At 35.2% G+C, this 144,179-nt stretch overlaps 3 protein-coding genes across 5 annotated transcripts; 2 read left to right on the plus strand and 1 right to left on the minus strand.

Annotated features, from left to right (window-relative positions):
• Positions 1 to 3,019: 3,019 nt before the first annotated feature.
• On the minus strand, positions 3,020 to 37,576 carry LOC149777221 (serine/threonine-protein phosphatase 4 catalytic subunit). 2 transcript variants are annotated; one of them, XM_089941960.1, is made up of 9 exons: positions 37,517 to 37,576; positions 36,255 to 36,291; positions 29,580 to 29,703; positions 28,656 to 28,808; positions 24,237 to 24,410; positions 21,503 to 21,629; positions 19,989 to 20,178; positions 7,176 to 7,254; positions 3,020 to 6,605 (listed from the first exon to the last, which is right to left on the minus strand). In XM_089941960.1, exons 2-9 carry the CDS (start codon positions 36,278 to 36,280, stop codon positions 6,555 to 6,557), a joined length of 924 nt encoding a protein of 307 aa, XP_089798086.1. In that variant the 5' UTR covers positions 36,281 to 36,291; positions 37,517 to 37,576; the 3' UTR covers positions 3,020 to 6,554. The 2 variants fall into 2 exon arrangements, with proteins under 2 accessions (XP_089798086.1, XP_089798087.1); XM_089941961.1 differs by having other exon boundaries at positions 37,383 to 37,521.
• A 200-nt stretch (positions 37,577 to 37,776) lies between these two features.
• On the plus strand, positions 37,777 to 88,508 carry LOC149777222 (flotillin-2-like). Of its 2 annotated transcripts, XM_089941963.1 has the most exons (11): positions 37,777 to 37,920; positions 41,009 to 41,090; positions 50,543 to 50,757; positions 52,803 to 53,035; positions 56,853 to 56,972; positions 63,645 to 63,859; positions 69,506 to 69,689; positions 72,087 to 72,230; positions 78,150 to 82,821; positions 82,880 to 83,395; positions 83,453 to 88,508. In XM_089941963.1, exons 1-9 carry the CDS (start codon positions 37,872 to 37,874, stop codon positions 78,177 to 78,179), a joined length of 1,272 nt encoding a protein of 423 aa, XP_089798089.1. In that variant the 5' UTR covers positions 37,777 to 37,871; the 3' UTR covers positions 78,180 to 82,821; positions 82,880 to 83,395; positions 83,453 to 88,508. The 2 variants fall into 2 exon arrangements, with proteins under 2 accessions (XP_089798089.1, XP_089798088.1); XM_089941962.1 differs by having other exon boundaries at positions 82,880 to 88,508.
• A 39,418-nt stretch (positions 88,509 to 127,926) lies between these two features.
• LOC149777223 (beta-1,3-galactosyltransferase 1-like) lies at positions 127,927 to 129,219 on the plus strand. Its single transcript, XM_089941386.1, has one exon. The coding sequence runs from the start codon at positions 127,927 to 127,929 to the stop codon at positions 129,217 to 129,219; it is 1,293 nt and encodes a 430-aa protein (XP_089797512.1).
• Positions 129,220 to 144,179: the final 14,960 nt, after the last annotated feature.

A 144,179-nucleotide genomic window follows, 5' to 3' on the forward strand; every position in this document is an offset into this window, starting at 1 on the left:
TAAAAATAACTTACCCTTATGTCATAAGGTTTAGAGCAATGCATCTTGTTAAGGATGATGTTCACACATTACATTTTAACCTGTAGAACGGGTGAAAAGCATTTCTACCACAGCACTCAGCCTGAGACTGAGCTTTACAAACTGTTAATTAGGGATATGACTTTCACTGAATAAAATATTGGCAGTAAGAAAGTGAGTTTAACAATCCCTTATGACTGGAAACAAAATTGCAAATACATAATCAGGAGGTAACTGAATACATGTTTGAAATGGCTGGTTTCCCATTTAAACAGATGTTGATTAATACCCGCTGTTGAGTATGTAATTGGTATTTCCAATAAAGTTTTTCCTGTTTTTGATTAATGCTGTACCTGAGAGCTCTGCATTATATTGGATGATTTCTATTATCAGATACTCAACACAATATATGTTGTGGTCAGGTTAAGATGTTTAGACAGTGGGGTCTACATCTTATAGATGTTTGATTTGGTGTTCTAAACCAGGTCATCCAGTATTCTCTATCTGCTGTATTGCTTTTAATCAGTGTGGTTGTGGAAGAACTGGACAGAAGTGCTGATGCATTTCTTTAGGGATTCCTCAAGCTCTTGGCGGAATTGGGATCTATACAATCGGCATCCTCCAGTGGGTTACTGTCTTTCCAATTAAATTCAACTGAAAAAAAGTTCTGCTTGATATAAAGTGGAGGCATCCCCTCCCATGTGCTGGGGTGGTCTAGTCACCCCAGGTAAGTTTCATTATCTTTTATAACTCATCAGTGACTTAGTCTTGTTGAATCATTTTTTAAACTGATCACCTGTCAGTAGCAAATTTATATACCCTTAGCAGCCAGAGCCACATTTTGGACATTTGCTTTCTCCCATTTTATATTAACTTTCCAACAAGACATGGTGATCAGTTGAAACAAGACCAATTCCTTCTGATGAGTTACCAAGATAACAAAGCCAGACAGGGACCAAGGGTGATGAGACCATCTCAGTAGATGGAAGAGGACACATCCTAACAGGCAGTAAATTCTTTCAGATAACTGAATAATGATTACACTATATTGTGGCTAAACCATTCTACATATCTTATTTTTATAAAGGCTGTTATTTCAACTTCAGCTTTGACTGTCATAATTCTGTAGTTTCAATTTTTGTTTTGGGGTGGGTGGGTGATCTAGGTTTTGAGTTGTTTCAGTTTGTCAAGGTATCTGTGACTGAGCAAACTTTTAGTTGCTTGAGGTCTCAGAGACTTAACAAATTTTGAATTGCTTGAATTTAATGAGGTTCAGATGCTTAGCAAGTGTGGAGTTGTATAACTGGTGAAGGAAGAACCTGGGAAAATCTGTGAAGAACTAACAAGAAGATACTAGCAAGCTTTCTCACGTACTCATATTAGTCAAGCCCGAGACTCAAACCCATGAAGACACAGGTAAGACAGTGATCCGGAATAGCGAATGCTTTAGATAACTCTGCCACTTGGAGCTAAGTTAAAAGTTGCATTCTTTCAAATGAGAAGATCTACAAAGAACGATTATAAAGTAATTGCTCAAACTGTTATATCAAACATTTTCCGAAACTAGATATGTTTTCAAAGTGATGGAATGCCCTTCCACAAATCTTCTTGTGCAAACCTCTTTTGTCAACTGTGCATGTGAAACTGACCTAAATGAAAACTAAATGCAATGCCAACCAAGTTCAGTAAAGCAATGAGATGGTCACAGTGACCCAGTTTTTAGCATAATGGTGATGTACTCACCAATATGCTGCAACATACCATGCATTTGTATATGTGTGTGCGTGATTTGGCTTTTTAAAGTAGCTTTAACAATTTTTCAGTCATATCACTACAATGCTTGCAGTGTGGCAGTTTATAGAGATTTTTAGCACGAAGGCATCATGCTGCAGACATGTAGCATGATGTGTCACCCAGTCAAATTATCCTGACACCAGGCCAACCAGTCTAAACACTAACCTTTGAGTGCCTAGCGAGGCAGCTGCTAGTGCCATTTTTATAAGTCTTTGGTATGACTTGGCCAGGGTTAGAATATGTATATGTAATAATGCTTGAGAAACTGGCCAAAAATGAAACACTTAACCAAAGTCATTAGAAAAATGAAAAGACATCAGTGACCTACTTTTTGTAAGAAGGTGATGCACTCACCATAATGGAACATTTTGTGCATGGTGTGACATATGTATACATGTATGTATGGAAAGAAAATTTAACACTGAAGGTCCCTTTAAAATTTATGGTAGGGTAATTCCACATTCATGGCTAGGCATAAAAAAAAATATTAGAGAAACTTTAAAATAACAGTTGGATTTCAATTTTCAATAGCTGACGTGAATAAGTTTGCACAAAAAGCAGCATATGCCCACTATGATGACTTCTGTATTATTAGGATTCTCTAAGGTCATCTACTGAGCCTGGGCCATCACATTTACAATTTGTTTTACATTGTTGGTGTTGTGTGGTTTAATACCATTTTTCAGCACATGATAGGCTATACATGGCGGCCAATATTAATGGTGAAGGAAGAACCCAGGAAAACCCCGGAAAGAACCACCGAGAAGCTACTGGCAAGCTTTCTCACATACCCACATTGGCCGAATCCGAGACTTGAAACCCATTCCGACAGAGGTGAGATGGCAATGATCTGTAACAGAAAGCACTTTAGGCCACTCGGGGCCCCCATTTTACATTGTAAGCATTAGATAAAGAGATTAAACACATACAAATGTTAAAGAGAATGTTATAAATACTGCGCATACTGCCTATATGTCCAGTTTAACTTCGAACTGCACAGTACCAAACCTGCCATTACATAACATGCTGGCAGATCCGAGTCAATGAAGTCTGTAAGGACAAGCAACCGAGACTCTGATTGGGGTCTTTTCTTGTTTGAATTTGGCCCTGTCTTATAAACAAGTTTATAAGGGAGATCATTTAACAAATGAAACGATAACATGATAAAATCAACTTGACATGGAACTATGAAAACAAAGGTAATCACTTTAATAGAAATTATCATTTATTGTTATGAGCATGAACTATTTCTTTCAAAATACAAAAATGTACAAATGGTTTTTGCACAATATTTTAAAATGAACTGTCACACAATCTGTTTATCAATACACAAACTTTTCCAGGAAGCAAATTTTTAGCAGAGAACAATCAATACTTGCACATGTCGTTAAATAATTATAGAAAGGTGGAAATGAAGATCTGTTAAATCACAGGGTGATACTAATTTTATAAGGTCGATTATTTCACAGGGTTATTAAGGTCAGTTAGTTCACCAGGTGATACTAGTTATTAAGATCTGTTATTCCATAGGATGATACCAAACATCACACCACTGCAAGAATCAACATAACAGCAATGATGGATCTGGCTAGAGAACAAAATACATTTAATTCATGAACTCAATACTGTTCACACAAAATACATTTATCATGTGTAATCAATACCTATCAAATTTTGAAATAATGCCTTAGGTTTCCACGATTACTTCCCTCGAAAAATTGTCAGCTATTTTTATTTTGTTGATACCGAAAACAGTGACAACTGCGTAACCCCCAAAATTTGATGATGATTTCTAGAAATGTGGTTTTTGAAACAAAGAAACAATTATACTTTATAATTTTTGTTAGATCTATATAATTACTGATTCTGTCAATAAAACTACTATGCATGGTCGTCCCAAAATACTGTTGTTGTTGGTTGGCTTTTAACAGTACTTTGTGCAAATTATTCACTATTATCATGCCAAAGAAATGAAAGCATCTTTCTCAAAACACAATGAGGTAACCAACCAAAGATGAATTGGGAGGTATCGAACCTGCAACCTTTCGTTTACAAGACATTCTACCAATCTATCAACTGATTTGCTTCCTCCCCAACCCATGACACCTTTCCCCAAGAGAAGCAGATCTGACTTACTGCAACAGAATTCACTCATTAACAGCATCTAATGCCAGAACAAAATTCATCGAGATAACAAATCTCCCTACCCCTGTCCAGTATTCTCAATTTATGATACTACATATGCTACAGTTGTTTCCATGGAAGCAATAAAGATACTGAACATAGGAAATTCAAAATACAAAATGGACCTCTACACAACTGGCTTGACACAAGTACCTATATTGGTCAAAATACTTTGATTTGATAGTTATGTGCTAGAATACCAATGTTTATGGATAGACATACAGAGATAGCTATATCCCCACCCCCTAAAGAACAAACCAGAGACAAAATTGGATATAAGAAAAAGAATACACATTACAAAAAAGGAAAGAAGAGAGTTCTTTTACTGTATCTGTCAAAGAAATACACTATACAAATTATACAGACTATTTTCAACATGTGCGTAAGTTGCTGCAACATTCTTTTACAGGTGTGAGCTGTCAGAGACTTACACCCTTCTACAGGTGTGAGCTGCCACAGACTTAAACCCTTCTACAGGTGTCTGCTGCCACAGGCTTTCACCCATCTACAGGTGTGAGCTGCCACGGACTTACAACATTCTACATGTGTGAGCTACCACAGACTTACATCCTTCTACAGGTGTGAGCTACCACAGACTTGCACCCTTCTAGAGAGTGTGATACAAGTTATGACAGGTGCAATCAAGGTTATCCTACACTGTCCCATTAAGTGAGTGTGACTCAGATGCCATTTCCTTTGGACAGCATCAAATAAACAAAACAAACTGGCCATGAAAACTCCAATTTGAGTCTTTCATTTGGAGTGCAATTAGTCAAACGCCCTCACTTGGCATAAAAACAGCATCACATCACTCAAGAACACTCTAGCACAAGTGTACAAGGGTCAAAACACTTGATGTATCCTGTAAGACCTAAACTACAACCAATGCATAGTCAGAAAACAACAAAGAATCAAATACTGATGAAGAATAAAGAAGAGTGAAGTCATAGCAAATTTTAGTAAAACAAAAAGCGTATTGGAAATGCATAAGCAGAGATGCCAACTCACAAGCATGCTCATGAGGAATCCTAGCATAAGCTGATATGTGAATCCTGGCATAAGCTGAGATGTGAATCCTAGCATAAACTGAGATGTGAATCCTAGGATAAGCTGAGATTCAATAGCAGCATAAACTGAGATGCAACTCATGAGCATGCTTATCAGGAATACTAGTATCAATATTTTAGGAGGTAGGCAGCTCACCACGAATGGAAAAACATACATTAACAGACACAAACAATTGAGGTCCAGTGAGAATAAATGGTTTATCCATTTCTTTAATTCCAGAAGTAAACAATAGTGTTCCTAGTGTTTAATAGAGGTAAACAATAGTGTTCCTCACAAATTATGGGCATCTTTGTTTTCTCTTTACTTCTGCTGCCATTTTTTTCTTCACATATTTAATGTCTATTGAATGTCGTATGATATCTACATAGTTTTTTTCAATTAAAAAAACTGGGAATCAATTTTCAATGTACCAGTGAATCAAAATGAAGCTGAATTACTTTTCTCCCATTTATAATTTTGTCCCAATTATTTAAAATTTTAATTTCATCAAATTCCACATGTTGGCATCTCTGCATACCTTTAGTGACGAATATGTTTCATATCACATTATTTGCAGTACTATTAGACTTGTGAATTATTCTCTTTAATACTCTTATATTGGAAAAATACTTTTCACATTTACATGGAGACATTTTACATGAGCATTAGTCTTGAACAAAGTATCTTTGCATATCTACTTTTATACAAAATTACACCAAGTGAAATTGCACCAGGTAGGAATTGAAAAATGCTGCAATAAAGTGATTGTTTAATTCATTTAAAATTGTGCCTTGGATGAGTGAGAGCTTATCACAGCTAGAACTGACTTAATGTTTATCATTGTGATCCTTCCTATAAAACCGGAGCCAAGGAAGTGCACCACATTATAAGCATGGAACATTACCATAAGAGTTGACATAAGTAGTGCCAAGACAGATAATGACAAGTTGTACCGTACATTCAAGGAGAGACAACTGAGATACTCATCTACTACCCCTGCAACAGTTTGAGAAAATTCTAATGTTCGTGACAACTTTCCATGCATTTGTTGTTCTGAGTCAGTGGGTCCATCTTGGTATAAATACTTGGCTAGCCCAACAATTACTTTTGGTTTTCTGGACCAAGTGGGTATGGTAATTGTTGCACAGAGGGTAATATTAAGGATAGTTTTTATGTACAATCACATTATAAATTATTCCATTAGCCATTAACTAAAATTAAGTGAAGGTAAACAGTGATGTGAAAATAAAACATTCTGTTGTTATACTGTAGTACTTTATAGTGATGGATTGCTGTGTCAGGTACAAGATCTCAACACCCTCTACTGACCATAAAGACTTAGGTAGATGATAAAAGAACCATCCAGCCATTTTGTCCACTAGAACATGCACATACTGTTACACAGAATGTGCCAATAATTATCAGTCCTGTTTAAGGTAACCGAATCACAATTCTAAACTCTTGCAATCCAGCTGTCAATTTTGATCTATAATTGTCAGAAATATCTGCCATCAGAGAAAGTAGTCTGGCTGAGGTTTCTTTGACGGTATGCCTCTAGTTTCCTGAAATGAATACAAAATGAAAAGATATAAAAAAATGTTTAAAATGTATAAATATGAAGAAAGAACCTTTATTTCAAAATTGGAATTCAATAAAGTGACATCTGCATCATTTAGTGGCCCTTTAATTGTGCTAAAGATGTTTAAAATGAACACCTGTATTGCTTAGTGGCCCTTTGTGTGAAAGACCCAAAGTGAACACATTTATTGCTCAGTGGCCATTTATCTGTGTGAAAGGCAGTGTAAATTGAACATCTGTATTACTTAGTGGCCCTTTAATTGTGTGAAAGATGTTTAAAATGAACACCTGTATTGCTTGGTGGCCCACAAAGATTTCATTAACACCAACCCCCCACCACAACCCCCCAAAAAGAAAGTTAAATATACTATCTAAACCAAGGGAATATTGCCCAAAGGGTAGTTTTGGAAAATTAACATACAAAAAAACCCCACAAACCCCCCCTCCCCCCACGAAACCATTGCCTGTTCAAACATGCAAACTTTCAGCACTATGGAAACACACCACTAAACAGTACAACACTATAAAAATAATAATAAAATTCTCCAACTTACTTGTGGGGCTGCTTCAAATATAGTAAAGTCTCTCTGTAAGTGTTCATCTAATTCTAAAATGGCTGCTACATTACCACATCTGAAATTTATAAAGTTAACAAGGAATATTTAATTGTTACTAGTTGAAACTTTCCAATTATATGTACTATATTTGGTTATGAATGTAGATTCTAATACATTTTTGGGCAAATAAGAACAGTAATACCTCTTCTTCAGTGACCACTGCTATGAGTGACCACCTGTCATTTATGACCACAATCAGTATGCATGGATGAATTTTACAATATAAATGCATTATGTTCAACTGAAAAGTTTGCAAAGTACGAGCATACTTTATATTACACCAGTACAGTTTGACATAAAAACTGCAAATTCTTTTTCCATTTCACATAACGATGGCAATCATATTTCCTGCCACGAGTCATACTCAAACTGGCACGTGATGTCCAATAAACATAACTGTGTCCTTTCCAGCTTTTATTCACAAGAATCTGAATACTCCTTTTTACTTTTCCCGTGTTGATTATTAACACTTTTCAAAAGGCTTCTTTTCCCTTTTGTCTGAAAAATGCATTGCTTGCTGGATGCCATTTTAAAAAAAATTCTATAATCAACAGTTTGATCATGCAGACGCTTCGCATGGACAAATAGGTGCAGTTTAAGAGGTGCTGATGTAAAGGTAGTCTGGTTCCCTGACCAATTTAACTACTTCCAATATGAAACATGGATCCAAATCAAACATGGATGAACAAATTTTCTGGATTTTCGGCAATGATCATTTTTCGTAGCTTTTGCTTTTATGCCAAAAGTCCATATTTTATGGGAATTTTCGTAAGACTTATGGCAAAATCATACAAGTTGGCAGGTCTGAGGATGAGTAAGTGTTATCATAGCTAACTGTGCAATTCTTATGCAACATTGAAGTAACTGAAATTTTTGTTTATGTTAGGTTAAATTATGGAAAGAATAAATATCACCTATAGTCTGAATGTAGCTATTTGTTTGTACCCACCTACTGATTTAAAAAAATCAAAAGCACAAATGAGATAAAATATGCAAAGAACCAAGTTCATTTATTATTTATAATTTCAAACTAGATTATGCCCAGGGGAGGAGGAGGGGGGTGGGGCTAACACCTTTTTTGTCTGCATGTTTCACTACAAACATAAGTTTCAGTGTAAAAGACAATCATGCTTGCCAGTCATTTCCCGTTCCTGGACAAGTCCACTTTCAGCTAAGGGGTGTATGTAAGACTACACATATGCATAGAAGGAAAATACATCATCATCTGCTTATGATATTTACAATATCGAATCAAGCAAAGGAAATGAATGACAACTACGAATTTGCCTTTCATATGGATTTAACAAGTGGCGTAAATTCTATGTTCATGTGTGCAAAGAGATATCACTTTAAAGTTTCAACATTATGGTAATTTATGGAATTATCCCGCAGTTACCGAATAGGATGTACTACGTCACAAGGTTGTCTGAGGTAAGAGTCTCGCCCATAGTGTACGCTATATAGCATCATGTTACTATGGAGAAGTTCGTCAAGCATGAAAGGTACAAAGCATGCCAGTCTTAGGGTCACTCTGGTCACAGTCAGGTTAGAAATTATAAATCAATGAATGAATTGACTAAGTTTTAATTAATATATAATACTGCTTTGAGATAAAAAAGATAGCAAATATTTAAAAAAATTTGTTTTTCAAAATAAATAGATAAAATTCATATATCATAATGGTGCTTTTTGTTGCTTTTTAATCACTGTTTTATTTTTAACCTTGTATTTTGATGTGCTGAAATTGAAGAGAGGTTGTTTATTTCAAACTGTTTCAAAAATATACTTAGGTATACATATGCTGAACGAATGATTTAACTTTGGATAAATTCTTAACACAAGCATTGAATAATGAAACTGAAGATTAAGAAATAAAGGAATTGCTAGTTAGGGCTGTTCCAGTAAAACATATATCCCCCCCGGGGGACAGCACTTCAAAAAAACTTCTGTAGGAGGTTGCGTTTCGAACTATTTTAATTCTGACAGTGGAAGGTTGGTTAGGAAAATCACTTCTGTTGTGGGTTGTGCTAACAAAATGAGAAATCGCTGGTGGGGTTGTCAGAAAGAAGATAATAAAAAAAACCGAATATATATTTAAAATCACATCTACCCTCTCCTAGCGGTCTAACGTGAATAAAACATTGGGTCAGAAAATCATGCCAGTACACGCGAGTGCACGTAATTTGTACGAATTTGCGTACTTTTAAAGCAGTGATACGTGTTTGGCAAATTACGTCAATGCCGCGGATATAAAAAAAATGTGCTTTGCGCAGTATGCAATTTTTATTAAACTTTAAAATTTAACTTTAAAAGTGCATTTCGCGACGTAATTCACACTGCTGCAGCTGTCTCACATCCCTTGATGCGACATCCAGATATTTAGATACTTCGGTTCAACATGAATGGCTGTTAAACTAAATTTGATTTGTTCTTTGGCCCTGGAACAAGCATTTTATGGAGTTTTAGCCTTACTTTTATCGTGGAAGTTTTACAAATGCGTGTTTCCAATAAGGGCCACACAGGAAACCAAAATGGTTGAATCACAACACGGTATGTCTTCAGATGAAGTTTTCGTCGGCAAATACTGGCTGGTGATAGCTATGATGCCAATGAATTTCATGTATATTGGTCTGTTGGACATTGGAAAAATGTCACTGGAAATACCAGTGTGTAATTTTGAGCCAAAAATTGATGTTGAGCACAAGTCCGATGTACGTGTTGGATGGACAATATACCAGTTACATTTATTAAATATACCCATGTCTAAACAAGCAGACTATGGGAATGTTGGACTTAAAAAACCCTAATACAGAATTATGGAAGAGAAAAATCTGACAGAAGAGGCAGCAAAACACTGATTCAAGGAAGTGAAGCTTTGGCAGGGTTCATGTTAGTGAAAACTGACAGAGGTCTCGGAAACGCTTATAATCATGCATATTTGGACGCCAATTTTTTTTATTTAGGTGGGCGGTAAAATTCAAAGACTTGCCAGACCTGCTTCCTGTATAGTGGGAAAATGTGTTGATCAGTTAGCTGTGATGATATTTACAATGACAGAATTTAGTGGTTGAAAGCCACCCCCACCCCCGTCATCACCATTATAATAGTACATCAAAACAACATGCTGCAATAGCTAAGCGGCGAGATCAAAGGCTTTGACTAGCAGCTGGGTGGGAAAATCTACTGATATTTACAGTGCTTGAATTCAGAGGCAGAAATAACCAGAGATGTACATGTGGTCATTTATAACAGTACATCAAATAAACAACTTTAGCTTTCATTCTTGTGTTCATTTCCGAGTGAACGGAATAAGCAGTGCACGTGACTTCAGAATCATGACATGTTGAGACATAGACTTCAATGGGAATTTTGGGGTTCAACGGCAAACTGATGAAGATTGTGAGATTCATGAGAGGACTAAAGTTGCTAGAACTGATAGTTTGAAAGGGATATTAGCCAAGTGTAAGAAAGTGTGTGATGCCTAGCTTAGTGCTTTGAATAAAACCTTCCTTGGATCAAAAAAATTCAGACTCACTCTGATGGACAAGCAAGTGCTATTTCAGTGTTTAAAGGAATGTAGAAAGTAAGCTCTAAACCAAAATGGGAGCCATGGACTCTTAGTTTTAAAATCCTAATGAGACCTCTGGTTCAAAACTTTTGTTTTTGGGACAGAGATATCCAAGAGAGAATACCCATGGGGCCATACATGTGAGATGTTGAAAATTGCACGATCATAAAGAACAGTAACTTGTTCAAGCTAGTTATAATGCATATGCGTTTCAGACAGCAGGGAATGAAAGGAGTTCACAGCACAGAATAATATTTGTACACCGAAGAGGAGGATCATACTAAATTCAGAAACAATTAACAGATTTATGCTCGTAGGGAACATCAGAGAATCCCCATACAACATAATTAAGTTTGTGTAGATCTCAAGTTGGCAGAACCACTGAGCAACAAAAGAAGAGAAAAACAAACTTTTGTATCATGCAAATGTATGACCAAATGATGTACATGCTTTCCATGTGCAAAAATTAAATGACATTAAACATAACAGACTGACTGATCTGTGTAAACTCGAAGCAAGATGGATAAAAATTTGTCCTGTTTGTGTTTGGTTCTTCCTATGTATATTTTCATCATGGTGGTATTTTCTGCAGACCTTTTGGCACTTAGTTCCAAGCGATCATGTGGTATTTGTATTGCAAAATGGATAACTAAAAATGTATATTATCTAGTACAATACATTTTTAAGCAGTATCATTAACTGATGATGAAATTGATGAAAAAATACTTGATGTCCTTTACTACACTACTAATCTGTTCATCATGATTCTTTTTTTTTTTTTTACCATCTCCTTTAGTCTTACTGGTACCAGTGCTTTTAATAAAATTGTAACTTCTATTTTCTTGCAGTCTAAATATTTGTAATGATGTGCTATTGTCAAAAGGTAAAATGTGCTTACTGTTGTAAAATCTAAAACTTAATTAGCAAGGGACTAAAGTAAAAAGTGGACAGAAATTACTGCCATATTACAATGCTGTTAGAAACAACAGAATAGTTGTACAAGATGTATTTTGTACAAAGTTGTAGATCTAGTGCTCGTATTGACGCCACATATTCTACTTAAATAATTATATTGTTATTTCTGTATATTCCTATCAGTATTTTCAGTTAATTTCTTGTGCAATTTTTACACATCAAGAATTGTCACCGTATCATTAAAAAACAATGTAATCTGCACCAAACTGAGTTGTTTGAGAAGAAATTAAATTTTTAACCCCAAAATCACTGAAGCTATGAGTTCTTGCATTAAAGTCTCACATTAAATAACATTTTAAGTAGCCATGATAGCAGTTTAGGATGCAACTGTACCAATTTTGCCTTTGGTATATCCAAAACTTGAATGTGATGGAGGAACATTATCAGCTCCAAAATAAATACATCAATTTTAGAACCTGTACACTGACTATGAATCAAGTATCCAAGTCCAACTGAATTGTTAGAAATTTTTGAACTCTTTTGACAACATCGTAATTAGCTGTCAAAATATGGAGTAAGCCTATAGTCTTTATGCCATCCCAACCAAGACCCCACCACAACCACGTGACCATGCCCAATGACATCACAGTAATAATCGCTATACAACTATAGATGACATCTCTTCGAGAATTCTGATTTCAGTAGAGCTGTAACAGAGTGGAACAGTAAGAAAGAGTGACAGATATTTAAGTGTTAGGGAGATATTTAACAATGGCTATTCCCACCACCACCACTTCCTCACTGGAGATCACACACACACAAAACTTAGAGTACATCCTGAAATCCTGTCAGCATCCCTGCAGAGGAGATAACTTGACTATTCAATTTTATTGGTCTCTGGTTATCCGATGGTATTTCTGTTACTTGAACATTATCTTACAGTGTGTCCATTCAACATGGTCGAAAAAGGCTTACAACCACTGAGAGTTGTTCAAGGACTCACATCACTACAGATGTGAAAGAACGAGAACCATACTAAGAATCAGTGAAGATAAAATAGAGTATATATGTTTGACTGTCCCTGATTGGTTGATAATGAAAGAAAGTTTTAGTAAAAGCAATCTTTTGAGAGCTTGTCCTACTTGTAACTGAAAAAAGTGAGGGTCATTGTTTTATTAACATAATTTCCATCCCTTTACAGACCCGAGTTTGGACGACTCATTACTGAAATCAGCAGCTGACTCTTTGGTGCAGTATTGAAAGCACACATTTCAAATTTGTATAGATCCAGAAAATGGTGGGGCTGTTATGTTTTTTTCTTCTTCACAAAAGCTGTCATCATAGATGTGTCTTTACTGATATAAATTTGATCATGAGCACTCAAAATTTAAAGTTACTGAATTTTAATATCGTGGTGTTTGCACAAATTTACATTGGGAACTGAATTAGTGCAGAGTCCTGAACTCTTGAGTTTTGTGCAGAAATATGGAATCCAAGCAGAATACAACCAGAAATGTAGAGGTTTTCAATCTTGGATTTAGTCTCCCCATTGTGTTTCACACTGATATGCATATTCACAGAACATTTGTATAGTAATTAGTAGGAAAAGTGAGAAATTTAGATATATATCATAAACAAGACAAACAGTATGTGGGGGGAGAAGATCATAAGAACTGGCTGGAATGGAGAAGTATAAAAAAAACAATAATGAGTAGAAGTGTGCCTCTTTTTTATGTGTGCAACATTATTTTCTTGGCTTCAGTAAGAAATTTCATCAAAAGGAAGACAATAAAGGGTGTACAGTTAACTAAACCAATATGAATTTAGCTACTTAAAAGCTGTATCAAATTGATTTTAACCTTCTGGTCTGTTTCTGTCCTTTCTGGTGATATGTCCACTGAATCAGTATGGTTGGAAAAAATATCTGGCAAATTTAAAAAATTAAGAAACTTTTGGCAGATTATGAGTATACCCTACTTCTGCCTGAGAGAGTGTGAATAATTTTATTTCTTGGTTTGTTGATTGTGGTTGTTGCTCAATTCAAATTCATCATTGAAAAACACTGATGCATTCTCGTACTTTGTTACAAATATTTATTACAGATGCATATCATCAGATAGATATTGGTGAATATAGCTTGAATAAGTTATAACAGTTCTAGTTGGAACAATAAACATTGTTAAGAGAAAATCTAAGTGAGCTAAATGTAAACCTTTCAGCAGTGTGTGATGCAGGATTGCTCAAGACTTTTCCATCGCGTATGCTCACCATGAAAAATCCATTTGCACCTACTAATGATAACTTTTAGGTAACTGTCAGAAAGGCATAATTGACGATATTTGACGATATCCTAAGGTCTGCAAAAATTACTTAGTCAAAAGTTATAAACTTGTACAGCTGTGGCAAAAATGACTGACTAGTACCTCTGCTGCTGTGGCCACAGTTGATTAGTTGATTGATTCAGTGTGGTTTGATTTTGGTTTTTTTGGTGATTTTTTTTACAATATATCAGGTGGAGGAAGAACCCCGAAAGACCAACAAACCTAAATTGGTTGATCTGAGACACAAACTCACTCTGTGAGATGTTTAAGTGATGTAAAAGCAAGCACCTTAGTACACTTGGGCACATGGAGCCTCTGTTGATTTGATGTTTATCTCCAACAGCTGAAGTCATTTAGACATGCGATCTTTGGGGTTTCAGTAGATCATTATGGCCTTTACACCATTTTTAGATGAAGAGAATCTATATATGGCAGCCAGTTTTACTGCTGAAGAAAATTGAAGTCCTTCTGAGACACCAAACACCACTTATGTAGAACCACTGACCCTCCACAAGCAACTGGCAACATTCTCATTTACATATTGGAGGCAAGTAATCACATGACAAGCATCTTGTACCACTGTCATAGAAGCCCCTCAGATCTGTATCACAAGATAAATATCTTATACCTCTCTGCCATGAAAGCCCCTCAGACCATAGGTATAAGTCTCATATGAAAGACTAGAATTGGGAGATAGAACATATAACAACTGGATTGAAAGTGCAGAATCAGTGACCATCAGTGATGATCATGATGCTGTTGACAATACAGTTAACTGCAATGACATTGATTTTATGAGTGCTCTGGCAAAAATGATTCTTTGACTTTCATCCATTTTTTAAAATCTATGATATACAAATGTTTGACTTGCTAAATTTTTTAATAACTTTATATTAGTCTTGCAACAAGGCGTAAAAATAAGACATCGGTAACTGAAAAAGATGTTCTTACAAGAAATGATATAGTGTAAAAGTAGACAAATGATGCAACATCACTTCCACAGGCATCATTGTTTTTTTCTTCTGACAAATCATAAAAGTTTACCAAAACATTTATTGGAAAAAATAATAACAATGAATCATAGAATCTGACCACACATTTATAGCAATACAAGATTTAACTATTATTCTAATCAAAAGCAGCAAGCCTGAGAACAAAGAAAAATAGCAAGACATTGATCACTTTAGGAAACAGAGTTTAGTAAGGATACAAATTCATGATTTCTGTCTTATAATAGAAATATATATTATAAAATCTGTATTCATGGATGTTAAATTAGTAGGTATTAAGGGACTGATCAATGACATCTACAAATAATAAGCCACCATGAAAATCTGTGATACTTGGCTGACAGACAAACAAACAAAAGGACAAAAGACTGATTATAATGAACGAATACAAATAAAAATATGCAGTAGATTATATGATGTATATGAATTCAGTAGATTACCTCCAGCCAGCTGTCATTTAAATCGCTTCTGTCCCCAACCCAATATTAAAATCGCTTCTACCGCCCATAAACCCATAGCCAGAAATTATGTTAAAAAATGTACTTCTGTAGAGGGCAGTATTTCTCGATTAAAACACATCTGACGGTGGATCATACTATTTTTAAATTGCTTCTGTTGTGGGTTGGTTGAATTTGAAAGCGCCTTCCCCCTGGGGGGGTATATGTTTTACTGGAACAGCCCTTATAATTCTGCAGAAAGGTCAATGATCATTATAATTTTTATTATGTTTTTAATGACATATAGTCTTTTTCTATTTCAGAAAAGTAATTAGTCCACATTTTAAACGGCCTTGAAAAAATACTGATATACAATTTAGAAACGTCATACAACCAATATATTGTTTGTATAATATGTTCATATAATCCCGTATTCAAAACATAATTATCTTAATATAACTTCCCAGAACTAGTTGTCAACTTTGGGTTCATTTTTAATTAATGCAATGAATAATGAAAATGGAGAGCAAGCAATAAATAAACAATTACCATTTATTACTGTGCAGTAACGCCATTTGATCATCTCACACTGAAAGGGTAACTGTTTTGCTAATTGAGAATCTCTCATCCATCAATCTGCCATTCTGTCTTTTTTATTGGCGACAAAATATAATGACTGGTGATCTGTCATTGTAATACTGCTGTTTATTAACAAATGGATGTTGACTTTTACAATATATATCCTTTAAAGTAAACATGTGGTCTTTTTTAAGTTCAACTCTGTAACAAAGCACCATGCATGTTTTAAAACAAGCTCAGAAGCCATTTGATATTTTCTTAACTAGCAAAAATTATATCTCAGTTTTACTGAAATGAAGACAACGGACATTTTCTGTCATAATGTGATATTCACAGACTTGGTGAATGAGTCTTATAAAATATCTTCCTGTGCTTTTATGGTTTTATTTGGTTATGTTTTTATAACAAAGTTTCAGTACTGAAACAATATGGTTAATTATTACTCATTACTAAGGTTGTACTGTAACAAAGAACAAAGCACTACAGATATCATGTGCAGTTCAGAATGAGTTGTGATGCCATCCAATTTTTTTCATCAAATTAACATTTGAATGTGAATTGATTCCATGATACACCCCTATATTGTTATCTTTATCTGTGAGTACTGATAACAATATGTGTGATTGCCTGTCATTACAACATCTACTGCTGTTTTGGACAATAGCCTTCACAGCTCATTAACAGATTTTCACTTCCCTGTGCAAAGACTCATCTCCCTAATTGTAGCGTCACTTCCCTATGCAAAGACTCATCTCCCTAGTTGTAGCATCATTTCCCTATGCAAAGACTCATCTCCCTAACTGTACCCTCACTTCCCTATGCAAAGTCTGATCTCCCAAATTGTACCCTCACTTCCCTATGCAAAGTCTCATCTCTTTAATTGCAGCCTCACTTCTTTATGCAAAGACTCATCTCCCTAACTATAGCCTCACTTCCCTATGCAAAAGACTCATTTCCCCAATTTTAGCCTCATTTCCATATGCAAAGTCTGATCTCCCAAATTGTACCCTCACTTCCCTATGCAAAGTCTCATCTCTTTAATTGTAGCCTCACTTCCTTATGCAAAGACTCATCTCCCTAACTGTAGCCTCATTTTCTTAAGCAAAGACTCATCTCCCTAATTTTAGCCTCACTTCCCTATACAAAGTCTCATCTCCTTAACTGTAGCCTCACTTCCTCATGCATAGACTCATTGCCCTAATTTTAGCCTCATTTCCCTATGCAAAGAGTCATCTCCCTAATTTTAGCCTCATTTCCCCATGCAAAGAGTCATCTCCCTAATTTTAGCCTCACTTCCCTATGCAAAGACTCCTCTTCCTAACTGCAGCCTCACTTCCCTATGCGAAGACTCATCTCCCTAACTGTAGCCTCACTTCCTTACGCAAAGACTCATCTCCCTAACTGTAGCCTCACTTCTGTCGAATCTTACTCTTAATTGGGTGTCAATAACCTGGCCAAAGATCTAGGCATATTTAATTACTAAGAAAATAATACTGGTGAAATTTTAACTAGAACAAGAATTATAGGCTTGTTTACAGGTGTTAATTTATAATGGAATCTAGTAGTGCATTTCTACATGAAGAAGACTGCAACTGTCAGGTAAAAGATTACAGATTACAGTTGTCATGTAATGTCTCATTTTCTCTCTCTTCCAAAGTTACAAAAAAATCTGCTCTGAAAACATAATCTTGCACACTGACACTAACCACAGAATACGTTATCGCCTTCCATTTTGGATTTCATTGGGATTCGAACTCGGTTTCATTAGAACGTTTTATTAAAAGGACTTCTATTTTTTAATTCTTGGATTATTTTTGGATTTGATTCGTAAAACCTTAAGTTTTTTCTCTCATTTTTACCTTGTTTTTCTAGGGGGATAAATTATTTGTTAAATTTTACAAAGTCTTCACTCTTTTCTTGTTACTGTTTAAAAGAGCCTAAACATGTAACATTTAAAAAGTATTGTGCTGATGGTAAGACCGGTTTTCATTCATAAACAATAACATATTGCAAGAAGTGTTTCCGAGAAAATCCCATGTCAATGCCACCATTCCCACAAGTAATGTAGATATAACAAAAGTTTTGAGATGGCCACTATGATGTCATTTTAGGGGTCAAATGAGGACCTTTTTCATTCAGATCCAGTTACATACTGCTATAGGGATAAATGAGGACTGTTTCATTCAGGCCCAATTACATACTGCTATAGGGGTCAAATGAGAACCTTTTTCATTCTGATCCAGTTACATACTGCTATAGGGGTCAAATGAGGACCATTTTCATTCAGATCCAGTTACATACTGCTATAGGGGTCAAATGAGGACCTTTTTCATTCAGATCCAGTTACATATTGCAACAGGGGTCAAATGAAGACCTTTTCCATTCAGACCCAGTTACACACTACTATAGTGTTCTCATGAAAACCCCATGTTGACATGATCTTCCATTCAGTGATGAGAACTTCCTGATGGCTGGCATGGAGATCAACAAAATTATCACTCTTTTCATCTGCCATGAACGACATGGTAGTAGTAGCATTTTTAATAGCACCGCAACAAAACGTCTACATGGTGCCAATTAATAGTAATTTTTCAATATGAAAAGGAAGACATACAAAAGAAATTAAAACTAAACTTTTGCAAATAAATGTATGCCTGAAGTTGGCTGTCAGAAGGGGCGTATATATAGCTAGATTAGCCAGCTTGAACATGTAGTGAGCCTGTTCTTATGACTGCTATGAAAATTTGTCCACTGTTTACAGGCATTAATTTTTGGATACTTCTCTTGAAAAAGATTCACCAACTCAATAACATGAGCATTTTCTTGAATCAGTGCTTTAAAGATAACTAAACACGATTTCTTCCATTGTATAACGTTTTTTTTTAAAGTCTCTTTAATAGTTTGCTTGTTCTGATAGAGGTATTCTGATCAAATAAATATCTGTCCTTTCATTTTTAGATTCCTAGTTAGGCTATTCAGTTTATCTTATCCCTTAAAGGGCTATATAGTTTTGCAGCACAAAATCCCTTAAAGGGCTATATAGTTTTGCAGCACAAGATCCCACAAGACTCAATTGTTTGAGAATAGAAATGAAAATTACAATCTACTTCTCATTAACTTGTGTTCTTCTTTTTCTACATTTCCAAATACTGCCTAAAGGGGATTGACCTTCATGCCTTCTAGTTCTGTCCTTCCATCATGTACATTGGAGTCATATTTGACACCATTTTTAGTCCAAAATTCACTCACTGGTATTTCCATAAAAGCTTTGTCCAGCTCCTATAGCCTTAAATACTTTATAACCTTAAAAATCATTGTCACCCTCACTATTATCAGCCAGTATTTGCCAAAGGAAATCATCTGAAGAGAAAAATTCTGGGAATCGGCCATTTTGGATTTTCTAAGCAAATTGTATTATAAACATGCATTTGTAAAACGTCCTTGATGCAATGCTCATACTAAGACAGAATGCTTGTTCCTAGGCCCACTGTGAAAATCAAACTAAAGAACACAGATGTGTAAACAGCTGCCTGCCTGAAAAAAGATATGTTGCGACAAGCGCTATGATACTCTTACTGGCATGATTTATGTTATGACAGGCACTCTAAGGGTGACTGGTTAAACAAAACCTGAATATTGCACAGAGTACATTTTCATATGCATGACTGTAAACTAATTTGGGGGAGTTATCATGCATCAATACTATCCAAGTTTACGAATTCATAAAATTTTTGCGTGATTCATACAATCATACACTCTGGCAGGGTCTCTGAAATATGCTGCATATATATTATAAATTAAAATATTAATAAAAGTAATATGCTATCTCTCCTTTTAGTACAAGTACAAAAGAATCTTCATGTTTATATCTATCTTTCACCACTCCATTTGCATTGTTGATTGACATTAAGACTTCTAACCTGTAACAGTAATTAGGGGCTGACCAAACAGTGAGGACTGTCTCATTGAAATGCCACTTGTATCCCTCCATGACTAGTTGATGAGCTCGACATATCAAGTCTATATCATTAGCAGCATTAAACTGGGCTACTACATCGTTGCCAAACAAGTAGCCAGCACCTCTTGGGCTAACTCCCCATCCTTGCATGTCTGTAATAAATAAACATACAAAAATATACTAGTAACCATCAATATTAATAATAATAATAATAATAATAATAATAATAATACTAATAATAATAATAATAAATGAGATTACAGCTTAACAGTCTAACATGTGAACCAAACTTTGATATACCATCACTGTATCATTGCAACAGTAGGCCATGTGGGCCTGATACCACTCACCAGTTACATAATAAAAAAATGTTTTTGCTGCAAACTGTGTCTCACATGTAAACCATGCTTTGACATACCATCACTATATGATTTACAAAAACTTAAACAGAAAGCATTTATGTTGCCATCACTGCAGCTATGTCTCTGAATCTGATCAATGAACCACAAAATAAAATTAAAGAAAATAACTAGCCCAGGTGGATCTGTGATTGCTCATGTGGCCAAAAGATAAATGCAAGTTGCAAAGAAATCTGGGTTAGCTGGGAGTTTACTGATATGATCTCTTCAAATTCTTTGCTTGGTTATCAAGATTATGACGTCTTCTACTTTACGTTATCCTATCTTATGACAGATCGGATCAATGATAAAAAATTTAAAAGACCTTCAAACCTTCAGAATGATTTTTGTCAAATATGATATAGTTTTGCAAAGCAGTAATGTAATTACGAAATCTGAAGCTTTTAGAAGAGTAACAGTAAAGATTAATTATCATGCTAAAATATAAAATCATGCTAAAGTGACCAACACAATATTTACCCCTGTGGCAGGCCATAAAGCATATAAAAACATTCTTACCTATCAAATCTTTACAAATGTGACAGTAGGCAAGCAGACTAGAAAAATGAACTAGCCTGTGCAAAATTTGAGCTTGCTCCATAAAATAAGAACATAATATGACAATGTTCTCTGATTGCACCTTAAAACTGTATGCTAATAATTAAATCTGTGAAGAAAGATATATGTACATGATATATGGTTAGAAGTGCATACAGATATATAACAGGGTTTTACAAATACTGCAGCTAGATTTCTGACAGTGAGACGTAGACAAAAATGCTATGTTACACCTCTGCCAAGGCTGGCCCACACAAATTGTAATTTTCAAAATGATTAATTCCAGTTTCATAACAGAAGTTCTACCAACAAAAATTGTTAGACTGCACGTCATTGTTTTTAATATGTTTATTTTGTTAAATGAACCACCTACTGACATCTAAGTTCTTTTGTTAAGTTCAGACACTTAAAAAGTATGCATATATCAAAATAACAACTCTTGATCATTTTGCATACTGTCTGCTGAGTTTATAATGGAAGTGCCATCTTACCGTCAGTATAAACAAAATAGTTGCCATACCTTCTGGATCTGACCAAAGAAGGTCGCACATGGGTCCATCATGTGGTACTTCCTGTTTTCTGTCAATTGCCCTGATCTGATCAAGTGTCTGGATTGATGGAGACAGGCCACCATGCACACAGAAAATCTTAAACAAAGATCTTTGATATGAGAAAACCAATGTGTACAGGAGAAATGTTTATATCAATAAAGATAAAAGGTGACTACCTCTTTAGAGAATGGCAAGTCATTCTAAGAAATTCATTAGATAATTTAAAGGGTCGGCAAAACTGCAACATTTAATACAATGGCTAGTCACTATACAGCCCCTCATTATACCAATTCCCATCTTACATTGAGAGTATGGTTATTAAACTCATTAAAAGTTTCCCTCACAATAAATCCCCTCATTACACCAATGGCCAGCTTATCAGTGTATAGCCATGGATCTCATTAAATTGGTACCTTCACTATAAAATCCCTCATTATACCAATGGCCAGCTTATCAGTGTATAATCATGGATCTCATTAAATTGGTACCTTCACTATAAAATCCCTCATTATACCAATGGCCAGCTTATCAGTGTATAGCCATGGATCTCATTAAATTGGTACCTTCACTATAAAATCCCTCATTATACCAATGGCCAGCTTATCAGTGTATAACCATGGATCTCATTAAATTGGTACCTTCACTATTAGGTCACTCAGCATACTGTTTGAACAAAGGACCAACGTGTCTTCTACTGCTAGGGGTAGTCCATGTTCTATTAAGAACTCGGTAAATAACACCTTTGCATTTATTAGTTCTGCTTTAAAAAAGACGTTACAAGTTACATTAGTACTGAATTTTGTAAAACGAGCTAATTCAAGGTTTATTTGTTTTACCATCATGACCAATATCAAAATCCTTTCCACACAGCATGCAGTGGGCATAAAGCTGCCCTAGAATGGAGAGCTGATTATGTAATTCATGTATTTATCTTTGAATCTGTTTTTTGTCTTTTTCTAATCCATCTCTGAAATTATCTGAGAAATATTTTTGCTCTAACACACGCATCTACTAGAATAAATCTGACTTGACATTTAGCGCCAAATACCTACAGACTGGTTATGTATCAGATATGAATTAGAACAAAGAATTTGCAAGCAAAGAGTAAAAAGTAGAAAACCAGTCTGTTCTCTCATAACTAAGCCAAACAGCTGATATAAACAGAAATTGAGATCAAAAGTTTGAAAGTACCCATAAAAGTTATACGGACTCCTACAGGAATATGATGATGAGACACTTTTATGGGTAAGTTATATTGACTACAGGAATATGATGATGACACACCTTTATGGGTAAGTTATATTGACTACAGGAATATGATGATGACCAACTTTTATGGATAGCTTATGCTGATTGTGTATAGAGAGATTACTAGTAGTCCCATTAAAATAGTGCATTGTACGGAAACATCTATATCATACTGAAAATGATTTATTAATTTAATTGTCTTCCTTGTATTTCAAGCCAAAACAAGTCCAAATGCTTCTAACTGCATGCTTATTGAGTACAAGATCTGGTTCAGGTTAATTTAACCATCAACGACCATTAGCCATTACTAAAGCACTAATGGCTAAATCAGACTTTCAAGCACTTACGGTGTTATTTTGTAATACCATAGAACATTTTCAGTAAGCAAAAATATTTCCACAATCATTCTATCAAACAAAGAGCCTGGGTTAAAATACTGATAACGGAGAACTTGTACAGAAACATATTGCAATACATTAGAATACTGATACATATATCAATATACTGTAACACCACTAGTAAATATGTATCAAGTGCTTTACAAAAAGAAAGAATTATGTACATAATGTTATTAACTAACTTCACAGTTATCAACAAAAGGTAGAATATGCTTTTATGTATTGCTTTCAACTTACTTGTCATCAAATAAACAACATATAAAAATAGAGAATCAAGTATGATACCTCATGGGTTGCCAGTGAATTGCAGGTTAACTCCTCAAGGAATGCTGGATTCCATTTTATAGCTGCTTAGCTTAAGGCACCACAGGAACCCATCACAGCAACAATATGCTATGTTCCTTTATCACCCATGGCATGAGTACATATAAACATAAATGTTGTGTCAAGAACACAATGTAACAGCCTTCTATAAACATCAGTGACAATGCCTGTCTCATCAACTGATTACTGAATGTGTTTCAAAGAGAAACTATGATTGGTTCAATCAAACAGCATGTAAAGTCATATTGGGTTATTAAAAAAAAGCAAGAAATTTTTATTTGTGCTTGCTATAATTGGTTAAGCAGGTTTAGCATATTCATGAAAATGGGTAAACCTCCACACTGGCAGCAACAGGTGCTTTGTGATAATGACCTGAACCATATTGCCTTCTTTTGATCCAGAGCATGCAGTGGATACAAACAGTATACCAAGTAGGTTTAAAGGAGACAACATGAAACAAGCTCAACCAATTAGACAGAACCGTGTCATTATTATGTTTGGATGTTACTGATAATAGTCTGAAATATTGAAGGGCAAGGTCAAAATCTTTTCACAAATGAAACCTCTGGCATCCTAATTAGGTCATAAGAAAATTTCCATCAGATCTTGATGACATAAGGTTACATATCAAGTTTGATCAAAATCTGATAAGAAATCCAGTCTCTTGAGTGGTTTCAAGCTCAGCCAATCAGATGCTAAAACACCTCTTTATGTTATGAAAAATGGTACTCACCTTTCCATCTATTATTGCTGATAAACTAAGGTAATCAAAAATTTCTGTGCAGTATCGCCAGACTGTTATAGAACCGTACTTCCTCAGGCATTCATCATAGAAGCCATACACTTGTGTGATTTGACGACTCTCATGGTTACCCCTGATCAATGTTATTCTATCGGGGTACCTCACCTGAAAGAAGAACATAACTGATTTTCTGAGGCACCACAATACTGGCTTTTAGAAATAATTTTCTTCAATATATCTGAAATGTAAAGAGAGATAAGCACTCATAAAAAAAAAAACAATACGCGCAAAATTAGATTTTATCCCTTCATCCAAATCACATTCATGTACTTTCTTACTGTTCATGGAAAAGTTGTCAAGTTTTAAATAGCTTCAATAATTTCTTATGTGGTACTGGGTTAGATACTGACAATGACTCTGACTCATCAGTAATGGACATTCAACTTTCTTTCAGATTACATGAGGATTTCTTTAGAAAGGAAATATTAAATGTCTAATTCAAAAGCTACTGCATTTCATGGCTTGTTGGTGAAGCTCATAAAACTGTCAATACCGATGAACCACTGACTTGTATATTTCCAATAAATATGGACATGAACCTGTGATACATATTGAAAACTCTTTTTATGACAATACAATAATCTGATTACCCCATTTCAAGGAAGACTGCATCCAATTTATTCTTGCGAGACATCACATGTCTGATTGATTACTGGTTAAAGAATATTGATAATGTGAAATTAACTGGAGTTTATGCTCAGATCTACAGAAAGCCTTTTATACTGTTAATCGAACAGTTTAATGATAGTCATGTGATACAATCAGAAACAATTGTTGATGTGTGTACCATGTGCTGGGTGAATCTCATTTTCTCCAGGATGCTGCAAAAGTAACATCTTTGTGATCACCGTTCCTGATAAAAATGCCTTGTCGATACCACATAATTACTGAACCTATTATGCACCTGTAGGCAGGGAGATTTGGTTATTCTTGTGACCTGCAATGCCAGGTCAAATCTCATCAATGCTGTGGTTTCATCTCACTTTTCACCAGATTAAAAATGTAATGTAATACTCATCATTTCCTAGAAGACAAATCATCGTCATACTGATTTCATGTAAGGACAATGAGTTCACTAGGCCTACTTGTATGCTGCCACTGTTCCCCTATGAATTCTAACTTTTCAATAAGCAACCAGAGCTGACCCCTCACCATAATATTAATGTCAAAATGTATAAAGTGGGTAGGCAATGGTCCAAAGAAATTTAGACTAGTCATTTTATAAAACAGTGCAAAATAGATCTTAGAACCAATATTTAAATACTGCATCAGGATCTCAATTTGTTGCAAGTCAGTAAGAAATACATACAGTGCATAAATTATTCCTTCTTGAAATAGTCTACCAAAAAGAATTGTGCATTGTATAGACACATGTACAAGTTGGATCAAAGTACAAATTAAATAAACTCAGATCTTCTGTCACATAATGTACTGGCAGAACTAAGCAGTGTATTTCCTATGAATAGACCAAAATCTGCTGTCACATAATATACGGACAGAACTAAGCAGTATATCCCCTAAGGGTGCAAGATTGAGAACCAAAATTCCTATTGGTATTAGAATTAGGGGTCAGACTGAGTAAAAACAAAACTTGGTGTCAAAACTTTCATTTAAATTTCAAAACCCCATTCAATGGTGGCTATTGTGGAATTCAAGTATTTTATTGAAATTTCAACACCCCTTCCATGTGGTTATTGGAAAAATATTATGCTTAGTGTAGTTTTACAGAATAATTTTCTGAATGTGAATATTTATAGAAATATTTAAAAAAAACGAAAGTTATGTTCATCCAATAATAATCACCTGTTAACATAAAATTAGAATAACTTTCTCTGCTACCTCTGAAACCAGACATGCAGGAAATTCTGGAAAAACATCTTTGCATCTACATAGATATATAGATAAAGGGAAGCAACTCTTAAGGGTTAACTCCCATAGCTACATACTGGATTGTTACCATTATATCTGGTTTAAATCAATTTTTCTTTCCTAGAGTTAACCCTAAATGAATGCTCACATTCTGAGGAATTATTTGGAATGTGATAGGTAAGTATTATCAGAGAAACATAATTTACTATAAAATTGCTGGATCTGTCAAACACATTACCAATGACATTACACTGGAAGAATAGGAAATGATGAGCATCCTACCTACATCTGTATCACCCAATAAGCATGATGCTCTACTAATAGGATGACAGGTTCGAGTCTCAGGCTCGGCTGACGTGGATATGTGAGAAAGCCTGCCAGTAGCTTCTCGTGGGTCGATGGTTCTTCCTGGGGTTTTCCTTCATCAGTTATAAAGGATGCCAAGTATATCATATCTTGTGCTGAAAAATGGCGTTAGACCCTATAACAACAACAAATAGGATGAACTTCTCTTCATGTTAGTTTAGCAGAATGAGAGACATTTTGTTTATATACATGCAAAGGAGATTCCTGTTCAATTTTGCAATTGATTAATGTCCAACCATCAAAAGTTTCCCAGGCAAACCCAGTACATGTGGCAAAATCATGGCTGGGTCTAAGGTTGTGCTTTCATGAATTGTGAGTGGTCACACTTTCTGTGTTGTTACCACTAACCCAATGAGATTCAGTTCTCTTCTAGACAATGCCGTGTCTCGCAAATGGAAGTTAGAAGGCAGACAGGGCATGCCACTCAGCTAACTCTGTTGTGTCCTGAATCAAGACATTACATTCAAGGCCAGGCTGATGTAAGGATCCTACATATTTAAATCTCCCGACAGATGGAACAAGGAAACAAATAGTTTCTAGTGAATAAAGTGTGTGAGAGTGGTCTGGATACATCAGAATCGGACTGCAATTAGATTACCTTGTTGCAGCCAATATCATCTCTTCCAAGAATCTGAACATGTCTGAGATGATAGAAAAGTGGAGGATCTTCAACTGTTTTGGCCCTTTCCATGACTGAAGTTCCAATCTCAACTGCTTAAGATGAGTGGAGATCACTATAACTGGTCTGTCTCTAGATCGAGTAATCATTAATCAAGAGTATTTCATATTAGTGGTCCAATCAGAATTATTTCAGTCTGTGCCCCTCATTTCTTAATTATCTACATGAACAAAACTGAAGGAGGGAAGGTGTATACCCACATCAATTCTCAGATGAGTAAAAGAGAATGTATGGCAAATGCTCTTGGGGTCAGGGAAAAAAGAAATGTCAAGCATCAGATGACCCAAAAGGGTACACAACAAATGGAAGGTTCCTTGATGGACAATTCTGCATTAAGCAACTATCCTCCCTTGATAATCAGCTGACCAAGACCATGTTGGTCTTGAATATTACCTTATATTGTGAGTAACCATGAATGGTAGACTGTGTATCATACACTGTGGCATAGTCCATTAGTATTTAAATTCTAATTGTTTAATAAACATTACAAACAATTCAGTCTTTCTTTATTTACAAATCTATATATTTAATACTGAAAATAAAATAAAAACTTTTAATTTGTTTTGAAGTATTGTTGTGAACTTAGTCACATGTAAAAAGCAATGGGAGACTTCCGCAGCATATGACTGAGTTTGTAAATGGTGGCCCACTAATTTTTCTGAAATTTGATTCATAATGATTTGTTCTTGATTACTTTGGAATTACTATCCTAACAGCCATGCCACAATTGCAGATGGATGATTAGCATTCGTTCTCTTAAGCAAGGCATGAAATGTAAAAATATTTTAAACTGCAGCAAAAAAAAATGTATGAATATTTCTACAGCCCCCCACCCACCTAGAAAATGTTGCCAACCTTGCCGTTATATATGTGTGTGTTCTTAAAGTCCCTTGTCAATTACGTGTGTGTGTGTTCTTAAAGTCCCATTTCAATTCTAACTGGTTGTTAAATCTCAATTAGGGGGCCTCGGGTGGCTGAGTGGTCTAAAGTGCTTGCCTTTATCGATCACTGCCATTTCACCTCGGTGTACATTTGACTCTCAGTCTTTACCAATTTGGGTATGTTAGAAAGTTTGCCAGTATCTTCATGTGGGCCAGTAGTTCTTCCTGTGGTTTTGTTCTTCCTCCACCAGTTATACTACCTGCCACGCATGGCCTATCATTTGCTGAAAAATGGAGTTAAGCCTAAAACAACAATAACAAATCTCATTAATTCTACTGTTAGTCAAACATCTTGTAAATTCTGACTGGTTGTCAGATATGTCCTAATCTTTCATTTATTTTAATTGTTCTTACAGTGTTGCTTATCAATTTTAATACAACAATTTCTATCAAAGTGCATCATATTTTGTTGCATTGATGTCATAGTTCTTACTTCTGGGAAATTAATGTACTACTCTCTTCATCACTATACAAAGAATATTTATTTTTACTAACCTTTAGAGCTAGAAGAAGAAGGAAAGTCTCTACACTGTAAAAACCTCGGTCTACGAAGTCACCCATGAACAGATAGTTTGTATCAGGTACATCTCCACCAACTTTGAACAGCTCTTTTAAGTCATAGAACTGTCCGTGGATATCCCCACATACCTGCAAGCAAATCAAACAACAATAAAAACAAATATAAATTCCATGTAATCTCTCTCACTGCTCCAGTGGCATCATCCAGTGATCTTAAAATTCCATGCTCACTTGAAATCAGGTTAATATGACCAATCTTTTGCCCATTAATAGTACTTTACAAAATGAATACACCCATCCAGATTCATTATTGCATTTACAAGTGTATATTAAAAATGTACTAAATGCAAAAACTTCATATAATCATTAGACCATAAAAGGTGTGTGTGATTAGGATTTTTAATGTAGCTTTAACAATTTTTCAGTCATATCGCTATGATGTCTGCAGTGTGGCTGTTTATAATGATGTCTAGCTCTGGGGCATAATGCTGCATGATGTCCCACCCAGTTGCATTATCCTGACACCAGGCTGACCAGACCTAACCTGAGCGCCTTGCGAGGCAGCTGTTAGTACCATTTTTGTAAGTCTTTGGTACGACTCGACCGGGGAACATAAAAGGTCACTGTTGACCAACTTTTGCACATTGTGAGTAATATTTTCATGCCTGAATGAAGTTTATAAATTTAGAATAGTCAGTCTACCAGTCTCATAATTTTGTATAATTATATCCCTATTTATCTGCATTGTTTCTCTGGTTCACATACATTAATCAAGGCTGTAATTTTAAAAAAATTCAAAACAAATTAATAAACACAGGTTACTTTACCCAAGGATTGACTTTGTTAAGATTTTTCTGCTTTCTATTTATTGTGATATCTTTAAGCTATGTTGATACTTACTGTGACTGGAGAGTCAACTCTTTGCACATTACTTTCTTCTACCAGAATTTCCCTGGCTTTGGCACATAATGCTTTAACCTCACTTTCTTTGATAATCTCACAGCGACGAAGCTGTTCTATTTGCCTGTCAACAAAGTCAAAATAACTTAAGTTAGAAAAACTGTAAAACAAGAACTGCATTTTGTCTCTGCAGAGTGAGATACGATGGTCACCAACAACACAAATCTTAGAAAGTTTTAGACTTAAGTATGTTAGCATGAGACAAGAAAACCACCAATGGTAATGGGTTAGGTTTGAAGACTTTGTTTTGTCTAAACGATGTAGTACTTCTTAGCATGCATCTTGTGTATAAAAGTATCAGCTTTTATCTAATGATATGTCTGCCCAACATTTTTTTGTACAAAATGCTGGCAAATATTTATGACATACAGCTTCCAACCCAGAGTACAAAAATACTGACTGGTTATGACAAAAATACTGATTTTCAGGAACAAATACCGATTAATAAAACTTTAATGGATGTGTAACTATTTATAACATTAGGACAATAAATTAGTTAATTATTTAATGTTAAAGATGCACATGTTGCACATTCTGTTTTTGTCAGTCATTACTGATTCCAATGCACCATTTTTCATGGATGATCTGCATTATGTAAAACAAATTTTTTTTACTGAATTCTGTCAAAATCAGCATAAGAGTGTAAGAGTGTGGTAAAAAAGAAGTCCTAACATAAAATAAAATAAAGAAACTCAGACAATCGTAAAGAAAGTCTCCACATGAATTCTTCATCTCTGACATCAGAATCCACTGTCTATCAACAATATCATTAAAGAGTAAGTGGAAGAAGTATGTGAAATAAATGTCCAGCATCACTAGCAACTGAAAGAGGAAGGGTCCTTTCTAAAAAATTTTAAAAGTAAAACAAGCTTCCAATGAAATTACATTAAGGTTCTCTGGTATTTTAACAAGTAAAATTGTACGCTAGCATTCAGTTATAAAATATGGGACAAATACAGTAAAAACGGGACACTTGGCAGCTATGACTAAGATACTGTTTGAATGATAACAATGACTCCTATTTTTAAACACAAATTGACTGGGTTGGCCTCTCATCTCATCATGAGAGAAATACAGCATACTGCTCTGCAGAGATTCTAAGAATTGAGCTAAACACAAAGACTAACACTGATTACTGGAGTATGAAACACTGGTCACTGTGTCTTAATTCAGACTTAAGAGCATATACTGCTCATGAGGCATCTACATACTAAGTTATATGATTCTGTATTTCAAAAACTGATCTAATCAGAAATATTTAGGATATGGCAAGAAACAGAGGTTATGGTTACATAATCAGGATTGATCTGTGTAATGATCTGACACATGATGCATGCATTACATCAATCAGCAGGTGACAGTATCTGAGAAACTAAGCTAAATTCAATGATTAACTCAGGTCATTATGGTGGAAAATGTCACAGTGACCCAGTTTTGATTAACGACTAATCTATATGCGTTATATCTCAAATTATGTGACGAGATAATGACTTAAAGGAAAACCCTTAGCTCAGTGATGATGTCCGATGGATGGACATATTGTACAGTACAAACTTCTGGCACAATTCATGTCAGAAGCGCTCTAGAATCCAGCCTTTATGGAAAAGCTTCTAACATGATCCAGAAGTAAAAAAAGCATACAATTCAACATGCACAAGCAAACTCCAGACATAATGCATATGTTGGAAGTGCTTTGCAACCTAGCATCTACAGATGAACTTCTGGCATGATCCATCTGCAATCCAGCAAAAAAATGTGATGGTCAAGTTATGCCAGAAGATTCTGTGATCTGTTGGGTAGAAAAGGTTTACAATTAAGCTTGACCTAGATATTGCTGACTGAATTTGTGTGTTAATTCTGAAGCTTACAAAAAAGCACAGGAAAGGGTTTGTCAATAGTCATATTATACCTCCCATTTGTTTGTACCCACCTACTGATTTTAATAATGGAAATCTTTAATGTGATAAAAAATGCACAGAACTTTGACAATTCATTAGATTTATAATTTCTAACATGAATGTGATCAGAGTAGCCTTAAACAAGCATCCTCTGCAACTTTCATGCTTAACAGACTTTCCATACTAACAAGGCGCTATACTGAGTACACTATGGGCAAGTCTCTTTTCCTCAGCCAACACAGTGACTTAGTTCATCCTATTTGGTGACTGCTGGATAATTCTGTAAATTACCATAATGTTGCGAGTTTAAAGTTATGAACATAAAAAGTATACCGCTTGTTAAATCCATATGAAAGGCAAATTCGTAGCTGTCATTCTTTTCCCTGATCTGACATTGTAAATATCGGAAGCAGATAATGTAGTATTTTCCTTCTTTATACATACATGTGTAGTTGTGCATATACCCCTTTGCTGAAAATGAACATGTCCAGGAACAGGAAATGACTAGCATGCATGGTAGTCTTTTACACGAAAACGTCTATTTGGAGTGAAATGTACAGAAGATAACTGAGTTAGGGGCACCCTGGGCATAATCAGGTTTGAAATTATAAATCAATAAATGAAATGATTAAGTTCTGTGCATCTTTTCTCTCATTTGTGCTTTCATATTTTAAATTGGCAGGGTGGCACAAAAAAAAAACGGGGAGGTATAGTCAGACTATAGAATGAGTTTACATTATTATGGTATATTAATGACCTATAGTATTATCCAACTTAAACTCAGAGAAAGCTTTGATTATTTTCATAATCAAAATAAGCATCTTCACTAATGTAAACAATAAAAGGCATTGTTTATTTCTTGAACTATCACAGGTGCTTACATACATTCAAGAAAACATTGATTTCTCTGAAGGCATCACATCAGAGAAAGACTAATTGTTAATTAGCCACACTGGCTTCATGTCTGTTTACCTAAGGCTAGCCAGTACTTATTTTGGGAGTGGGCCATGGCTGACCAAAATACAAAACATGGGAACAAATGCACATCAGGTGGATATATTTCAAAGAGAAAAGATGTGTCCTGAGAATTTCCAGCATAACTGACATGGAATCTTGGATACATGTGAGCTGGTACTGTTGATGCAGTAAATGAGTTACAGTATATTGTAAAGAAAGACTATTGATAACATACAATACTGACATGTAATCTTAGGTTCCTGACAGTCCTATTAGCGGAAAATGAAGTAAATGAGCTAAGGTATACTGCAAAGAATAACTACTGATGACAAAGAATACCGACATGAAAGCTTGGGTCTATGACAGCATTGCTAGGGGAAAATGTAAATGAGTTAAGGTATATTGTAAAGAAAGACACTAATGATGACATGAAAAATACTGACAAGGAATCTTGGTCCATGACAGGCCTGTTAGTGGAAAATGTAGAAAATGAGTTAAGGCATATAGCAAAGAGTGTGTGTGTGTGATTTAGGTTTTGAACATAGCTTTAACAATTTTTCAGCCATACTGCTATGATGTCTGTGCAGTAACACAGTTTATTGTGATGTCTAGTACTGGGGCATCATGATGCAGACATGTAGCATGATGTCCCACTCAGTCACATTATCCTGACACCAGGCTGACCAGTCCTAAAACTAGCTTCTTAATGATGAGTGCCTAGCGAGGTAGCTATTAGTACCATTTTTTTAAAGTCTTTGGTATAGAAAAGAAAGACAACTGATGACAGAGAATACTGACATGAAAGCATGGGTCCCTGACAGCCCTGCTAGTGGAAAATGGTGATGTAGTAAATAAAGTACACTGTAAAGAAAGACACTACTAATGACACAGAATACTGACAAGGAAACCCATGTCAACTTCTTTCAAAAGTAAACTGGATATAAAATGCGCATTTGGGTCTGAATTCATTACTGTTCATGGTAAATTGGTCAGTTGTTCAAGATGGTTCTGTCATTAATGATTTAATGGTCCTCTCTTATTCTGTTTTGTTTTACTTTCCATCTTCCCTCATTCCCAGAACTTCCACTTTCTTCTTCAATGGGTTTTTTAAGTGTCATTGTCAATTTCTGTTTACGAAAATTCTGAGTAATAGAATATAATCACCCAACCAGTGATTATTATTTTCAAATAACTCCTCTATTTTAGCACTAATAAAATTAATTTTTCTTTGCCTTGTGTAATGCTTCCTCTGTATAAAGGGCTTGACAAATTCACTTGTGCACCATTCAATATAAACTCTAATACGACTTTTGCAAACAGGTAAATTCCAAAAATGTATCGAGACAGGTCATATTCAGTGCATAATACTGTTTTGATCAGCTAGTTTTATCCCCTACAAGCATGCCACATTATGTATATCGGCAACATTATTTAACGTTTATATACAGGGTTATATCTCTGATGTAATAAATTTGGGCAATAGTCCACTTTAAATGTTGAAAAAAGGGGCCAGTCTGGTCCTAGTTTGAGCCTTTTAATAGGGCATAAAAAGTAACAAAAAAATAGAACAAGAGTGTTATAATGTACCCCCTTTTGAACTGGTATTTAACTATGAAAATGAAAATCCAGTTTTCATACTTGCCAGTAAGATTCTCCATTTTTTCTATACTTGCCAGTAAGAAACCTTAAACAGGCTGCATTTCCACCACAGAATCATTGACATGTTCAACATTATAATCAGCGCAGAATGTTTGAAATTTATCATCACATGCTGCCAAACAAAAGTACAATTGGAATGAAGGTTTGGTTTGGTTTTGTGTGGTTGAATGACGTTTTTATAGCACATGACAGCTATACAATGCGGCCAGTATCAGTGGTTCAGAAAAATATTTACCCGCTTATTTCAATGAAACAATTCAAAAGCACTTACGTTTTCATACATATGCTCATCATTGGCAACACTTTCCAAAAACAATTTTATTTTTTAAATACATTCAGCCATTTCACTGTAGCTGCATCATTCACATATGCAATATTAGAAATATTTTAACTTTTTTTTAAACTTTAGTGGGATTTTCACAATTCCAGGTGCTAAATTAATAGCCATATGGTTCTGTTATAGTTATGTTATATAAATGCCTACAATTAACCACCATAGTTACATTACATAAATGCCTGTAATTAACCACTGTAAGATTATATTACATAAATGACTGCAATTAGCCATGATATAGTTATGTTACATAAATGCCTGTAATTAACCACTGTATTGTTTATATTACATGAATGTCTGTAAATAACCACTGTAAGGTTTTGTTACATAAATGAATGCAATTAACCACCATATAGTTATATTACATACATGCCTGCAATTAACCATTGTGTGTATGTGTGTGTGTGTGATTTGGATTTTTAACATTACTTCAACAATTTTTCAGTCATACTGCTATGATGTCTGCAGTGTGGCAGTTTATAGTGATGTCTAGCACTGAGGCATCAAGCCGCAGACATGTCACATTATGTCCCACACAGACACATTATCCCGACACCAGGCCGACCAGTCCTAACACTAACCTCTTAATGATGAGCACCAAGTGAGACTGTTTGTACCATTTTTAGAAGTCTTTGGTTTGACTGACGGGATTCGAACCCCCAACCTCCCGCATCCGAAGCAGATGCTCTAACCACTAGGACAATGGAGAAGTGTATTAACCATCATACTTGGTTATGACATAAACGCTTGCAATTATTCACCATATGTTCTTTAAATATATCAATGACTGCAATTAACCAAGGTATGGTTCTATTACATAAATGCATGTGCACAATTAACCACTGTATGGTTTTGTTACAAAAATACCTACAAATTTTATGCTCATCTATGAATCCATTACTTCATTATGGACTGTTAAAATCAGTCACTTCCAGTTTTTAGTTGATGTTAAAGTCTCACATTTTCATGTGGAGACAAGATATGTGTTTAGTACTTGCTATGTAAACCAAGCTTTTATAAATCATGAACAGATACTTTCATCTCAACTTACCAGTTATCTCTTACTTGTATTTTAAGTTGTAATATCTGTTAAGTATATTGAATTCACTGACGTTCAAGTCTAAGCCTAACCACAGGTAGGGACTAAGTAGGTTTCTACTAATTCATTATGCTGGATAATGAAACTGCCTGGCAAACATTCTGGTCCGATGAAACAAAACTTGCAGACTCTCAACACTCTCCTTGCTAAAGAATGGATGCAAGTCACCAAATTCAAGGCAATAAAGGTTAATGAAATAACTTGCAAACACTCATACTGATGCTTCTAAAATCAATATTGACGTACCAAGATAGCTTACATCCATGAGCATGGCTAAAATAATCATCTGATAAGATTAGGAATATAAACAAAACCATTCTCACTTCTCAGTCAAACTTTCATCATTGCTGATGTAGCTGAAGAGTCTAATCAGTAAGCTATCTGACTTGTCACTTATGCAACTATCTTTACACATTACATTCTATACCTGAGCCATCAATTTAAACCCCTCCTTTTTCTTTTACACACACACACACACACACACACACAGACACATTACATCCCTTGTTAAACTCAGCACTTGGTATACAAGTTAGGTACAATGCAGGTGCACATCAAAACACCTTGGAGTCATGGTACACAAATTATAGATTACTTCTGTTATTTCAGAATGAATAGCAAAGCACTTGTCAGAATGAAAAACATTTTGAATATGGTATATTTCTTACCTGTCTAAGTCACTGGTGTCACTCATATTTTCAGCTTCTGTAAAATAGAAAAAATGAATTCATTTTTACATAATGGTAACCAAAATATAACCTCCAACTGTTTTAATGCATGGCATTAATGATCAAAGTACGTATCAAATTTGTTAAATTTTTTTCCCCTTCAAACAGAAAGATTTAAAGTCTGAAAAGAAGTTCTCTGCTCTTAGTCCTATAAATGTAAGACATAGCACGTTATTTTTGTCTTAGTGCTGTCTTAATGTCCAAATAACGGCCTTGTATAGAGATTAGTCAAAACTATATCTCACTCACTTGGCAGCCCATATCAACACTCTTCCACAAATTAATATACATACTGGGCTGTTTTTATCCTGTTGGAATCAAAATCTGACACTAGCAAATGGATGCATTTTCATGTTCCATTGACATACATTTGAATTTGTTAAATGCGTCAGTAGTTGAGGTATGCCGAAGTATGATCAAGTAGGTTCATGTGGGGGATATGTTTCTTGGACGAAATGAAATGTTACTTACGGTTCTAATAGGCATAACATATTTTCATTTGTTTCATTAAATAATATTTCAACTTAACCTGATTTTGGCATTCCCCACTTTCCAGACAACTGACATGTAGGCCAGTGAAACTTGAAAACAAGTCCATTTCTTTTGTGAGAATTTGAATTTATTAGAGAAAAGACATCAGAGTACGTAAAGTCTAACAAAAACATTATGACTTTTCTTTGTAGAAAAGTGTCGTTATCGGCTGCCAGTTGTGTGAGATATTCCTGAAAATTTGACTTTTGTTACGGTGTTAGTCGACATCAAAACAAGATACACAGGCCGTTAGTTAGGCTGTAAGACCCAGATCCTCAAAACAAATATCAGCGTCGAGGTCTTACATATAGGACTAAACATCTCTTTAGTCAACTTTGGTCCTAATTTCACGATCACAAAGGCCACAAATCGCTTTGCTGTTTGTCAAATTACCTCACTGATTTGAAACATCTTTTTAGTCTGTTAAATGGTGTTGATATATATGTAATTATTGGTCATTTAATAAAACTGTCCTGTAAATCGTGTTCTGTTTGTCTACAATCCACCACCCCACCCCGCATCCGGTGACAATCTTACATTTACACCTCACTATCTTCAGGTCTTTCGCGTATTTTGATCCCGGTTCTTTTTATAATGCCTATGAATGTTTATCATAACTGGGAAACTTCATGTATAACTGACGTGCGTGTGAGATAATCACTCTTTTCTACCTAGGAGTGTTCCTACCGGACTTCACACTCTGCGTCACTTGTTACTCTCGTAGACTTCTCGCGGAATAGAATATTATGAGAAAAAAAATATCTTTCTATAATTTAAAATAATTGCGCTGTTTTGCTACTTAAACTAATTATTTAATATATTTTAATTTTGTTTATTTAAATTTAGTTTTTACGTATAAATTAAGCAACATAATAACTTGAAATTGACTGGGTATCAAATGTAACATAACTCCATCTAAAGACGAAAACAGTGAAGCCTACATTGCAGCCATCTTGGTTGAGGAAGAACAAACCTTGAATTGTTTGTTTACATATTGCCTTTTTGTATAAATTTATATTTGTTGCAATGGGAAACATACACACAGTTGGACCAAATGAAGCTATAGTAATCTCTGGTATGCATTGGATGCCACTTTATGAAGTTTAAAAACATGCGATAAATTTAACGACGAAATGTTTTGTCAGATGCTCTTACATTCTTGTCATTAATCTTACAATGTAAGACATAGCACATGTTTTTGTTTTAGTGCTATGTCTTACTATCCAAATAACGGCCATGTGTAGCGCGTTCCGATATCGTTGACATCCGAATGAGTAATCAAAGTTTCAGGAACATTTCACACACTTGGCAGCCTATATCGACACTCTTCACTAATTTATGTGTAATTACTATACTTACTGTGTAGTCCTACATGTAAGACCTGACGCTGATATTTATGTTGTGGGTGTCAAGGTCTTACAGCCTAACTAACGGCGCTGTGTAGCCTGTTTTGATGTCGACTAACATCGTTACGAAAGTCAAATTTTCGGGAATATTTCAAACAATTGACAACTAAAATAACGACGCTTTTCTACAAAGTCAAGTCATAATGTTTTAGTCAGACTTTACTTACTCTGATGTCTTTTCTCTAATAAATTCAGATTCTCACAAAAGAAATGGACCTTTTTTCAAGTTTCGTTGGCCTACATTTCAGTTGTCTGGAAAGCGATGAAAGCTGGGAATACCAAAATCGGGTTAAGTTGAAATATTATTCTTTAACCCTTTACCTCATAGATCAAAGTTACAAAGTGCAGCGCGCTATAAATAGAACGCCTGTTACCTATTCGACTCCATACGCATAGGCCTGCCTGTTAACTGTTAAGCAATGTAGTGTATGTTACGTTTAACAGCAATTTTAACCATTTTACATTTTTGGTACACATCTATTATGTGGGAAAATTTAAGAGTAAAGTCCGATTGTTATAGTTGTGTAATTATTTTTCACAGAAGAAGTGTTTATGTGCTTTAAAATCTTAAGAGAACTTGTTCACCGTCAAGTCAGTGAGACTGCGTGACCAACCGTAGCTGCCATTTCTCATGCTCGAAATTTACAAGTATTTTGTCCATGTCTACATCACTAAGTCATCTGAATTTGATAATTTATAAAAACTAATTGCTGCCTACATCAATATCGGAGCCTTTACCTAAGTTATTGAAGCTTTCATAGTTTTGCTTCTAATTGTGAAAACTTCGTAAGTACTGAATGAAATCCGCGACCTCCATTTTGGAGAGTGGAGACTACGAACCAGTTACTTTAAATAGCAGATATCTACCAGAGCATAAACAGTGACCATGTGATGTAATTGTCATTTGCAGAAATGAATGTAGTATTTAATAGGGGGTTTTCCCCAAAGGTGGCGCTACGAAAACTGGCTTAAAGAGGCTGATGTTTACAGCAGACGCCAAAAAGCACTTCCATGTGAGTGGAGTAGAGACGTCAAAAGGCACTTTCATGCAAATGGAGTAGAGGTGTCCAGAGGTACATGCATGAGGTAAAGGGTTACGAAATGAATAAAAATATTTTATGCCTATTGGAACTGTAAGTAACGGTTCGTTTCGTTCAAGAAACTTATCCACAACATGTACCTACTTGAACTTTACTTCAGCATACCTCGACTACTATCGCATTGCAACAATTTCAGATGTATGTCAACGGAACGTGAAATAGCGTCCATTTGCTATTATCATATTTTCATTCTGCCAGGACAGCACAGTAAATTACATGTCTACATGTAAGACATAGGACATGTTGATTTTGTTTATGTGCTATGTCTTACTATCCAAATAATGGCCTTGTATAGTGAAAGAATTAAAAATAACAGTAGGGTGAATGAGTTCCTAAAATCCTAAATGTTCTGTCAGTTCAAAAAATCATCAATCACCAGTCAATGGAACCGTTACCCTTTGGTTTTTTTTTTCTCCCTTTTTTTGTGGTTCTTTTTCATCAGATGTCATTGTAACAAAGAAAGAAAACAGACTTTGCCAACTCATTTTTGAGAGTCAGGGCACTCTTCTTAATGATTTCTTCTAATACTGCATACATGCCAACCATTACACTTTTGGTGTATTCTTTATCTTTCTTTACTAAATACATTTTATGCTTGACTAGATATGGATTATGTTTTTTGTTGTTCATTAAGAAATAAGAAACATGAAATAATAAAGAGTTGTTTTTGTCATATGTATTGCCATCTCTGTAATTCCACTTGTATAAATTTGAGAATATTCTTAATAAAATGACTAAGAGTACTTATTTGCAATTTATAGAACCCATTTCCAAGAAAATAGATGTGTTTCTTCAAAAATGTTCTTTGCCTCACGGATTCATCACATTTATTAGTTAGTTTGTTAGCATATCAGTCAATTCTTTCAAGAAAATGGCATCAGATGTTTAGCAAAATGCTTTATGGTGTGAGTTGTGGATGTTGCATGACAGAAAATGTTAGAGGAGATGTATCTTTTCAAACTTAAAAACATGTCAAATCAGAAAAAGGACAAATCAACCTCACTTTACAAACTTTAAAAGAAGAATATGAGAGTAATGTAATACAGCACTCTGAGCACCTGACCATGATCATTGCAGAAGTCCAGCTCATGACCATACATTGAAAGTTACACGTGTAGACTAGTTGAAGTGAGTTCTGAATATAAATACTTTTTCAGTATATCTTGTTTATATTCTGGTTTTAATCCATATAGATTTTACCCTTTGTGGCAAGAAATTTGACCAGCTGCAGAACTTGGTTATTAGCAAAAATTCATCTTTTTCATACATGCTGTAATTCTGACATGCTATATATATATATATATATATATTACACTTTATATACCCAAATTGTGTTTTTTTTTGCCAGCAGTAATTGTACTTCATACTGGGTTGGCATTTACATGTATGATACTGTGGTGTCCTGTTAAGTCACAAGTTGATAAATATCAGTGATATGACATATATGTGATTTGACAATGTTTTACAACTCAGACACAGAGAAAGCTTTGATTAAATTCATGATTTATATTTGCATCATCACCAATTTAATTTTTTGAGTGCATTTTTGGACATGCAAGTTTCGAATGATTTCATTTTTTAATCCTACAATTGATACCCTTATTAAAAATTTTACCAGCTTTGTCAATATTATGATGGAAAAATTGTATCTTTGCAGGTGGTTGCTGTGGAGCCACTGACAGAAAGTTCATTGTTGGTGGATGGGGATGGGCCTGGTGCCTTGTTACAGATGTTCAGACGTATGTTTTTGTTCACTTTAGCAATGTCGATTGGTACTGTACTACTTAGGTACAGGCTAGGTACATTTCAACCATTTCTTACTACATATAGGTCATAGGCAACAGTTTGGAAAGGTTTCATAACACATACCCCCAGGTGAGAGGCTAAGGGTGCTAAAATTGTACATATATGCACATCCATGTTGGGTCTCCCACTTTAGTGTTAAATTGTTTTCTTAAATGATTTACAGCAAAGATACATTGGCATAGTTGACTGTACTACACATTTTTGGACATGCATTAAAATAATGCCATATGCATGTAAATGTTTTGCCTTATCAAACTTTTGATTTTCTCACAAAGATAAATTAAGTCATAGTCAGGGCATTGGGGGTGTGCTTTAGAAGTGTGTAGCTGATGTAAATAATACCTGAAAATGAACATAAAAAATGATTTTTAGTAAATCCAAAATGAATGGCTATTTACTGAAGTGAAGTGACTTTTACTAAACCCAAAATGAATGGGTATTCACTGAAGTGAAGTGACTTATTGAACCCAAAATGAATGATTTGCAACCAAAAATGTATGTGTAGAAACTGAATTTGAAATGAAAGGAAAATCGAGAACAGTACTGAAAACTGCAAGTTACCTATAAATACTTTCAAAGGCTAGAAGCGGAGTGGCCTTTATTGATTCTCCTCATAATATACTTGCATGATTACAACCAAACTTACAGACGTGTATATCCCTGGATTTATTTGGTCCAGAGTGAAAATGTTGCATCTCAGACTCCACTGAGGCAACCGTTTTGAAAATCATGTTATTGCAACTTTTCCTGAATTGAGTTTCATATTGACATGGGGGTTTTCACTGAAAGACTTGCCAATCTGACTTCCAATATGACTGATATGATGGCTGTGTTGAAAATCTAGCGATTTGACTGCAAGTTGTACTGAAATGGCATTTAGATTCTTGTCTTGCAGAATTAAAATGTTATGAAATGATGATCATTACAGACAAATCTGGATAATTGCGTGTCCATGTCTGATCAGGGTTTGGGTTTCATATTAGATTTTGTGGAGTTATTCAAGGAACCCAACTAGCTTTACAGGTGTAGCATGAAACAATAATTTATATTCAGAAGACATAAATTAGAATGATTTGCAGTAAATTCAGTTCAGTATTTATTATATACACATCTGGAGAAACAACTCAATAAAACTTACATTGCAAAATAAAATAGATTATCGAATACTAATAATATTCATTTAGTTAGTCTGTTTAGGGAAATAATTTGCATTATGCTGTTTTTACATCTCTCAACAAATGCAAAGCAAATAAAAGGAGTAAATGAATTTATGCTGACTCATGACAATGTTAAGTTTTTGAACTGTGTAGGTCTATAAATACTTGTAGCATTTCGTTATTTTTATGCATATTTAATTTATGTTGTGTGCTTGACCTTTGTCCATGATTGAGGCAGAGTTTTGGCCTACTTGACTTTTGTCATTTGATTAAAAGATAACAAAATGTAGATTATGGTCACATATACTTCACACTTCTCTGATTTTGGTGAGATCATGTGTTTGATGGAGGTAATACAGAACCTGTTAGCATTGCATTGCTTTCTTTTCCATTTCCTAGTCTCTTAGTCTCCAGTTCAAGGTAATTGTTTCCTTCTTCAATTAGTAATAGAGGGCCAGAATTAAAAATATTTAAAAAAAACATGATCACAGTCTGACTCCTTAGAACAACAAGTGTAAGGAATACTAGGGAATAACAACACACATGAGTTATGTATTAATACATATCACAATTCAAAAGCTGTGATACAATACATTAAATGGATAGTCTCCCATATTGAACATGCATAGTCAGTATACATGCAATATGCAGTTAGTGCCAGAAAGATGGGTAGTGTATTTAATGATGCCCAGAGATATTCATGAGTACAAATACTCTGGCTTCCATGGTTTTAAACAGAAGATGAACACAGGCCCTAGATGATGTGCCCACAAATGATGCCATAGAATCTGTGTGTGTTTTTGTACTCTATAGCTGGGAGTAGAATCCAGTTCCCAGGGCCAGAGATCTTTTAGGGGATGACGATTGACAAGCCAGCATCAGATATACCTTGTCGAGATCATTGCTCTTCCCTCTCAGGAAGCCATGATTTGCTATCTCTGTCACTGGGACATAGGCCTTGAGAGGGCATTTTGCTTATCCCTGAGTGAGAGACATGACTTAAAATATTTAGTGAAATTTTCTGCATAATTTACCACATTTCAATATATCCAATCATATTATTCTTTTAGAGAAACAAACATTTTGAAACATTTTTTAAAAAAATAATTGTTCTATTAGTAAAATACCAATGAAGTTATTTCATTGCAAGTTAAAATTATATTTTTGCTTATCCTTGACCAAAACTCAGTGCCAATTAGGCAGTTTTAAATTTATCATAAATTCTAAAAGTTCCTTCTTTCTAATGAAACCTTTTCAAGCACCTAGTGTGCTTTTTGCTTAGTTCCTTTGCTGTTGTTGGTCAGAGTTGCTAATGAGCAAGGTTAATAAGTGGGAGAGAAAGGAAAGAATGGGAATGTATTGTTGTGTAAGTCTCAGAAGACTCTTGTTTTGTGTTTGTGTACTTTACCCATGATTTTCATGTCCTGGACTCATTTTTCTTGAAATTTTTTGTCAAGGTAGTTTCTGCCCTGAAAAATAAATGTCGCAAAAATTACATTTTTTCCAATGTGTTTTTTAATGTAAGTAGAAAGTCTACATTATTTGATATCATTACACAACTACGTCTTTCTGTGGCTTAAAATGCATACTTTTGGGACAAATGAAAATATAGGTGGGACAAGTGAATTTTCTGGAACTATTTACTCAGCTGTGGCCTATTTGAATCTCTTCTCTTTGGATGATGTTACATGTTAAGAGAAACACTTTCTACTACACTACTTTCTTCTTTTACCTTTGATCGTTGGTGCATAAGGGCAAGGCATTTTTTTGTTGGACCTATACTTGCCTGCTACTGATGCAGAGTTTCCCTTCCTGTCACCTCACTCAGATGTTCTATTCTCTCCGTTGAAGTCAAACGAGGATAGGATGCTACTCTGGAGTCAGACTGGGATCGTGTTCTTTTCAGTTCTGATCATCCAATACCAATTGGAGGAGGAAATAAATTAGGTTGGACTGGGAACTAAAATGAGTCCCCCATCCATTTTTATGTTTATTTTTTGAGCAACTTGATTGTATGCATGTCTGTTAATACCGTGAACTTGTAATGAGTCAGGTCACTGTGACCTGCATTTGACATTTACCACATTAGGTTAAATTTTTGCACTAAGCTTAGTTTCATGCATGTAATGTATAAACAGTCCTATCTAGAATGATAACGATTGGTTTGGGGATACATTATGTTGATCACTGCATCCTCTCTTCAAAAGGTAGGTTATTATAGCCCTTGTTTTATGCTTCTTTGATGTGTTTTAAATTTTGTCAGTCATTATTCATGCCAGAATCATGAAATTAATCATGAAATGCATTAATAATATTTTTAGTACACACTTTTATTACTCAAGAAGTTTGTTGTTACCTCTGTTTGATCTTTTAAGTTTTAGAAGCTTTAGCTATTTTATTGGCTCACTTTCCAAAGGCCAAGTGAGCTTATGGTATGACTGTATGTCAATTGTGTATCAGATTAAGCGTTTTGTTGTCAACTAGCAGTAGGGAGGGTGAAAAGACCAATTTTGGAGCAAGTCTTTTTTGAAAATAAAGCTTCATATGAAATAAATGAAAATACAAGGTCAGTAATGTTAAACCGAAGCTGCTAACCAACCGAGATTTTCTCTAATTGGGTTAGCTCATTTTGTTACTTTGTCTTTGTCGCTTGTGTTTTCAAATTTGCATGTGTGTTCATTTACCCACCCGGACACTCATTGTTGGTCGCACCCTCCCTGCTGCTGTTTCTTAACCAATTTTTTTATCAAGACCTGTATGATATCGTGACTGAGGATCATGTAAATATATATATATATATATATATATATATATATATATTTATATATATATATATATATATATATATATACACATGTATCATAAAATCGGTACAGATTATTCAGTAGAAGGTTTGGCAAAAAATTACAGTCACAAGGATTTCATTTGTGATATTACCATGCTGATACAAATTGTGAAGAAAAAATTAGATTTTGCTGGAGTTGTATAACAGACCCGAGATTTACTAGTATATTTGTATTTTTGTATGAATTAGGATATGTAGAGGCAACAAAACAAGCATTATATCGATTCAGATTTGCAAGTGAGATTCTCTATTCAGCCAAGATAAAATTACATCTGGGTAAACTTCCACTGAATTATGTAGATATTAAAAAATTAATAATTTATTGTGAAAGATTAATTACTGACAAAGTAAAGTTGTGTATAACTCCAAATTCTGATGAATTAACAACTCCATGTGGACTTACATACATGATGGATATTGCTGAAGTAAACAATTCCAGAAATATTTTTTACCCCGAGAGTAATTGTAATGATGAAAGATATGGGATATGAAGTTATACAAACACTACCAGATGATTATGATACTTGGTTCTTTAAAAGAATTATGAAAATTAATCATAATTTCGGTGACGATGAGTTTTTGAAGAGCAGCATCGGCAATCAAATAAAAAATGAACAATTCAATATTGATAAAGCTGAGGAAATTATTGATGTAAAAACTGAAGCAAAATATTATAAATATAATCTAGATGAGAAATTAGAACCATATATGGCAAAAGAAATCATACATGAATAATTTATTTCAATGTAGCGTTGGAAAGTTTCCCACAGATAAAATTGAAGTATTATACAAGAAATCTAGTCAATTAAAATGAGCTCAGCAAGTGATTGTTGATAAGTTTAATAAGGGATATGTGACAGATAATAATATGTTTCGATTGGATAAAATAAGGCAGCGCGAAAAGATTGACGTGATAAGAGATTTCCTGACTGCAATAAATCTTCCTGGTATAGTTCAGGGTAAAAATCTTGGCGAAAATTTATTTGCGATCTCCAGAGAAGATCTTAAAAATAGCATAGAAGTAATGATGAACAATAAAGATCAGTTAGCTAAATATAATAATCTGATCAAAAATTGGTTAAATATATTTCCTGAAACCAGAATTCAGTCGATGAAATTAACGACAAAAATATTATAGAAAATATTAAGTTGATATATAAGGGATTTGGAGAGACTTTGATGTCAAATAATAAAAAACATCCTGATTGAAGTGACTATATATTAATAAATCTTGTTTGGCCAAAATCAGATTTTGCTGATGATGAAGTGTGGAGAAATTTGAAAATCATCTGTGAGGGATTTGATGGTGAAAGTGATATCGAGATAACAGATAAACATTGAGAGATACTAGAATTTCACATTTGGAGTGTCAACAGATGGTTTAGTCTGTTTGATTAAAAAAAACATGACTTAGTATATATATCTGAGGCCCCAAATTGTCACGATAGAACTGTTATTTATTTATTCTGAGGCTTCTGTTGTCGGTGGGGAAAGTTTTCAATTATATATATAATATAATATTTGTATACTTTCCCCACCAACAATAGATACATGTATATGACAAGGTAAGTTAGATTTTAAAAAGACATGACTTAATGTATATATCTGAGGCATCAAAATGTCATGATAGAACAGTTATTTATTTATTCTGAGGCTTCTATTGTCGGTGGGGAAAGTATACAATTATATATATATTATGATATTAATATACTTTCCCCACCAACAATAGATGCATGTGACGAGGTAAGTTAGATATTTGGACAAAGTGCAGTGGAAACATATAGAACAATGTTGATTTCTTACGAAAGAAGAAAATAAAATACTATATAGCAAAGGAAAATCCTCTTACTGTTGAAGAATTTCTCCATAATTCATTATCGGAGGAAGAAATAAAGTTGAAAAAGAATAATCTTAGCTGAATATATTCATCAAACGGAAAATAATTCTATATAATTAGAAATAAACACAATTAATAATGTGTTCTGTAAAATATTTGGTTGCATTAAATTTACTTGCTCCTTGTAACTATTTTTGGATTTGATAATTATTTTTATGATAAAATGATTCATGTACCAAATGGTGAAAATATTATTTACCTCCTTTAGGATCACAAATTAATTTTGATATTGTCAATAACGAAATTATACCTATCATTGATAAAGAAACTGACCTGACATGCTTTTCGTTGATCAAGATATATCCAGAGTTTAAAGACGAGTTTGAAAGACGATTTGAATTATTTTGTATTCCTGTGGATAAATTAAAAGAATTATTACATAGACCACTAACACAAGAGGAAATAAGTGCTAAACTAATTTTTGATAAATTAATGAGTCATCATTCTGATTTTAAACAAAAAGAGAATAGTGAAATTCATCTATTCCAGAGATAAAAAAAGTAAACGTAAAATTATTCAATCAACATCTAGCTCAGATTCTGATAAGTACATTGACAAATAATTAAAAGTATAATTATTATTGTATAGTTTATTTATCTCGAATGCCAAATAATTGATTGAGCAATTCGTTTCTCTGGTTCTGAAACATTTATTTTATGTATCAGTCATTGTCATTTTGCTCCATTTTTTTATGCGATCGAATTTAAAAATAAACATAGAATAATGTGTTCAGTAAATGATTATCACATTAAATACACTCAGCCTCTTTAAATCTGCTAAAGACCATGATAAAATCAAGGAAAAATAATAATTATTTATATAACAAATTGATTCATAGACTAAATGGTGAAAAATATTTCATGCCACCAAGAGATTCTCAATTGCTTTCAAAATTATTGGTGAAGAAATAGTATATATTATCGGTAAAACAACTGACTTAACAATGTTTTCACTAATTAATGAAGAGTTTGTAGAAGAATTTAATCAGCGATTCAGTATATTATCTCAACCAACATCTGTGATTGTTGATGAAATAACAGGCTTCAACAACCTTGACAAGTCAAGGAGAACAATAATTAACAATGGCACTGACAATAAACAAAACATTAAGTTGCTCGAGGAAGGAAAAATATAAATAAACCAGATTCTTCTTAATAATTATTATTATTTAAGAACAATTATTTATTTATTCTGAGGTTTCTGTCATTGATGGGGAAAGTGTACAATTATCTATAATTATATTGCAATATTTGTTTACTTTCCCCACTGACAATGATGCCTTGACAAGTCAGGGGAGAAAAAAAATCTGGTGGCTCCAAATTGTCGTATTAGAACCGTTATTTATTTATTCAGAGGCTTCTGTTGTTGATGGCAAAAGTATACAGTTATCTATATATTATAATATTTGTATACTTTTGCCACTAACAATGACATCTTGATAAGTCAGGGAAAAATCTGATTCCTTTTATTCTTATTATTATTATTATTATTATTTAAGAAGCCATTAATTTGTCTAACTTATCCATAATTCTGTCAGCCTTCTTACATAACCTCTCATCGATCCATGATTCAACTCTTCTTTGCTCTTCCTTATATTTTTTTCTTTCATCTACAGGTTGGTTATTTAATTGTATTCTTTTATTTAACCGTGATTCCATCTTACAGATTTCTTCAACAATATTAATGTTATCAACGAGTTCTGAAAACTTTTTAAGTTTTATCAACAACATGTACTTGTTATTCTCAGATCTTAATTTATCATTTTCAGATTTAATTTTACTATTTTCTGAAGTGATTTTGTTCTCCAAATTTAATTTTTTATTTTCTGAAGCAATTTTATTATTATCGGATTTTAAAAGCGCTATTTCATCCTGCAAAAACGATGTTGCTCTTTGCTCTGGTTGATTTAACAAATATTTTGTTATTCTCACTGTACAACTTTTCAATTGATTCACCGATCAGCCTATTTTTATAACCAACAATTTTGTCAGCGTGACTATTACTGGTAAAATCATCATCAAGAATAACTCATTTTCATTATTTTTACTAGCCACACCAGCACAGTATTTGCTCATATTAGTAATAGCCTCTTTTGTTCTCCAGATTTCAAATACTCACATCAAACTCATATGAAACAGCTTAGCAATGTCAATTGTAGATTTTAAATTGCTTAGACTGATAATTGTTTTATCTTCTTGTGGCGATAAGTATGTTATATATGTTAATCACGGCATTTGACTATATAAAAAATATTTTTTCAGCTCTTATTTTCTCAAATGATTTTTGAAAAACTGATCAAATTACAAATTCTTGAAGGGTTAAAAACCCAGCGCTTTACATCTATCTATTGTTGGTGGGGAAGGTATGGCTTCCACAAGGATCAATTGTACTTTGTAATCATCAGTGTTATGGTGAATATTGTTGTCTACATGATCAACATTTTAAGAAAGGTTCTACTGGACCTAAACCTGTCCTAAACCATGGAAAAGGTTTGCGAGGCAATATAGAAATTTGTAGAAAGTGCAGTGGAAATAAATACAAAGCAATGCTGATTTATTATGAAAAAAGAAATCCAAAATATTTTAAATCAAAAGAAAGATCTCCAATGGTTGAAGAACTTCTCAATAACCAATAACTCCAAAAACATGCCAAAAAAACAAAAAAAGCGAGGTACGTACAAAAACACAGATGTGATTTATGTTACTCAGTGATATACACAAATACCTAAAGTGATCAGAGATAACTGTAATAATTTAGTTGTGTTTAATGGAGTCAGTACCCATACTCAGTGAAATATTCATCAGACTTGGTGTTCAGGGTATATGAATATGATTAAATTCAAAAATTTCTTTTCAAAAGCACAAGCAAACCCACATGGATTTATCATGATAAAAATATTTGATCCTCAGTCACGATATCTTACAGGTCTTGATAAAAATTTTGGTTAAGAAACAGCAGCAGGGAGGGTCTGGGTGGGTAAACGAACATGCATACAAATTTGAAAACACAAGCGACAAAGATAAAGTAACAAAATGAGCTAACCCAATTAAATCATTCAGTTAGAGGCTTTGGTTTGACGTTATTGACCTTGGATTTTCATTTTTTTTCATATGAAGCTTTATTTTCAATGAAGACCTGCTCCAGAATTGGTCTTTTCATCCTCCCTGCTGATCAACTTAAACCATGCATATTAGTGAGGTGATCATGCATCTTTTTGGCCAAGCTCGTGAACATTCAATATATTTCTGATCAGATTTTCTGGTCTATAAGATCGTCGCCACTCTAAATGTACCTAGATTTCAGTTAGCACTAAGTCTTTGTGAAAGCTTATGCACCACTAGAACTGTACCTAGATTTCAGTTATCACTGAGTCTTTATGAAAGCTTATGCACCGCTAGAAATGAACCTAGATTTTTGTTAATACTGTGTCTGCATTTATGCCTATGTTGCTACTATAACTGTAGTACTAATTTCTTTATTTTCTAGCATCTCTCTAGAGGTCATGACACTGAACCCGGTATGTGAGAGTGTGGAGACATCGGAAGGTGTGCCAGTAACAGTAACTGGCGTTGCACAGTGTAAAATCATGCGAGAGACGGACCTTTTAAAGACCGCTTGTGAGCAGTTTTTGGGGAAGTCTGTGGACCACATTCAGAGAGTGATTCTTCAGACACTTGAAGGCCATCTCAGGGCTATCCTAGGTACATAAATAATTACAGGGGCAGATTACATAAAAATCATCCAATTGGAGTATTTAAATTGTTTTAATCGATTGTACACGTGATAATAGTGACGAACCTGTTTGGTGTCTGGTTGAGCTTTTGCAAGAAGTACATACTTGTTATATTTTAGAACTGATAATTTTTATTTGGTCATTCCACCCTCGATCTGAAACATATTGGGAAATTTTAAACAAAGGAATGATTTAATGAAGAAGTAAAGGTGGGCTTTAAATATGATGCATGATGTTTTGTATTCTGTTAAGTTTTTTGGGTTAATTTTGTTTTCTTAATTCATGCAGATCACACAATCATGAATCTGAGAATCGATTTTGAATTTTCATATTTGCCTTGAAACTTTTACAATGTTATCACATTTGATATTATACAGAGATGTTGGCAGTCTGCAAAATTGTGAGTATCTTCTAAATAGGATTGAGAGTTATGATACTTTTAGAACACACAGGTTTACTCTTGTTCCCATGGTATGTGCAGTTTCAGATTTTTAAACTAAGGTGGATCAGATCATTTTCTTTTTGTCATTTTAGTATACTCGCAGTAAGTCTCATTCTGATGGATATTGTTGTTCAAATATATGCGTCTTTATGATTGAGATCTGCTGACATATTGCAGAAATTGTCAAGGGTTTACAATCAAATTGTCTCCTAGATGGGTATAGCAAATTGATCCATTATCTTTGAGAGAAATATGTAAAGGACATCAGCAGCGAGTCACATTAAAAAAAAAGATAACTGATACCTTTAGGAAAGTTATGGAGACTGAACAATTTTCTGATAAAGACAAAAATCTCTGCTCATAAGAACAATCTCTGTGAGCCTTGCCTTGGTCATCATATTTCTGTCAAAATTTTTTTTAAGGCCATTGTTTGGTATGCACAGTCAGCCCTCTAGAGTTTTGTCTGCAAGACTTGGCTACACAGCAACAAACTCTGGATTTGGTTGACTCAGTTGCACAAACAACTACAAGACCCAACTGACATCAGCACGACCTCTGGATGAGCACTCTGTGTGCCTTTTCCTGGAGATGGTGAGGTAATTGGCAAGAGTTATTGCCCTTTGTCTATATATTATAGAAAGACAAATTTTCATCTTTTGGAGGGCTGGATTTGAGATGTAGTGGGGCTTATATCCATGATGTTAATGTGATTGAGTAAGTATTCTTGGAAAAACAAATTTTACTTTTATATTTGCTTTCACATTGGTACAGTAGTATAGCATCCATCTTGGATGCAGGAGTTTGCTGGTTTGAACCCAAGATGAGTCATACCAGGGACTTAAAAAAAATGATACTAGCAGACTCAGTTGGTGCTCAGGATTAAGAGGTTTGTGTTTAGACTGGTCGGCCTGGATAATGTTACTGGGTGAGACATGATGCCACATGTCTGCGGATGATGCCCCAGTGACAGACATCACTATAAACTGCCACACTGCAGACATCTTATTGATATGACTCAATTATTACAGCTACATTAGAAATATTAAAAAAAACACAAACATAATGTTGCAGGAGAAATTGCCTTGGAAGTCTGCCACTTCTGTTAAAATACGCCTGTTCCTCACTATGGTCCATCTAGATAATATCTCATATAAAATGCCTCCAAAATAGGGTCCTTTTTGTTGAACTGGATTACAATGAAGAATCAAAATTAACAAAGATTTGGTTGGGGAAGTTAGAAGAGAAGCTTAGGTTGCAAAGGAGATGATGTTGGGAGGTTTTTGGAGTAGATAAGAATTACAGAAGTGATGATTTTGGGAACACTCTGTAATAGAGTTTATAACTTATATTTATCTGCAATTTAGATCTGATTATTGCAAATGGACCTCATTGCATCTTCTCCTTTTCATTATTTACGAACTAAAATAATATTGGTATACTTGCAACAAATAAATATAATTACATTGTTACTTTCATTACTGTAATTATTTCCAGTATTTGGACAGTAATGATGATGTAAGCTAATGATAAGAGTGTTATCTTCACAGTCATTATCATTAATTGTTTTTCAGGCACCCTGAGTGTGGAAGCCATATATCAGGATCGAGACCAGTTTGCTCAACTTGTTCGTGAAGTAGCGTCTCCTGATGTTGGGAAGATGGGTATTGAAATACTTAGCTTCACAATTAAAGATATCTATGATAATGTGGAATATTTGGCCTCACTGGGACGTGCTCAGACTGCAAATGTGAAGAGGGATGCTGCTATTGGTGTGGCAGAGGCAAACAGGGATGCTGGAATCAGGGTAAATGCATATTTTATAGTCCCCTCCAACACACACACACATACACTCAAATAACTTGTTTTAAGCTCACCTGGTCATAAAACCAAGTGAGCTTATGTATGACTGTGTCTATCATCACAGCCATCTTGAAAATCATTTAATTGGCTATCGTCCAGAAAAGAAAGTCATATCAACATGGGGTTTTCACCAGATGACTTCTTATATGGTTAGTGATCTCACTACTTTCTCAGACTGAAGGTTTTTATACCACCACCCCGCAAATCTCTACATTGGGAGTATCATATATACTCTCTTATAAGAAAAGTCAACTGCAAGCTGCTCAGACCCAGGAGTGATGACGCATAATGCATTGGCAGATCTTGTTCTGGGCAGTTTTTTAGGGGCTTTCAAAAGAGCCAACAACATAGTCCCTAATCATGATGCAGCAGATCAGGACTTATGTTTTTTTTTACAATTTGGCTCAACTTATAAGTGGGTATATACGGAACAAGACGAATATTGGGTCACCTCTGTCTACATATGTTTGAGTCTCAGATTTGGCCAGTGTGGGTATATCAGACAGCTTGCCAATAGCTTCTCATGGGTCGTTGGTTCTTTCCAGGGTTTTCCTGGGTTCTTCCTCCACCATTTATACTGGCCACCATGTATAGCATGTCTTGTGCTGAAAAATGGTGTTAAACCCGACAACAACAATAACAACAAATATTGGGTGTGCACATTTTGAAGGAAATAACTAGTTTAATTGCACTGGGGATAGCAAAATAAAAAATTACTAAATCAGCAAAATAAAAAATTATTAAATCGGCAAATAAATAAAAATTTTTAATAATTCAGAAAAGTAATAGTAATGTACAGATGGATTCAGTAGTAAGTTGTTTAACAACTCCATGTATGTTACAAGCTTCCTGTTTGCTTGTTATTTTAAATTCTCAGAAAGACGTTCTCTTATTGTTATCTTTTTTTCTTTAATGAAATAATCCAAACTAATACCAGTAGCTTCTCGTGGGTCGGTGGTTCTTTCTGGGGTTTTCCCGGGTTCTTCCTCCACCATTAATACTGGCTGCCATGTATAGCCTATCGTGTGCTGAAAAATGGCGTTAAACCCTACAACAACAACAACAACCAAACTAATACCATTACCTGCATTAAGTTGTAACTCTGGAATCATATATGCCACTCCAGAATTTGTTTATGTGCATGGCTTTAGCTGTACTGGTCATAGACCAGAAGAGCTCATGGCATGGTCTGTTGTCCCTCATCTGTCATCTGTCAGTTAGGACACATCACTACTCCTCCTCAACAATCAATACAGCTACCATTATGGCCACCTTGAAAATCTTGTTATTTCTACTCCCCAGAATGGATGATCAAGCAACCTGGGGTTTACACTAAAGACTTATTATGATGTCTAGTAAATCATACATGAAAATGAGATTGATCTGATGTCAAATATGGCCATCACAGTGGCACTCTTGAAAATCTGGTTATCACTACTTCTAAAACAGAAGGTCATATTAACATGAGGTTTTCACCACAAGACTTTTGTATAATGTCTGGTTGGTCATAAATGAAAGTGATGCCAATCTAGTAGCTATTATGGCCACTTTTTGCCAGATGGAAAATCTTGTTATTGCTACTGCTGCTGAATTGGATGAACACTTTTTGTTTTCACTACAATGAAAATGGGGCTCATATGATATCCAGTATTGCCAGCACATTGTCCATCTTTGAAACTTGGTGTCGCTACTCCTCTTGAAAGGATGGTTGTATCAACATGGTGATTTTCTGAACAACTTCTTGTGATGTCTGTTTGTCATATCAGCATGGGCTTTTCACTAAAAGACTACTTACGATGTCTAGTTAGTTGTAAATGAAAATGTTGCAGATCTGACATCCAATATGAGTGCCACAATGGCCATCTTAAAAATCTTGTTTTTAGCCATTAGAGAGTCAGTCCCTTCGGGGAACTCTAGTTTTCTGGATCTGTACCTCACACTGAAGGCACATTAATATGTTAGAGACAAGAAGCCATTCACATGTCATAAAAATTGCACACATCAGTCATGTTTGATCACATTTCTTTTTTTAATTGGGAAATCACTAGCAATCTTACATGAGTCATGTACATTTTTGCAAGAATGGGAACACTGGAGTTTGTCGTAAATAAAAATGGTGCCTGTATGAACTCAATATGACCACAATGGTGATCATTTTGAAAATATGTTTTTTGCTACTAGCTGTAAATGGAAAGTCATGTTGACTTGGGGTTTTCATTAGAAGACTTCTGATGATGTCTGGTAGTCCTAAATGAAAATGATGTTGATCAAACAGCAATATTGGTAATGGTGGCAACCTTGAGGATCTTGTTATAGCTACTTTACCATAAAGAATGGTCATATTAATATGAAATTTTCACACACAAAATCCACTTCTTATGATATCTAGTTGTGTTCATGAATGGAATTGTGCCTGCATTTTGTTCACTTGTCAAGACAGTGACAGTGACTTTTGTTCATAAACAGAATTGAACATGCTGTTTGGAGACTTTGGATGATGGTAACAGTGAACTGTGTTCATGGACTGAATTGAACCTGCTTTTCATTCACTTATAACAAGACAGTGAAATGGACTTAGTTTATGGACTTAATTGTGGCTACTTTTTATTCACTTGACAAAGTGACACTTAGTTCATGGACTAAATCGAACTTGCTGTTTGGTCATTTGACAAGATAGTGACAGTTCATGGACTAAATTGAACTTGCTGTTTGGTCATTTGACAAGACAGTGACACTTGGTTCATGGACTAAACTGAACTTGCTGTTTGGTCATTTGACAAGACAGTGACACTTAGTTCCTGACGTGAATTGAGTATGCTTTTCATTCATTTGACAAGACAGTGAAACTGACTTAGTTCATGGACTGAATTGAACCTGTTTTTCATTCACTTGACAAGACAGTGAAACTGAATTAGTTCATGGACTGAATTGAACCTGTTTTTCATTCACTTGACAAGACAGTGAAACTGAATTAGTTCATGGACTGAATTGAACCAGTTTTTCATTCACTTGACAAGACAGTAAAACTTAGTTCATGGACTCGCTTGAACCAGCTTTTCATTTACTTGACAAGAAAATAAAGGATATTCTTTTATTATGTGTTTGAATGGTCAGGCAAGTAACATAAATTCATTTATTTTCAATCAGCATTTCACAAGCCTTGCTTTAAACATTGAGTGATGCTGACAGTCAGTAGAGATTAATGTAGTCCTTAGTGTGAGAATAAAACCTTTAGGTCTCTATACTGTGATTGAATAGTTAAAGCATTGTTAAATATGAACTTTGCCATCATGTTATAAATTTGATCCTTTATGATGTTATTTCATGGACCTCAGCCATCATGTTATAAATTTGATCCTGCCTAATATTATTTCATGGATGTCAACCATAATATTATAAAGAAATTTATCTACATGTAGCATAGTAAAAGCTTATAGAAATTTGAGTTCTGCCTCCATTTCTCTTGCAAATAGTAAATAATACATAGTGAAGAATCGTTGTTTTGATTAAGTGCTTTTCAATTTCCACTATTCCTATGTAGTCTCTAATTCATTGGTTTAATAGTCCTTTGGCTGGCAGCCTGAGACAAGTTTAAATCTGCTCTGATGATCCATATTGAACATAATGAAAAACTCCTTGTACAATTCGATGAAATCTTGAATGCGGGTAAGTTGGCTATTGTGGAATTATTTACAGGCCACCTGTATGTAAACAGAGTAGAATACATAGTATAACAACTTATTTGCCATGTTCCTTTCCAGGAAGCAGAATGTGAGAAGTTGAAAATGGACACAAAATATGCTGCTGACACCAAAGTGGAAGATTCCCACAGAATGTATCAAATGCAGAAATCTTCCTTTGACATGGAAGTTAATGCTAAGGTAAGGGGAAGATTCCTGCTGAATATATCAATAGCAGAAATCTTTCTTTGACACACACTATAAACTGTCACACTGCATATATCGTCGCGTTATGACTGAAAAATTGTTAAAGCTACATTAAAAATCTAAATCACATACACATAGACACTCACATTGACAAAAGGAAAAAAATCTTACCCATTACCTCCTCTTTCCACTTGCCGGGTTAGTACCCATCAATTATATGTTTACAAGTTTGTGTGTTCGTTTGGAACAACCAGCATCATCCCATGTTACCTCTCAATACAGAAGAAATTCTGTATTTGTTTACCAATCCTTCTAGAAAGTTAGTACATTTTTCTTTATGAATGTATTTGCCACATATTGGTATCATTAATTTGTATTTTTGCTGATGCTTTTGTACATTTTTCTCAGTTTCTTCAGTTTCTGACTCTGTTGTCCAACACCTTATCATTGGTGTTCATTGTGTTTTTTAATTGTTTAATAACTACCTTTATTTACTGTATATCTTTGGACAAGATGAAATGTTTTCATCTTGCAGTCCCACAATTTGTGGTTAAACTTTTTGTTACCTAGATCATAAATACAAAAATTGAGAGATAGGAAACAAATTCTGTTGATTTTGGTGCCCCCCACCCCCCATTGCATGTTACAATAAAGGAAGAAAATGGAATGATTATTTGATAACATATTGAAAGGGCTTTTGGCTTGCAGATATCTAAGTTATTTGGGAATTGGACTTTACTTAGTAAAAAGGCATATATATATCAGTCATATCAGAATTTTTATTGCATCATAAACAGTGTAGAGCAAAAGACAAAATATATTACAAATATGAATTGTTCAGACTTTGATGAAAATGGATGCAGTATATTTACTAGTAAATTTCCCGAGGGTAAACAATGTTGCTGGCCATTTCACCCTGTTGTAAGTAATAATTAGCATCATGTAATGAATACTATAATGAAACATAAATGCATTGCATACCATTACATTTTGTTCTTCAGATGTTTCCAGTTAGAAATAAAGGTGTGAAAATACATTTTTTATTTTAGTATTTTTAATCAAATTTGAGTTGGAGTGAATTTTTGGAAATGCAAGTTTTGAATGATTTCATTTTTAAATCCGACAATTTTTACAATTTATACCCTTAAAAATCATTTTACCAGTTAAGCATCGATATTAAGAGTAAAAAGATGTCTCAATACTTATGACCCAAAAACAAAGATCTGTCAGAGGACATATAGTGCATACAAATTTACTTTAGAAATGAATTTATGGTGTCCTAAGCGTAAGTCCTTCCACATGTTAGAGCATGGGAATTGGGCCTTTAAGTCCATGTGCATGGGTGTATTGCCAAATTTGATGATCTGTACTGCCAGTCTCTCATGCCATACATCGCCATGGTGGCTGCTGGCTAGGCTTTTGTCAGATTTGCACTCATTGAGACATTTTTGCTATGAGGTGGGACCACAAATTGCCCATCTTCATCTTTCCATTCCTGAATCTAAAACCTCGGCCATGGTCACTCTTTTATTTGTTTTGGAAGGGGTTTGCCTGCCCAGTCCCACTACTGGTACAGATGATGGAAAATATTGTAAGGGCACAAAACTACAGAGTGATTATGATAGCACCTCCCAGGTGGGAGATACCCTAGGTGAACTGTTTGCTTTAGTGATAAAATATCCATGCAGAGCATAAAACCCAACTTGCTCAAATAGCTCAGCTGCATTTGTTTCATCACTGCTTGGACAGACAGACAATATTGTTTGCATGAATGTCCTCAACTTCAAACGCTTATGAGGAAAAATGTCATGTTTTCAGGGACATGTCCTCCGAAGCTCTTTGGTCAGAAATCCAGAGATTTTTATTTGGTAACTTGACTTTCATCCTGAGATTAGATAGGCCTGTAAAAAAAAATTGTATGCAGGAAGTGATGTGTATACAGAAAATCCAAAATTTCCAATGAAACATCTGTCTGGGGTGTTGGTTAGTTGATGAAAATTTGTTAATCCAATCAAATTTATTTATGGTTTGGTTTCCTGCTTTTAGCTAAGCACTCTCAAACTTGATAACCAATCTAATGCGTAATGTATGCCCAAAAATTAAAGACAATTTGGGAACCTGAAATCTGGAGATTATTTTTAACAAATATCTGAAGATCCTGCTCCGAAGCTCAAAAGCCAGAAAATTGGGCTTTTATCCAGGGATTTTACAGGCCTGCAGTGATTGGTGCACAAGTAGCAGCTTTATCTAAAATTCCTGATCACATTCAAGAGGGCTCTCAAAACTCACTTATTTTGACAGCAAGAACAAACTTAAAGACCTAATAATTTTTCCTACCTGAAATATTCTCAGCATGCTTTTTATTTTTTTAAAATGTTTTTCTAATTTCATGTTGTTTGTTTCTGTAATAATATTATTATGTTTCTTATCTTATAGGTGTTGTCTAAAGGTGTAAAGCGCTTAGAGCTTCTAAAGATTAGGTGCTATACAAAGTCCTCAATATTATTATTATTATTATTATTATCTCCTTGAATGCTTTAATCCCTCAACTGACCAAAAAACCTGGCTCCTGTTACAGGTAAACCACTGATTTTCTGGCACCCTTGGTTCCAAAGCATTGCTGGATTTAGTTTTGCCGGACCAGCTGAGGTCACATAATAATAATCCAACAGTACAGGTATAAATGAAACCGGTTTCATAATTACTGTACTTGCAAAGAATGTTGCTGTACTACCACTCCCAAAGTGGCAAATTTTAGAATTTTACTGGAACTGTAGAGTTAATAACAAAGGTCTGGATGTTGAGGGCTATCAGAATTACTGTCTGTTACACAGTTGGTTGCCTCACCATGCATTTATGATGCTGCAGGTGGGACTTCCGGGGTACTTGAAGTTGAAACCACAGAATTTTCAGACATACTGCTCTGATACACAGTCTTCTTGGCTATCTTTCTAAACATTTCATCCAAGCAAAGTTGTTTCATTTGTTTTGATCTTTCTGGAGATCTCGGAAATGCTTAATTACATGTATTTCGGCACAGTTTTTTTTATCTAGAAAGCAGAATATCACCCACACAAGAGTCCTCTGTACGCACTTTTTTGTTGTCAACAGGAAACTTTTGCAACACAATAAATATGTTCTAATCACTATGAAAAATTAAACAATGCTTTTATTTAAATTTGTTGCTGACTTGCTCTGATCAAAGGTCATTGGTTGCTTTGAAGGTGCATGTGGCATGTGTTATTGAAGGTGCCGTTAAAGGCTCTCTTTGAAGGACCAAACAAATACCTGTTTGATATTTTTGCGGCAACATCAGATAATTGTAGAACATTGAGACAGAATCAGTTTTCTTTAAAGTTGCAGCAAAACTATTTTTCTGGTACATTTTATTTAAAAAAATTGCTGTCATCTGGCTGACTGTAGTCATTTCCCATTCCCACCTTCAGATTGATTGTAGCTAGTCAGTTGCATGGCTATTTTCATTATATTACAGCATAAAGTACCAAGCCAAGACATCAGCATAAGCAGATTGTGATAAAACAATGCACTGTTAGGGTGGTTTGTCACTATGAAACATCAGTTTGTTTATGTAACAATAGATTCCAGTGCATTTTTATATCCAGGTTGGCAGCTTCCTGTCATGGTGCCTATGAATTTCTCCACTCCAAACCAAAGACTGTATATATAGTTTTTGTCACCAAAAATATCACCAGGTGGTATAATTTGTCGCTAACAAGGGAAACAAAATCACAATTTGAAACATTGGCAAAGCCCAGCGCAATCCATGTTATTGTGTTAATTTCTGATTGAAGTCATACAAATATTGCATGTGATCTCGAAATCAAGACATGTCGAGACTTGGACAAAATGCTGTTTGCAGATTGGATATTAAGTATTTTGGGGGTTAAATGGAAAACTGATGAATATTTGAATGAGATTCAGAACTGTGCTAAAGTTGCTAGAACTGATAGTTCAGATGGGACAGTAGCCAAGTATAATGAAGTGTGTGATGCCTGGCATAGTGTTTGGAATAAAATCTTTCCTTGGATGACAAAATTCATTCTGATGGACAAACAAGAGATATATGCCAGTAGTGTAAAGAACATGGACATTAAACTCAATGGTAACTACTGGCTCTGCTAATGTGCAAAGTTCCACATTTTCCTGGCATGAGACATCTAGAGACCACCTACTTGCAAGGTAGTCATAAACTAATTGAGCTGCACACAAACAGAAGCCTGTACAACTCTGCTTCAGGAGTACAGGAATGTATTTGCAGACCTTGCAATCCTAGCTGTAATTGTGTTGGTGTCACCAGTGTCATCTGTGGCATGCCAGAGAGGCTTCGGTACGGAGAACAAAATCAAGATGAAGGGATGGTTCAGAATAAACCATAAGACCTTAACACTATGCGAGTCAAAGAAGAGGGACCTAGTGTGGAGGAATATGATCCAATGCCATGCATCAGAAACCATTCTAACATAATCACGGTGGTAATCCAGCCATTTATATTAGCACGGTATGTTATTAGGTAAATTTTAACACCTTTTAGAGCCCTAGGGCATTTACTTTTTCCTGTCGCCTGTGGTTTAAATCTGTGCATGCCTGCTGTGATTGGGCATTCTAAGATGGTAACTCTATCCTTAGACTGTTTGAATCATGTGACCCCTTCTTTGTCCTCCATTATTAGTGTCCTTCTGTGTGTCAATTGCCAATATAATGCAGTTTCTTCTGCATTATACACCTGTTCAGGATTGTCAGAGGTGCTCATCACTACAAGCTTATGAAATTCGTCCACAAACTCTGTAGCTCCTTCATAGTCTGCAGACTGTTTTTCTCCACACACTTTATACATGGACATTCTATGAAACTTTGAAGCCAACCTTCATGATAGTCACACTTATTATCTAATTTAAGTTGTTTTTGCAGCAACTGACCCTGGTCCATTACCGTACTGCCCAACAAGTCCACTCCGTCACTCTGACGTTGAAATCATTGCATCATCACTCGGCCATACTCAGTACTCTTACCACATTTCATAGTTTTTCTGATGTTCATTCGCTTCTTAGAATAGAATTTCAATATCTTGCCCCTCTGCTTCTTTATATCATAAACAGTTGATCAACTTATACCATATGTGTCACTCAGCTTTTGCACGGAAACACCACGGTCCAGTTTTTTCAACAGTTCTACTTTATCTTGTATTGATATTGACTGGTGTTTACACCTGATACCACCACTGACACTTGCATGTTTATTAGAAGCCATTGCTTGGGTTAAATGTAAGTAAAATAAGCTAAGAATCGCACAAAATACAAGTATCACCACCAACAATTGCTGTGTAAACAATCTGAATGCATGCGTAGTAAACTAATTTGGCAGTGTCGGGAATTTAAAGTGTCCTGTCGTAATTTTATCCAGACTAAAAGAGGTGCCAGTCCATCTGTTGCAGGAAAATCAATGGTTTACCTGTGCTATTAGGTTTTATTGTACAATGATTTCTGACATGTTCAGGCATCACAGTGCAGGCAATATGGGGTACAGAATAGACCTATCAGACTTATTGGTCAATTTTGATGTGATTAGGTCCAAATCACTCAACTTGTTCGATGAGTAGAATCTATCAGGGGTTTTGACTTGGCTCAGTTTTGGTAAGTTTGTTCCCTGTCCTTGACCAATATGTCGAGAGATTCAGTGATGAAAGACCCGTTATGTACTCTCAAGCATTACTTGAAACACATGGGTAATGTCATGGGGCCCAAGAGTATCTCTTATTTGCATTGAAGACTGAAAAAAATGATATAACCTCTCAAGCCCTAGCTTACTGGTTGAAAGATGAGATATAACCGTCCAGCCTAGACCTGCGGCTGAAAATGGATATAACCCATCAAGCCCTAGCCTTGCTGCTGAAAGAGGAGATAACCCATCAGGCTCAAGCCTAGCGTCTGAAAGAGGAGAGATGAAACTTAAGATGATATAATCTGTCAAGCCCTGGCCTAGTGGCTGAAAGATATAACCCATCAAGCTCTAGACTAGTGGCTGAAAGAGGAAATCTGTCAAGCTCAAGCCTATTTCCTGAAAGAGGTATAACCTGTCAAGCTCTAGCCTTGTGGCTGAAAGATGTGATCTGTCAAGCTATAGCCATGTGGCTGAAAGAGGATACATGTATAACCTGTAAAGCTCTAGCCTAGTGGCTGAAAGAGGATAGCATAACTTTACAGTGCATTTAATGCCTGCTTTGGATTGGTCAATGTGCCTGGGTTTGATTGACATGTCAGAACTATCCATTATACCCTCCTACAACATCCTATGTAGCTTAGCTAAAACTGGTAAATATCAGGTTGATAGGTGACTAGTTTGAGATTGTTAAAGGAAGTTGATTGGTTAGAGTTTCTTCCCTTTGTATTCAAGAGCTATAGACAGTAAAGTAAATATTTTAATCATTCTGGGATGGCTGGGTCTGAAAGATTGTAGAATTTGTGCTCCTACTGTTAAAGTTATCAGCTATGTTTTCAAAGAGAACATATTTTACAAAAACATTTATTGTCTTGTGCAAAATTTCAGTTTTCCTGACAGTGCCTTCTTTATTTTAAATGTTTCTAACTGTAAACCACTGAGTAATGAAATCCTTAATTGTTCTAATTTTATTAATCATGTGTCTTTCAGAAAGCTGAGGCAGAACTTGCCTATGAGCTGCAGGCAGCAAAGGAGAGACAAAGGATTCGAGCAGAGGAGATAGAGATTGATGTAGTGGAGAGGAAGAAACAGATTGACATTGAGGAAAAGGAAATTATCAGGAAGGAGAAAGAACTGACTGCCACAGTGAAGCGCCCAGCTGAAGCTCAGGCATACAAGGTGGAACAGATGGCAGAGGGTAACAGGTAGGCTGTCATGTGGCAGTGAGAATTTATGTCTCACCTGCACGATAAAATAATGTATTAATCAGACTTTCCATGGTAGACATCATTAGCAGCTTGTCTACAATTGACTATGACATGAAAAGCTAGTGTATCTAGACATAATTAACAGCAAGTCTACCATTGACTAGGACACAAACTAAGAGCTGGTCTATGTACACCTTGACACAAGAAGCTAGTTTATGTAGAAATCATTAGCAGCATGTCTACCATTGACTTTGACACAAAATGCTAGTGTATGCAGACATCATTAGCAGCATGTCGACCACTGACTTTGACACAAAGAGCTGTATGTACACATCATTAGCAATATGTCTACCTTTGACTAAGAGCTGGTCTATGTAGACCTTGACAAAAAGCAAGTTTATGTAGAAATCATTAGCAGCAGGTCTATCATTGACTTTGACACAAAGAGCTAGTGTTTATACACATCATTAGCAATATGTCTACCTTTGACTAGGACAAAGAGCTATTTTATGTAGACATTATTAGCAGCATGTCTACAATTGACTATTACACAATGAGCTAGTTTATATAAATATCATGAGCAGTATGTCTACCATTGACTTGGACAAAAAAAAGAGCTTATATAGACATCATTACCACTGACTAGGACACAAAGAGCTAGTTTATGTAGACATCATTAGCAGTTCATTTACGGCATGTCTACCATTGACTAGGACACAAAAAGATGTTTTATATAGGACTAATTTACTGGCCAATATCTTATAATTGTTTCAGATAATTTTGCTTAATGCAATGCATGACTGAAAATAATTTATTTGTTGTTGTTGTAGGGTTTAATGCCATTTTTCAGCACAAGATAGGCTATAGAACCCTAGAAAACCCCGGGAAGAAGCACCAACCCACGAGAAGCTACTGGCAAGCTTTCTCATGTGCCCATGTTAGCTGAGCCTAAGACTCGACCCCGTGCAGAGGTGAGATGACAGTGATCCAGAACGATGATCACTTTAGACCACTCTGCCACCCAAGACCCCCAAATAATTCAGTAGCTAATTAACAGGCACTTGATGACAAAGCAGTGTATCTTCTACTAGAATTTGGATTGAGTTAAATTTACACAGATAGCCTGCACAAATAGTAGTTCATTTACAACATTGCAATAAGCAGTCTTTGACATATCAATAACAGATTTTTTTTAATAAAGTGCAGCAAGCAGGCTATGAAATATCAGTTATAGCAGATTTGTATTGCATTGCAACAGTCAGGCTTTGACATGTCATTTGTAGATTTTTTATAACATTGCAACAAGCAGGCTATGAAATATCAATAGCAGATTTTTTATAGCATTGCAACAAGCAAGCTTTGACATGTCACTAGTAGTTTTTGTATAACATTACAACAAGCAGGCTATGAAATATCAATAGCAGATTTTTTATAGCATGGCAACAAGCAGGCTTTGACATGTCATTTGTAGATTTTTTCTAGCATTGCAATAAGCAGGCTTTGACATATCAATAGTAGATTTTTTATAGAATTGCAAAAAGCAGACTTTGACATGTCTTTAGTAGTTTTTGTATAACAATGCAACAAGCAGGCTTTGACATATCAATAGTAGAATTTTTTCTAGCATTGCAATAAGCAGGCTTTGACATATCAATAGTAGATTTTTTTTATAGAATTGCAACAAGCAGGCTTTGACACACCAATAGTAGATTTTTTCTAGCATTGCAACAAGCAGGCTTTGAGATATCAATAGTAGATTTTTTTTCTAGCATTGCAATAAGCAGGCTTTGACGTATCAATAGTAGATTTTTTTCTAGCATTGCAAACAAGCAGGCTTTGACATATCAGTAGTAGATTTTTTTTATAGAATTGCAACAAGCAGGCTTTGACACACCAATAGTAGTTTTTTTCTAGCATTGCAACAAGCAGGCTTTGACATAACAATAGTAGATTTTTTTTATAGAATTGCAACAAGCAGGCTTTGACATACCAATAGTAGTTTTTTTTATAGAATTGCAACAAGCAGGCTTTGACACACCAATAGTAGTTTTTTTATAGCGTTGCAACAAGCAGGCTTTGAGATATGAATATTAGATTTTTTCTAGCATTGCAATAAGCAGGCTTTGACGTATCAATAGTAGATTTTTTCTAGCATTGCAATAAGCAGGCTTTGACGTATCAATAGTAAATTTTTTTCTAGCATTGCAACAAGCAGGCTTTGACATATCAATAGTAGATTTTTTTTATAGAATTGCAACAAGCAGGCTTGGACACACCAATAGTAGTTTTTTTCTAGCATTGCAACAAGCAGGCTTTGACATATCAATAGTAGATTTTTTTATAGAATTGCAACAAGCAGGCTTTGACACACCAACAGTAGTTTTTTTATAGCATTGCAACAAGCAGGCTTTGACACACCAATAGTAGTTTTTTTCTAGCATTGCAACAAGCAGGCTTTGAGATATCAATAGTAGATTTTTTCTAGCATTGCAATAACCAGGCTTTGACATATCAATAATAGATTTTTTCTAGCATTGCAATAAGCAGGCTTTGACGTATCAATAGTAGATTTTTTTCTAGCATTACAATAAGCAGGCTTTGACGTATCAATAGTAGATTTTTTCTAGCATTACAGTAAGCAGGCTTTGACGTATCAATAGTAGATTTTTTTCTAGCATTGCAACAAGCAGGCTTTGACATATCAATAGTAGATTTTTTCTAGCATTGCAATAAGTAGGCTTTGACATATCAATAGTAGATTTTTTTCTAGCATTACAATAAGCAGGCTTTGACGTATCAATAGATTTTTTTCTAGCATTGCAACAAGCAGGCTTTGAGATATCAATAGTAGATTTTTTCTAGCATTGCAATAACCAGGCTTCGACATATCAGTAGTAGATTTTTTCTAGCATTGCAACAAGCAGGCTTTGACATGTCAATAGTAGATTTTTTTTATAGAATTTCAACAAGCAGGCTTTGACACACCAATAGTAGTTTTTTTTATAGCATTGCAACAAGCAGGCTTTGAGATATGAATATTAGATTTTTTCTAGCATTGCAATAAGCAGGCTTTGACGTATCAATAGTAGATTTTTTCTAGCGTTGCAATAAGCAGGCTTTGACATATCAATAGTAGATTTTTTTCTAGCATTGCAACAAGCAGGCTTTGACATATCAGTAGTAGATTTTTTTTATAGAATTGCAACAAGCAGGCTTTGACACACCAATAGTAGTTTTTTTCTAGCATTGCAACAAGCAGGCTTTGACATATCAATAGTAGATTTTTTTTTATTGAATTGCAACAAGCAGGCTTTGACACACCAATAGTAGTTTTTTTATAGCATTGCAACAAGCAGGCTTTGACACACCAATAGTAGTTTTTTTCTAGCATTGCAACAAGCAGGCTTTGAGATATCAATAGTAGATTTTTTCTAGCATTACAATAACCAGGCTTCGACATATCAATAGTAGATTTTTTCTAGCATTGCAATAAGCAGGCTTTGACGTATCAATAGTAGATTTTTTTCTAGCATTGCAACAAGCAGGCTTTGACATATCAATAGTAGATTTTTTTTATAGAATTTCAACAAGCAGGCTTTGACACACCAATAGTAGTTTTTTTATAGCATTGCAACAAGCAGGCTTTGAGATATGAATATTAGATTTTTTCTAGCATTGCAATAAGCAGGCTTTGACGTATCAATAGTAGATTTTTTCTAGCATTGCAATAAGCAGGCTTTGACATATCAATAGTAGATTTTTTTCTAGCATTGCAACAAGCAGGCTTTGACATATCAGTAGTAGATTTTTTTTATAGAATTGCAACAAGCAGGCTTTGACACACCAATAGTAGTTTTTTTCTAGCATTGCAACAAGCAGGCTTTGACATATCAATAGTAGATTTTTTTTTATTGAATTGCAACAAGCAGGCTTTGACACACCAATAGTAGTTTTTTTATAGCATTGCAACAAGCAGGCTTTGACACACCAATAGTAGTTTTTTTCTAGCATTGCAACAAGCAGGCTTTGAGATATCAATAGCAGATTTTTTCTAGCATTACAATAACCAGGCTTCGACATATCAATAGTAGATTTTTTCTAGCATTGCAATAAGCAGGCTTTGACGTATCAATAGTAGATTTTTTTCTAGCATTGCAACAAGCAGGCTTTGACGTATCAATAGTAGATTTTTTTCTAGCATTGCAACAAGCAGGCTTTGACATATCAATAGTAGATTTTTTCTAGCATTGCAATAACCAGGCTTCGACATATCAGTAGTAGGTTTTTTTTCTAGCATTGCAATAAGTAGGCTTTAACATCTCAATAGTAGATTTTTTTACAGAATTGCAACAAGCAGGCTTTGACACACCAATAGTAGATTTTTTATAACATTGCAACAAGCAGGCTTTTATCTACCAATAGTAGATTTTTTTCTAGCATTGCAATAAGCAGGCTTTGACATATCAATAGTAGATCTTTTGTAGCATTGCAACAAACAGGCTTTGAGATATCAATAGTAGATTTGTTTATAGCATTGCAACAAGCAGGCTTTAACATTTAAATAGTGGATTTTTTTATACCATTGAAACGAGCATTCTTTGAGATATGAATATTAGATTTTTTCTAGCATTGCAACAAGCAGGCTTTAACATATCAATAGTAGATTTTTTTATAGCCTTGCAACAAGCAGACTTTGACATATCAGTTAGTATAATGTTACGGTTCATTCATATATTTTGCTATTTATGGTCAGCACATTGTAAGCCTTGTTTTAACATGGAAACCTCAACAAAACTATCTTTTCTTGGCTATGAAACAGAGAACCAGAAATAAATGTTTCTCCTGACATATATAATAAAATGGATTAATACCTCTTCTAATACAGATGAAAAGCTATGAAGATTTTAAAATGATTAATTATTCTGGAGATAATTCTTACCTTCTACTAGTGTACTTTATGTTGTCCTCATCTCTTGTATTGAATATCAGAAATGAGGCTTTATGTCTGGTCTTCAACTAGATTGCTTGCAGTCCCAGATTGTAAAGGTGATCAGTATTATGATTTCTTGTTTACAAAATCACATTATACACTTAAGTCATCCTCCTTCTCAGTCATTGGTTTGACACTGTTAACTCGAAGTTAGTTTTTCCCAGTGATGTTGCTTTGACCTGTTTCAGATCTTGTATTAATGTGAAATATGACATCAACCTGTGTAATTGCATTGCATCCTGTTAGCAGAGTCTAGTCTGCCAAGAATATTATACATTTCTTAATGTGATCAGTTGAGTCTTATGAATATTTCAAAATGAAATTTTGGAAACAATTTTAATGACTTCATTGATATAGTAAGTAATAGTCATAAATGATGGAGAACATTCTGCTTGTTTTTTTTAAAATTTTTGTTGAGTAGAAATATAAAATTTTCTGTCTTATGTATTAACACAGAAAATGTATCAGAGAATTGCTTATAGCTGACGTAAGACAATTTTAGGACTGCACTAACATTTTGGTAGCATTGAGTGTAATCAGAAAACATAGGGTGAACTTGGATGCATGATCCCAAAAAGAATATTGTAGCTTTAATTTTTTAATTACAGAAAGATCAGAAAATTATAGTCATTAACTGCTATTTTATAACCCAGAGTTCAAACCGTAGAACTTGCCCGTGCTGATGCTGAGAAGATCAAACTTATTGGAGCAGCTGAGGCCTCAGCCATTGAGGCAGTTGGAAAGGCAGAGGCTGAAATGATGCGTCTGAAAGCCTCAGCATACAAACAGTATGGAGATGCTGCCATGCTCTCCCTTGTCCTAGAGACACTTCCAAAGGTAAATTGCAGACTCCTGGTTTATATCCACTCTTGAGAAACCCTCGGAGCAGAGACCACCCCTGACCCAGGGATGCCTTTTTAATTATATCTTTAATGTTGTGAAGAATACATCAACGAATGTACGGTATTGACAGAGTTCAATGCAGAATAACACCTAACATTTTTTATTATGAATTGATGGTATAACATAAATATGATTGGCAATTTGATTTCATTTAATTTTGTAAAGATGATAGGAGAGAGAAAGTGAATAGCTGTTGTATAATTTATTCTATACAAGCTATATTATGCAAAGTAAGTTAAGGAAAAACTAAAAATTCAAGTAAAAACAATGATTTTATTTTAAAGACCAGGAGTAACTAACTATAAGAAGCTTCCACTATTGATGTCCCTTATGTATTAATGGAAGTTGGCATGTTGATTTGGTGTTTTATGTCTATATGTCTATGTCTGTCAGCACAAAAAATGTTAAACTTACAACCATGGAATTTGTGTCACATAATCATGGTCACTCAGAAGGATGACCTTGTAGACTTTTTGGCCATTGCAGCAATTTTTAAACCATTTTGACAAAAAAACATGTTATCATGATTAAGAAAAACAGTTATGGTAGACAAATAATTTTTAGTGTATCCCGTAGGGGTGCAAAACTGAGAGTAAAAAATCTCCTTGGTGTCAAAACTGGGGGTCAGATTGTGTTCAAAACAAACTTTGGTATCAAAACTGGGGGTCAAATTAAAAATGTGGGGGTCTCTGAAGTGCAAATGAGAGTAAAGGGAAACACTGAGTCTTATTAGATATATTAGGTTCTCATCAATCAGGGGAAAAGTCATTATAACTTGGTCTATATTTCAGCTTATAGTATGGTAATATAATTTTTATAACTTGTATAATTCTTGTTAAATACATGTAAGATTCCTGCATAGTTTGCATGCAGATAGTTGAACTGCTTAGCTTTGAGAAAAAAGTTCTTGAATTAAACCATTTTGCAAAATTTTGATGCTGTTTATTTCATGTCCACTTGACTTGTGTTGTATGTCTGATTAATCATTGAAGATTCTCATTATCCTTCAAATGTTTCCTGGTCACATTAACATTAGGGATATAAGCTTGTTAATTCCCAAATACAGCCCTACCAAAAAAAACCCCATTCTATTGCAGACATATAAAGGGGAACAACTCTTTCCCATTACCTCCCTTGTTACCACACTTGTGTTGCTAGTTTTGAAGCTTTGTTTCCATACAACAGCATCTCTTGAGACACCTCCTATGAATTCTTTCTAGTTCCTGGTTAGTGATAGGGAACTGTTAAATTTTACATTTTTCCTTGTTAATGATAGAGCGCTGTTATATTCTATTTATTTCCTTGTTAATGATAGCAAACTTGTATTTTGTGTAATTCCTTGTAAATGATAGGGAACTGGTACATTTTGTGTAATTCTTTGTTAATGATGGGGAAGTGGTATATTCTGTGTAATTCTAGGTTATTGATAGCAAACTGTTATATTCAGTGCAATTCCTGTTGGATGACAGTGGATTGTTATATTCTGTTTAACTCATGGTTGATGACAGTCAAATGTTATATCCTGTGTAATTTCCGGTTAATGATAGGGAACTGTTTTATTTTGTGTAATTCCTGACCAGTGATAGGGTACTGTTATTTTCTTTTGGATTCCTGGTTAATGATAGAGTGCTGCTATTTTATGTGTAATTACTGGTTAATTATAGGGTACCATATTTTCTGTGTAATTCTTGGTTAATGATAGGGTATGTTGTTTTCTATGTAATTTCTGATTGATGATAGGGTACTGTTATTTTATGTGTAATTCTTGTTAATAATTGGGAAATGATATATTTTGTGTGTGTATTTCCTGGATAATGATAGGGAACTGTTATATTCAGTGTAATTCTTGGTTGATGATAACAGACTGTTATATTTTGGGTAATTCCTGGTTAGTAATAGGGTACTGTTATTTTCTGTGTAATTCCTGTTTAATGAGAGGGTATGTTATTGTCCATGTTAGTTATTGTTAAATGATGGGAAAATATTTTCTGTGTAATTCCTGGTTAATGATAGGGAACTGTTATTTCATGTGTAATTGTTGAGGAGTCTTAAGTGAAACTTTTTATCAAATTATATTATTTGTACTATGCCACTTGTACTGTATATACTTGTTTAGAAATCAGATCTACTGGCAGGATTTATAGACCCAGATCTGCTCTATCATAATGTGCAGGTAGGTCTGGGTCTATGCAGTTTGTTAGGAGTATTGAGTAGTACAAATTATGTAAACCTCATCTGCTACACTTTATGGCACATCGTATTGGGGTCTGTGTTGTTAGCACTTAGACCAGACTTATAAATGACTATGTATGGTATGTACATTTTCTTCAGATTGCGGCAGAGATTTCAGCACCATTGTCAAAGACAGGAGAAATTGTTCTGGTGGGCGATGACAGAGCAACGAGTGAAGTAAGCAGACTCATCAGTTCTCTACCTCCTGCAATACAGGCTCTGACAGGAGTCGATCTCTCCAAGGTATGTAAATTTACAGCCACACTTAATCTCATTTCTCCATTCCCACACTCCACTCATCACCTCTCCTTTGAATTTTGCATCTTGTTTTTCATTTCACCATCCATCTATCTATGCATTTATTGTCAAGAACTGTTTATTTTTCTCACTTACACATGTCCAGTTATTTTTATAATTTGATGCTATAATGAAAGTTTATTTTGTACAGGTCATTCCAAATTTAAGTTATTTATCGGGCATTCTTGCTATTTCGATTCTTGAAATATAAATGGTATGCATTTGATAATCAAAACTAAAATAGCTTTGTTATTTTGTTGTTGTGACAACTTTGGCAGGACAGAAACTGCTTGACAATGCTTAGGCTGATGACCAAATGTGATTTTCATGCCACTAAAAAGATTCTTTTTTCTTTAATATTTAAAAATCATTGAGGATGGGTGTGATTTAAAGAAAATATTTTTAAAAGTGTGGTTTAAATGTCTTTAAAGAAACTAATGTTATAATCAGTGAATAAATTATTCTATTGAGTGCTTCCTGAATTAAATATTCTTTTGAGTTTTTACTCTATTCTTTTACATGCAGTATGTTTTTTGATAAATTTTGTCTTTGTATCTTTAATGTAACAGTTAATTGCATTTGTACAAGCAAATTAACCATGAGTGTAGAAAATATAGAGATAATAATTAGATTTCATGGCTATTAACTGTGTAGTAAATTATGATTTGTTTTTAAATTTTATGTTTGATTTATGTTTATTCTACACTACCATCATTTCTGAAGATACCTTTTTATTATTATTATGATAATACCATCTGCAGAGTTATCACTGGAAGTAGTATTTAAACTAACAAAACATAAACCCACAATGTGAGTTATTTTCTGGCAGTCTTCATAAGCAATTAGAGCATGATGTGTTCAAAATTATTTGCCATTTGCAGTGTTTTCATTGAGTCAATGAAATGACTATATGCCAAGCTTGGTAAAGTTTTAGGAAGCACCATTTTGCAATATAATTTTGTCAATAGTATCTTAATACACAATTTAATTTGTAATTTGGTTAAGTAAACATAAAGTAGTAGTTGACTTACAATTTTAAATATTGGCTGCCTACCCTTGTAGAGTGAAGAGGAAAGTATGTGATCATGATTTTACATATTGGCTGCCTTCTCTTGAAGATGACAAACATGTTCCTGTTTATGAATTTAAATAATGTTATGTATATTTAATTTGCATTTTTTTTTTTTTATTTCATTACATGCTCAGGATAATTTATTTGGGGCTTGACTTTGTTCAAAATCATGTTCATTTCTACCTGACCTGAATCATTGATTTTTAAAAAAAATTATGTAAGCAACTAATATGTAGATATTTTGTCACTATGAGCATGGGTTAACTATTAGAATTATTATTATGAATTTAGTAACCGACCTTCCAATTACAGCAAGATTTTAACTTTTAAACATTTGGAATCTTCCAGAATGAAAATTTGTCATTAAGTAAACTTTGTTTTAAATAAACTGATAATTGTGACCTGAGGTCAAGTAGAGGACTGTATAATCTTGTTGATCTAGAAAACATTCATTCTTGCCTAACAGGTAGAATCATTGTTGTACCCAGTGTTTGTTTTTAGGCTGAAATTTTATTTATTCAAGTTATTTATTCACTGGAAATGCAGAGTGTTCATATAAAAAAAAATATTCTTTGACATAGTGACTTGGATTTCTATAGAAATTCAAACAAGGGTATATTCTTGGATTGTATTATTGTGTTTCAACAAAAGACTGTTGGCACATCACTATGACACAGGCCTTTTCAGGCACATCATTACTGCCAGCATTGGATTTTTTTTGGAATACAGCTAAAGTTTATTCAGGTTTTTAGCCATTAGGACTTTTGTTAGAAATTATAGGATTATTTGGGATATATTTTGCAGTTCCATAAGTTATTTTTACACTTTGTATTCTAGGGAAATAAATATCTTGTTGAATTTTAAAAAGTTTATTCATTCTTACTCTTTTCTATTACTTATTTTAAGACCATAGAGTCATGATAATAATGACTGCCTGCCCTTGCATGATGACAAGGCATATGTCAGATCTAGTATTGCAATGTTTCAAAAATTGCAGGCTTCATTCTGATATCATTGATTTAGAAAAACAAGGAATATTTGTTAATTGCAGGTTTCTTTCTGATATAATTGATTGAGGAAAAAAAGAGGAATATTTGTTAATTGCAGGCTTCTTTCTGACATCATTGATTTAGACAGACATGGAAGACCAAAATGACATACTGTCAAAATTCAATTCAGATAGATTAGTGACTTGACAGTTATGTTCAAAACGTATTGTATGCACCCACAAGTTAGAAGCAAATATAATTGCCTTATTACCATCTTGCATCAACTCTAAACCCTTGTTCAAAAGTTACATCTGTCATTTTTGTAAAGATACAAAAATCATTTAATTTGATCTTGTTTGTCTTCATTTGTATGTGCTGTCATAAGTTTTATAATTCTCCTATCTGACTTTTTGTATGTACATTTATTTATTGAGTCATTCATTTATGTCAGTATACACTTGTTGTGTCATTTTCTTTATTCTTTTGTGTTTTTTTTTAAATTTATTTTTTAAATTCATGTTAACTTTAATGATGACTGGTAAAATTGCTGATAGAATTAATTAAATCATTAAAGGCAAGCAAAGTATAATTTAGAATTTGTTTTCAGTAAACCCATAACACCAGTAGTGTTAATTAAAGTGATCCCCCCTTCAAACTCTCCACAAAATACTGTGTTTTTCCTGACCAGATTTCATTTTTATCTTTGAGAAAATATTTTTTTCGTCAGAATTTTCTCCTTCACTAAATGAGAATAACTTTTTGCAACTAAAGATCTGTTGTAAAGAATGATACTTTTTGTGAGGAGTAGTGCAAAGCTTTTGGAAGGTAGTGAAGACATTCTATAATGTTGTCAGGAACTTTTGGAAGGTAGTCAAGACATTCTAGAATCTTGTCAGGAACTTTTGGAAGGTAGTCAAGACATTCTAGAATCTTGTCAGGAACTTTTGGAAGGTAGTCAAGACATTCTATAATGTTGTCAGGAACTTTTGGAAGGTAGTCAAGACATTCTAGAATGTTGTCAGGAACTTTTGGAAGGTAGTCATGACATTTTAGAATGTTGTCAGGAACTTTTGGAAGGTAATCAAGACATTTTTGAATGTTGTCAGGAACTTTTGGAATGTAGTCATGACATTTTAGAATGTAGTCAGGAACTTTTGGAAGGTAGTCCAAACATTCTATAATGTTGTCAGGGGAAGGTAGTAAAGCATTCTATAATGTTGTCAGGAACTTTTGGAAGGTAATTAAGACATTCTAGAATGTTGTCAGGAACTTTTGGAAGGTAGTCAAGACATTTTAGAATGTTGTCAGGAACTTTTGGAAGGTAGTCAAGACATTTTAGAATGTAGTCAAGGACTTTCAGAAGGTAATCCAGGACTTTCAGAATGTAGTCAGAGTCTTTCAGAAGGTAGTCAAGGACTTTCCGAATATAGTCAAGAAGCTTTAGAATGTATTTACAGAACTTTCAAAACGTAATTGAGAAGTTTAAGAATGTAGTTAAGATTTTTCAAAAGTTTTTCAAGATGTTTTAGAGCATAGTCGAGAGCTTTTAGACGATAATCAGGAACTTTTAAAAAGCGAGAAAACAGCTTGACATGTTATTTTAGTATTTTATAATATAGAAAATCTCAGTATTTCATTTGGTCATGCCGAATCAGAGGCATAAACTGATATGATTAAATATTGTTTGTATCACAATAATTTGGTTGAATTGTTGCTCAGATTTGTAATTTATCCAGTCCTTATTGTTTCCTGTCAAGTGACTTGTACGACAGATATCACAAGGTTGCATGTCAGCCAGTAGTTTCAGCCAGCAGCCCCAGCAGTTTGTACACTTAACTGATTTTAAAAGTGAGAAGCATCAAGAATATGAAAAATGCACAAATTAACTCATTTCATTCATTGATTTATTATTTCTAACTTGATTACCACCATGTGGTCCCTAACATTGTCACCTTCACATTTCAAACCTGTTAAAACTTCAACACTAAAATGGCATCCATATATGTGTTAGCAAGTATGTGTTCCTTACACAACAGGAGTGATGAACAGTGTTCCATAGCCTTTGGATAATTCCATAAATTTGGGTAATATTGAGATGTAATGGCATATATTTGCCCAATTTTAATTTTTGGGGGAAATGATATGGCATGAGGGGCTTTTAAATTTTCAGAAATGGTGCCAATATGCCATCAGATCTGTCAGCTGTAACAAATCTGTAAAAAAAATCTTAATAACTTCTTATAGAAGAAAATGCTTAATAGGACTTGACTCAATTTAACAGAAAGTCTCCTAGCTTGAACATCTATTAGATTTACGATGCCATTCCACTGTCAAATATGGCTGCTTTAGCTAAAGGGTGGAAAAATAGTTACACAACTGCATCTATTTTTTTATATAAACCAAGCCAATGCTGAACAGAATTTAAGCAGCTCAAGAAAGCCTCCTGTAATATGAGTCTTTCAGTATTGTACAGATTGTGTTTATGTGCCATCAAATATGGACAAAGATTCAAATTCATGAGAAACCTGGAAATAATTATTTCATAACATATGCAGTAATCATCAGCACTGAGGAAATTTGAACAGAAGTATCCTATCGATCCAGACTTTATGGCCAACTGCTCTTGCACTTAACTATTAGACAAATGTTGGCAAGATGAATGATCTCCAGCCAGCTTGGGCCACTTGGTACAAATTTGTTCCATCCATCCATCACATTTTTCTGCAGTAATATAGCCTGTACAGTTAGAGGATCATCATGCACCTTGGTATGCATTTGTATCAAGATGAGTTTCCATTCCATTGAAGATTCAGCTACTGATTAATACTCTTTGAATTACATGTATCCTCATTTTGTTTTGAAAATTGAATTTATTCTTCATAATTACATAACTGTGTGAGGGTGTCAGGTGTCTTCATGAAACACATTTTTATGTATCATGAATAAGCAAGGTGTCTTGTACAAGAATGGGTGATCTGACAATGCTTGTACAAGAATGGGTGATCTGACAATGCTTGTACAAGAATGGGTGATCTGACTAAGCAATGTGTCTTGTACAAGAATAGGTGATCTGACAATGCTTGTACAAGAATGGGTGATCTGACTAAGCAATGTGTCTTGTACAAGAATAGGTGATCTGATAATGCTTGTACAAGAATAGGTGATCTGACAATGCTTGTACAAGAATGGGTGATCTGACTAAGCAATGTGTCTTGTACAAGAATAGGTGATCTGACAATGCTTGTACAAGAATTGGTGATCTGACTAAGCAATGTGTCTTGCACAAGAATAGGTGATCTGACAATGCATGTACAAGAATGGGTGATCTGACTAAGCAATGTGTCTTGTACAAGAAAGGGTAATCTGACAAAGCAATGTGTCTTGTACAAGAATGGGTGATCTGACAAGAATGGGTGATCTGACAAAGCTTGTATAAGAATGGGTGATCTGACAAAACTTGTACAAGAATGGGTGATCTGACAAAGCAATGTATCTTGTACAAGAATGGGTGATTTGATAAGCATTTTAAGAGATGTCTCCTTTTTTTAAAGAAATGATGTCTGTCAGTCATTTTCATACACTTGGAGATATAATCAGGAAATTTAGTGTGTGGTATCATAACAGAGGTTATAACATATAATGAGTCAGATTATACTTTTAGAGTGCGGCCTTTTCACAAGTACTCATTGATGGATCCAGTCATAATATTTATTATTATTATTATTATTATTATTATTATTATTATTATATTTATTATTATTATTATTATTATTATATTTATTATTATTATTATTATTATTACAGGTACTGTCCAAAGTTCCTGGAGCTGTGTAATCAAAATAAGGAGTTGGTTATTCTGTCATGTGTCAGGATCATCTAGGCAAGCTGTGTCAAATGCATGATCTACAGAAGTGTATTTGGTATCTAAAGTCAATACTGTATGTCCTATTATACTAATATTTATCATATAATCTATGTATGTATACATTCTAGCTGTTGTGAAATCTTTTGTCTCTATTCCCCTATGTATGCACCAGGTTGAGTTCATGGCTGTGAAATTCAAAGTTGATTGCATGGCTGTTAAAAGTACAACTTAGTTCTGAAACAGAAAAATTGGCTTAAATTTTGTGTGCTTTCTGGAGTACTTGAATTTTGAATTTGTTGGATATTTAAACCAGTGAGACTTTCTAAATTCTTGAACATTGTGTGGCTCTTTAGTTTTTGGGCAAATGCACATTTCTTTTGTATTGGAAAGTAAAAATAATCCAGTGAAACTATATAAATGAACAAACATAAAATGATGAAATTGACTCTCAAAATAATCAGTACAGCAACATGCAAGTCATTATTCTCCAAAATATCTCACGTTGGTATTTTCACACTCATAAAATCTGGAGATTTTGTTAAGAAATGGTAATTTAAATTTGGTTAATTGTGTTTTAGCAGTTGCTAATCTATAGAGATTAGAATTGTTAAGTTGGTAGATTTTGATGGAATCTGGTTTGAAACCACTAAATTATTTCTCAGGCACTACCGTATGAACTTGCTTTTGAATCCAACTGCAAGCTGTACAGAGCCAGATCTGCTGTTGCATAATATGCTGGCAGATATGGGTATGTGGAGTTTGTTAGGATTAATCAGGAGAACAAAGAACATAGACTCTGATCTGCAGGTGCATTATGTTAGATCAGGATCTTTGTTGTTTGCAAGTATGTACAGTAAGTATACCTACTATACAATATTCAGTTTCTTATGAATTGCCTTTAAGATCATTTAAGTAAATTGTGTAGAAAACTCCCAACAGTTTCAGTCAGGCATCTTCTAAATTCTAAGATTGTAGAATAAGATTATCTTTGAGATGAAGAAGAATAGAACAATGTGAAAACCATTAATCATGGGTTGATGGTCACTGACCATTAATTTTCTGGAAACTAGTTTTAATCCAGAAAGGTAAATGTGTCATGTGAATGACTACACCTTTGTTCTTTTCTGCCACCCAACATTCACAGTCTGGAAATGTCACAAAATTTCACCATTACAGTCTGTGTATTTTATTAAAATTTATTGACAGTCCTGTACATTCATTGTCCAATAATAATTTTGGTAACATGATATTATTTAAATCATGTTAATTTAATGAATTATAATTTCTGATATATATGATAGAACCAGTCAGGTATTAAGAGCTGTTATTGTGAAAATGCTAGCCATAGAACCAATCAGGTATTATGATCTGTTATTGTGAAAATTCTAACCAATGAAACAGTCAGGTATTAAGAACTGTTAGTGTGAAAATTCTAGCCAAAGAACCAGTCAGGTATTGAGAGCTGTTATTTTGAAAATTCTAGCCATAGAACCAGTCAAGTATTGAGAGCTGTTGTGAAAATTCTAGCTATATGTGACTCTTGTAATCTTGTACATGTATACACACATATAGTATCTCTCATTAGGAACAGTTACAAAAGATAATGCCAAGACTTGTTTTTGGAAGGAAGGGGATTTTTCTCTGTGCTTATTTTCTTAATCTAAATTTCATCTATGAGTGGGCAGGGGTTCATAACTTAACAAGCCTTTGTTATTAAGGATGCTTAAAGTATAGTTGTGGTCAAAAGAGCAATCTGTTGTCTTAGAAAATTTTGATTTAAATTTCTAGTCTCCTGTATTATAATTTTTTTTCCCAATGATTGTGTTTTGGGGTTTTTAAAAAACATCTTGTTCACATATTTCTTAAGTATATTCACACTGTTCTTCAGTATAATTTTAAACCATGAAGTTTCTGATTGGAAGCATTTTATGACATAAAGTTATTTACATGAATATTTATTAGTTCCTGGTTACTTTATTTTGCAATTACTATATATTAAGTTGTATGATACCATTATGTCTTATAGTGTTGGTCATTTTATGTGTCTTGAGAAATACTGTCAGTATCAGTAATGTACATTTATTTAATCACTGTAGTTAAAACTATGTTTTATTTTTTATATCCACTTAGATTCCTTGCAAGAAAGTGTATTTGATAATATAATGTCTGTAGTAAAAGTCTTTGGGTCAGGCTTTAGATAGTTCTTTCTTAAGTAATAACAGGAAATCCCCATTACATATGGTTATAAAATTTATTTATTTTCATTGACTTTATTATCCATGCATGTTCATTAAATAATTTTTTTAGTTCCAATCAAATCTACTTCTCTGGTAAAAAGAACATTATTGCAAAATTTGGCAGCTTCAGATTGTTATCCATATACGGAGTGCTCATTTATTTGAAAGTTATTTGCTTGAAGACGTGAATGAATATGCTTTATTTGCCACCATTAACATATAATGTTATGTTGTCTGTAAGTCCTTCCAACAATCCTTCAGTCCATCAGTCTGTATGTAAGTCCTTTTATCCATCCTTCAGTCCATCAGTCTGTATGTAAGTCCTTTTATCCATTGTTCAGGCCATCTGTCTGTTACCAATTTTGTTTCTAAACAATTACTTCACTTGTCTACCATTTATAGTTTCCAGATTTGTGGATGGTTTGCACATGTGGTAAAGAAGAATCCTATCAATTTCAGGTTTAAAAGGTTAAAGGTCAAGGTCATTCTGACTGAAAGATGGTTTCTGCCCAGTAACTTTAGTTCTTCATCATCTACACTTACCAAACTTTATCATGCACATTGTAAAGAAGGAACATATAGACTTTGGAGTCCAAAGGTCAGGGTCATGTTGACTGAAAGGTGAGAGTTGGTTCAAGAAGCCTATACATTTGGGGGTTAAAAGTTCAAAGTCCAGGGTCAATGTAGCTGATAAAATGAAAATGTTTTCTGGACACTAACATTACTTCTGCATCACAGACATGGACTGTATAGTAACACTCAGTCTACATCTTTGACCAAACTTTGTGGATCATTTGCACTTAGGGTAAGGGAGAAGCATGTAAATTCTGAGGTTAATAGGTCAAGGTCACTGTGACTGAAAGAAGAACAATGAATCTGTAAATAAATTTCATTTATCTTGATATAATATTAAACACAGGACAGACATATAATGTGCTGGTCATGGTACTCTTTTTCGATAATATTTCTGGTCCTGTCAGTCCATTTGTATGTCTGTATATGCTTCTTTTGGGGCCTGACTGTGCAGAACTACTCAGTAAATTTATTTGTGTGCATATGACCCTTTAAGATTTTTTGGTCATTGCAACTGGTTTTTAATAGTTTGTGCAAAATTGTTAGCCTGAGACTAAAAGAAAACCTTAGCACAATTAAGTGAAAACCACTTGAGTTGAGAAATAAAAGTTTATATGCTTATTTGTAAGCATATGCAGTGATCAGAATGGATTTTTACATCATTATAACAATTTATAAATGTTTAATGCATTTGTTTTACACTTTTAAAGACTTGCACATTATTGACAGAAACCTGTCAGAACGACTCGACTAAGTAAAAATACCCCAAAAGTATGCAGATGATTATCAGTATTTATATATGCTGACATAGATAACTGATTTGACTTTCTTGCCATTATAGAAAGTTCAAGCTATCATAGCAATTTTTCAAATTGAATGTTTTGTTCTGCAGTGTAGGCACATGTGTTTTGCAGACACAAATCTTTTTGTTTGTTAAAGAATAGAACATTGACTTGGGCAGCTCATATTTTTGTTTGTTTTCTTTTTGAGAAAATATTTGACTGGGGTGGTATATTATAGTTGTTTCATGTATTGTTCATAATGGCATCATAATTCTTTCATTGCTCAGTCCTTATTGCTGTATAATTACACATTTATTTTGTGCAATGATGATATACCAGTATTTTAATTGTATAATGCAATATTTGTTGTGTGTAATATTAAATAGTTTCTGGTTTGATTTGTCAGTGCCTTGTTACTCGTGTTCTTCTGTTTTCTACACAGATGTTTAGATGAGGTAATTGAAATATAGCCTTATTTGGAAGGAATATTTGTGTAGCATTTTCAGCTTTTGTAGACCACACTATATATCAAGAGTATTTGGCTTCTTTGTATGTTACACTATCTCACATATACATTTTACATATTCATTGTATTATGGGACAAAGCTTTGCATAAATCCAGTAGCCTTGCAGGTCAGTTTAAACCAGGAATGGTTGTAGTAGTAGTTGTTGTTTTCCTAAACCTAGGGGACAAGAACACATCTTTGCTTCATAGGCCTGAACACCTGACACCTGTATTGACATGTAATCCTTGTTGACCAGTGCCATACAACCATTTTACTTTAACCAACACCTTCAGTCCATTTAGATATTGGCACTTGCACCTAGTCGTTTTGTTAGTTCCAACCCATATTTGCTGTCTTTATAGGTAATCCTTATAGACAAATCCTTCAGTTGATTTGGCTGTTGGCACTCATACCTAACAGCTGTGTGCTTCAACCCACAACTGCTGTATTGAAAGGTAATCGTCTTAGATCACTACCTTGAACTCATTTGGCATTTGGCTGATGTGTTTGTAGGTAATCCTTTTAGGACACTCCCTTGAACTCATTTGGCCCATGGCTGATGTGTTTGTAGGTAATCCTTTTAGGACACTCCCTTGAACTCATTTGGCTCTTGGATGCTGTATTGAAAGGTAATCCTCTTAGATCACTGAACTCATTTGGCATTTGGCTGATGTGTTTGTAGGTAATCCTTTTAGGACACTCCCTTGAACTCATTTGGCTCTTGGATGCTGTATTGAAAGGTAATCCTCTCAGGCCACTCCCTTAAAATCATTTGGCCCATGGCTGCTGTATTGAAAGGTAATTCTCTCAGGTCGCTCCCTTAAACTCATTTGGCCCATGGCTGCTGTATTGAAAGGTAATTCTTTCAGGCCACTCCCTTAAAATCATTTGGCCATGGCAGCTGTATTGAAAGGTAATTCTCTCAGGTCGCTCCCTTAAACTCATTTGGCCCATGGCTGCTGTATTGAAAGGTAATTCTTTCAGGCCACTCCCTTGAACCCATTTGGCCCATGGCTGATGTGTTTATAGGTAATCCTTTTAGGACACTCCCTTGAACTCATTTGGCTCATGGATGCTGTATTGAAAGGTAATACTCTTAGGAGACTCCCTTGAACTCATTGGCCCATGTACGCTGTATTGAAAGGTAATCCTCTTAGGAGACTCCCTTGAAAACATTTGACCCATGGATGCTGTATTGAAAGGTTATCCTCTCAGGCCACTCCCTTAAAATCATTTGGCCCATGGATGCTGTATTGAAAGGTAATCCTCTCAGACCGCTGCCTTGAACTCATTTGGCCCATGGCTGCTGTATTGAAAGGTAATCCTCTCAGGCCACTCCCTTAAACTCATTTGGCCCATGGCTGCTGTATTGAAAGGTAATCCTCACAGGTCACTCCCTTAAACTCATTTGGCCCATGGCTGCTGTATTGAAAGGTAATCCTCTTAGAAGACTCCCTTGAACTCATTTGGCCCATGGCTGCTGTATTGAAAGGTAATCCTCTTAGGAGACTCCCTTCAACTCACTTGGCTATAGACACTCAAAGCAACAGAAGTGCACTTTAACCCACATCTGCTCTATTCAGAGGTGAACTTATTTGGCTAATGGAACTCACACTTATAATCTCTGTGCTTAAACCCATAATAGCTCTATTCGGAGGAAATCATCCCAGATCAACCCCCTAAATCCATTTGGCTAATGGTACTTTCACTCGAGGAGATGAAAATTGTACAATGTAAATATGGTTGAAGGTTCTTCACAGAGTCCATACATTGTATACATGCTAGAAATGCCATACATTAGAGAAGTTTGAACAAATTTTGCTTTGTTATCACAGTATTTCATCATCATCCATGGTATTTTTTTCCCCTTGGGTAATACAGGGGATATTGTTATGTATATATGTCTGTCCATAATCGGCTGGTTTGTCTGTAAACATTTTCATTTCCGATGTATGATTATCAAAATCATTAAAGGTATCTTTTGAAACTTGAAACACATCAGATTAGTGGTATAAATGTGCCATTTGTTCAGTGTCAATATGCTTTTGTCCATTTGTCTTTCTATCCATCTAGCCATTATTACTGTACTTTCTGGTGCCAGAGTCCAAAATTGTTAAAGATATCTATGAACACTGATACACTTATTACACTAATAGTGTATGTATCTTTTGCTGTTCACAGTTCTTCAATTTCAGTATCGTTAATGTCTAATCAATTTGTTAATCGATTCATGCAATGTCTACATTTTCACTTTCGAAACAAAACTATTTTAAGACAATTTAACAAGTTTTATTAAAGCATTTATCATCAGTGAGCAGTGTTTATTGTGAACACTGAAAAGTTGTTTTTGATACTTTGTCTTCTGCGTTCTGAATTGTTTTGTTACCATTAAAACAAAGTGAAGAATATGTGGCATATAAAATGAGAATGCTGGACCATGGGATACTTTTAGTTGGAATCTAAACATGTGTGGAACCAGGGAACATATTTCATGTCTGGATTATTCTTGTACATGTGTGACATGGGAACTGGGGACATATCCAGATAATTCTTGTATGTCAGGGATCCACATGAAGCACGGGACATATTCCATCTCAAGAATGACATGTTGGATCAAGGAAATGATGAACATTTTTCATCCCTAGAAAACTTGTATGGGGAGGTGGACTGCTGAATTCAAGGGACATATTTTATCTCTAGATAAGTTTTATATGTAGGGGAACCTCAGGAACCAGGGGACATACCTTGTCTCTTGATTGTTGCCTAAAATTGTCATCTAATATTTTCTAACTTGTTTTGGGCATTTTTGTTGAGTTCACCTTTGTGGAATATTGACATAGATCATATTGGCATCCATTTGCTGTCTGTTTATATGTCTGTCACTCACATTAGCATCTTTTTGCTCACCCATCTATATGTCCATCAAACCCTAGACTATCCTCTAACATAGATCACCTTGGCATTAAAGTTTATGTCCATTTATATGCTTATCACACCCTAAATTAACCCCTATCTATATAAAAGATGGACTAAACCAAAAGAAAGGAAATGGCTGCAGAAGACGTTTTGTGAGGATCAAAGTATTGAGAAAATATGAGCAAGTCTTCACTTGAATAATTTGAAGTTCTTTGATAATCTTTTCGACACTTTTTCCTCCTCGGCCATTTATATTCTTTGAAAGTTATTTGCTAGTCTGTTTTGTTTTCATTCAAAGCCATGTAAGTAGATTATTTAGTTCGAGGAAATTTGCAATAAGAAACCACTGCCTAAGGAGACACGTAATGGTAGTCATCCCATACTGATCCAATAGCATGTAAGGCTTTTAAGCTTGAAATGCTCGAGCCAACAAAGTTAATATTTATGTGTGTGTGTGTGTGTGAGATGGATTTTTAATGTAGCTTTAACAGTTTTTCAGTCATATCGCTACGATGTCAGCAGTGTGTCAGTTAATAGTAATGTCTAGCACTGGAGCATCATGCCGCAGACATGTAGCATCATGTCCCACCCAGTCACATTATCCAGATAAACAAGCTGACCAGTCCTAACAATAACCTCTTAATGCTGAGCACCTAGTGAAGCAGCTTTTAGTACCATTTTTTATAAGTGTTTGGTATGACTCGGCTGGGGTTTGAACCCACGACCTCCTGCATTCAAGGCAGATGCTCTAATCATTTGGCCACCGGAACGGTAAGTTACTACTTATAACATGAACATTCATAATAACACAGCCATAGCTTAAGAAAAAAACCCACAGCTTGCTAAACCTGACTCAAATTGCATGTACATTTTATTTTATAAAAGCGAATTGGGTAATGTCCTGTCATGTGTTATTCGACTTGATACGTAGACAGTTCATCTTGTTTTATTTGACTTGTTTTGTAGACAGGTAATCTTGTGTTATTAGACTTATTATGTAGACAGTTAATCTTGTGTTATTAGACTTGTTATGTATACAGTGGAGATAATTGCCAAACTAATGATATTTTCAAATTCTCTGATGGGTAGGAATAAAATTGAGGGATCCTTATTAGGTAGTTTGATGAAAGAAGTGTGGATGTGTGAAGTTTTTCCCCATTTGTTTAAAAATGTGAATATTACTTATGACTGTCCTTCGCTGCTCTCAAATCTTTTGTCACTCATTGTGGTAACACAGTGATGTCATTGGGGTCAGTTATAAAACCATGATGGAATACAGACCTCTTATAATATACCAGTGCTGTGCCACTCTTGTAACTGTTGAATAAACTAAATCCTGTAACTAGAGGAATCCTCACTAAGTTGTGACAGAATGAATAGGAATCCTCACTAAGTTATGACAGAATGAATAGGAATCCTCAATAAGTTACGACAGAATGTAGAAGAATCATCACTGTTGTGACAGTCCTAAGTTATGACAAAATACAGAAGAATGGTAAGTTATGACAGAATATGGAGGAATCATTGCTATGTTATGACAGAATACAGAGGAAATCATCACATAGTTATGACAGGATACTTCAGAAAAACAGTTATTCTTGTGACCTTTATCTTTTTTATCCTTCTTTAAAATAAATCCAGGTCAAAGAATCAAACTTCTTTGTAAGTACATGGCAGAACCTTACACATTTTATTTTTGTACTACATTGACTTGTTGATACTTGCTGTATGAAGCCAGAACATCTGCTATTGTATTATGTAATGATTGGGATCTTTCTTATAAACATAACATTGTTGAAACATTCATATAATTAAACTGTGTGATTATGATTTTATCTTATATGTTATTTAGTATTATTTATCTTATATATTATTTAGTGCTATTTATCTTATATATTATTTAGTGTTATTTATCTTATATATTATTTAGTGTTAATATCTTGACTGGTATATTGTAAAAGGTAAAATGTTAATCATTTAAAAACTTTTAATGGAATACTCAGCTTTTAGATGACATTATATATCAGCCTTTGACTTCAATTGCAGAGATGAGATAACGGAACATGTTTTAAAGTGTATTCATTATTCTGTGGTATATATGTGCATCATGTATGCAGTTCACTTCTGTCATTATCACCTTTACAGGTTGATGGCACACATCAGTCTGTAAATGGCTTTGAACTAGATCATGTAATGAACAGTCAGATCAGGGTCAGTATTCTAATTGGGATTGAACGTGATGTGTATAGATATAGACACAGATCCCTCAGCATATCTGACCCCATAGCTGGGTCAGTGTTCTACTTAGCTTGTATGTGTATAGACCATGATCTGTCCACTCACTGATTTTAGATCAATGTAAAAATTCTACTCAGGATTTAATGTGACTTGAATAGGTCCTTATCTGTCAACAGATCTGACCCCACTTTTCTACTTCGGATTTCATACGAATTGTTTAGATCCGCATATCTGACTGCATATCTACGTCTGGTCTGTTTTACAAAACTAATTACAGTAGTGGAAAAAAGTCATACAGACAGGTTTTGGGGTTTGTAGACATTTGCTTTGTCCTTCCCATCATCCAAACATTTTGAGAGATCCAAGTTGTGGATAGAAAAGAAAGAAAAAAATATATAAAAGTCTAACAACTAGTCAACATGGAAAATAAACTTGATGAACCAGTATGACAAGAACTGATTAAAATTTACAATATGCCATCTTAGCGCGAGCCAAGTTTGTCATAAGGAATGTGATAATCTATTAATCTGCACATAGCACATGTCCAGTTGTGAGTCCTATATATTCTTCTTGATCTTCTTTCTTTTGCATTTGGCTTCATGCTATATATAATTGCTATATATAATAGTAATCCAACAAAATATCACTTTGTTCATTTGCTTTGTGGTTTGTGTTTCATGTTGTTTTATTCCTTATGTTCATCACACTATAATGTATACCTTTGAATGACCCCTAATAATTAGCATTTATATTTTGATTAACCCCTGATAGTTAATATGATATAAACCTAAGTAAATCAAACATTTTTAAATGGAAAAGTTTGACTGTATTTGCACATACAAAATACCATTGATGTAGCACTGTGACAAGGATAAATCTTAAGTGCTAGGCTGACAGAATCGGTGACACATATTCATTGTTATTTTGTTTTAGACTTTTATGATGGTATTAAACATGTACCAATTTATTACTTATGTATATATCCTCAGTTTTTAAGTATACCTAACATTTTTACTCGTCTATTAAAATAAAATTAATAAGTTCAATTACTGTTGTTTTTAATGGCTGTACTGGTCATAGATTAAAAGAGCTTATGGGATGGTCTATTGTCCATCATTCATCCATCTGTGAGCACAAGTTTGTTATTGCTACTCTTCCTAAATTGCTTGGAGGATTGCCATGAAACTTAACAAACACATTCATCCAGTGTCTAGTTAGTAAAAATGAAAATGCAGATCTGTTATGCCCACCAGAATTGCCATCTTTAAAATCTTGCTATCACAACTCCTGAATTTAAAGTCGTATTGACATTGGCTTTCCATTGCTCTGACGCCCAGTATGGCCCCCCTATTGCCTATCTTGAAAATCTTGTTATCACTACTTTATGGATGGTCATAGCAGAATGGGTTTTTCAGTAAAATGTGTCTTACGATGTCTACTTGGGTCTAAATGAAAATTGTGTGGATGTGATGTCCACTATGGCCATCACAGCATCCAGCTTCAATATCCCGTTGCTGCTTCTCCTACAACATATTCCCAGACAGGGTTGGGGTGGGTGGGGACTCAAAAAGTGTGTCTTAACGTCCAATGGTAGGTCATTGTGAGTGAGCTACAAAAAGTGATGTCCAAAATTGAGAAGACGTTTATCTTTTCATAAAAGGCTATATACAATTATTGGAAATTCAAATTTGATAAAAAGGAAAATAACGTGTGTTTTCTTTGAAGCATTTAATATACTTACAAATCAAAATTAGTTGGTATACTGAGCACTGTCCAATATCACCACACACGTGTTCTCACGCAAAACAAAACACAACCACACAAACATTAAATAAAAAATGTTAATATATGAAGTTTCTGTTGTAATATATATTGGATTATGGGATATTATCTGAATTAGATGTTGTCTTCGTTGCTCTCGATAGTTCGGGGGAAGGGGGTTGAAGGTGATGCCAATTTTTCATCTTGGCAATTATTAGAGACTTCGCGAAGTCAACGGTTGTTATACACTCCAGAATGACTTCTGTCGATATGGTATTTGCAGTGTGTGAAAAAACGTAATACACCCTTGCTGCTGCGCTTCTCAAAGTCAAACTCCATCTTGTAGTTCAGAAATTTAGCTTCGTTGGGCTTTGCTTATTTTGCAGATGGATTGTCCTTCCCTATATCACACCCGCATTTCAACATTTTGCCTTAAAAAATAAGTCACACTTGTATATTATTCCGACTAACGAAATAATCATATTTTGCTCTCTTTTTTTTAATGGATTAAAAATCATCTTCAAAGAAACGTTGCCACTGATCAGAAACTTGCCAATATTATTTAATAATATAATGATCGCTTAAACATTCGCTGTCAAGATAATGAAGTGTAAAAACTTTTGTTCCTCAACACGCATCACTATTGTTGTTACAAAATTACTTGAATTGGGTTGTTCCACTTTGTGCTCTTTACCAAAGTAAATTGGTCAAATGGGCTCTCCCACAGCAGATTTCATATAACTTGACTTATCATCATCCTACATTTTCTCACCCATTTGAGTAATTTGTGAAATAGTGGTTGCTTATCTCTGACCGCCTTACCTTTTATTTGACTCCATGATAGCTGTAAAAACTCCCCATATAATGGTATTACATGTGCTCTTAGCATGATTGTTTACTGTTTATACACAGTACCTGCTTTGAATATGTATAGCGGTTGTCCAAAAAATTTATATATTTTTTTCTGTAAGATTATTGAAAATCGTGTTTCTCGAAACACATCTTTGTTATGGGCTATGGGAGTAAATAGATCTTTTTTTCGCGTGACACATCACGTTATAAAAGGTATGTTAAAAAGTGGATAGTCATATTAACATGGGCTTTTCACAAAGAGTTGTGATGTCTCGCTGGTGCAAATGATATCGTGCCAGTCTGGCATGTCATGTGATCATACGACAACAAATGGAAGAAGTCAAAGAAGGCGATCGAAATACGACAGCGGAAGACAACACTAAACCAATTAGGCTCGTATCATTGCTTACAATTTAACGACCAGTCATATATATGTATGGAACGATATGAGTCCCTATGCACCAAAAAGGGACGGTGGTGGAGGCTGGATTGAATTTCCACCGATCTACACCACTCTCCTCGTATCACGTGATCATTATAAGTCACGTGATCAACATTACTCGCTGGTGAAGGCAGTGTGATATTACAGAAAATTTCGAATTCTCAAAATATGTATGCACTGAGTATGGAAAATTACGAATGATCGTGATACTGTCGGGTAGAATTTTGTAAGTTCTTTTTTGGGAGTCAGAATATGATCCCGAATTTCATCTTCAAGTGCATTTCAGTCACTCTGGGTTAATTTCATGAACCTCTCAGCTTCACCACTGCAATAAAAAATGCCAAGCATTACAACTTTGAAATTCACTTACCCTGGGTATACAGTAAATAAATTCAAGGTATGGCATGGCTTAAATGACTACATAATGGAATGAAAATATGTTACTGACCACTGTGCAGTACAAGTGTCGCACAGGGCTGGAAAAACACGCATCCGATATCTTAAACGTTGGGATTTCTCTCTCTAATACTTAACAGAAAACTCTTTTTTTTTCCAGATTACTTTTTAATTGTCACTTGCACATGCAATGTGTGACTTCTGCAGTGGTTTCATAATGTTTGATTTCAGGAATGAAACATCCATCAATATAGTTCTTTTAAATTTTGCTAAAACAGTTAGAAACAAACACAACCACTTTAGCGAAAATTTACTTTAATTTCCAGTCAGCCGTGCAGACTGATAATAACACCCATCAATGGATGATAGGTATCAATATAGATCATATAACCTAATTGGATTAGTATTTATTGCACCCCCAAGCATATATAATGTTTCAATGTGAAAAGATTGTCCACAGGAAGCACTGATGCATACATTACACCATCACACTCTTTGCGACCCCAAGACTAATTTACAAACACAAACATCAGTTAGCAATGACAATCAAATCCCGAAATTGATTATCACTTATTGGTATTATGGATAAAAACAATGGCCGCTCTTGTCCCAGGCATTGTGGATTAATTCCTGTACGGTACCCATTTCATTCATTCATTCGTTCCTTCCTTCCTTCCTTCCTTCCTTCATTCATTCATTCTTCTTCTTCTGAGCAATAAAATAGTTACACTTTAGTAATACGTACTAGACTACTTTATCAAATCATCCATGTATGAGTTCGGTAGTAGTGAAGAAATGTAGCCTTGTAGCATATGCTATTCCGAAACAAAAACACGAATCAAATACAAAAATGGAAACAAATAGTGTCGCAGACAACAACCGACCGAAAATAGTCTTCAGAATCTGGCAAATATTCCAAAAGTGGCGAAAGTCTGAAGTATCGAAAAATCTAGTTTAAAGTGGCAAAAAGTCTTAAGTGGCAAAATGTCCAAAAGTAGCCGAACAAAAGTTGTGTTTCTAAAATAAAGAAAGTTGTCCGAATATGCATAGACGACACAGAATGTCGAAACGAATTCCAATCCCCAAAATGGAAGAAATCGAGATTCTTGCAACCTACAATTGCAATACAAACAATGTTGCATATACCGATTCGCAACCAAACACAACAAGAGACTCTAGTATCCCAACAATTCGAGCAATATATAGGAATTCGAGCGGAAAAAGAGTGTAATCATATATTTCTTGCTCGAAAATGCATACTATTTAATCTAGTCCAGAGTGGACTATGTGTATGGAAACGAAGAACTTACAACATTGCAATCACTCTAATAATACCAAAGTGACAACGGTCTTGTAGGATGCAAGCATCCAAGCAAAACGACAATGGCTCATCGATATTTGTTGATGATATATACCAGTTCGGATGTCTTGCCCAAGACTATACTGTATACCCGCATGGAAAACCTCGGTGCACATCTGGTGACAACAGTGTTGCCAAGTTGGTTGCTGGTGCAATACAAGTGGCTCTACAAAATTCAACTCTACTTCTAATAAATTCGAACAAAACACACATATTCCTACAAACATTGTACAAAGGTTTCTAGAATAACCAAAGGCGAAATATCTCGAACCTTTGGAGAAAATGAACGTTGAACACGCCAAAAGGCAGACAACAATTAGCTACAACTCCATGGCAACAATACTGCCTTTGCAATGATCGAAGCCAAATTAAATGTTTACGAAATATCAAAGGAATCGTTGCAAGAAGAACTTCCAGAATTCGAACAATATTTGCCTGGAAGCAACTTTGGTTTGTATTTCATGGACTATACACAGGATTTTTCTGATGTTTTCGATCGACCAAACTTGGTCAGGCATTTGTGCGATAGTGAATTTCAGTTACAATGAGATGACAACAACGGCGAATATTTTATCGGGACAATAATAGATAACACAACCGCATTGTTAACCACACACGATTGTTTGTGCAGACATCGTCAATCGAACAGGCAGTGAGTTGCAAGATATACAACAGAAGTGTATCGAATTTGGAAACTGGAGAGTATGCGAAAACTTTTGTGGGCATCGAGCAGACAATTTGGATTGTTTCAACAAGAATCAATGAATAATGTTTTTGCGTCCCGACGTGCAGGTTGTTCTAGAATCGAGGGATCTCTGTGTGCATGCTGAAAATAAAATGGAACTGCATGCAGATCCAGCAATAGAAGTTGTTGGCGAGGTTACGGACTTGGTATCTCTTCCCACGGTTCATCTGTGGTACATTAACCAAACAGACAACAGATCAATCTCGCAAAAAGGACTTGATAGGACTTTTGTTCTTGCGGAACAACACAAAACAATATATGTTACATGGTATGTATATACATAAAGAGGCCGTCTTGGAGGAATACGTGTATGGCAAACTGCTGACACCGACATGAAATGGAACAAAGTGATTGTTGCAACTATTTCCGATTTTGAATGTCGTGGTCGTACAATAATTCGTGCAGGTATGCAAACAGACAGAGGTGAAATCAACCTTAATGAAATACAAAAGATCTTGATGCAAATATAATACTGGACTCTGGAAAATCGATCAATGCAAGTGAGCAGTACAAAAATCCAACCATCGCAGTTGCTGTCATATTCAACACATGTTTGTTTGGTTCGGAGAACAAAGAAATCAAGCGCTTTTAGCAAGGATGCATTAAGATGGTCCATAGAAGAAATTCCAGCCAGTTGATGTATCTCCCCAATGTCGGCCAGAGAACGAGATCATACGTGCCTTTCGGTATTCACAATGTTTTGTCTATTTATAAGGCCTTACATCCATTATCGACATTTTTAACTACCAGGGAAGATTCAGAAACTGTTTAAAATATTTCTGTGAAATGTATTACACTTTTTAACCAGGTATATTGATTTGTCTTTTTTCAACCATTTCGAAATACATCGATGATTCATTCAAAGTCTCGTATATCGTTCTCGCTATTGCGTCTTAGCATTCTATATAAGAGATTTAATCCTTAGAATTAGGCATTATTAGTAGTACTATGAGTTTTGCAGGAGTTATTGATGGAGACGAATTTATTTATTTAATGTAATCTATCGGTGGAATTACAGTGGTCTACCATTCGTTTATAGACTGATTGGAGATATATTAGCTGTACGGAATTATTGTGTAACATTCAACGACAGTTGGATTTATAGCTGCATTGGAATTACCGTGAATTCATTTAAAGACATTTTGGGATAATGTCATAGTGATTTCGTCTGTGCTGTTGGTACATCAGTACATTATTGACTATCATTCGAAATACCTTTAGAACTCATTTAGATCACTATTAAAACTGATAGAACATTGAGAATTTTAGGATTTCATTACAAATACTGTAAGTTATTTTGAGTTCTTTCATTTTATAGTTTAGAGAAATAAATTATATTAAACTTACTGGTTTTGCTCTTTCTTATTACTAGTTTTTAGACTACAGGTTCGTAACAATATGTTTCATACATTTCCCATTATTGAAATCTTCGACAAATCCTTGTGCATCTTAGCAGGTATTTTGACAGGAATGTAGATTAACTCGTCTTCTTTTGCTTTTGTTTACCCACTCGATGTGTAAATGGAGGGTTGGGGAGGGAAGAGGTCGGCATAACTGTCTTTACTCTGTGTGTCTATAATCATTTTCATTTCTGGGGCATATTCTCATACTATTTAAGATATTTCCAACTTAGTAAGCCAAGTATCAAGCAGGTACCTTAATATAATTATAATCTTTCGCAGTAAAACATTTTGTGTTGCTATTTAAAGAATGTGCTATGTAAACTGGAAGTACTGCATATATATGGATGACTTCTTACAGTAGCGGTCTTTAACATAAGCAGGGGAGAAAGGGATGCTTCCATATTCTGAGTAATTCCTGGTTAATTATAGGGAAGTGTTATATTCTGTGTAATTTCGGTCTGATACAGGAAAAGATTCTAGTGAGGGTGGTTATTTGCTGTTGTTTGCTGTTAGGGAATCAAGTCAAGAATCATTCGGGTTAGTCTTTTTGAAATAGGGTTTGAACATACTGGAATTCATTCGGAATACTATACCTTTGGACTTGTAATAGAACTTTTAGGATTATTTTGGATTTAATTCGCAATTTCCTACGCTACTTTTAAATTAAATTTTCACTTTATATTCTACGGAAATAAATTATTTGTTGAATTTCAGAACACTTTATGTTTTCGCTTCTTTCTGTTTCTTAGTTGTTGTTGTTATTGTTTTAGGGTTTTAACGCCATTTTTCAGCACAAGATAGGCTATACATGGCGGCCAGTATTAATGGTGGAGGAAGAACCCGGGAAATCCCCGGAAAGAACAACCGACCCTCGAGAAGCTACTGACAAGCTTTCTCACATACCCACATTGGCCGAATCCGAGACTCGAACCCACGCAGACAGAGGTGAGATGGCAGTGATCCGTAACGGAAAGCGCCTTAGAACACTCGGCCACTCATGGCCCCTCTGTTTCTTAGTTTAAGACCATATAATCATAACATCTGTTTAACACCTGGTTAATAATAGGGACCTGTTACATTCTGTGTAATTCCTGGTTAATTATGGGGAACTGTTACATTCTGTGTAATTCCTGGTTAATTATGGGGAACTGTTAAATTCTGTGTAATTCCTGGTTAATTATGGGGAACTGTTATATTCTGTGTAATTCCTGGTTAATTATGGGGAACTGTTACATTCTGTGTAATTCCTGGTTAATTATGGGGAACTGTTACATTCTGTGTAATTCCTGGTTAATTATGGGGAACTGTTAAATTCTGTGTAATTCCTGGTTAATTATGGGGAACTGTTACATTCTTTGTAATTCCTGGTTAATTATGGGGAACTGTTATATTCCGTGTAATTGCTTTTGTGTGACTGGGAACTGCTATTTTCTGTGTAACACGTGGTTAATGACATGGGACTTATATTCTGTGTAGTTAATCAGCCTATGTTATCGTGTCGCTTATTCCATTTATACCCGCTTATCAGTGGGATCCAAGTACACACTGCACAAAGCTAGATTTACAGTCGCATACTGTACTGACAGATCTGGGTATATGTTTTCGACCGTTGGAAAGGACGTATAAGTAAGTTCGTACGGTATGTAAAAGTTCTACGGATTGCAGCAGTGGTTGTTACAAAAAACGAGGATCACTGCAGGGTACTGGTTTAATGCTCTTTATAACTATTTCAACTATTTTCCGTGACCAACGTGGCAAAGTACTATCCAGAACTCACCTAAGTGTCCTAATCGAGTATCATCCACCTTCCATTATCTCAAATCGAATTTTCTTGAAGACAAAATTATATACATCACTTTCTTCCCAGTTCCTTTGCTATTCTGTGTGGAAACACGACTCTCGCTTCCACCAAAGACATTATCAAGGACAACTAATTCTACAAGTGTTTTCGCTGCCCATTCGAATTGAAGGAAGACTTGAATTTGATGTTCGTATACTCTGATGTTGTCGAGTGCAACAAACCAAACAACACAACAATTCCGTTGCAGAGAACTAGTCTTTTCAAGGTGAATTATGCCAGAGCTGCGCATGATGAGAGCGGAAACACGTATCAGGTTTACCGAGATTTTTTTTTTTTACATCCTCGTTCATTTCCTGTCAATAAATCACATTTTGTATTTAGTATAAAAGAAGTTCTGGGACAACATATTCTATTCTCTAAAGGAAAGTCACCGTGAAAATAATTCTTCAGTGATTTTATGTGGCCTTGGTTCTGTGTACCGTGCAGGACATGGTTTAGGAGATATGTTAAAATCAGCCTTTCGTAAGGTAGCAAACCTACGGTGACCCGAAGATTACCTGATCTACAAGATGCAGCCTTGACGACAGGAAAGAAATTTCTCCAAAACTTTCTCATAAACGAACAAGTCATAAACAACCGTTTATGAAAGCAGAAAAAAAGTGTTGCTTCAATCACAAGAACTCCTGGATTGCTAAGAAACGCAGATATATTTATGTCACATTCTTGGAGAAGGCACTAATTCCTACTCTACGCCACAGCAATGACAACGTAAATAGAAACGTCGAAAACCCTTCAGACGTCATATGTATTACCAGTGTTAGATATATCTATATTTTTTGTAACTCGTTGTAAATGATTCTTGTCCATTTTTTAAAATATTTATTCATGGTTGTAAATTATACAGAATATCTTTCGTTAGATTTTGCTTATATGACCCGGGTCTGTTAAAAACATAAAATTATATAGGATCTAGAATTAGATATTTACGTAAGTGTTGACAATTAGTACTAATAATCTTAATAATACGAGTTAATTACGACTTTCGGTTAATTTCTGAGATGGGATTCGGGTGGTTTTAGAAGGATATTGTTATCGCCTATTGGTTGGGCTAGGTCACATGAACGGGGAAATTCGGAATAAATTGAATAGCAAGATCCGTCACGTGGGGTATGTCGTAATGTAATGTTTATATTAGGAGAGAACTGAGCAATCAAATTCATTCCAATTTTGGTTATTTCTTGTGTTCCTTTTGTAAATCTGCAGACGTGTTTTATGTTGTACTTAGATATTATTCGAGAGCAAGAAATTGTTTGGACTCTTCAGTGGAAACAGAATGTGCTCATTATTTTGCACTGTAATATTATTTTGTAGCTATTGCGAATTATCCAGAAGAATTCTGGACAGGGCCATCTAAACAACGTCACGATTCTTGATGTACCAGTACATTTCCGGTCTTGAAATTTATACTCATTCTTTTGGACTTTCATAGAACTCAATCAGGATTATTTTGAATTCACTTCATACTACTATAAGTTCCTCTGACTCTTTTCTTTATAACTTTGATAATTCAATTGTTTTTTTTTTTTAAAGTTTTACAAAACTTGTTGGTTTTGCTTCTTTCTTTTGCTTTGTTTGTTATCATAGAGCCAAAACACAAAAAAAGAAAAAAATATATATATAAATAAAAGCAGAACATCTAGAGATTTGGAAGTTTGTGAGTACTTAAATAATGCACACATGTTCTTGAGAATGTTTGAAGATTCAGGCCAATTAGGAACCACTATTTCGTAATAAGATTTAGCAGGAGAACATGCTTTATGCGGATTTATTTTCACTCTAGACTAAGGCAACCACTAGGAACATTTTCACCCTACGAAAATAAGGCCAACTCCGTGTGAACCTTCAGATTCTACTGGATCTTGTGAACACGGTGAACTGCGTCTTGTATGCAGAATTTAACATACTCTAGAACTTAACACTATAATGGAAGTAATCCAGAATATCAAAACATGGAAGCTATGAAGATAGGCGAGGATGATATTTTCCATCAAGAACAGGGGTCGCAGACACTATGTGGAGCAAAAGAAGAAAAGAGACAGACGTCATCTCAAGACGTCCAGAACATGAATAACACTTAGTCTCCTGTTACACTTAACTTGACTGAAAAATCACACTCTTGACTCGAGAACATTGTTATGTTGTAATTTCGAATTCCCATGGTCCCCATATGGTCCCACCCGGTTTATATTTATTTCTCATTGTACCTATACATGTTTTTACCATGGAGATCTAAATTTAAATTTCCCTTGTCTCCATATGGTCCCGTTTGTCACCATAATCATAGGAACAAATGAATATGTCTTGTTAAGTGGTGATGTTAAATTTCCCTTGACCCCATATGAATCCATCAACATGGAGACCTAATACTATATCCCCATTGTCCCCATCATAGCCCCACCTGGCAAATGTTAAATTTCCATATTTCATATATGGTCCCACATGGCTTTTTTCGTTCTACTCCTTACCATGACGGTGATGACCCACAAAGCCAGAGGCATCCAGCTATAAAATACGTTTGATCATCACTGGAGATAACTTCTGTATTTGAAGACTACTCATCTTGTTTAGACAGGACTGCTTTGGGACAATGCAACTTTGATCAAATATGCAAAAAACATGAGGCAAATGTATTTAGGATGTGAAAACAATATTTGTATTTATCTGTGGATGACAGTTAATGGTATTCTCTACGAATAATTGCTGCCAAGTCGCTATGGAGACAGTTTTTAAATGCATATTTTCGAAAGAGTGATGTCAGCATTTTCTTCATGAAAGTTTTTCATTGTCCAAGATTTTTTCAAGCAGAATTATAATATTGCACTCAGAACGGAAATATCTGTGGGAAACTTAAAATTATTGTTGTTTCGAGAGTGAGCTAAATTCTTCTTTCATATTGGACTAAAAGCAAATGAAACAGTTGAAAATCGTAAGGACATTTGCACCTGACCAGAGAAATCAAAGTCATTTAGGATTAACTATAAACCCGTCTGCATTTTCGCGATAAATCATTTGTATGATGCAAGTATTAATTGTGATAAAAACTGATTTAGGTCATTAACTTTTGAATTTGTTGAAAGTTCACAATTTCTCATTATTAGAGGACAATACTACTTCAACTCTTCTGCGTGTTATTTTCGCACATTCAAATTAGAACGTGAATGTCCTAGGCGGTCATGTGTATTACTCAAGGAAAGAAAAACTGAAATTATTTATATCAACCACGTTGGAAGTAAACATAATCCTTGAATTGGTAAGTTTTACATTATACTGACGAGAGAGAGAGAGAGAGAGAGAGAGAGGGTGTTAAGAATTACTGTCTATAGTATCTATAATATCCTTTCCTCCTTATTCATCATCATCATCATCATCATCATCATCATCATTGTCTTCTTCTTCTATGCTGATCGGAATCGTATGTTTTAATAATGGAATGATAATTACAACCTATCAGAAGATGATATTTTAGAATACTATCGTTATTTTCGGTAGATGGTATATTAGTTAGGACCCTATGAAAAACTCGTGGATACATTTTATCATACTCTATTCCTAAAAATGTTTCCGTTTCCCTAGAGAGTGATACAGTCAAACTGTATAGGTGACATAATATCATAATAGCAACAGTTTAAGTAAGTTCACTAACAGGACTCCTGTGGAAAACTAATTAAAAAGTCAATACTTACTGATTAAATAAATGAATGCTAGAAAGTATACAGTCTTAATACATTTTTAAGACCTGTTGATCATGAGAGAGAGAGAGAGAGAGAAGATGGGGTAGAACAGAAAAATTAAATAGACCTAAATACGGAAATGCAGATTTGAATAAGATATTAAAGGGCGGATATATTTCCTAAATTGGAAAACTAGTTCCAAAGTGATATCGCCACATTGGTGATATAATTTGTCTTCCATTGATATATTGCAATATCTCATTATGAAATATATATTACTACATGTATGTGTGTTAGATATTGTTACTACATGTATTTGTGTTAGATGTGCTAGACATTTGTACTATATGTATGTGTTAGATATTTTAATCTATGTTTGGGTGAGTGTGTTAGACGTTTTATTACATGCATAAGTGAGTGTGTTAGACATTTGTTACTATATGTATGTATGTTCAGCAACATACTGAACGATTCTGACAATGTAAAGTTAACGGTGAAAATAATAAGCATATAATAACATTATCTAACACACTCACACATGCATAATTCACATGCTTGCATGACCGGAAGTTCATTGTTTTTGGAAATGACGTGAAACAGATAAAATTAAAACAGCACTCAGGCAGAAAAACTAATTTAAAAATCTTTTAATCACTGTATGTTTAATATTTCTAACTAGACTATGCAAGGCTGTCTGACCTATCTTACATTCGTGTACAGTAATCTACGTGTACAGTGATGTCATTTCAAATATCCTACAGAAAGTTCATATCTTTGCTTGGTTTCATTCATTCATTCATCCATTCATTTTAGTCATTTTTTATTATTTAGAGATTTTAAAACAAACTCTATATATTTTAGGTCTGACGTTGACCAGACACATTCTTCTAATTTTTTAAAAACGTTTTTTGACTGCGCTATCTTTCAGTTGCTTTCGTTTTTATTCAAACAATTAATATAGACAATTTGGACACTGTACAGTTTCGATCATTTAACACGCGATATTGTCACTGAAGCAAACCGGAAAAGGTGACAGGTTAGATAATTAAGTGAGACGTTATATCCGTACCAGAACTTAATCATGGCGCCTTAGCAACTGATTACATTTGGTATGGACGGATCCATTATTCGGTTCCCCTCTTCTGAGTTTGACAAACCTCTTTTTATCTTCATTCCAAATCTCCATGCTATGTTCTTATCTGAACATTGTCGTATAGGCTCACTGGTATATTGAACAGATCAAGGTTTGGATGATCAATACGACTTTTGTAATGTACATTTCTATGTGACATTTTTATGTATACGAATCAGAAGTGGAAATTTCATTATGTTATTTTTTAAATAGTGGGTTAACATTCGGCTATGCGTTAAGTCATGTATCATATTACGTCGGAAATGTCGTATTAGTTTCTTTTGCTAAGGAACGTAAACACTAAAAAATGCATTCTTCGAATTGTAGGTGGGTCTCCATCCTCCATCTCAGAGAATTTATTTGTTTATTTAGCCATAACACGCATCTTTATTATGATGTTTTGGACGCGGAACCGTATAGGTCAAGTTTTTGTTTCATTTCAGTGAGCATAAATGACTACAGGCAACTAATATTTTTATTAGGTGTGGAATCAGCCTAAGTGTCGTGGCATGTTATATACTACATTAACCTTTCGTCAGACATTGCCCTGGAAAGGAAGAAAAGCAATTGATACCGATTTCATGTAGGTAAGTTCAATGGTTCGAGAAATGTGCTCATTTTTTATATTTTAAATTGACCTTGGAGTATAAATGGACAGATTTTATACAGAAATTCCATCCACCTGCTTAATTAAATGATCTAATTGGCGAAATTGACACATATAAAAATTGAAAAAATTGAAAAAACAATTAAAATTGTAAAAAGGCCATTAGTCTTTCTTCAATCTACAGTGCACTTTTATATCTTGAAGAGTAACAAAACACTTTTTGAATTTAAGACTGGTGATGTAAATTTCCTTGTATAAATTTGGCACGAATAAATTTCTCCTCTATCTCTATCTGCCGTATTGTTCCGGAATTAACTGATTTGTGTTAATGGTATTTAATTAATATACGAGGCTTTCTAAACTAAAGTGAAGTTTAATTAAAAAAACGAACATCCGTAGTCTTAATCTGAAACCTCAAACGCAACATTAAAATGATATGTCGTACAGAATTAATTAAAATAGTATGTCGTACAGAATTAATTAAAATAATATGTCGTATAGAATTAATTAAAATAGTATGTCATACAGAATTAATTAAAATAGCATGTCGTACAGAATTAATTCATGCACTAGAGTGACTAGACAAACTCGAATGAAATAATATATCTCGTGATCTTTTCGCTTGTCACTAGCAACGCCATTCTTTTCTGAGAGGTGTACAGCAACCGATAAGAAAAATATCACCACTTGGCAATTAATCAAATGTCGTTCTGTCACAAAACATAAACGGGGCGAGACAACGACCATACAAATCAGACAATGTTGCTATATAAGACTTTCTGAAAAAGTACAGTTGTCTTGTAGTTATCGTTCTGGAGAAAGCGACACATTTATTTCAATTTAATACCTGCTGTAATGATAAATTGATAACATTTTCCACAAAAGAAATACTTTTCCCACCGAAACTTCTTAATGGATCGAAAAAGAAGTATTATGGCTTTTATGAGGGAGATATAGTGCAAACCCAAAGCTAAACTAATGCCAACGCAACTCTGACCAAGGGAGGTAACCCATGATTGTTCGATATACTCCAGGTGGCAAAGGATAGGTTCGTAAATTGGCCCCAGTCGGAGTCTTAAATTGAGGCTGTGATGTGATCTGTTACTGTTGAATAATTTAGAATATGAATACATTTGTGATTTAGGTGCATGCGTTCTTTTTGAAATTGATTTGAGGCATGTACACCTCCTATAGTTACTTCGCACTTTTTAGACAGTATGATACCAATAGTTGGCTAGGAAGCAAAACTAGCCATCCATACCGGAAGTGATTTGGGTTGAAGGCAAATATAATATTTAAAAACGGCATGGATGGCAAATATGTTTAACTGCATCAAGCTGTTTAATATTCACCGTTTTTTAAACTTATCACCTAGGGAAAGGGCTTGCATTTGACCTGTGTGAACAAAATCAATGTATAAGTTTGGGGTTGGGATGCATTAACTTGATGTTGGTATGAACATCCATTAGTTTTCCAAGTCCAGTGAATGATTTTCTTAATATTTTTTTATACTAAAGTATAGCTATCCAAAAATATAGACCTTTTTGACTTCATTTGCTTATATTTTTAATTGAATTTTTTTAGGCATTTGGATGAAGCATTTAACCTGTGCATACAATCTGTCTCTTGCATACCCAGGTCAAAATATAATGTTAAGAATATGTGCGTTTATCAAACCATTGTTCAGTGACATGGAAACATTTTACATGGCATTAATTGATGTTAATATGTCACAACCAATGCTCGGTGGCACTACTTCTTTCACCAAATACATGTTTCTTTATTTGAGTGCATTTATATCACTATGGATCCTACCTTAGACAGAACCCTGGTTCCAACAAAATCTCCACCAAATATAGCTTAAACAAGGTGATAAATGTACAGGTCTTGCAGGTGTCGCATGTGTCGATCACGAGAGATAACGTTTCATTCGATATTGTTTAGTGCGTAAATAAATACTTTACGAAAAAGTTCTTCTAATATTGCGTTTGATGTTTTCAAATATAAAGTACGGCGTTTTTGTTTTAATATTTTAAACTTCAGTTTCGAAAGTTTCTTACATTAGCCAAATACCAGTAAGATACGTCAATTAATCCAGGAAAAACAGATGGAGGAAAATGCTAATCATGCAGAATTTGCACAAGGAAGTTTAATTACCAATCGTTTCATAAAAATATATTAAAAATAAACGTCGGATAGACCTTTTCAAATTTAAGTGTTTGTTTCATTTATAATAATTTTGTATGACGTACATTTTTCCAATTAGACAGTTTAATTTAATTGCTTTACGAGAATTTAGAGTGAATTCCGCCATTTCCCCTACTAAGGTCTCATAGAAGAATCTTTTATCCTTAGTAGAATCATTGCCTCTCAATGTTCTCTTTCCCATTACACTTTAAGTTTTGAACGAACTCCCAAAGAGGGTATTAACTGAGGTCATCAGAGATGTATCTTTTATCAGTATAATCGCTTTTGACATTTCAGCTTTAGTATTTCCCCCTGAGATATACATTCTATTAAACGACGTTTGGTGTTCATAGGTACACCCTGAGATATACATTCTATTAAACGACGTTTGGTGTTCATAGGTACATCGGTTAAATGAGAAGTTGAGTACGACGTATGGTCCCTTCCATCAAATGATTACGGAACAATATTGAAGTATTTCAGCCACTGTTATTTACATTAGTGCTTTGTTAATTTGGGAATTAACATTATGCCGAAGGTTAAAATGCGGAAGTGTTATGGGGCCACGATCAGATCCTGTTTTCATTTGGTCCATATCTTTAACATGGGAATGGTATTATAGGGATAAAAGTGCTTATGGGCACAAAATTTTACAGGGGAAATGGAAAATGCAATGTTAAGATGCTTAACGGAGATGGGTTGACAGTTTATAGGGGCGAGGGAAAATATAATGTTACAACTTTGGTTTACAATCCATCACGAACCGTTTAAATCCAAACACACACATCTACAACTCAGCACCAGAATTTTTATTATAATTCATCATATCACGTATACTATTCAGTACCCGCTTTATGACTGATATCGAAACACACACCCCCCCCTTACAATTCAAACACACTCCCTACACTCCAGTGAAAATGGTAGGAAATGTTGATCCACATGCTTACACGCAAACATACTATCACACGCAAGGGTAGGAAGTGTTTATAGACACAACTATACCTTATATGTAAACATAGGATCACATACAAGGTAAAAGAGGTTAAGGTGGTTTTACGTTTGAGTTTGTCAGCAATATAGCTATACACAAGCACAATCACTAATATACAAAACATACATCATATATTTTCTAGTGATCTATGTGGCTTTAAATGGACCGATTGTTTTCATCCACTCATCTCCGTAGTGGTTATATATCTTTAGTTTGGCTTCACAGGCCGCATATTCCTGGCACCAAGATGTTGTTTTCGAGACCACTAGCTTTAATATAGTTTCTTTGGGTCTTCTTCTATTCATCAGGGATCCAGTCTTTATGCACTCAGCCGGCAAAGTGTTTTCTGGATCTTCATCCAGTGTGCCATGAGGCGGTATTGTATTATATTATCGTGTGCAGTACATACTCAGTAATTTAACAGCGATATCACCAGCAAGGTGCAGAGCATGTAGTCTACCGAGGAATTTTGTCAGTGGAAGTTGGTCACAATATATGACATGGTCTGTAGAGCTCCGCCACGACAGGAAGATTAAGTGGCCTGGCCTCATCGGACAAGGTTGACTGCACAGCACCCTGTCCTGTCCAAAAGCGGTTCAGCGTGGTCCGCAGAAGCCAGGAGGACAGACAGATGGTTCAGCTACGAGGGAGTGGTTTACAACATCTGTTGAAGACCACTTTACACTCCACACCGAAATAGCTGCCATATCCTCCGGCAACGAACCTAACCAGACTGGGCGTCTCGAAGTCAAGCGGACTGCTGGATGTGTGGTGATATCCATGTACAGTGGGAGTTTCTCACTGGCATAAACCTTAGCCAATACTTTTGTGGTTGCTTTCTGGAGACGCAGATGTGGAGGAGGAATGTTGCTGAGTACCGGAAGCCATGGTAAAGTAGTAGGATGTAGTGTTCCAGTGATTATGCGCATTGTTGTTCTGAGCTGGACATCAATTAACTTGGTGTAGGATGATCGAGCCCAGACAGGAGCGGATTACTCGGCTGTCGAAAAACAGATTGCCAGTGCTGATGTCTTGAGTGCCTGAGTACTGGCGCCCCAGGTTGAGCGAGCCTGTTGGTGGAGTAGGTTGTTTTGAGTGCTAAGTTTTGCTGAAGTTTTCTTCAGGTGATTGTAGAATGTCACTGATCTGTCCAATGTCACACTAAGGTATGATTGTGTCGGGTCGTGTTTTATTTCTTCCCACTGTGGAGGATGCAAACCTCACGGTTAGCATTTGTATTGTTAAGTTGGAAGACACTGGAGACTCTCTTTGTTACGCTTGGATGTAGACGACATTTCTTAAAGAAGTCTGTCATATCCTCCAGGTCGTAGTTAAATACCTCCTTTAGCTCAGTAAATGAGCAACTTAGGGTCCCGAGAGCAATTTCATCTGCATACATGAACTTGCACGACTGTTTTACAGGTAAGTCATTGATATAGACATTGAACAAACTTGGCGAAAGAACAGACCATTGTGTGAGTCCTTAATCGGACGGCTCCACAAACTACATCTCGCTTCGATGCGCACTCTGATGCGTCTGTCGCGAAGAAACAGTTCGATAGTCTCAACTACCCAGGGAGGCAACACTCTGAAAATTGTCAACAACATTCCTGCATGCCAGACAGAGTGATATGCCGTTGTTAAATCATGGAAAACAACTCCAGTTTTAAGGTTCCTATGAAAACCGTTTTCAACAAAAGTAGTCAGGGTAAGGACTTGATCGCAAGTGCTTCGGACATGCCTGAAGCCTGCCTGCTCAACAGTTATGATATTCTCCATGTCTGGACCAATTCTTTGGAGAATCAGGCGCTCCAGTATCTTAAAACAGACAGAAAGCAAGGAGATCGGCCGATAACTTGCCGCATTGTTGGGATCTTTGCATAGCTTTGGGATCCCAGTCATCTTTGCTTGGCGCTACAACGTCGGCATGCATTTTTCCTTAACAACCCGGGTGTAAAAAGCGGCGAGCCATTCCTTTGCCTTAGGGCCAAGAGGCTTCAAGAACTCAGGCAGGATGTTGTCATATCACTCTGCTTTGTCTGATTTGATGCTGCATTGCACCGTTTCAAATTTTATTGTTGTAAATGCCTCTGGAGTATTTTGATATAGTTCATCTGACTTTCGTCGGTGCCGTTTCTCCAGGGTTTATTATGCCACTTATAATACGTGGATAGCTACAGCATCATGTCGATTGACAACAGGGTGAGCTTGAACTGTTGGTTGCTGGGTGGTGCCAAGTCTTCGAATCAAGCTTCAGCATTTCCGGCTGAGGCAGTGGCAGTTCTGTTTCATTTTCGTCTCCTCCTACTCTTCCGTTCTTTCTTCATTACTTCTCTTACCTTTGGATAATTTTAAGTGCGGTCAACTTGCCGTGGGCATGACGTTGGGTGGGTAACACCCCATTACCTCTGGTTTAGGAGGAAATCCATCCTCTCCATCAAACGAAGGTTTCTCTAAACTTCCATGGGGTCAGATTAGCGGGTCCTATAGTTAATGTGCAGCAAGTGAACCAGTCATTGACACCTTGTGCAGTGTGACCTGATTTTCTGGCTTTGGACAACGTTATTGTCTTAATTTTTTGAGGGGTGTCAGATTATCTACTCATATGACTGATTTGTATTAGGTGAGACATTCATTGCCACACTGTGTAGCGGGACCTGATGGATTGGGCTTAGGACCACCTTATACGATTTAAATATTCTTTAAGGTTTGAGGGTTTAGTTTTATTTTTTCCCTGACAATTCACCGAAACCAACATCATAACAAGGAGGACAAGACCCCTTTTTTAAAACATTACTTGAAATTATTTTTTAGCATGAGTGAAGATTGAGTTTATCACTGAGTATATCAGCATGGGAGTTTTGTGAGTATTTGGAGGGTCGGTGTATGGCACAACTATCTGTCTAGGACGTAAGTCGCGTGCGGCTATTATGCCATGTGCGACTGGTTACTGCTGTACGCATGCTAGACTACTTAATATCTTGTCCATTGGTAACTTTTAAAAGAACATCCAACACTTTATTGAATGCAAGCGTTTTATTTAATTTACATGTACGAAAGCGAGAAAAGACAGAGGAAAGTGCCGCGCTCTGACGTCACAAGATGGTTCATTTTGATCCAGGGTCGAGGTTTGTCCGAAGTAAATGGTGTCGTCCTGTAACTGAATTTCGAAAGTACACACCCTGAGAAGTGAATTTGAGCACCCTTGGGACAATGAGACCTTAATGTTAACTTTGGATGTTTGCACTCTGGGGACAATGGGACTTTAACATGGGGAATGTATAGCGACAATGTAATGGGATTGTCTAGGGACATCAGAAATTTAACATGGATGGGCTTGTTTAGAGACAAGGGGGGATTTAACATGGGAAATGCATAGCGACAATGTAATATGATTGTCTAGGGACAATATGAATTTAACATGGGTGACATTACGGTACTGGGGAAACAATGGTAACACTTTTGCTAGGAGCTGACCTCAGTAGGATTGAACAATGTTGCAAGGGGCTTACCTGAATACGCGCTACTCTAGAGACAAACACAATAGGGACATAGACATAAAGACATGGTTAAAGACATAGACATATATGAATTTATCTACATAAATCTATCACACAAATATACTATACGGACAAGGCTAATTTAACATGGGTGGGACCATATACAGACAAGTGGAAATTTAAATTAGGTAGGCTACTATAAGGACATAGGGAAATTTAGATTTTTAGCTTGGCTGGGACTGTCTAGGGACAACGGGAATCGAACTTGGGACTATTTAGGGACAAGAATATCTTGAACATGGAATGGCCTGTCTAAGGACAATATGGAAATTGGATAGGACCTATTTAGGGACAACATTGGTAGAGAGCCAAACACAAGAGAGATCTATACAGACATATACAAATACAAGCCCAAGGTTTACAAATAAAGCATTACCTAGACCTGAAATTATGTTGGCGGTGTTCATAAGTTTGCATAATTGTAATGATCCTATAAATAGCTATAATCAAGGAAAGGACCAACGCCAAAATGGATGTGACTAAAAGTAACGCTAAAATTACGAAATTGTTCCAGAATTTAACGGAGGCTAAACATATCTTTGAACATGAGGTTACTTTGATTTAGACTAAAATGGATAAACCTAGTACATATTTATAGCCTCAACTTGTGTGATGATACTGTTTAAAAACTCTAATATATATGTATAGCTACAATATGTGGAAGATCCTATGGAAAAACCCAAGTCTATATAGTCTCAAAATTTCTAGCTTCAATGACGTCAGTATACTAGACCCTAGGGGAATAATGGCAACAGTGTTGCAAGTAGCTGACCTGAATATGCGCTACTATTGGAAGAAAGGTCAAATGAATTTGATAGGGACGAAGGATGTTTTATAGGGACAAACGAAAACCAATACGCACGTACACACACACTCCAAACAAAGAAGATGCAATTTCACGAAATCGACTAACCCTTACACCACAGAAACACTATCCATCACACCAGAATATAATCCAATATCCCATATCTATTCAACATCCCATACACACGCTATCACATATGCCACTTTTAGCTTAGAGTTTAAGAGAATAATATATATACCATCCAACATTCCATTATACGCTCTATCCGAACGCCATTTTTTAGCTTAGAATGTAAGTGAAGGAGAAGAAATCTCAAACATAATATCCAAAACATGACCTATACAATCCCTAACCCCTCACACACACACAACACCTTGTGTTACCTTACAGTAAAAGAGGAGATGAAAGCAAATAAAACATAAACACCTTACATACTATCCAACATCTCATACATTAGTATCCATTACACCATATACACTCTCTATCAACTATCACATCAGTTAAAAACGTCCCGTATTAGCTAAGAGGGTCAGAAAAGACGATCAAATCTCACAGAAAGACTTTAACTTACACCGAAAAAAGATTATTTATCACACCATTATGCTATCCAGAATATTGTACTAACTATCAAAAATGACTTGTGTTCGCTTAGAATGTAAAAGAAGGAGATGAAATATCACAAAAATGCTATCCATTACACCCAATACAACATCCAGTATATTATACTTAGTATCCACATTCCATATTCGAGCTTAAAATGCAAGAGAAGGTGATTCGATCTTGAAAATTATACTCTCCCTTACGTTACAAAAAATACTACCCATTAGACCCATAATACCATCCAGCTATATCACAATCACTATCCTAAAACGTCATGTGTTCGTTTAGAATATAAGAGATGGGGGATGTAATCCCACAAAACATACTCTTATATACTTTACATACCATCCCTTTCCCCACACACTATAAAAAAGTAATGTGTTAGCTACGAGTGTAATAGAAGGAGCTTACATAAAATAAAATATATACTATCACTTATACCTCAAAAATATTATTCATCATACCACCTATACCGTAAAATATCCCATTACCATCATACACCCCTTTCAAACACAATTATAAACTCCGCTACCCATTATTCTATGGTGTGAGTGTCTGAGTTTATGAGCATTTGCCTAATGTTTAAAAAATCAAGACACAGCAGTAATGGATGGAACCTGTTTGTTTAGGCATGGATGACTGACAAATTTTCCCCACTTGCAAAATTAAAGCGTGGACGCGATGGAAAACACACAGGCAGTGTTTTGGTAGGAACGCCATAACTCATCTAATGCAGAGCGAAAGATAGAGATGAAAGAGCATATATTCATGCAGTATTCATTTTTATAAATCAATATAAGCCAATTTCGTTTCCAAAAAAGGACCGAACTAATTTCGTCATGGATAATTTACAAGAGGACCTTCGTGGCTTGCCCGTGGAGTTAGGAGAACGCATTTATCGAGAATTAGTCAAGAGACAAGTGAAACGCAAAGAACAAGTACATACTCTACGTCACCAATGTTTTAACCACTGATACCTGGATGCTATAAGATGACTGATTCATTTGAAAACGTTCAAATGGCCAGACACTGATAAACTACCCGAGTGTTAGAAGACTTTGATTACTTCTTATTATACTTCAAAGTCGTCCATGCCACAACGAATTTCAAAGGAAAACTTAGTGAATTACCAAAATCCTTTATAACAACAAATATTGTCTGTAGACAAAAGATCTGTATAGTGTGCGGTTTGCGGAATAGTGAGCAAACACTTTGGATTCGCTGATGGAGTGCGATGAGTTCTGTGCAAGAAGTACATATATTACCTCCAACAAAAGACAAAAGTTGCTGTAAGTGCATGTTATCCCATAATTTTTCTTTGAATGGGAGAGTGTTCTGCATATTTTAAGAGATTTGAACATTCAACATACAAGATGACCAGATTTGCCATAAATAGACCATTACCAGATTTTGATATCCAACACACGATATGACAAGTTTTGCGATAAACGGACCATTACCAGATTTTTACCTGACTGGATTCGCTTGTATCGAGTCATTCGAATTGACACCGAATAACATTCATCCGTTTGTCACTGACTGGTTTAAAACTCATTAACGAAACCGGATTGGCTCCAATAGTTTTAGTACGATATAGTCTTGATGTAAAAATATTGATATCGTTGGTTGTAAGTGAATCGATTATATCATTTAGTCCGCAGAAACAATTTTGGTTACCACAACAATAGAAATATTATAATGATGAAAATCCTAATTTTGAGAATAAAATCGCAAAAGATCCTGGCAGAAAAATAATTCGTAAATTTACCCAAGGAGGATCATATGATCATAAACTACATTGTACATGAATAATTATGGACGATGCTGAACTCGATTTAATAATTGCTGATAAAACAAAGAGAAACATATTTATAAATCGAAGTAATGTTAACATATCGGACGAAACTAAACTAGGTGCAATTGTGAGTTACACTGAATGTGAGTCCCCACAGTTCACTCATTTAAGATCTTCGACACTTGCGTACGTTTTGATAAATTTATGATCGATGATAAGCAGATTTCCTGATTCCACTGTTAGAATCGCCACAGATTTATTTTATATCAATAAAAAATATAGGATCAATAGAACAACTACATATAGACGTTAATGCATCATGGGGCGAATGGCGAATAAACTAAGAAAAGATATTTAGATATTCTGAATCTGCCGACGTTGAAATTAAGGATATTTGTTACAAAAATGATCAAATATCAAAAGTGTCATCAGCATCATCGGCATATGATCCTGTGACCAGACATAAGACTGTTTATCTCGATGAACCAGGCAGATCTGGAAAAACAACACGAGCGAAATAAACGAGCGAGGAGTAAATTCTCATACTTAGCACAGCTTCTTCCGATGGAAGGGAGATACATGAACTTCTGAACTAATCGATGAAAAATATGTTCAAAGATTATTTTCTGGGATAAAATATGCACAGTGTCGCTGGAGACATTACAAATATTTATTGATTGGTTATTGACAAGAAACACTGATGTGATAATGGATGGTGATCATGGTCAACCAGCGCGTTTTGTTTGATTTTCTCCGCATGAATGGTTAAAAACGTTCGTCTATTATTATGAGGAGAAATCTGATGACCATAGAGCGCTTGATCGAGAATCAGGAGAGCTTAAAACATTACTCAGACTAAAAACAAATAAAATTTTGTGTGAAATAATGCGTGAGGTAGTTTCAGAAACTCCTATGAATAATTTTAGAAATATGTGGAGACCAGTTGATTTTATAGTTGCAAGTAGAATGATACCCGTACCATTGCGTTACAACCTAGCAGATACTCGACGGCAAAATATCGACGTTGAAATTCTAGGTTGCGGTAGTAAACAAAATCATGTGTTAAATGATATTATTTTAGTTCCTGTCAGCGTCGTTGTGAGCGCGTTAAGAAAGAACAAAACTACATGGACACTAGGATTTGCTCTACCGATTCATTCTTCACAAGGATTAACTATTTCGGATACTAGTATTTGGACTATCGATGATCGTATCGAATGATCAAATATAGTTTATCTCGTATTGTCTCGAGTCAGAAGAATATCTCAGTTGCGTGGGGTTATCATAGACTTTACAGAAAACAATGATCAAACTCAAGAAATGAACGATGATGTAGTAAGAAAAAATTAGTTATACCCAGTGTGACAAAAAAGAAGCAGGACTTTGATCTCGATGCTGAATGTACCATGAAACAACGACAGACTAACCACTGTGCGACCTGTAACATAGTAATGTGGCAGTATTAAAACAATAATGCAAGACAGGTTACCATATATAAAATTAATAGTAGTCTTGGTCACACACTCAAAAATGCGATGCTGACATGTTTTGAATGTAATCAACGTCGAGGCGCTAGTTCAATAAATTAAGCGCTGGTAATTGTGTATCTTCAGGAATTACTTGTAATTGTTCATCTACAAATCCAAGCGTAGGAGCAAATGAATTTAATCTATAAATTTTAGGTCTACCCGTTGATCTTACCATGCTGGAAATGTTATATTTCGTTACTCCAAATATGATCAGTCGCTCTTTTTACCATCTTCAACCTCACCAGGTTCATACAAATATCTTACAGTCACATTACTTAGTACTGGTTGTTTTGAGAAGTTATCATGTCGTTGTATTGGTATATGTTTTTTGTGATTGCATTGGTATGTTTCATATAAATTGCACGAATAATTTCATTATTTAACGCAGCTATTACACTTGGCACTCTTGCAATCTATTCACGAGATCTCATGTCTTTTTGAACTTTATTCAGGGATATTTTCTACATATCCTGATATGCAAATAACTGCCTAGCAAGTGTTCGATTAAATCGTTCAACAGTTGCCTGATCGCGATGAATTGCGGTGTGTCCTCGTATGATTTTGACGTTATGCTTTTTCATCAGAGATGATACTGTACCAAGAAATTCCTTGGCAGGATCAACCTGTAGCAACTGTGACCATCGCAAGGGTCCTCTTTGATAAATTCGTTCAAATGCAGATGCAACTTCAGTTCAGTTGCTGTTTTAGTTGCTAGTGTTTCTGCTTCTTTATATCTACTTGCAACATCAACGCAAGTTAACGTGTATTTGTATGCTAGTGATTGACGTCTACGTGTTTTAATAGTAGCATGTGGTAAATGAAAAATATCTGCCTGATGAACTTATTGGGAGCGCTGACATCAACTTGTGCATTCCGCATTTATTTAGGTGGTGCGAGATACATTTGCCATATTGCCTGTCGTGCTAACTTATTTACAGCAACATAAAGTGTGACATTTGCTGCATCAGCAAGTTTGCTAATCGCTGTTCTAGCTCTCCAATATCCTCTTGGGATATAATAAATCAATTCCATTGTATAGTAATAATCGGTTGATTAATTACCGGCCCCTAATACTAGTTTACCTTTCATCGCAGATTTTACTAGGAAGCTAGCAAGTTTTTCTCTGAAGATTTATTTTTTTATGGAATTTAATAAGTGAGTCTACTTGACATTTACAACATGTCGTTGTTGTTAATCCTTATTTTTATACGATACGTCATAAACGTGACATGCTTAATCAACCGCACTTATTGGATGCTCTACATGTTTTGGATGATCTCGTTCGTCAAGGTGGATATCAAGTCGGGTTCCTGGTTCACAATAATTATTTTCAGGACGATATTTGTCTCCTGTGTATGTAGCCCATGGAGCTAATGGTAACTTTTCTGATGAAGCAGCGATATCACTACCTGTCATCATACGAGACGAAATAAATTTGTATTTTGTGTTCCACATTTCACACTCTTGCCTGTAAGTGCGCAATTTATTTTATTATTATTGTTAATCCACTTGTGTGGGTAGCTGCTCTGCATCAAACACAATATAAATTCATATTATTTATTATATTTCTACAACACGGATATCATGGATTTCTCAGCGACACGAAAGTAAGAGCTAGTCAAAATCCATCCAGCGCTACCAAGTTCTATCTGAGCAATTATCATAGGTCTATCTGGTTCTAAGAAGCCTAATCTTATAATGAGATAGCTCAAATGGGATAAGTTATATATAGTGGGACCGTCTGTAGATGATATGCGATGCTACGATGTGCTTAAAGATTGTAATGAAAACGCAAAATTGTTGGGCGAGGACGGCAATGATATTATTGATTTTATCACCTATATTGATGAAGCCCCATCTGAAGATTACCTCTATGGATTCATTAATAATCTCGTAGTATACCATGATGTAATGCTGGAAAACAATCAAATTGAGCTCGGATATTTTCTCGAGGGAGACACGAAAACACAGACGTGATTTATGTTACTCAGCGATATACACAAATACCTAAACTGATCAGATGTAACTGCAATAATTAAGTTGTTTTAAATGGAGTTGATACACATACTCTGCGGCATATGCACTAGACTTAGTGTTCAGAGAAAATGGAGATGATATAATTTCAAAACGTAATTTTCACGTGTCCAAGCTACTTCACACGGAATTATCACAATAAATTAACACGAACCTCGGTCGCGATGTCGTGTACGTCTTGATACAATTTTTGGCTAAGAAATAACAGCAGGGAGGGTGACGACCAATAACGAGTGTCTGTTAGTGTAAACGAACACATATGCAAATTTGAAAACACAAGCGTCAAAAACAAAGTAAGAAAATAAGCTAACCCATTTAGACAAAATCTCTGTCGGTTAGAGGCCATGGTTTTGCGTCATTCACCTTATATTTGTCATTTTCGAAGGAAGATTTATTTTCAAAAAAGACTTGCTCGAAAAGTGGTCTGTTCACTCACCCTGCTGATAATATAGACTTGGGTTTTTCCATAGGAATTTCCACCGGTTGTAGCCATAAATAGATATTAGGTCTTTTGATTGGATCGTCACACAAGTTGAGTCTATAAATATATACTATGTTTATCCATTTAGTATAAACGAATGTAACCTCATGTTCAGGGACATGTTTATTTCCGTTAAATTCTGGGACAATTTCGTAATTTTAGCGTTACTTTTGGTCACATCCGTTTTGGCGTTGGTGTTTTCCTTGATATAGCCATTTATAGCATCATTACAATTATGCAAATTTATGAACATCGCCAGCATAATTTCAGGTCTATGTAATGCTTTACATTTAAATCTTGGGGTTGTATTTTTATATGTCTGTCTGTCTCTTTTGAGTTTGTCCCTCTGCCACACTTGTCCCTAGAAATGCCCTACACAATTTCCCTATTGTCCCTAGACCGGCCCATCCATGTTCAAGGTCTTCTTGTCCCTAGATAGTCCAATCTTCAATTCCCATTGTCCATAGACTGTCCCACCCATGTTAAATTTCCCTTTGTCCGTAATTGTAGCCCACCAATGTTAAATTTCCACTTGACCGTATATGAACCATCCATGTTAAATTTGCCTTGTTCGTATAATATGTTTGTGTGATAGATTTATGTAGATAAATCTATGTATGTCTATGTCTCTAACCATGTCTCTAACCATGGCTTGATGTCTATGTCCATACTGTGTTTGTCCCTAGATTAGCGCGTATTCAGGTCAGGCCCTTGGAACACTGTTTCTCCCGATTTAGTTAGTCCATTGCAACATTGTTTCCCCAGTGTCCCGTACCGTGGCGTCACCCATGTTAAATTCCTACTGTAATGAGACAGGAGCAATTTATTGTCGCTATACATTCCCTATGTTACATCCCCCTTATCCCTAAACAGACCCATCCATGTTAAAGCCCCATTGTCAACAGAATGCAAACACCAAACTTTAACATTAAAGTCCCATTGTCCCTAGAGTATCCCCATCTACTACAACTCTGTACTTTTTACTTTCGTTTTTTTTTGAGATTAGTATAGCTAAGGACAAAAGGGTTATACCATGTTTCGGATCATGTTCATGATTGATACCATAGTTATCATTATACCATGTATCGGATCATGTTCATGATTGATATCATAGTTATCATAAACGCTTCTAAGCACTTAAACCTGTATGTTGGAATGTGGAGTACATTTTAATTTCATTCAGTCCGTGCTACTTGTGGGATTATAAAAACCTTATGCTCTCGTATAGTTTGTGCCTAGTTTTGTCTTGTGTATGTATTAGTGCAGTTGCTTACTTGTTTGTTTTTTTGTTGGTTTTTTTTTAAAGATAGTCAGGTACCACATTATACGGCTGGCCTTGATGGCCTGGGGATCTGACCATCTTATATGCTTACTAATTCTGGGGTGAGATTAGTTGGTCCTACTGTTAATTCCCTTTTAATGAACCAAACATTGCCACATTGTGTTGCGGGACCTATTGCTTTGGGCTTGGATCATCTTATCTTCTTAAGGTTATTGGAGTGAGATTGGTTGATTTGTTATGCGTGAACCAACTTTTGCCATCTTGTGCAGCAGGGTCTGATGGTCTGGTCTTAGGAGCACCTCATACGGTTGAATTCATCTTTATGGTGTATTTACTATTTCTTATTTTCTTTCTGGTAATTATCCGACACCAATATTCAATTAAGGGAAGTATGTAAGATGAGTAAGAATTTTTTTGGGGTCGTCCTGTAGCTGTCAGAAAACGGGTGGGAGGCCTTCCACGCAGAGTCTGCATTTCCCACCCTGCTCTTATTTTCACTTAATAGGAATGATATCACCGATCCTCGTCCCTTAGCGGAGTTCCGCTCATGCAGAGTAGACATGAGGAAATTTTTCTTTTCTTTAGGGTGAAAACGGGTTGTATTGTAGCGAGTTATTGAACCTTAGTTTTGGGTTATACGTTATGACGTTATGCCCTAGCAGAGGGTTATACTTTTCCTTCTTTTCCTATAGCAGAAAGATAGCCCAGGTTATTTCTATTCATTTTGTTGATGCTAGTAGCTCCTAGATGAAGTGAAGAGAATCTAGTTAGGTTAACGTGTCTGTGAGATTTATTTTTGTACTGGAGCATTTTTCTCTTTTCATTGTGTTTTGGGCTTTCAAAGTCAACACGGTGTTGTATTTCTGAAGTGTTACAATGAGACAGTCAATGCTCGCAACGTTGCTACTAGGTAAGAACGTGCCAAAACTCCGGGGTAATCGATATTGTTGTAGTCTTAATTTTGTTATGACCGCCGTATTGTGATGGTTCAGTAGCAAGGTTGGCCCATTCCCCTTGCAATTTGTTATCCATTTTTGCCTAATTCCCGGACGCTGTAAACCAATTGCTGGACTCATGATTCGTTCAGGCTGATTTTTGCTTCTATATCAGCGCTTCATTCCAGGTATGTCAATGTGGGAAAGCACTCACATTAATGCTATAGTAGAATTATTTTGGTCCAGGGTTTCTAGTCTTATGCTGGCCTCTCCCAATAGATCTTCTTTTAGATGAGTTACACGATTTTATCGAGTGCGGCACGTGAGGAAGATTTTATATGCTGTAAATATCACTGGTCATTGCTTTAGTCTGACGAGAAAAATTTTTTACATATCATCCTGAAAGAAATATATTTGCTACTGTTTGCACTTAACTATTACGTGGCTTCTAGCAGTGTCAAGTAAGATCGCAAGCAATTTTTCTGACTAAAGTTATATTCTAAGAGGCTATTACACAACATTGGACATCTGGGCTGACGTTTCTCTTGGACACGTTGCGAACGTTAAAACTCCAAATGATTTTGATCGATAAGTCCGCATTACTGACTATGCCAGTGAAATAAACCATGGGCACTTGTCCTTGCAAAACACCATTTTCGGTCTTGGATCGGAGTTCAGATGATGCACTTCCACCTGTTGTATTGGATGCTTGGCTTTTATGCTGCTCAAAGTTTCACTGATGTAATTTCACACGTTAGGTAAAACATCCGCACGACGCACACATCTGGCTTCTTCAATGATAGTTTTGTACTCGATATCATTAGCCATCAAAGAAACACGGTACGTCTTCGATTTAGTCTCATGCTTACATCCGCTCAATTTAGCTTGTACCTGTCTTGAAACCACATGTCCAAATGCAACCAATCAAATAGCTCTAATGTGCGTCCTTGTTGGCTTTTCTTGCCAAGTCGTTAAATCCAAGAATGTGAGGATCGTCAAGTCTTCAAGTCTTCTGTCAACTATGTGCCGCTGAAAACTCCAACGGTGTTGGGTTTCTTTGCCTCTTCTTATTGCTTCAAGAGATATTCTAGGTACACTCGGTAAGGGTAAATATCCATACTGCTGTTGCTGGTGATTAGTTTGTTATTCAAATAAAACTTCACTTTAATGAAGAATGAGTGCATGAAAGTGTTGATGGGAGCCACTCTAGTACCTTCCTAAAAAATGATGTCTATTTTGAAAACGTTGACATTCAGGTACAAGTGATTGTTATTCATATCGATATAATCTTCGGGATTTTGTTTTCAAACTCGACAAGAAATGAGGTAGTTAAAGACAACACATCGTGAAATTCTACCCATTGGGATTATTGCATCATCATCATTATCACCGTGGCCATGGCAAACAAACCAAGATCTGACCTGGAATATTCGCAAGAATCATAGCACATACTTTGTTTCAGTCAATAATCAACCTCGTCCAGTTCTCCAATTATACCTGCTCTCCATCTTTTCTGATTCTTTTCTAAACGTGTTTATGAGATCGTAAGTGGCTTCGACGTCTCTTCCCGCCCCATCCTTGCTGTAGCGTGGAGGAAGATGTAATGCCTAGGCTGGAAGTGTGAAGCGAATATATTAGGGTATCGCAGCAACGTAACATGTATTTTCCAGTTTGAAGCAATACTTTTTTCTGGTTGTAATGAGCCATTCTTTTCGTTTGTCAATGAGAACGTTTTAAAGAAATTCGTTTACCTGCATCAAAGTCGCATCTTGTAAAGCATGCAATCCTTGAGTTACTATCGAATTTTAAGATAGGTGCTACTTTAAGAATAGCTGATTTTAACAGACCTCCTAAGCCATATCCTCGACTACGAGCGACACCTTGATACACAGGATACCTCTTTTTTAACAATTCACCGGAGAATCGATTTTGGGAAAATGTAGTTCCACCATGACTTTTTCTTTCGAGAATATATTTTGTTTCCAATAGCTTCTTTTATACCAATGTGATACTGTCGAAATACGATACACTGACTGGAGGACAATGACGGTGTATAGTTTCGTGGTCTTTTTTATGCGTTTTCCCACCTTTCTCGCAAGCAGCGATGGCAGTATCCACTTTGAAGGGAATGATTCCGAGAAATGGATAGTCGTTCCAAAACACTGTGCTTAACCACAGCGGAGTACGAAACAATAAACGTAGTCTTTCGTTAAATTTGATAGGCGAGTACTTTAGAATCTATGCTACCCAGGACTCCATGTGTTCTGACGTAAGAATTGAACTTGGAGTTCATAGTTGGTCTCTCGTTTGGTAACGGTGTCTGATTATTCATCTTCTTTGGATTCGTCCGTACCGTAAATTGTGGTACAGTAAGGCCGCAATTTTACTGGTACAAATTTGATAGACTTTTTATAATTATCGACCGACGATGTGTTAGTTATGGAGACATGCGTGAAAGTCTTCATTTTTCTCGGACTGTAAAGCTTCTTACATGACATCAAAATTCACCTCTTGACTTGATCGCCAGTTGAGTGTAACGTCCCTGACTCTGAATATGGCATGCACTTTTCCTTCTCGGTTTCTGCATTGATGTCCGTAATTGCTGAGGCTGCCGCTAGCAAGACTGAAATATAATCTTCTAGGTGCTCGCCCGTCCATACACCTAAAGAGTCCATATTGACTGTTGGATGATGACTATGAGTGACACGGATGAACATAAACTTTCGGTGTGAATGTAAAGGAACCGATTGCGTAAACATTCTAAGACGGAATACAATATTACACGGACATTGGGTTTCATGAGTTTCCTTTTGTTCTCCACCAGTCGAAAACAGATACTTGGATCTGCAGCATATCCGTCTTGGGTAATATCGGACGTTGATCCAATTTCCCTGTCAAACAATTTAGCATGACATTGGCAATTGATTGCCTCCCTTAGTTTCCACTTGTTCCAAAGTAATGCATTCAAAGTATTGGCGCCGTTGTTTGAATGTCTCTCTTACTGTGTCTTCACGGAGAGTGCCTGACATGGAGAGTGCCTCAAGTAGGAAAGTGCCCAGTTTCTTATGTTTTGAACAATTGGTATCCATGATCCGAAAAAGAAACAATTCTACACTTACCAACGTTCCCGTCAAAGCGCGTTATTTTTCCTCGTAGCGACAAGACCGGTTATAATTACACGTTTCAGCATACAGGAAATATCAGTTTTCTTTGGTAATGATGTGGTAAGATAGGATGGTACAATTGATTTGGAGGTAATATTTTGCATTTAATCAATCCTTCCAATAGGCAAATGAGTACAACGTCGGTGTGTTTTGTTAACATTTCAGTGTGTCATGTAGGAAATCAAACATATTTGGCATATCTAGGATACAAAGATCAAGCGTCTATGGATTTGATTTGTTCCCCTTGTGATTCGTCCATGTCGTTCAGCGAGCGTCGTGTTGGGTCATCATCCAAACTAACTGTCGTGTAGATTCAAATGTTTTTGATGTCTACCGCGTCGTAACTTTTGAAATACATCAATATTCTGGATCTTTTTTGAAACATCGATTGTAATCATACTTCCACATTTCTACCACATGGTAATCTTTGTGTTCTAATTTTTGTAAATTTTGATATTGCAATGGCGCTAGTTTTAATCCACCGATTAGCAAAGTTTAGTAACAACAGGTTGCTAATAATAGGTATCCATTTTGAGATGACCCCTCGATTTGCTTGTTACCTTTTCGGGTATTTTGTAAAGCAATGCAAAATGGTCAGATACAATTACCTACACGAACAGTCGAAGATTACAAGAATGTAATCAAGTCAGTTTGTCATTACATATCAAATTATTTCCAATTATCGTATGAATTTAGGAGATTTGAAGCACGGAGTGTGTATATTTCAGTCACAAGGTCGTTTTCCCACAGTAAAATCGTTTTGTATTGGCCAATCGATTAGAATGCGATCCATACTTTGTTTATGAAAATATTTACACGTCCAAACTATGCATATGAACAGAATCAGCGTTTAAAATGTCTGACATGTAAAGACTGAGCCCGTAGAGTAAAAGCTAGACAGCTAGGTTTAAACTATCAGATAAAAATGAGTTAGTTAAGAGATCAAACAATTTCAAAAGAAAATTTCAGGTAAAAGTTTGATAAATAAATTACTGTTTTTTAATATTTGGAAACAAGAATCTGAATGGCGAATTTCTCATTATATAAGCAGATGAACTTTACCCGTGAATTTTAGTTCAGACATTTGGACAGAAAATGAAAACACATTATGTCAAAGAATGAAATGTATCCACATTATTAACTATGTTTTCAACAGGCTGAGTCTTTGTAACAAACAGGAATTTTAACTAGTTAAGAAACACCTGACATGTTTGCAATTATACGGATATGTCTGCATAAATGTGTCTCTTTATATATCATTCTGATAAAATAAGTATGTTGAAATTTGAATAAAGTTATGCTGTTTGTTTATAGTTTTCTGAGTCGTGATTTTTCATTCCTATGGCTATGTCAAGTAGCTTCAGTGAATGAAAAATCTGAAAATCTTGACTAAAGTTTCAGATCAGCGATATTACAATATGTTTGCTAGTACAACTAAAGGGACTTTCAAAGTTATCTTGAGATGAACATTAATGGCTTCCGTGAATCAAACATCCATGGAATTCATACACTGTTTTAGGGTTTTCTAAATCTCAGCCATCCACAGAAAGACTTACAATTTTCTTTTCTGTAACGTTTATAGCATGTTGTATCCATTTGTCTTCACTTTCACACAGGACAAGGAGCCAGCGCAAAGACGTTCCTTTCAGAAAAGTTTAGATTGCCAGTATTGCAACATTTCGTCTTGAAAGTCAAACGGGTTTGAATAATTAGTTTGGTAACACGCGTAGGTCTGCTTGTATACCGCAGGTGTTATAATAGTGAATGATAAGATAATGCGAGAGCACAACGTTCTTGATTAGCTTTGGAATTGAAAAGCTTGAAAATAACTTTTGATCATTTCTGTAATTCCAAACGTATTAGGCATTCTAATAAAAGTCATGGCTAAATAGTTCATGGAATCTTTAACTGAACTTGTGCTAGTTTTATGTAGATGAGTCGGGTTTCATTCATGGTGACTATAGGACATTAGGTAACTCGTTCTGAATTATGTCGAAATTATGAGCCATGACTAATGTACCGATGGTCTTCCCCATTACGCTGGATGTCCACTTTCCTCCAAGTGTCATCGCTAGGATGCAAAGTCCATTCGGCCGATTAGGGAAGAGTACGAGAGCCCCGAACTATCTTTTCAAAAATATTGGTACAATTGGTTTAATGAAAAGTTTCAGGTTTCTAAAAACTCGTCTCACAAGCATAATTAGGGATTTGAATCCAAATCTCGTCTGTGCATTTGAAGACAAAAAGATAATATCCACTTGTTTCTTCTTGATCTTGTGCTGGTCTTCCTTGGTTTAAAGTTCACGACATGGCGACAAAAACGGAATCTTTAGGTTCCAGGACAAATGTGTGCCTTTGAATTATTGGTCCAAATGAGCTGTCCACATCTAGAGCACACTTTCAAATACTTCTCAAGAACTGTTTTGGTGCTGAGTTTGTTTCGTTTGATGTTGTTCGTAACGAGTAGGATGGACAAATTTTGACTTGTAAGAAGAAAATGAATTTATTATTTTGCTTCAGGAATGCATGGTTTTGACGCTAGACTGCCATGACAACTCTCCTCCGTAATGAATGTGTAGCTCCCAACTGGTAAATCCTCCTTTGCATTTCACACAATAATAGAGTATCCAAGACATCATATAGTACTATTAATGGTATCGAAATGCTTTTGATGATTGTTCACGTGAATATATATTCCGTCTGGGAAATCGAATCCTCGAAACACTTGAAAGGAAGAGAGAGGAGCCAGCACGTCTAGAAGTTTCTACCTTTCAGGAATGATAATTACAGTCTCGCTGGAAATGCCCGCTTGCCTGCTTCTAAAGAACGTCTGTTTCCTTACGTTGTTTGACTATGTCCAATTTTCAAATGTTCTACAATGACCCTTTCAATTCCAATATATCGTTCCTCTCGGCACACGTTCACCCCCACTCCCCCAACGATGGTGCAGGCGAATTACATCTGATCTTCTGAGTTGTCAGTTTGAACGATACTGACTTTGGTACTGATATTGTCGTCCAGAAATTGGTCAGCTACCTCTTGCAGATGAAATGTGTGTCATGTAGAGAATGAGTTTTCCAACGCTCACGTTAAACTCGTCATTCAATTGTTGAACGTGTTGAATTTTGTCAATGACTTTTGGAAGATGTTAATTCCGCCGGTGTACTAAACTCGATCCAGAAGGACACTACAAACTGATGTGGTAGTTGGAGAGTATCAAACGATCGTCCTCTTCAGCTTGACATTGTCGTTCCAACGTCTCTCACAATGAATCCCACAAATTTGTATTGAAACCGCTGTTTTCCCTTGTGGCACGTCGGACTTCAACTCTTTACATTTTACCATGTAGGTTTTGGACGTGGTTTTACGTTTTCCGGAAGTCAGTTTAAAATTATTTTGAATGTTAATATAATCTTCGGGAGCTACTGAGTAACTTTATTTCTTGGTGGATCTTGAATAACTTGGTCCAGAGGTAGAAGTATTAGACGGTATTAGTTCAGGCTCATTCGTGTCATCTTCAAAATCACAGGTATGTATCTGGGACAACACTTCAATTAGCATATGAGGCGATATCGAACATCGTAGTTTCAATGAGTCCTCTTGTTCTGGTTTCCCTTTGGAATAGTGTTCATCCGCTCCAGATAAAAGCTAATGCACCTGTAAAATCTAACAGTAGAAAGGACAATGGCCCCAGAAGGACAACAACGTCAAAGTGAAGGAAGGATAGGAGGAAAGAGAGACAAAGATAAAGATACCTGTCATCACTCTCATGAAAATTACATTGGTCTTCAGAGAATCACAAGAAGAAGCATTTGGTTGGAGGAGCTATCCTCTAGAAAAGAAGAAAAGGGAGAACCCATTTTCCTGACAAATTCAAGAAGGCACGACCTCTAGAAGAAAGTGAAGAGAAAGAATTCATGCCAGTGAAGAAATAATATAAAAGAAATATTTAGTGAAAAACAGAAAGAAAGAAGAAAAATGCATTTTTGTGGTGTGTTACGAAATTTTCAATGTGAGTTTGGTTCAAAGAATTGTAAATATTCCTTCGTCTTGATTTTGTATTATAATTTGCATGGAGTAATTCATAACACGCCCACATGCACACCAACGGATCAAAGGTATAGGATATAAGTTTTACTTGATTTGGAAATCATTATGCAATATTTCTTTTCTAAGTGATATAGGTATCTGAAGGAACCTCTTGCCTTTTCTTGAATCTCAAAGAGACACTCATGATAATGGACCTAACGTCATCAGTTTAACCTATTTGAATCCGTTTGCACGATCAAGTGCTACTCATCTTCCTGTGACTGTTGCTGCTTTGATAGCGGTAGTAGTACATATTGCTGTTGATGCTGGCATCACAGTGGCAGTGAGAGTGTCTATTGATACTGCACGCTTAAAATCTTGGCATGTGAAAATCTCTTTCGCTTGGATTTAGCTAAGGAAGTCCTATGCATTTATCTCAGATACTTGAACTCAGCTAAAATGTCTTCTAGCACAAATATCGTTTTTTTTCACTCTTTTCATTCTGTTCTTCACAATTCAAAGTTTTTGTCTTTTTTTTCATCTTCTTGATTGCCTTTTGCCCCTTCTTGCTGTTGCTGAATAAATATTTATTTTTGTCGTTTCGAACAATTATCCAATTCTTACCCCTGCCTCTTTCTGAAATCATGTACCAATGATAATGTTGGGGAAGTAGGCGAAGGTAATATTACCGTCACGGTAAAAAGTCTTGCGCAGAGGAAATCAGCCAAAGTCAAATTGAAGCAATCCTCTTCTAGAAGAAGTAAATTGGAGACAGCTGCATTAGTAGTCGTACGTATTACTTCCGTTCCGAGTATATGAGTTATTCTCAGCAGGCACACCACAATGCATTTTCTTTATTGCCTCATCCATATGTATGGTATTCGAATTGTTACGTAATTCGCTTCGATGAGGTTCTAGGCTATATATTACCAGTACCATCTCCCATAGTGTCAACTGTTCTCAAGACAACTCAAGCAAGATATTTACTAGTGTAGATTAATCAACCATAGTTTCGGGCAATCTGTTCAACCTGGACTACCTCATGTAAGTGAAGGCATAATGCAATATTTCTAGGATAACGGACACAGCGATGCGTAAAAAAAGACAAATCATGTGAAGATGCAAGGGTTCTCGAAAGGGTCTTCCTCTATGGACCCGTTGTGAGACGAGATTTTAGAAGAGGGTGACCAGTGTGTAATGTAACTTTGTTAACTTCCGTTAGTAGTGTGTCTATAAACACTTCCCTCTTGTATTTTATAGTATGTTTGTGTGAACGTATGTGTTGCAACACCTCCTACACTTTTTTGTTGAGTGTGGGAGTGTATGTTTGGATAGTAGAGGGCTGTGTTTAAATAATGAATGAAAGATTAGATGATGGATTGTATGTTGTGCTTAGAGAGTAATCACAAAGCGGGTGATATATAGTATGTGTGGCGTTTTGGGTTGTAATCAAATCGCGGCGTGATGGATTGGAGGAGTATGTGTTTGGATTGTAGTGATGTAAGATGGATTGTAGATTAAAATTGTAACATTCCATTTTTCATTGTCCTTTAAAAACTTCCCTCTCTATAATACCATTCTCATGTTAAGCTAATGGACTACTTAAAAATAGGATTTCCAGTCGTCCCCACATCGCACTAAGCAAACTAAACGCCTTAGGCGTAATGTTAATTTCCGTATGTCCCCCAAATGACCAACACAACTACACCTTCCAATTGATAGTCGATTTTGAAAACAATTTTCTGGTATAGCCACAATTGCTTTTTTTAATTCATCATTCTGGCGTAAGAAAATATAATTTATTTATTCATTGTCCTGATGTAGCGCAAAATGATAATATTTGCTAATTTTTATGGTGCTGAGATAAAAAGCAATAGTTGAATATAATTACTCATTTTCCTGGTGTAACGATAATTGGTCACATTTACTCATTTTTCTGGTGTAACGATAATGGGTCATATTTGCCAATTTTCCTGGTTTAACGACATTTTGTTTGAAGACTTGTCCTGGTATTACGATAATTCGTCTTATTTACTCATTTTCCCTGGTGTAAGGTGAAATGATCTTATTTACTCAATAAAAAAATCTCATAGCATGTTTCATAGTCAGTATATGAATTATGCTCGAAGTCAATGTTTTACTAAGTTTGTTAAGTGCTTGGATTCTATTGCCGTATTAAAAGCTCTTTATGTTCAGTAGGAATCGACATTATTTACACTATAGGGCATATAACGGACAAATTACTCAGACACAAAATGTCTTATTTGAGCAGTAAAATCTAATATGTAATAATAATAATACAAATGCTAATAATAAAGCTAGTAATGTTACTACTACTACTACTACTACTACTACTACTATTATTATTAATAAAAATAATAATAAGAAGAAGATGAATGCTGGAAATATCAGTGGATATCAAGTTTTTCCACGATGTATTTCACAACTGATAATTATTTATTTATATGATTCTCAAATTGTACCCATACGAATGTACTTCCTAGTCTACTTAAAAGTGATATTTTGTTTAATTTAGATAAGATTTTATAATACGTCTATTTGCTTACAGTTCTTCAAATAATGGTAAACTCTTTTAGTAAAATTATTTTCATTTCAGAACCCCTCAAGTACATCTAGTTTGGAGTCAGTTCGATAACTGGGATGATATAAAGTATACCAAGAAGTGATCCAGAAGTGTCTAGGCGCAATAGTGAGCAAAAGTCCAATAATAATAAATACGTCGGAAATGCACCGGCTTTTGAACAGGTTTGCAATTGCACAGTGGATTGTTCGATACAGCATTATAGTCGCATTATTTCTGGGCGTGTTTTGCATTATCATGAGCGTCTCTTACACCTCGACTGTAAATCATACTAGTTTCATCCAGCCGCACCTTATTGATCTCCACGGATTTACATGGTTAAAGTACAGCCCAGAGTCTGTCAAAGGCGTACATAGATACAATACATTAGTTGATAGAATAAATTCTAATTACATCAGTCATAAACAGTCTCTCAATTACCGTGTCTCTACAAATATCGGATTCAACAACTCAAGATCACTAAGTACCAAAACTCAGTATCCTTTAACGTTAGACTCGCCATATTTGCTGTCGGATCCAAATTTGTGCAAGTATGTGACAAATTTATCAGCATTAGTGATAGTTCACACTGCACCAAATCATTTTGATAGGCGTGATGTCATGAGAAATACATGGACCAATAATTCATACTTTCGTCACCTCGGATCTGTCAGGATTTTGTTTCTACTGGGTACAGTCCTTGATAATGAAACCCAAAGCAAAATTGAGGATGAATTCAAAAAGTATGGGGATCTTGTACAAGGATATTTTATCGATGCTTATATAAATCTTACACATAAGGGGGTCATGGGATACAAGTGGATATCAGAAAATTGCATGAATGCTCAGATGATTGTCAAGGTTGATGATGATGTACTTGTGGATACATACAAATTGCTAACTGAATATGTTCCAATACTTTCTGGAAGGAAACGATACATTCTTTGTAACTATATATTTGATAGTACCATGCCAATCATAAGAGAAAAGAATAATAAATGGTACGTTGCTTCCGATTTCTTCAGTGGACACATGTTTTATCCGCAATATTGTAGTGGTTTCGGTGTCATTATATCTACGGATATTATCCCTTTTATCTACAGGGCTGCGTATTTGACACCATTCTTCTGGGTTGATGACGTTTACCTATATGGACTGTTACCATCTAAAGTCAAAGACATATCCTATATCTCACTTGCTGATCGTTTTTCTTTGCAGTTTGAGACAGGACTGGAATGTTTTGAAAATAGTTCAATACTATGTCCCCTTCTCATATCTAGTGGACGCACACCAGAGGAGGTGGCACAGGTATGGAATGCGATGGGAAAAGCGTATGAAAGAGCGTCAAAAAAAAATCTTAAAACGTATAATATCTCATCTGAAAATGATGACAAAAGGATTGACAAAGTTCAAGTCAGTAAGAACTCCGGCAAAACTCAGATGTCAAAACAAGTCAATGTACAAACAAAGCAGGAAGAAGCCAAAACTGTTTTAAAAACGGTTCAAAATGGTAGCAAAAAACCTACAGAAAATACCCCAAAACAAGAGTAAATAACATTACAACTGAAAATGGTCAGGACAGAAAGGACTTCGGTAAAATTGTATGGGGAAAAAACAAATAAAAGTAGACAACACCACATCGGTTCAAAAAAATTCCAAAAAAATTCCAGAAAGAAAAAAAATACAAAAGAAAATAGAAGCACTATGGACACTTGGTGAAACGAACTTGGGTATCGAAAGGATGGGATTAAGCAGGAAGTACTGAAATTATTTTTGTCATAGAATTTTACTCATATCTGTCAAAATGACTGTTACTGCTATTAGGACTCTGGTCTTAAACTAACTCAAAGAAGCAAAACCGACAAATATAATAAAATCAATAAATAATTTAACTTTTTAAAGTCACAAAGCGAAAATTTGAAAGGAACTTACATGATTTTGAATAAAATCCAAAATAATCATAATTGTTTAAATAATAAGTCCAAAAGTGTAGAATATTAAAATGAGTTCCGAATCTTGAATGTGCCGATATAACAACAGTCTTGAATGTTCCGATGTACCAATACTCTTCGTGTATCACGATTAGGTAATAACGAATGTCTGTAAATGAATTCACGCTAAATCCAAAGTAGTGTTTTAGCCCACAAATGCCATGAGCACTTTGTAATTCGACTGAATAGTTTAAATGAATGATTTGGCTGATATTATATCTGAACACATATACAAAATCTTTGATCATAGATTTACAAAGGCTGATAGTAAAATTGCCATAATGGCTTTCGTGACAAAACTCTATATTGCATACATCCCCACTTGACTTATATTGCAATATCATTTTATAAAAAAGCTTAATGATCTAAATGGAGAATGACAATAAGAAGATTCGCTTCCATAACCTTCTGAGGTCATAATCAAGGCTAGTTCTTGAACTCAAATTCAAGTAAACGTCTTTAAAAAAATTGCTTTAGTCGGGTAGGCCTAGACATCTTCATAAGGTCAAACACACAGTGCAAACTAAATATGCACACCTTAACATGTATATTTGCGTGAATGGATATATATATAATTATCGCTATTTAGGGCATTTTTGTATTAGCCAGCACCCTTGACAGTTTGTACCCTTCTTCCAATTTTCAAAATGAAAAGCCTCAAGGAATCCAAAATTCACAAAACTTAGTCATTTCATTCATTGATTTATTATTTATAACCTGATTGTCGCAAGCGAGTCCTAATACTGCCATCTTGGTCGCATTTAAAATCGAACGTGACTTTCTTTACTAAACGGATGCCATTTTTGCCTGGGTGGGTATATTTTTCAGACAGCTGGAATGATGCGGTAATCTCTGAACTTTGAAGCCTACAAGCTTTTGAACACGTGAATTACGCTGCTCTTTTTATATTTAGTTCAATTTCCTATTTGAAATATTGAAGCTAAACATTGCGAAAAATGAATATTGACAACACATTGTTATCCATTTTTGAGTTATCTAAAGAACTGTCCTTCACTTAAAGTGAACTTTTCGGGAAACCGGCAGTGAGCAGTGACCTGGCTTGATGTTTACACTAAAATTCGTTTGGCTTGAAACACGAATAAGACGATGGTGCTAGGGACCAACTTATTTCTGTGAACTTCAGAACGCACATAAGATGCCTGTTGTTACGAGTCGATGCTCTTACAAAAAGTAACCGAACAGCATTAAAAGCATCAAGCTTTGTAAAATGCAACAAATAACTTATTTCCATAGAATACAAAGTGAAAATGGAAAATAAAGTTTACGGTAATGCGAATTAAATCCCAAATTAATCATAGAATTACAGACAAAAGTCCTAAGAATGAGAGTTCTGAACAAACGTTTGTGGAAATCCAAATTAAGTCCAACGCTGAAGGCGTTGATTGCCGCTGGCGGAATGAATCGTCTTGTTGTACTAACAGTATTTTGTTTAAACACAGTAACATAATTCTAGGATTGAATTAACTATAAATCCCAGTCAATGTCTCCATCCAAGAGTTATCTTTTATGAGCATTCTGTATTTCCAGAGAAAAACCACTTGAATAATTTGACGAAAAAAATTCCAGCCCAAATGAACTATTGGACACAAAATAACACAAATTGATTCTGCTAGATTTAAAGCAAGAATGAATAATTTTTCCTGCAACAAGATTATATAGTCTTACACTTGACCTCAGGTCACAATTAGAATTTTATAAAATGAAATATTACCTAATGGAAATAATCTTATAGAAACCTTTTAATGTTTACAAGTTAAAATATTAGTTATACTTAGAAAGTGTGTTACTAAACTTATATAGCCAGGACTATTTCAGGTATGACAGTGGAATCCCAATAACATAGATCCAGACCCAAATAAACATGTTTACTTCTATTAATAATTATCATGATACTAAAACCATACATATAGAATATTTTAGTTATGTGTTAGTTGTTTACTGAATAAAAAAAGTCAATAATTCAAGTCAAGTTGAACATAAACTTGATTTTGGATAAGGTTATGTCCAACATACAATATTACATAACAATACAACACATAAGGCTGTCATGAGAAGGAAAACAATCATTTGCAACTCGAAAAATGCTCGTGTCCATTAATTTATGAGTATCAAGTATATCTTGCAGTGGTGTAGAGACCTTATTAAAATGCCTGAAATAAAGTCAATATATGCCAATTAGATTTATGTATCATATCAACTGTACATAGTACGTTCTTAAAACGTTAACATGCCTACAAAATCCGACTAAAGTTTGATAAAAAAACTACATGTTTTAAGTATGACGTTTCAACTGACTATTGCATTGTCAAACAATAAATGTGTGAATCTTCACCTACTTATAATAGTTGTGGATGTGAATATAATCAAAATATATAAAATCAATTATCATAATTCGTTTACATTTAGAGATTAAATGTTTTTTTCTTTGCAATCGGAATCCTTCGCTATCGTATGACAATTGAATTTCCCTGTGCGATGTCATGATCAAGCATTAATACTCTGTGTGCGATATCGGGAGAAATATCGGCAGCAGTTTACAATAATATATCGAGTCCGTAATACATTTAAACGTGGAAACAAACTAATAAAGGAAATTTCAGAGATTTACTAAAATCTAAACTAATGAGATATCTCCATTTTGTACAGCTACAACAGTGCAAAATATTTAGCATATTGGTATTATAGATTAAATTAGAACAAGCTGTCATCGCTTAAGTTTGACGATAGCTTTTTGCATGCTCAATAATACATGTCTAACTATAGGAGTATTATAACTTTGCAGATTAAGTCTAACTATAGGAGTACATAATTTTACAGATTTATCTTAGTCTAACTATAGGAGTAGCATAATTTTGCAGATTTATCTTAGTCTAACAATAGGAGTATTATAACCTCGCAGATTTATATCAGTCTAACTATAGGACTGTAAACATGACTTATTGTTTTATTGTAACCAGAGTGAATACAAAGAACTAACATTAATTAAATATAAAACAAATGTCTGGCTAAACCAACAAACCACAGCCATTTCTACTGTGCAGAGAGAGTACTATGTGAATGCAGTACTCGGACTAAAGGCATTATTCCATGTTGATGCAGAATATCCACCTGTTTAATATGTCTTCAATTCTCCTCATAACCGGGTCATTATGATATTTGTATTATATTTCGTTTATGTACATTACTTTATATTCCTTTGCAATATTCGGGGGTATGTTGATATTTATATTACATGTATGGAGGGTATCCACTCTGACATAGTACATCATAGAGTGAATATTTATCAATCTTTTTATTATATCAGATTAATTGTTGTATTTATTTGAATATGAACACTGTATCATATGAACAAGTCAATAGCTTATACCTATCTAAGTATCATATTGAAAAGTCAGTAGCTTATAACCCCTTTAACAAGTCAATAGGTCATACATACCTATGTAGCATATTGACATGTCAATAGCTTATACCTACCTATGTATCATATTAACAAGTCAATGGCTTATATCTACCTTTAACAAGTCAATAGGTCATACATACCTATGTATCCTATTGGCATGTCAATAGCTTATACCTACCTATGCATCATATTTACAAGTCAATAACTTATACCTACGTATCATATGAACAAGTCAATAGCTTATACCTACCTATGTATCATATTTACAAGTCAATAACTTATACCTACGTATCATGTGAACAAGTCAATGGCTTATACCTACCTATGTATCATATTTACAAGTCAATAACTTATACCTACGTATCATATGAACAAGTCAATATCTTATACCTACATATGTATCATATTTACAAGTCAATAACTTATACTTAAGAATCATATGAGCAAGTCAATAGCTTTACCTATCTAAATATCATATTAACAAGTCAATAGCTTATACCTATCTAAGTATCATATTAACAAGTCAATAGCTTATATCTACCTTTAACAAGTCAATAGGTCATACATACCTATGGACATGTCAAAAGCTTATACCTATGTATCATATTAACAAGTCAATAACTTATACCTACGTATCATATTAAAAAGTCAAAATGTTATATATGTCTAAATATTATATTAATACGTCAATAGGTTATATTTACCTAAGACCACAGGTAACGCCTGTGATCTTGAGATTACGCCAGAGAGTGGAGTAAACTTCTCATTACCGATGGTGTAGAGGGTTCCTTTAATTTCATTTTCCCCGAATCCTATATCAGTTTATTTACACATTTTACACTGACACCTGCTCACTGCTTCAGCATGAAATACTCTTACAGGAATTTTAATTTTGCTGCATGTCCAGAATTGTCATTCTTTGTATCACCTTATCTGCCAGCACGGTCATCTTTCTCATGTACTTAACTATGTGCCAGCAGCCATCATTTTCATTTTTGTCCTTATCTGCCAGTATTCTCATCATTCTAATGTTCTTCTTTATCTTCTGGCAGTCATCATGTTCATGTTCTTCTTTATATGCCAGCACTGGCATCATTCACATGTTTGTCCTTATTTGCTATCAGTCGTTATTCTCAATTTCTTCCTCATCTGCCAGCAATCATCATTCTAATCTTCTTCTCTATCTTCCAGCACTGTCATCAATTCTCACGTTTGTCCATATCTGCCAGCAGTGATCATTCTTCTGTTCTCCCTTATCTGGTAGCAGTCATCATTCTAATGTTCTTACCTATCTGCCAGCAGTCATCATTCTCATGTTCGTCTTTACCTGCCAACAATGTCACCATTCTCATGCTCGTCCCTATCTGCCAGAACAGTCATCATTATCATGTTCTGTTCTATCTGCCAACACTGTCATCATTCTCATGTTCGTCCGTATCTGTCCGCAGGCGTCATTATCATGTTCTTCCCTATCTGCCAGTACTGTCATCATTCTTATTTTCTTCCTTATCTTGCAGCAATCGTCATTCCCATGTTAGTCCTTGTCTGCCAGCAGTCATCATTCTCATGTTCTTTCCTATCTGCCAGCAGTCATCATTCTCATGTTCGACCTTATTTGTCAATACTACCATCATTCACATATTCTTCTCTATCTGCCAGTACAGTCATCATTCACATGTTCTTCCCTATCAGCCAGCACTTTCATCATTCTCATGGTCTTCCCCATCTGTCATCTTTGTCATATTCGTCCTTGTCTGCCAGCAGCCATCATTATCATGGTCTTCCCTATCTGCCAGCAGTCATCATTCTCTTGTCCGTCCTTATTTGCTAGCACTATCATCATTCTCATTTCTTTCTTTATCTTCCAGCACTGTCATTATTCTCATGTTCTTCCTTATCTTGCAGCAGTCGTCATTTTCATGTTAGCACTTGTCTGGCCACAGTCATCATTCTCATGTTCTTCCCTATCTGCCAGCAGTCATCATTCTCATGTTCATCATTGTCTGCCAACATTTATCATTCTCATGTTTTTCCCTATCTGCCAGCAGTTCTCATTCTCATGACCATTCTTATCTGGCAGCACTGTCATCATTCTCTTATCCGTCCGTATCTCACTGTCACCATTCTCATGTTCTTTTCGATATGCAGTCACCGTCATCATTCTCATGTTCGTCCCTATCGGCCCGGAGTTGTCATTCGTCCTTTTCAACAACAATGTCTATGCTGATTTTTACAACCCCTGATGGATTTATTTCAACATAAAGAAAATGATTTATCATACAATCTTCAAAAGAATAATAAAAGTCAAGTACAAGTTTTATTGTAGGTAAAATTAATTTGTTTCATTTCAACACCCCAAAATGTTTTTTCAGATCAAGATCCTATGTAAATTCCAGAATCATCAATATCAAACGACATTGTGACGTAACATTCAACTAGGTAGCACAGCCATGGCATTCAAATAATGCAAAATCATTCACGTTAAGTGATAAATATACTCCAGAAAAAGAAAACAAATCGACAGGATTGAATAATTCATATCTTACATTTCCTTCTCAAATTTATATTTATTTTCACTTTGTATGTTGACTCTTCAATCGATAAATATATTGCTGAAAGCAGTCAAGAGTATCGGTCGTAAATTCCCATTACTTTGTACAAGCGAAATAAAGGCCAGCGCGTAGATTTCAAATAGATAAGGCCTGGTATGATGTGTGATCTTACCTATATAATATTCTAGATTAGGAACCCAAGTTTATTTTTATAACAGTAATTTTCTTTCCACACGCATCTGAGACATGACTTGGGTTAGCCTTGTCTAGATACAATATGGTGTTTATTAAAACTGGACATGGCTTATCCTTGTCTAGATACGATATGGTGTTTGTTAAGACTGGGCATGGCTTATCTTTGTCTAGATACCATATGGTGACTGTTAAGACTGGAAGTGGCTTATCATTGCCTAGATACCATATTGTGTGTGTGTTCAGAATGGATACGGCTTATCCTTGTCTAGATACCATTTGGTGTGTGTTAAGACTGGACGTTGCTATTCCTTGTCTAGATATAATATGGCGTCTGTTAAGACTGGACGTAACTTAGCCTTGTCTAGATACCATATGGTGTGTGTTAAGACTGGATATGACTTATTCTTGTTTAGATAAGATATGATGTGTGTTAAGACTGGAAGTGACATATCTTTGTCTAGACACCACATTGTGTGTGTGTTAAGACTGGACATAGGTTATCCTTGTCGAGATACCATATGGTGTGTGTTAAGACTGGACATGACTTATTCTTGTCTAGATACGATGTGAAGTGTGTTAAGACTGTAAGTGGCGTATCTTTGTCTAGATACCATATGGTGTGTGTTAAGACTGGACATGGCTTATCCTAGTCTAGGTACCATATGGTGTGTTAAGCCTGGACGTGGCTTATCATTGCTTAAATACGATATGATGTGTGCTAAGACTGGAGGTAGCTTAGCTTTGTCTAGATGCGATATGTTGTGCGTTAAGACTAGATATGGCTTATCCTTGTCTAGATACTATATGGTGTCGCTTAAGACTGGACGTGTTTAGGCCTTGTCTAGATACCACATTGTGTTAAGAATGGATATACTTATCCTTATCTAGATACCATATGGTTTGTGTTAAGACTGGACGTGGGTTATCCTTGTTTAGATACGACATACTGTGTGTTAAGACTGGACGTGGTTTAGCCTTGTTTAAATACGATATTGTGTGTGTTAAGACTGGGCGTGGCTTATCCTTATCCAGATACGATATGCTGTGTGCTAAGACTGGACATGGCTTATCCTTGTTTACATACGATATGATGTGTCGTAAGGCTGGACGTGGGCTATCCTTGTCTAGATACGGTGTGCATGCTACATGTGATGTCACTGCTACAGAACAATGGTCAATTATGATTCACGTGCTTGACTGCTTATAAAAAAGTCTAGTTCATTGTCAAGATCAACAGGGATAATATAAATTATTTCAATAACCACATCTAAATTAGTACGTGTAAATCATTACTTGATCAACATGATTGTTGTGAATGTGCTTGTGGTACATATGTATATGATACTCTAATGTTTTAATTTTTTATGGCTAGGTATATTCTACACTCCAATAATTCTACTGAAATAATTTACTCAATTTGCACGGGTAACATCTTGGCGCACATTTCTTCTGTTTGTTTGTTTAGTTGTGATAGTGGGTTAAATTAGAATAAGAGAACGTTGTTGTATTATGTGATGGTTTGTTTCACTTGCCATTAAATCAATATCCTAAATAAATATGAGTTTATTTTATTTTTCTGGACATTTTTCTCGTATGTATTTATATTTTTATTTCAAATATAATTTTGGCATTAGTGGTTTCCAATCGTTGTACAATTAAATAATTAGTAGCTCCATTTTTTTTTAAACAAAGTGTGATGACTAAATTAAAAAGACGTTTAAAACGCCATGTTGATTAAGAAGGAAATCGTTGTCTGTACATTTCAGTAATATGTTTTATACACTAGCTAAAAGAACTTTCAAGTTTAAGTATAAATTAATGATATTTGTAATGATGGGACCATCTGCAACTGCAATGCGGAAAAACTTAAACTAATAGCTAATTCAGTTTGGGAACATTCAGAGAAATCTCACATGCATAAAGTATTTGCCTAGATTTATTAGTAATCATTAAATCAAAATCACCTCTACATTATAAACCCATTCAACGATCAAATATCACTGAATTATATGTGTGAATCATGATTGCTTGACATATATCAAATATCAGAAATGTCGTTTCCTCCAGAGAGAACCTGTTTATTGAGTTTCTCGTGGAACTGTGTACACACAAATGCCTGTACATTATATATGAATATAAATGTAGATGGGTTTCGTCGTTGTGCACAGCGTTACCTGGGGGTGTTTTAATTTTTAACATGGCGATCTAGGAATGCTGATTATTGTACACTCATGGTTGCATACAAAAATTGCCGGGAGTGTGGAACCAGTGTACTACGAGTTCCCTGGCCATGGATTTGACCACGATCTCAGAACTTATCGTCCAGAATCTCTCTGTATTGTAAAAATAAGGCTGGTCTTGTCAGAACGCTTTCCAGTTTATGTAAGCAATTTTTAACTGTAGAGGTATGTGAAAATGAAAACTTTATTCTTCCTAGCTATCCGTTCAATGTGATAAAATTGCTTAATATATTTCTATTTCGGAATTTATTGTAAGTTATTTAGAAAGTCAGACCTATATCAATAAAACCAGATTATTGTATATATTAGAGTCTGTTTCACGTTAGTAAGTTTGATAGTTGAACAAATAAGTTGAATTCAAATTTTTTTATGTTTTAAATGAAAGGTAGTGCTCACGTTCTTATAATAATGTACGAATGTGATTATTATAACAATAAGCTCGCGCCGTCGTTTTTGTTAAATAATTTAATTCGTAACGAAGTCAATTCGCATGCGCTTATGCCTAACATATTTCGTTGTATTCGTATCTGACCGTGTTTCCTGTATGACATGACATAGTCGTCGCAATTGTTACTATTTGTGCGGATCTTTATAAATCTGCTTTTTTGAGTAATCGGGATACTACTGCCCATGACAATATTGTTCAAATAACGAGACTAGTTTATGCAGTATTAGGGTCGATAGGTTCTAGACCAACGGGTTAAAGAGGTTTTTGATTCTTCTGCTAGCTGGTAGGAGCTTCTGCTAGCTGGTAGGAACCCGGATTCATCCTGTTACAATCTTGCCATAAGTGGAACTGGAGTAGGCAGAGCAGTGACTTTGGTTCACACTGGTCATCATTCCTGTACTGTTTTTCAATTTCATGCATCGGATTGTGACCTTCATGTTATGGGATAACGCAGGCGATTTAGAAAATATCTCACATTATTCGTTAGTCCTTTTGTTCATCTTATAAATATATACAAGTACTATTTTTATTTTATTACCATCTGAGATACTATCAGCATTCCCACAATTGAATGCTTCATATGGTATTACACTTATGATTAGTGATCTTATCAGCAGTATCAATCATGTCGTCACTAAAAGACTTGCGGAGACCGGAATCAGTTTGGTTATGAGAGGGAGACCAATTTGAAAATTTGTTCAGGAGGAGCAGGCTCGGGAGGGGTGAACATTGAATAATGGAGAGTAATAGAGAAAGAGAAACGTTTGATATAGACCGGCAGGCAGAAAGGACAAGAAGCAAATTTGAATTAATTAAAATATAATTATAGGAAAGAAAGATATAAATTAGAAATTGTATGAGAAGGAAACAGTAAGCTGAGAAAGGTTAGAAATGAGCAGGCAAAACAATTAGAGGAAGGTTAGTTGAAAAGGGAAAACAATGAAGCTAGAACCAAAAGAGTGAGAAAACAGCAGTAGGGAAGGCGAAGCACAACAGGATACTTTGATTATTAGAGGTTAAGGAAAAGGGGAAACAAGACAATAAGGCAAATTGAAAGGCCCCCCCCCGCCACGAAAAAAACAACCTACTCTACGAAAGTAATGATAATATGGACATTTATGTTTATTGATTCGAACGATATGCCACTGTCCAGAAGCGGAGAAGGACGGAGTATCACTCCGTCTCAGTGCGTTGTTAAAGTTTAAGGAGTCCTGAGAACGACGAGTTAAATTATGATACGATAAGAGAGGAACTTCAAAAGAGATTTGAACTGACTGGGCACAGGTTTCGAAAGAAGTTCAGATATAGTAAACCAGAGAGAGGATAAATATTCACCTAGTTTGTCAGTAGGGACTGGAATTAGTTACAGCAATTGGTCCAAAACGGATATGTTGCAAAAGCGTTGAACGGTCAGACAAACATTTTCTTTGGAGACAGTTGCTACCCACTTGTCGCAAGGAGCTGTATTTGTTTGTGAGGAAACGTCCTTCATAAATATCTTGACGTGGTTGCAGTAGCAAACTGTTTCGCCGAAGCTCGCGGAGGAACCCAGAACACAGTCTTGAAAGACTACAAGTCAGGTTGTCAGTCTCACGACCAGAAACACGAGAAAATGGACAATCCCATACAATAATTGTAAATGTCAAGGATTCCAGGCTCCAAACTATCGCAGAGCTGCGTTGGGTTGGATGAAAACCTTGGAATTGAACTTAAGCCAAGTAACCTACAAGAATATGGTTCGTCATAATGGTATGTCTCCACTTTTCTTGGGGTTTATCTACAGTGTTTATATAATCAGTGATACAAAGTTGTAAAGTTGCAAAATGTGATGTATTTATTGTTTTGTTGTTGTTGTTTTATAAACCTAAATCTCTCTCTCTCTCTCTTTCTCTCGACCATGTTTCAGATTTAGGCGGGCAATAGACGCCAGACAAGTCATACAATTGCTTGGGTCCTACAAATAGCATGCAAGTGACAAGCAATAAACGCGTCTTCTTTACCTGATTATAAGAATGGCAAAAAGTACACTTACAGTTTTATATCCTGAGTTTTCTCAAAATGTACTTTCTTAATTATGCAAATCGGAATAACATGAGCTATGCCATGGGTTCCAAAGCTTGATTACACATTTCGAAATTGTATGGTAATTTCGACTAGATTCCAAGTGCAATAACATCCTCCTTACTGCACTCAAAATGAAATGAACGTTTTTTTTCTATAGCGTTGTTTTAATAATTACAATTGAAAGAGTTCATATTTTTCCCACGGTATGATTTCAAACACTCGATTACAGAACAGAAACACACTTGCAGATGAGTCAATATGCAGTTCAATTGCTGCACAAATCAACTGTTACTTCATGTCGAAAAGTTTCAAAATTAGTGGCAGTTTTGGTAAAAATAGTTTGTTCTGATAAAAAACAATAGTTCTTTCTCAGAGTAAGAATTGTTAAGTTGAGCCAAGGTCGTACCTGGACTACGTGACAATTTTCATGTAACAAACTTCCCTTTCTTCTGGAAGGATGAACTCTTGACCCCCATCCGGGAATCTGTTTTGCCTCTTATGTTAGCCTTATTCCTAATGTTTTGTATAGAAGTAGCCAGTGGGCTTTAAACTTTTGACACGTTAAGATGTGTTGCTGAGACCAGCTTGGGCTGAGATTTTCTTTTCTTTAAACTGTTGGATTTCATGTGATTATTTTTCCTGGAAATACTAGTGCTCTAAATTAATTCTTAGACAAGGACTTTTAACGAAATTGATACATAATTAAAAAACTGGAATATTATTTTATGTGATTCAGCTAGAGACTGTTGACACTGCAGCACTTCGCAGGTGACAACATACGTCATCGTCTTCCATTTTGGATTTCATCGGGATTCGAACTCAGCTTCATTCAGAACATTTTATTACTAGAACTTCTATTTTTTAAATTTAAATTACTTTTGGATTTGATTCGTAAAACCGTAAGCTCTTTTGTCTCATTTTTCACTTTGATATTTTAGGGAAATAAATTGTTCATTAAATTTTACAAAGTTTGTTGTCTTCACCTTTTTTATTTTACTTTTTGTAAGAGACTAGACTCGAAGCACAATATCGTATAGTTTATTCTAATTAAATATAATTTACATATAGACAGTTACGTTTCGTTTATTATCGACTAACCACTATAGGCAAATTAATAACACTAGACAGAGATATGAATTTAGACCCTTTGTCAGTATGTATTTTGATGGCCTTCTGACAATAGGTATTTTGGTCTTGACTCTTGTACCTGCGCATGACATTTGTATCTCGACGTGACTGTTTTGCCTAGAAATGTCTCTTGTATTTGGAAATGTCTCGTTTACATAAATGTGACTCTTATATTTTGGCATGTCTCTTGAGCTGAACATGACTCTTGCATCTGGGCAAAACTCTTGTACTTGGACATATGCCCTTGCACCTGGACATGACTCTTGTATTTGGTCATGACTCTTGTAATTGGATATGACACTTATACCTGGACATTACTCTTGCACTCGGGCATGCATAGCTAGTGTACAACTAAAAACAATTTTGTTCAGTTTGTGCTGTATCGTAAAATTGTTTCATCAAGGTCTCATAAAGCACCACACAGGATATATTTGAATATTCTTGTAACACATGTAGCTTCCTTAATATCTATTGCAATAATCTTGAATTTAGTTACAGTGCCTAATTGACATAATCGGTTGCATAATGCATGATACTTTTATTACAACTCCCCAGGTAAAATGTGAATATATCCCTAAATGTTGATACATCGTGATATATTAGATGAGGATATAATTTGATGAATGATGTAAACAAAATTTAGTTTTGAAGATGTTACTCGTGCTTCTTGTTCTGAGAGCACGTGCTTTATTTTTCTCACTAACGATATTTTCCAAATATTGTTCATAGAGCTTAATACAGACGACGGAAGATGCCATGTAGCAAAGAGCATCCTGGAAAGTACCACGTGACAGGCAGTACCCTATATTAAACGAAATATGCTGTCTTTATCATGCTAATTTTTTTTCTCCAGTAGTTTGCCATGACATATCACCCACCAGTAGGTTGTGCTATGTCACATATGGCAAATGTACTTTACTTTGCCCCTAAATAACACTGATCTGAAAGTTATGGGTCATGAATTCAACGCTTAACAATTACATTTATTTTTCTATATTGAGCTTTGTGTACGTTAATATTCCCACAGAAACTAACAATTATCTCATACAATCTCTTTCATAAACGTTCCGTTGTCCTGAACATTTAGTGAAATGCCCAGGATCATATTGTTTGGCAGTACCATTAATGTGTGACTCTCACTAGCAGTGTCCAATCGTTGATGACGATGCTGAGTGTGGAAATGCGTTAGTTCTATTTATATCTTTTACATCCTTGGATAAATATATAAAACTAATCATTAGCATTAATATAATCATCATCATTCCAAAATCACGGTTATAATTTTCATTGGTTTTATTATCATTAAGCCCACAATTTTAGTTGTACTCGAGATAAAGGAATATTTTCTGTACTGTCTTATCTTTTCATTCCTTGTTGTCCTATGAATTTTGCCCTTTGTTCACCCTATCTAGATGTCATTTGTCTGTTTGCGGAACCTTTGGTTGAAACATTTTGCGTGTGTGTGTGTGTGTGTGTGTGTGTGGGTGTGTGTGTAGTATAGTGGGATACCCTAGCATCAATGAGAAAATACATTACAGACCCCCCAAATTGGGAACATCTAGCGTCAAGGGTTTTTAGTACACCTTGGGTATATCTAGCGTCAAGGGGAACTGAACATGGGGAATATTAGGTCTGTATAGCGACAAGGGAAATTGGAGTTGTTATATAGGGACAATAGGACTGGAACGTGAGGTGATGTCACGGTACTGTAAATTGGTAACAAGCAAGGAGCTGACCTGAATACGCACTACTCTAAGGATAGACAAATACAAGAGAGATATAGACATATATAATACATACATAAATTTAACATGGCATGTATAAGGATAAGGGATTGGGACTGTCTAGCGTCAAAAATGTTGGGGCTGTCTAGCGTAAAAAAATAGTGGGATAGTGGGTTTGTATAAGGACAATAGGAATGGAACAGATGGGTGATGTCACGCTACTGGATATTGACAACACTGTCCGCCAGGCGTTCTACAAAGTGATATGTCCCGCTCCACCAGGCGATGTTTGTGTTTGTTGGTCAGTCCCGCGCAGAAGTTCGTTTCCGGCTCGCCATGCATTCTATCCAGTTCTATGTCCCGCCCCGCCAGGCACTGTTTTATATAGTTTATGAACTAGCTCAACTTACTCGCCACCCGCTACCCGCTACTCGCTGAGCTATCTAAACCTACCTGCGCCGCCAAGCGTTATAGCCTTTCACGGTGATATAGCGACATAATAAATGGAATACGTGAGGTGACGTCACGGTACTAGACATGGGCAACAATGTGGCAAGGAGCTGACCTCAATAGGGTCAAACAGCAAACAGTAACAGGGGGTGGCGGGTAAGTTCCTCCTAGTTCATAAACTATACCAATAAAACAATTGCTTAACATATCCCAAATTTAAGAGATATTCTGTGTTTCGCAGCACACGCTACAAACAATGTTTCAAAGTTTTCACAAATCTAAGGTCGAGAAAAAATAA

This window comes from Sinohyriopsis cumingii, chromosome 18 (assembly GCF_028554795.1).
Source record: "Sinohyriopsis cumingii isolate HCF-2022 chromosome 18, ASM2855479v2, whole genome shotgun sequence".
In the NCBI taxonomy this organism is placed as follows: Eukaryota; Metazoa; Mollusca; class Bivalvia; order Unionida; family Unionidae; genus Sinohyriopsis; species Sinohyriopsis cumingii.

Bases quoted from the DNA above. Each gene is read 5' to 3' on its own strand.
- LOC149777223 (XM_089941386.1), top strand. From the start codon at position 127,927: ATGAGCGTCTCTTACACCTCGACTGTAAATCATACTAGTTTCATCCAG.
- LOC149777222 (XM_089941962.1), top strand. From the start codon at position 37,872: ATGGGAAACATACACACAGTTGGACCAAATGAAGCTATAGTAATCTCT. The intron at 56,973-63,644 runs GTAAGGGGAAGA...TGTGTCTTTCAG, and splicing joins ACATGGAAGTTAATGCTAAG to AAAGCTGAGGCAGAACTTGC. The intron at 63,860-69,505 runs GTAGGCTGTCAT...TTTATAACCCAG, and splicing joins CAGATGGCAGAGGGTAACAG to AGTTCAAACCGTAGAACTTG.
- LOC149777221 (XM_089941960.1), bottom strand. From the start codon at position 36,280: ATGAGTGACACCAGTGACTTAGACAG. The intron at 29,704-36,254 runs GTAAGAAATATA...CTTTGTTGACAG, and splicing joins GACACCAGTGACTTAGACAG to GCAAATAGAACAGCTTCGTC. The intron at 28,809-29,579 runs GTAAGTATCAAC...ATTTGCTTGCAG, and splicing joins GAGTTGACTCTCCAGTCACA to GTATGTGGGGATATCCACGG.